This window comes from Pezoporus flaviventris, unplaced genomic scaffold, assembly GCF_033815535.1.
Source record: "Pezoporus flaviventris isolate CSIRO_AGI_PZ_B2104156 unplaced genomic scaffold, CSIRO_AGI_Pfla_v1 ptg000078l, whole genome shotgun sequence".
Lineage (NCBI taxonomy): Eukaryota > Metazoa > Chordata > Aves > Psittaciformes > Psittacidae > Pezoporus > Pezoporus flaviventris.
This window is the reverse complement of record NW_026892626.1, coordinates 11247335-11391513: the sequence shown is the minus strand read 5'-3', so window position 1 is coordinate 11391513 and position 144179 is coordinate 11247335. Positions and strand designations below refer to the sequence as shown.

At 40.1% G+C, this 144179-nt stretch overlaps 6 protein-coding genes and 2 non-coding genes across 12 annotated transcripts in view; 2 read left to right on the top strand and 6 right to left on the bottom strand.

Annotated features, from left to right (window-relative positions):
* The window catches only part of CDR2 (cerebellar degeneration related protein 2), a 13711-nt gene extending 3559 nt beyond the window's left edge, over window positions 1-10152 (top strand). The window contains exons 2-5 of the mRNA XM_061474171.1: window positions 1932-2044; window positions 6214-6362; window positions 6605-6769; window positions 8019-10152. Of these exons, the coding sequence (XP_061330155.1) occupies window positions 1932-2044; window positions 6214-6362; window positions 6605-6769; window positions 8019-8886 (1295 nt within the window). The 3' untranslated portion in view covers window positions 8887-10152. The remainder of the gene's footprint in view (window positions 1-1931; window positions 2045-6213; window positions 6363-6604; window positions 6770-8018) is intronic.
* A 1672-nt stretch (window positions 10153-11824) lies between these two features.
* POLR3E (RNA polymerase III subunit E) lies at window positions 11825-41780 on the bottom strand. 2 transcript variants are annotated; one of them, XM_061474062.1, is made up of 21 exons: window positions 41659-41775; window positions 37305-37385; window positions 36148-36198; window positions 34761-34838; window positions 33192-33307; window positions 32792-32874; window positions 31952-32059; window positions 31432-31481; window positions 31014-31133; window positions 30371-30456; window positions 29309-29353; window positions 29137-29228; window positions 28230-28350; window positions 26535-26616; window positions 24073-24132; window positions 22969-23126; window positions 22624-22688; window positions 20591-21084; window positions 15794-15871; window positions 14782-14907; window positions 11825-12681 (listed from the first exon to the last, which is right to left on the bottom strand). In XM_061474062.1, the coding sequence occupies exons 2-21, from the start codon at window positions 37338-37340 to the stop codon at window positions 12625-12627; spliced, it is 2106 nt and encodes a 701-aa protein (XP_061330046.1). In that variant the 5' UTR covers window positions 37341-37385; window positions 41659-41775; the 3' UTR covers window positions 11825-12624. The 2 variants fall into 2 exon arrangements, with proteins under 2 accessions (XP_061330046.1, XP_061330047.1); XM_061474063.1 differs by lacking the exon at window positions 11825-12681 and having other exon boundaries at window positions 15794-15885; window positions 41659-41780.
* Window positions 41781-41861: 81 nt separating this feature from the next.
* Window positions 41862-41943, bottom strand: TRNAL-AAG (transfer RNA leucine (anticodon AAG)). The gene has a single exon. It is a non-coding gene; the product is annotated as a tRNA-Leu (tRNA).
* A 5990-nt stretch (window positions 41944-47933) lies between these two features.
* EEF2K (eukaryotic elongation factor 2 kinase) lies at window positions 47934-76438 on the bottom strand. Of its 3 annotated transcripts, none has more exons than XM_061474168.1 (19): window positions 76369-76438; window positions 69471-69795; window positions 67191-67241; window positions 65372-65472; window positions 63742-63802; window positions 62866-62903; window positions 60406-60577; window positions 58454-58603; window positions 56885-57017; window positions 55919-56046; window positions 55124-55325; window positions 54776-54843; window positions 53964-54041; window positions 53103-53165; window positions 52072-52206; window positions 50707-50895; window positions 50172-50296; window positions 48749-48927; window positions 47934-48119 (listed from the first exon to the last, which is right to left on the bottom strand). In XM_061474168.1, exons 2-19 carry the CDS (start codon window positions 69714-69716, stop codon window positions 48010-48012), a joined length of 2229 nt encoding a protein of 742 aa, XP_061330152.1. In that variant the 5' UTR covers window positions 69717-69795; window positions 76369-76438; the 3' UTR covers window positions 47934-48009. The 3 variants fall into 3 exon arrangements, with proteins under 3 accessions (XP_061330152.1, XP_061330151.1, XP_061330154.1); XM_061474167.1 differs by lacking the exon at window positions 76369-76438 and adding an exon at window positions 75600-75894; XM_061474170.1 differs by lacking the exons at window positions 67191-67241; window positions 76369-76438 and adding an exon at window positions 75600-75893.
* Window positions 76439-80085: 3647 nt separating this feature from the next.
* TRNAL-UAG (transfer RNA leucine (anticodon UAG)) lies at window positions 80086-80167 on the top strand. Its single transcript has one exon. It is a non-coding gene; the product is annotated as a tRNA-Leu (tRNA).
* A 917-nt stretch (window positions 80168-81084) lies between these two features.
* LOC133279612 (putative short-chain dehydrogenase/reductase family 42E member 2) lies at window positions 81085-91985 on the bottom strand. The gene is given in 14 exon segments (XM_061473474.1): window positions 81085-81832; window positions 82434-82507; window positions 83203-83266; window positions 83936-84001; window positions 84587-84724; window positions 85912-85994; window positions 87434-87509; window positions 88483-88601; window positions 89359-89416; window positions 89834-89929; window positions 90429-90648; window positions 90650-90722; window positions 90725-90813; window positions 91860-91985. Coding segments are annotated over 13 exon segments (1359 nt in total). The 5' UTR covers window positions 90768-90813; window positions 91860-91985; the 3' UTR covers window positions 81085-81583.
* Window positions 91986-94008: 2023 nt separating this feature from the next.
* LOC133279625 (putative short-chain dehydrogenase/reductase family 42E member 2) lies at window positions 94009-108477 on the bottom strand. The gene is made up of 12 exons (XM_061473498.1): window positions 108286-108477; window positions 105898-106133; window positions 104046-104141; window positions 103253-103313; window positions 101868-101986; window positions 100282-100357; window positions 98985-99067; window positions 98345-98482; window positions 97844-97909; window positions 96967-97030; window positions 96536-96609; window positions 94009-95336 (listed from the first exon to the last, which is right to left on the bottom strand). The coding sequence occupies exons 2-12, from the start codon at window positions 106126-106128 to the stop codon at window positions 95133-95135; spliced, it is 1212 nt and encodes a 403-aa protein (XP_061329482.1). The 5' UTR covers window positions 106129-106133; window positions 108286-108477; the 3' UTR covers window positions 94009-95132.
* A 5908-nt stretch (window positions 108478-114385) lies between these two features.
* VWA3A (von Willebrand factor A domain containing 3A) lies at window positions 114386-143590 on the bottom strand. 2 transcript variants are annotated; one of them, XM_061473298.1, is made up of 31 exons: window positions 143485-143590; window positions 143126-143246; window positions 142397-142521; window positions 140887-140941; window positions 140021-140119; window positions 139058-139164; window positions 138651-138776; window positions 137243-137351; window positions 135973-136038; window positions 135380-135505; window positions 134061-134199; window positions 133868-133971; window positions 133534-133614; window positions 131795-131889; window positions 130689-130808; window positions 129735-129809; window positions 128881-129025; window positions 127752-127950; window positions 127237-127307; window positions 126158-126316; window positions 124527-124617; window positions 123992-124089; window positions 123688-123840; window positions 122991-123105; window positions 122284-122428; window positions 121654-121798; window positions 120503-120654; window positions 119527-119653; window positions 118810-118907; window positions 116633-116695; window positions 114386-115448 (listed from the first exon to the last, which is right to left on the bottom strand). In XM_061473298.1, exons 2-30 carry the CDS (start codon window positions 143189-143191, stop codon window positions 116644-116646), a joined length of 3243 nt encoding a protein of 1080 aa, XP_061329282.1. In that variant the 5' UTR covers window positions 143192-143246; window positions 143485-143590; the 3' UTR covers window positions 114386-115448; window positions 116633-116643. The 2 variants fall into 2 exon arrangements, with proteins under 2 accessions (XP_061329282.1, XP_061329283.1); XM_061473299.1 differs by having other exon boundaries at window positions 122997-123105; window positions 143485-143589.
* Window positions 143591-144179: the final 589 nt, after the last annotated feature.

Genomic DNA, 144179 nt, shown 5'->3' with positions numbered 1-144179 from the left:
CCTCCTAGTAAAGATTTGTGTAGTGTGAACACTCATAAATTGGTACTTCATTTCATATAGGGTGATAGATTCACTTGATCTGAAGACTGCATTATTCTGTAATGTGATAGAACAAACAGCTTGGTGTTTTACTGGGAGTTATGCTGTCCATGGCTAAACAATGCACAATCTCTGTTTAAAAATGGGAAAAGTTTAAGCAGGATGCCTTGAGGTTTCCTTATCCAAATACTTTGAACTCCAGCTGTGGAATAGGCTGTGTTCCTTAACAAGTGATGTTATAATGAAAAAGCTATGTGAGGATAAACTCCTAAGTATAGATCAGTATGCCATGTGGCTCCTAGTCATACATCTTCTGAAACTGTGAAGAACTCTCAAGCAGTATGATTTGTTTTAAATGTTTGTGGTTTTTTTTGGTTTTTTTTTTTTTTTGTGGCATTTAGTCTAAGAATCTGACCTTAAGGTGGGAAACAATGCACTATAGCTGTAAAGAATGTGTAGAGAATACCAGAGCTGTTGTTTGGCCAGAATTGGACATCTACAACTTAATAGACAAATGCTCCTACTCACTTGTCCTTGTAAGTCTGAATTTGGTCTTTGGCTTACGTGCATAGATGGAGTAATCATTTTGGCCAGGCTGCCAAACTGAAGGTTAGCACAAAACAATCTTGGAACAGTGTTCTATCTACTACAATGTCCAGTTGATAAGATAAATGAAAAAGGCAGGAAAATAACATGTTAAAACAAGGGCACCTAAATCAAGTGAAAATGGAATTTGTTTTCTCATCTAGCTGCAACTACTGATGATGTAGTATGTACCTCTTGTATATTAAGTCTTCTTGAAGTGAATCTAAATTTTTCTTGAAGTTTCTTCTGTTTCTTTCCCAGTAGTGATGCTAGTTCTATGTGAAAATTACCCAGATTGATTTGTACTCATGCAGAAGACAACCTGGTTGTAGTCCAGGTGATCAGAAGGTTGTAGAAAATTAAGAGATTTTTAGAAATCTGTTGGGATTCTTAACATGTAATACCCTGCACAGAGTCATTACAATTTAGCAGTACCACCAAGATTTATTTCTGTTGCATTATGCTGGCTTTTAAATTACATGTGTTTCTACACATGTAGGTAATAATGTAGGATATATAGCACTACTGATGCTGTTGAACAAATATCAAGCTTCCCTCTAGAAAGGAATTGAGTGTTCAGATGACTTATTTCTTAATTTGAAACAACCATAGTCACTGCACCCTGGAAATGACTGACGTGAAATTCAGATTAAATGCCGGAGAACAACTGACATGTAAAATTAATGTTTTGGAGCACATGAAACAATTCTTGTCTCCTAGGTTTATGAGCTTGAAAAGCAGAATAGCTACATTTATTTATCAGTTTATGTCTTTTGATATTAATGTTTCATGATAAGAAGCATCTGAAACTTTGATTTAGCACTTTGATCCTTAAGATCTGAACAACTTGGTGAAGGGGTAAAGGTGGAAAACGGCACAGTAAGCAAGAGTGCAGACAGCTGTGGGCTGGGTCTGGCCTGACAAACATTTACAGGGTCTTTTATGTTTACTCTATAAACATGGTGAAGTGTAGTTAACTAATGGACACCTTGGGTAGCGATGCTGATGCTGTACTAGGCAGATAGGGGGAAGTGAAGATGGCTTCATGTGTCTGACCTGTGGAAGAAGGACTAAGGAAGCTTAACGAAATCAGAGTATCTTCTAGGTTTTAGGACTGACTTAGACTTGTATTATAGATGGTATATGAATGTTCCACTTAAGCTAACTTTCTTTTTGAATACTAGAAATAACATGGAGCAGTTATAACAGCAATAAAAAAAACCACTACATGTATTTTATTAAAATGCTTTAAAATTAAATGGTTATTTGCTCTATAACTTACATGCACACATGATTTCTTTGTTCAGATCTTCACCTTGCTGCTGAGCTTGGTAAGACACTCCTGGACCGTAACACTGAACTAGAAGAGTCTTTACAGCAAATGTACGCCACAAATCAAGAACAACTGCAGGAGATTGAGGTAAATATTTAAGGGATCCAAGTGTTAAAGCATCTAGACCTGCAACAGAATAGCCCATAATTTTGGATCTGACTTTCTTGACATCTGTAGATGCTTTAAAAAAAAACCAATAACCTTTAACCACTTCAGCTACTTTGAGAATTTGAGAACCTGTGCTTTCAAATCACAGCTAGATGATAGTTGATCATAGTTATACCTGTTTTCTGATTACCAGAAGCTTTGTGTCTTTAAACTTCATTCTGAATTTGGCTTGTTTTACTAACAAGTGACTAGCATTTTTCTTTTTGTACAGAAAAGTTACTTCAGTTACTCTGCTGCTCAACTTTGCTGATCTTTCAAAGTAAAATGCCATTAAATCGTATGATGATAAATTTAAATTAGTATATGAAAATATTAGTGGTTACAGCATTTAAATGTAAAAGCTGGTAAGTGCAGGAGAGAGACTTAAGTAAAGTTTGAGGATAGGTACTTCTGCTAAACAGAGCTGTGATAGATGGAGCCAGCTTATTTCAGTTTTAAAAAAGGAACCCCACACCCCTCATCCCTACCTCCCAAAAACAAACCCAACAAAACAACTACAAAACCAAACACTGAAATAGTATTTAAATACAGGACATAATAGAGCTATTCTGTATTTCTGTTTTCCAGAGGGGGAAAATTTCATTACTACCTTTTCAAAATCACTCCTCTTTGTGTTACTTGGTGGAAAAAAACTGGCCATTTTTGGCAATTAGGTTTTTTACATTGGCTGTGGTCATGCAGACCTAGCATTTATCAGCATAATGAGTTTTTTCCCCATCTGTTACAGAGCAATTCATGGTCTCTAATTAAATTATTAAATATTCAGTACCTTGACTGACAGCATATTGGAAATGCAGTGTTTCAGTTTGGTTCTGGTACGGATCCCAGGGAACAGGCTGTGACTGGTATACACTGGATTTTTACAAATCCAAGTCCCTTAGTGCAAGCAGTACATGTGCAGTTACAGACAGGGTGTGGATTTTGTACAGCTGCAACTTCAACTTAAAACACTTATCATTTGGTAATACGTAACCTCAAGAATCCTGAGCTTAGTACTTATATAGGTGTCTTTAGTCATGCTAACCCAAATGCAGTGTATTTATTAGGTGATGCACAATATCTGGGTGCAGGTTGTAGTGGGTTTGGGGTTGGTTTTGTGGTTTTTGGTTTGTTTTTTTTTTTCCCTAAGATACTTCTGGTTTGTACCTCATTCTTTGGCTCTTTATTATGTACCAAACGTCATCTTTGTTATGCTATTCGTTCTGTAATACAATGGTTGGAATGGCTGCTATTTGTATTAGTGCCACAGTATTACAGAAGATGTATTTACTTATGCAGAGACTTAAAATAACTCATTACCATGAATGGTTTTTATAGAAAGATTAATTTTTAAGACTAGAGAGGACAAACATTTCAAGGTGTTACGCAAACACTGTTCTCCTTAAGGTTCAACACCTGGAGAAACAACTGCGTTTAAGGAAGTGTTTAACACAGTTACAACACACCTTTTGAAGTAACTGCATAACTTTATGACAGATAACTAATTTGGCTCAAGAAATATAGAAAATATATTATTGCTAAGCTGCATTCATTTATAGAAATGGCCCAGTGCCATTGAGGATAAAATATCCTGTTGGTTTAAGCAAGTTTGCTTCAGGTGTTTTGGTGGGTTACTGACTACGTAAGAGAGCTTCAGCACCAGGAAGTGGTCAGAAATGTTCTTCCAGCAGTGGTCTATAGTTGGTGTGTTGCAAAGGAAAAAGCAAAATGAACCCCATTCTTGAAATAACCAGAGAGAACCTCAAGATGGAGGAACTGAATATATCAGATTACTTGCACAAGGGATTGCTACAGGAATTCACCATAACAAATGGGGATAAAGTTAGCATATGCAAGGTGCAGTATGCTTTAGCTGGTAAAAGCAGTTCAGTCAGTTATTTTCATACCTAGTGTTCTGTCTTCTGTGTGAACATAGTTTACCCCACTGCTCAGGATACATATACAAGTGGCATAACCAGTCACTATGCTTGATTTTTTTTTTTTTTTTTTTTTTCCTTACTTGCAAGCGCTTGTCTCTGTAACCTGAAGGTGATCTTTCTTCTGTTCTGTAGCTACTCTGCTCATTTTTACGTGCTTTTTCAGTGCAGTGTGTCGGTGTTAATCTTTGGGTTCCACCCCCCCCCCCTTAATTCACATCTTATGGGTAGCAAAGTCTAGAACTGTCTAAGAAATCATTGTGAAATACAGCACTTGTCTGCACTGAAAAGGAAGGGTCAAAGGCTTTGAAATGCTTAAGATTACATCTAATATATTAAACACAACATTTTACAGCCTTGGATCTGACCTCTGTACTGACACATGTACCACTAACTAATCACAGTAGATTTAATAAAAGCTGGATTGAAAGGGCAACTTCATTCCTGTCTCAATCTGTTCTCAGTACTCAGACTTCAGAAATACTCCTTTTATCATGTGGTAGAACAAAGTCTCAACTGCTGCTTCATGTTAGGTGCTTAGTTGCAGGGGAGGTGGAATAAATGTGAACTTCTAAAGTATTGATCACCACATCTATACTTTGTTCTTGTGGCCTTGTTATACCAAGCCAGCTTGACACCAACACTGAAGATACTGGAGACACAAGATGAAGAAAATGGTGCTTCACTTCTAGTAAGCTAAAACTTCTGGAAAAGCCCATTGTAACAAGTAGTAAAATCAATTCTGGCACCAAAGCCACCAAAGGCTTCTGTGCTCAGCCATGCTTGTATTGATGAAGAAAGTCTGAAGATCTCCAGCGCCTTCTGAGAACAACCAGTAGGGAAAGTTAATCTGAAATGGGTCACATTGAGATTCTGCTGCTAATCCATGTACTATTTTTGTGTAAATCCTCAGTCATGTGCACACAGGCTACAAAAGGATCTAGCCAACTGCCATCATGTTGATCTTCTGCAAGTCTGTATGTAGTAGTTACTAGTCCTAGATTAACTTATTATCTGTTCTTAAATTGCTTAAAATGTAAACTCATCAATCTTCTAATGAGGTAACAGGTTAAGTCAAATATTAGAAGTTTTGAGTATGTACAGGTGTATATAAAGGGAAGTAATTCTGCCTACAAGTCTGGATGCTCCTACTTGAAGTTTACTTTTCAGTAGGTAGGATGTAGTAATACAGAATATATTGCAAGAAATAAATTCTATGTAAGAACAAAGTACCTCAGATCTACAGAGTTAGGTTTTTTTTGTTCATGTTTGCATCATGCAAATTCTTGTGTAGATTTTTAGAACTGGGTCAGTCCTATACTGGGTGGGACAATCTAAGACACTTGTATTAAAAGCTTTAAGTGATAGTTAATTGCTCTTAGACTGAGAATTCCAAGCTTTCTGACATTATTCAAGTAACTTAAGTCTGTTTTTCATTGTAAAACTAAAGAGGATTAAAATGAGTACTTCATGTGGAGTTCTATTTTTTTAGAAGGCAGGAGACCTTTGTTTGGGATTACAGTAACTGGAATAGTTCCCTGTGAGTAATTAAAGATTGAATTCAGTAATTTGATTATACTTCCTGATGCATGGTAGCCTATATACTGTCTTAAGTGTGACCACAACCTAAATTCTCTTCTGCTGAACCTAATGCTACTTCAGACTGGAAAAACATAGGTTAGCTGAAAAGAAATTTAATTATGGATCGTGGTACCCAATATTTCAGATGTAATGCTAAGAAAATTGTTGGGTCAACACTGTTAGGAAAATTCTGTTGGAGCTCACTACAACTTCTGGAAGGAGTCTGAGGATAGTTCAGGGCTATGTTGAAGTCTGGTTTCAAGGCTGTATCAGTGAATACTGCAGTATGGACAAACCCAATCCAGAAGGCTCCAGGCCAAAGCCTAGCTGCAGCAAGTCTAAACATAGCTGGCACAACCAAACCCAGCTCTTTGGAATAAAAGGCTGGTTGATCCACTGGGGTTGATCTCCATGAGAAAGGCAAGCTGAGTTACTGGTAGCTCTTTGCAGCTAAAGGTTTATCAAAGCAACCACTAGAATCTACATTTCTGAAGCTTAGAAGTTTCCCTATGAATATGAACAGAATTGCAGAATAGTAGTTCTGTTTCTGTGTTTCAAGTGTAAACTAATAACAGCAATACTGTCTTGCAGTATCTCACAAAGCAAGTGGAGCTCTTGCGTCAGATGAACGATCAGCATGCCAAAGTCTATGAGCAGCTGGATGTGACAGCAAGAGAGCTGGAAGATACTAATCAAAAACTAGTTGCAGACAGTAGAGCTTCCCAACAAAAGATATTAAGGTAAACTTTTACTAGATCCTTCCTAGATAATGTGAAAAAAGCACTCTAAGTGTATTTTTGTGTAGTTATTGGGTGGCCATCTCTGTCTAGCGGTGTTCTACAGTACTGTTAAATTGGAAGGATAGTGTTTTTTAAAGGTCTTTAAGGGCCAAAGAACAGCCTTCAGAGAAGAAAACACACTATAAGGGGATGGGAAATTCACATCTACTTGATTAAACACTCAAATGTCTTTTACCTTTTAGTTTGACAGAGACTATTGAATACCTGCAAACGCACATAGATGACCTGCAACGACAAGTAGAAGAACTGAAAAAGCCTGGGCGAGGCCGGATGAACCATGAGAGATCTGACCAGCCGAGATCAATGCATAGTTTCTCATGTTTGAAGGAGCTGTATGATCTTCGCCAGTAAGACTTTTTACCTTGCATAGCAAAGATAATACTGAAATTATTTTAGGCAAAGCTCTAAAAACTAAGACACAAGCACAGAGGTGAAACAAGCTAGCAGAAAAACCTCTGATGTTCACAACTTATCAGAGCACCTGCACAGTCCTGCACTATGTGGTGGTGCCACTGCTTCTGGCATACTTCTAGACCGCATTAGTATTTGTGTGAGAGGAACTGCCTTAAAGGGTTCTCTCCCTAAGTCTCCAACCATATCAAATTGCAGCCCAGAAAGTTTACAGCAATTTGCACCCTGCTTTTTTTTTAGTCAAAACCAGGCACATAATCTGAAAAACAAACATCTTACATGCAAAATATTTTCTGTAACTTACCTTTTCCTTGGGATGTTTGTGGATATTTTGTTTCCAAGGAAGGCAGGATTCCTGCGGTAGCCTACTTGAATTTAAACTGGTTAAAATGATGCCTAGGCTGGTAAAATAGTGCCTAGAGCTCTGGGCTGTGTTTTTAATTTGGAGCAGTTTTCCCCAGCTGAATGGCATTAGTATGCCCATCAGGACAACCACCTGGAGTAAAAGCTCAGACTAGCTTCAGTCCTGGAAGGTTCACTTACGAAATGAAAGGTAATTTCACAAGTGAAGGACTTCCACAGACACAAAAGCATCCATAGGCTTTTGTGTCTGGGCTTCAGCACAGCATGGAGGTAGGACTGTAGAATAAATCTGTACATCCAAAAGGAAGTTATTTCTTGATAATTTAAATAAGTGGATTCCTTCAAATTGACCAAAGCTTGTGGAAGTACCAGGCTACAGAATTGCCTTGTCAAATTTTGATGCTTGTTTCCACAATCAACAGTGACAAAAGTTACATGAGTGGAGTGCTGTGGAAAAAAAATCTGAGTGTCAGAGTACCACACAACATGGAGGCAATGTTTAAATAAACATAAATTACAGGTCTAATTATTCAATAAGGTTGTCTGTAACCCGAAACTGTTCCTAAGCTGCCATTCTGCTTAAGATGGGAGGCTTGATTTGATGGCATATCGGTATTTACAAACTCTGCTGTGATGATCACATGGACAGATAGGTTAGTAAAATGACTGCTGTGTGTACTTTGAGGTGTGTTAGCACCTAGTTAAAATCTTTTAAAATCAAATTAGTTTAAATCTGTCATTAGTTACCCAGGACTGGAGGTCTTTAGGAGGTGTGGTCAGCTGTACTTCCTACATTTGATGATGCTTATTTTGTTTCTGCAGGTATTTTGTTTATGACCACATGTTTGCAGAAAAGATTACTTCGATGGATAATCAGCTAAGTCCTCTAGAAGAAGAAAATGAGAACTTAAAAAAGGCAGTTACAGTTCTGCAAGCCCAACTGAACCTAGAAAAAGAGAAGAGGGTAACAATGGAAGAGGAATATAGTCTTATGGTAAAAGAAAATTGTGACCTTGAACAGAGGCTTGCTGATATAGACTTGTATCGGGCTCGTGCAGAGGAGTTGGAAGTGGAAGTAGCTGAAATGCGACAAATACTTCAGTCTGAAAACACATTACATAAAACAGAGAAATTGGTGCCAGAATCCTTTTTCATTTCATTCAAGGAGCCTTTAGAAAGGGAGCTTGGTCAGAGCCCAGCAGATGATGGGCTTCTAACTGTATCAGAGTTTGAGAAGGCGGCGCTGAAACGAAGCAGCAGTGAAACCTTCCTGAGCAGTGCTGCAGGGGGAGACATTCTAAGGGACCATGAAGAAACATGTATTAGAAGAGCTGAAGCTGTGAAACAACGAGGAGTCTCTGTACTTAATGAAGTTGATGCTCAGTATAATGCTCTGAAAGTGAAGTATGAGGAACTTTTGAAGAGGTGTCAAATGGCTGAAGATTCTTTGAAAAACAAGGCTGTACAAACACCGAAGCAGTATTCCAAAGACCTAACTGTGGGGAATACCCAGTATGATCTTCCAACTAGCAACCAAGAATTCACAAATGTGGAGTTAAGTGACTCTCCCACAAATGTTCTTCCTGAATATAAAGCACTCTTCAAGGAAATTTTTAGCTGTATCAAAAAAACAAAGGAAGAAATAGATGAACACAGAGCTAAGTACAAGTCCCTCTCCTCTCAGCTGTAACATTGAACATGCTGATGACCTGTTTTCTATTGATGACTGATCTGTTAGTCAAGAAGGGGAAAAACTTCACACTGATGTCAGAAGGCCCCTTATACAATGTATTTCTTGAGCACTCAAAATGAATGTTTTGAATTGGCTTGTAGGCCTGTAGTTAACAATCTAGTTAGTTAACAGCTAGCCTCCCTATACCTATGTAGCAATAGGTTAAATGTTGTTTAGCGCTGTCACACAAACTAGTGGTTGTAAAGCAAGCAAACATCATAGCTTAATACTACACTACTACTTCATACTACACTTAATCTCTGGCCAGAGCAGTTAACTAACTCTAGTTCCCTTAGTCCACTTAAAAAGTAACAGAGCTAAGAAATCTGTACTCTCACAAGGAGACAAACTAAAGCTTTCCTTTGGTTTACACTGATGATCTAGCCCTGTAACTATATCTCTGTGGAAAATAACTAAAACCAAAGCCCATGACCAGTGTTCTGGGCAGCCTCTCCTCAGTTCTTGAGAATGAAAGTAGCAGTTTAGCTGAGCTTGCTTTGGCAGGGAGGTGGAGAGCTGGCACAGCAGCCTCAACTGTGCTTGGTTTAAGCTAGTACCATGTTTTGACATGCAGTAAGCTCTCCCCCAATTAGTATAAATGTCTTCCTGTTAAGAAAGGATTTGATGTAAAGTTTGCGTGGCTTTTTAGGTATGGTTTCTTATGTAGGGCACTTTGTCTGAAGGCAAGATACTGTGAATTGATGATGTATGTTATTTGGGACCTACTGTTCTTTGGTGGAATGTCTGCAAAGTACATTTTTATGTGTATTTGGTAAGATAGAAAGTTGCAATTTAGCTATTTAACTTTAGGAGTAGTATTGATGTAGTGGTATAGCTTTTAGTCTTACAAACCACAAACTCCAAGTGCTTGAAGGAGACAGGCCAGGTGACAACTTATCACATTGTTTTGTCTCTTGCTACCAGTGTCAGCTTCTGTGGATGAATTCCAAGCTGCCTGGGGGGTGGGAGGATGGACACAACTCTACCAGAACACATCCTGCTGAAAACAGGGGACCATGCTCTTGTTCTTCCTCCCCTTCTCCACTCCCTAATAATAATCTATATATACCGAAATTCTGAAAAGCAAAGACCATGAAGTATGTTCTTTAAAACTGTTGCAAAGTTCTAAGAAAACAAAGGTTAAGATATTAAAAGGGGGAAGGCACAATGAAAGGTGACATCCTTTTCTTTATTAAAGGTTGTTGGGATCAACTTTCTGCCCGAGTTGCTGTGATACACCAAACCATTGACAAAGAATGTCGACCATTTCTCAGTGTTGGTTCAACTGCTGCTGTTGCAGTTTGCCTTATGTTGTACCCTGCTGAGCTTGTGGATAACTGTCCTTCAGCTGCAGTATTAAGACTGTTTTGTGGGAGTTTCTGTAAAACATGTATTGCATTTTGAGGATTATTTAAAAATGGGAATCTGACTCTTGTTTTTCTAAGCATAGAAATAATTCTGTCAAGCCACATGTGTAGCTAGTAATTACACCCATGTGTGCCAGTAGGGAACCAGTAAACTAGTTGCAGGTGGCACCTGTGTTACATAGTCTTGCATCTTTCCCACGTGGCTCAAATGGAGTTCCCATTACACTTTTTTTTTTAAAAAGGTTATGCCACATGGGAAAAGATAGGCCTATATCTAGGATAGAAATCTGAGGTCACTGAAGTAGTTTTTCCTCAGTGTTGTAGTGTTCGTCAGTGCTATTCAAAAAGGAGGGGAAAACCCAAAAAAGGCAGAAAAGCTGCTGTTTCTGCCATCAGGTTAACTGTATTGTCACTGTTTCCTTAACACTTGGATCTGTATCTCCTGGAGGTCTGTCCTGATTCGGGTATGGGGAAGCAGTAACCCTATATGAGAAAAGTATGGCATGTTACTCATAAACACTTTACTGCTCCCTCCTCACTGCTTTAGGGGAAGGGGGATCCACACCTGCTGGACTAGAGGACATGTAAAATTCACATTTTGGTGAAATGGGTGATCTCCAGTGGCTAATTTTGAGTACTTTATATCCAGCATTTTTATGCTTTAAAAATACCAAAAACATCCTCGGCTACTTGATTCTTGTGCAGTGTAACTTCCCCTTGGCTACCTGTGCCGGTGCTTGGCTCTGGCTGTACTGTACTTTAACTGTACATATTATGCAATAAAAACCTCCAAGGCTGGGCTCTGCTTTCATAACCTCTCACAGACTTTGGCTTTCCTCAAGGGCAGCTTTAAGATGCAGCCACAGGTATCGCTCTGGCAACAGGGCTGTCCTGGGTGCATGCCACCAACCAAGACAAAGGCTGTAGAAGCTTCCTGAACTTAAAACACCTCCCTGATATATTGATGTAGTTAATAAAGTACACTAGCATATTAATTTAAGGTAGAGTTTTAGCAGTTTAAAAATACTTTCCATAGAAATGTGAAATGCTGTAAGTATGGTAACAATAGTCTTACCCAAGATTACCTGGATTAACTACCTTAATCTGCTTATTTTAGTCAACAACTCAACTTGCATTTTCAGAGCATAAGTAGATGAAATTAATAGAATCTCCTTGAGCTTCTCATGTGATGGAAAGTATTGCAAAAAACATCACCAGTAAAGTAACCGTCTTGTACAGTGCTTGCACAGTAGGATATTCCTTAACCATATCACAGCTAGGCTTCCATGAGAAACCTGCAACAGAGAGTGGTTACCACATCCTGCACAACAGACCCTTAGCTCAACAGCTACCTCTGGCTATGCCGTGCAGCCCATGGTGCAAGCAGAATGATGTAAAGCAGTTCACTGTCTACCTTTAACCTCTACTAAAGTAATTCCTGACCTTTCCTTTCTCTGTAAGCCTTCAGGCCACAAAAGGAGTGGGTGCACCTTCCGTTTTTTCTTGGACAAATACAAGGCTGGGTAGAATTGACCTTTGAGATAAAATTTTATTTAAAAAATTACACAAAATAGAGGTTTTACATTGTTGCCCTGTGACAACTACAGCTGGATGCCTTCCAGAGGATGCACTCAGCTAGTTACCTACTTACCTCACTGTATTTGCACTCAGTAATTCAAAAAGTCCCCCAAACAAAACCTGCACCACTAAAAGCAATCCAGGAGTTCTGCATCTCTTCTAAATGCAGGTGCTTTTCCAAATGACTCACTGCACAGACAACAGGCAAGAACAGTCACTGTAGTACAGAGCTCAAAGATTTTTTCCGTTTCCCCCCCCCCCCGGCATTTCCATGAATATGACTGTCTTCTCTTTTTATACAGAGAAGGCTGCAAGGGCTGTTACAATGCTCAGCCTGAAGCATGAGCATCAAGGTATTTAACAAAAACTGGGATGTTTGTAAACAAATTTAATTTATTGGCATTACTTATAAAGTATTAGATCATGATTTTTGCATCATGTCTGTGTCAGTATATATTTTTATTTCTTTACAGAAACAGAACAAGATTGAAATACATTAGAAGTCCAAGATTAATCAAGCTGCAGACAGGGTCCCATGTTGTTCTCCCAGTTGCTCTTGCGCCTAGGTGGCCATGCAGACATGGGTGTGAGCATGTTGGGATGTCAGTGACTGTCTTGCCTGCAACGCCCAGGTCCCCCAAAGTAGGTCAGGTCCTGCCCCGCACTCCCGAGGTCACGGCATTACTCTGTGCTGCATGCTGCAGGTTTCCTCTTTCGTCCTTGAGATCACTTGAAACCGCTACCACCACTGTCAGGACTGCACCGTCCCCTTAAGATACCACATTCCACCGTAGCTCACACAGCAGTCCTGGGGAGACAGGGAAAGTGTGTATAAGGCGCTGGGAGCCATGGTCTGGCTTTGGGACAACTTATGATAAGTGTCTCCTGTCCAGTGCACAACAGCATGAATCAGAAGCAACAGGTTATCTCCACCCTAAGACCATATAGCTTAAATGAAGATAACAGACATGAGAGGGGAAAGGTTGAAAGGACACAAGGACAAACAATGCAGTGGCAGCAAGAAAGCAGGCTTTCAGGCAGAGAAGATGAGGACTGCGCAGCAGCCAGCTTGGCAGAGAGTGAGGACAAAGGGCACTGAGGGATATGCAGGCTGAAGCTCAGGTGGAGAGGCTAAAGGGAGCAATGGAAAGGGCTGAAATGTAAAAGCAGTCACCAGGTCTTAAGAAACAACTTTCTACAATAATGACCTGCTGCACCTCAGACCCGTGCTTTGGTATTCTAACCACACGTATGCCATGCTTACAGCAGGTAAGCACCACAGCAAAGGAGTTCACCAAGTGGGTTTTCTTGTGGCTCATTTTCTTATTTCTTCTATTAGATGAGCACCAAATCTCTTGAGTTCTAAGCTATTGCCTTCTCTTTCTCTTGCTCCCACCCTTAGGTAATTTAGGTAATTTGACACAGGCTTAAGTACTGGTACCAGACCGATGCTGCAGAGCTTAAAGGGGAAAAGGTATCTTTTTTTTTGTGAAGTCTTGGGACTTGCACATTGCAAAAACAAATATAAAAATTAAGTGTGGAGGGTAGAAAGAGGATTTGCAGACTTGCTCTGCAGATGCAAGAATACAAACCCTGTCAGCCTGTTCCTCTGTGTATAAAAAAGGAGCACATGCAGATGGGGAAATAGAAGTCAACAAATCCAATTACATTCAAAGAGGAATCCACTCTCTTGTGGCTTAAAGAAGCCAGAGAATCTTCCTGTTCCATTAAATCATACTTCTACATTTTATTTCAGAAATAAAGGTAATATCACATAGTTCTGTGACAAATGTATTTGTGGCAAAGCAGCCTGGCACAACACAAGGCTGGCTGCACAACCATTTACTGACTTACAGAGGAAGGTATTTTTCTAGAAATAGGTTATCTGTTAAACAGCAACAGCATCAAGAAAAACTAATGCCAGCATACTGTCTAGATGTTCCAGGAGAGCTGATATTTGATCCCATCTAGTTGCTTGACAGATCTTCCCAGCACAGGCAAGCCACATGAAATACTCTTGAGCAGGCAGAAACATCTGAGCTTATTTTAATGCTAAGACAACCAGGCTCTTTCAAGCAAGACCAGTTTGCTTATTATCACAGCAACAGATCTGTAATTTTTCAAATGTGCTATTATTCTGTTTGCAAATCCCAATGTAATAAAGAACTTAAGTGCTTCTCTCATTGAAGTGGGTGACAGTAAGCAAAGGCCCAGCAACAATGATTAAAGTATTACTTCAGTTGGCAGCTTTCTACTTAGCCATCCTGCATCACTTTTAAAGCTTGTCAATCTTGGCCTGTATGGTCTGTACTTTATACCTCCAACTTCTTTTAGCAAGTAAATGGTGCATCTTCAAAGACAGAGATGAAAGGATTCAAATAAACATTCACAATGTGTTAACTATTACTTAGCCTGCTTGTTTTGGCTAGGGTTTTGCTCTGTACACTGCTGCATGTCCTACTACAGGATGAAATGCATTTCCTTCTCAATATGCGGCACCTGTGCCCTTCAGCATTCATTTACCAGCACTCAGCTGGTAAACTTGGAGCACTGTGCAGCACCTCCTTCCTGTTTAACTCCACTCTATTGGAAAATAACTCTGAAGGATCACATTTACTTCATTCTATTTTCTGCTGGTCCAAGATGACAAATAAAAGATCTGTTGCAATAATACAAAATAACATGTGAGCCAAAACCACTACTCCTTGGAGGGAAAGACAGGAGAATGAGACAAGTGTATTTTTAAGAAAGCAAGCTGAAAACCAGGCTTTTTCCACACTCCAACACCAACTGTTCTATCATCCTTAGCATTTGTCAATCCAAGGTAGAATATGATCCTTTGATCAAACTGAGCATTAAAAATTCATGCATTAATTGGATCAAACCCACAACAGAAACAGAAACATACCTTTAACACTCTATCCACCTCCTGCTTGTTTAGATCTTCCCCACATTCTTGACTCAGCTGATTCTGGATCACATTCCTGCGCACTCGATAATTTTTCGAAAAGATTTCAAGCAAAACTTGGCGATGCTTTAAAGGAAAATGTATCATAACTACAGAGAGAACAAACACCTACCCTAACCCATCTACGTATCACAACTGTACAAAACATTCACTGAACTACATTAGTGGATTCTTGTTTCGTAATCCTGAAACCATCCCACATCCATCTGCTCTCCAGCAGTGCTCTAGCCTCCAAGGGCTCTACAGGGATCTCCATACCCCAACCCACACTGTCCTGTGACCTGGGGCACCTCCAAAGCTACAAGAACACAATGAAGAAGGAGCTGCAACATATTCCTCTCAAATGCTTCTGGGAGTTCACATGGTCCACTCCAGCCAGGAGGTTGGATACTCCTTGACCCTTCTCTATAAGGATTTATTTAGATCGTGGACACAGAAGTTACATTGCCCCTCCACATTTTGTTAGGCACCTTCCCTTCCGTTTCATTGATTCTGATAGGAATTAAAACTCAGGAGATGCTCACATATGCTGTAGTAATTTCCTATTGCAAGTATAAACAGACACATCAGGTAACAACATCATTTCATCTCTGGTTAATGTTGCATTACCATCAGACAAAAAAAAAAGGGACTGGATCCTGGTGTGAGACCTGGGTCAGTGAATATTTTCTCTTTGCAGCTTCTAAGTTACTTGTGTTCCACTGAGCTAGTTGCTGACATGTATTGCCAACATATTATGTTGTTTCTACCAACACCACCTTGCCTTGACACAGCAATGATCACCCTGTGAGCTAAGAGCTTCCTCTCAGCTGGAAATAAGTTGGTATTGGAACCTGGACACTTCAGCAGGAAAAGAGGAAAACTGCCATACCAGTCCCAGAAACACAAATTCAAACAATGCCAAATGCTCAACAAACATGTATTTGGGAATGTCACTTCTTTTTATCTTTACCTGATCATAAGTGTCACCAGCTTCCCAAAGTGCATAGACCTTTAATTCATCTGGTGAAGCAGCAGTCTGTGGAGGAAACTGAGAACAAGAGCCTGTTAAAAATAACCATCTATTTAATGAGTTCCACTTAATGATTCTATGATACAGTATCCCTGGACACTTATTACTGAATCAAAAATGTCATTGCCATGTAATGAGAACTGGTGAAGCAACATAAGCTTCTCTCTCATTCCACATTAGAAGGGGTAACCTTGCTCTGGCAGCCCCCATGCCTCCTCAGGCATGGCCCATCCTGCAGCCATGGGGCACACACCTTCTCACAGGCCCAGTAACTTCAGCAGAGACATCATCTGTGTCAAACCTGTCCTGCTGGTGATCCTGAAACACACAGACCCCAGATTAATGAGGGCTAACTATGGCATAGGGAATGGGATGAGCATGCACCACAATGTGTGCCTTGATATACCTAAGACATGTTTAACTGATGCTCCTGGTGGAGTAACCCACACCACTGCCATGTCTGGCACACAGCCAGTCTTTTCAGAGCTTTAAAAGGAACTGCTGGGCACACTGGAATCCCATGGTTTTTGCAGGAGGACTGCTTCCCGCTGGTGGAGCTACCAGTACCAGAACAATCCCAGGGCCTGGACCTTAGCCAGTATCTCCTGGCAAGACATCTAGATTTTTCCTGTCCACCAGCGTTTGCTTCCAGACCATCCAAAGCAGTGGTCAACTGAGAGTACCAAGTGTATTGCAGGGTCTTTCTAGAGGTTTTTTACATTTACAGTGTCAGGGTTTAGAGATTCAGACTGCTTCACTAATCCCAAGTTGGTGTCACTGTGCTTCTGCTGCATTGGTCATCTGTTTTGGGGCAGACTACATGAGTCCAGAAGACTGAACAGTGGCAGACAGTGAATGAGATACTTGCTCATTTCAGGCTCCAAAACTGAAGTGGTTTTGGTTTTGCTTGTTTGCTCCCCCTCCAACATGTGCCAAGCTATAAGCGAAATACATTTGGTTTTTCTGATGCAGAGGCCTCACACCCCTGCACACAGGAAGGAACACAACTGCTTCCTCTGCATACCCCAAAGCTCTGAAAAATAAAATGTCATCCATTTGCCTTAGAATTTCCCCTTGGAGCAGTGACTAACAAACCATGCTGGACATGTTTTCATTCCTGACACATCTCTCATCGATCACTAACAATTTCTTCCTTGCTAATCATCCAGATGACCTAAAATCAATCATCAATGAAAAGCTAACAAGCCAGACCTGATTGTTCCAGTATCCCTCAGTCCTGCTTGCTGGGACAAATCAAACCTTTTTTCCCAGCCTCATACACCACACCAACAGACTTGTGCATCGCAGAGTGAAAGATAAGCCTTTCCTTTCATGCTCTGCCTCCAATCTTATTGCAAAGAGAAAGAGTTTTGACCAGCAGGAACTGCCTGGTGGGATTAGCAGCTTTGGCTCTCATGTTGGTCCAAATGGCTGGAATATAACAAAGTTTTATACTTGGTTTAGAGACAGGATTCAGGTTTATTTGGCTTCCAACACCTGACATGATTCTTTTCCTGTGAGGATGTTTGCTTCTGGGGAACAGTAGCTCTTGTAAGCTTCCAGCACAGATAAAATGGAATACTTCGGCTCCCCTTCAGAAAACAGATGCAGGAGGAAAGGCAGAGTGCAGGGCACCACGAGCACCCAACCATGAGCTGCTCCATCTAAGAAAGTTATTGAGCACAGACCTGGAGTACAAACTCCTGCTTCAGCCACACAACTGAAATGCAGCTGTGTTTATCCAGCCATTTGATGAGGAAACAGCTTCCAAACCAACACAATACTTATTCAGGAAGAAAATGCCACAGAATCTCCTCCTGTCCAGCCTCACTCTGCAAACTGCAAACACTGCTGCCAACAGTGATCGACTGTCACACAAACATGCTCTGTCTCTCATAATCACACATGTCCCACTCCTTGCTGCTGTCACACAGCCTGAGCACAGAAGTGGGACATGCCAACAGCAACTCTGAAGAGGCATGCTGTTCTGTCCAGAGACGTTTACTGTCTTGCCATCCACTGCCCCTTTGCCATTTTATGTTCATTATCTTAATTCCTCCAGTCTCACCCTGAAAAAGCTCTCCACTGCCTTAAAATCCTTCTCTAAAATACTTGCCCTATGCCCCTTCCTGCTCTAAGCCCCAGAGCAAGCACAGGGCTTTCAGGAGACAAACTGCTGTCCCAGGTCCACAGGGCTGCCACATTCAAACGGAAGCTCTCAGGGAGGAGCCCTTGGCTTTGGGATGTGTCTCACTCAAGCACTGAGCACACACTAAAAATAGCCACTGCCAGGCAGCTAAACCAGACAGAAAGAGGTTGAGTCTGCCAGAAAAGACTTATCAGCTCGATTAATCCTAAAGGTAAACTGTGGAGCTTTCCTTGCCAGGAGCCTGGCTTCGGCACTAGCCCACAAGGCTCACCGTGAGCACAGGGCTGCATTCCTCTCCTGTTACCCTGGCCAGGCAGGATGCTGGCCAAGGTTGCATCATTTCCTGATGCCTCAAAAATATCCTCAAGATTTGGGCAGAACCTTGCCACCGCACTGACCATGGGACGGAGCCAGCAGGAGCCAGTCACTCCCATGCACTCCACCAGGCTGCAGGAATGGGTGTAGGTACTCAGGAGACAGATTTCCTGCACGAACGTTTCCCATGGGGCTGGACACAGGCAAGCTCTGGACACACGCACACACAGACACCATGAGTAGTGTCTGCTGAGGATGCCTCTACTCACCCTCTCTCGATGGCAGCAGCAGCCCCCTGCACTTCGATGCGTCTGCCCAGGATTCACTATTTCTCCACAAAGTGAGGACACTACAAAGCACAGCATCTTGCAGGTGACCCACAGCCTCATCTGCAGCTGGAGTGGCATCTCTTCTGGCTCCCCACAAATACTATATATATGCTTGGGTGCAGTCGGTCAGCTTTTTACTAAATGCAGTATTTTTACTGGTAAGGTTTCAATTGCCGTTTTCAGCAACATGTGCTCTATAATAGGGCAGCATGCAAGCCAAAAGTCTCTTCACCCCCCACAGAACATCATTTTAATTACCTCAGATCATTGATTTTTATCACCAAAGCACTTTCAATTACAGAAAACTAATGAGCAACTCTGCAATCCCACGCTGAACAACCCTGCAGGCTTTCCCTGAGCTCGGGCACCCTCATGGCTTCTGACAAAACTGTCTAGGGGGACAGTCAAGAAAAACCCAAGCGTATGAGCCCATGCAAGGAGCAAAACCAGCCCAAGCACCTTTGCCAACTACACAGAGCATCAGAAGGAGGCTTGGGGGTAATGATTTACATTGCAGCTAACAACACAGGCTTATACAGGCTCCTGCACCACATCACAAGCTTTGCAGTAAATTCTGTGTTGGCAGAACTAAAACTTAGAGCAGATGTCCAGCAAGAGACATTCCAGTGGCCACTTCTGTACCTCTGCAGATCTCCTGTGACAGGGTTTTCCAGACAGAAGGAAGTTTCCAACTACCTCTCTTCAGGATTTTATTTTGGTTGACTTTTGAAAAAAACTATCCCACTTTCACTCCTCACAGCCTTTAAGCCAAGAGTGGATGGCATCACTTCCCAAAATCCCAGAATTTCCAAGGCAAACAAGTCCCAGTCTCAAGTAATAGGGCAGCAATGACCTCAGCTATTTACCATTAGCATGGCAAGTGCACACACTACACCCTGTACAAAGGAGAACCTAGCCAGCACTAGGAGGCAATTCCAGGCAAACATTACTCCAGGACTTGGAAGCTGTCAGGAGAGAAAGCAGAAAGTACCGAAATCCATGGTCTCCCTCATGGCATTTCAAGTCTGTTACTTGGTTCCAAGGTGCCACAACACGTACTCTGCACATAACTGAACATGTTATTTATGCACCCATCTCAGTAGCAACCCTTACTCCTTAGCTGGGTATCAGCTCCCATGCTCCAGACTCTCTCATCAGCCTGCCTGCTTCCTGCTCTTTACACCTTGCCTGCTCTTTCAAGTAGTTCACACATCTCTTCCTCTCTCCCCAAGGGAACTGACTCCCAAGCTCTTTCTGGTTGCAACCCAATCAGCACTGCCAGATGTCTTGTAAAATTAATTTCCTTGTAGGCTCTTTCCCATGATGCCAAATTCCTTTTCCTTTCCTAAGCAATGGACTGTCATACAAACCTGCTCTGTCTCTCACAATCACACGTCATTTCCATAAAGACAAAGAAACAAAGACTCCTCTGCACAGCTAGGAGGAAAAGGCCTGACCAAAGTAAACCTGCTACACAGAGAGTTTGTAGCTTCCCAGAGCAATCTGCCGGGTGTGCTTTGCTGCTCCCAGGCTGGCAATGCCACGTTTCCTCCCCCAGTTGTGTCCCTGTCCCTGAGAGAAGGAGCTTGTGAAACTCCAGGAGAAGCTGATGGGAATCTGGGACTGCCTTAGATCCCGTTAACAGCAGCAAGTTGGGACAGTGAGTCAGTGCAGCTCAACAACTTGGACATGGAAACAGTGCCTAAAAGACAGTTCAGCTATGCAGCATACCACAGAGCTAAGAAAGCAGAGTGCAGGGCCTGCCAGAAGCAGGATGCCAGACAAACCTCCAGCAGCTTCAACATATCCAATATTGGACAGTTACTCGGAGCATTTCTGTCCTTCCAGTCCACCAGCACTGGACACATTTCTCAGCTCAGACATTTGACTGCCCCCCCGAACCCTCCTCTCCAAAGCATACCAAGAGATAAAAAACATACTTACAGGCACCAAAATCTGTTTGCAGCCAGTGTCCAACACCATGTCCTGTAACATTTTGTCCGAAATGCCACTGAACAACGTATGTCCTGGAGGCAGACTGGCTAAGTGAAGGTTAAATAACCGTTTAAGCTCACTCAGGGTGAGTACAAACTGTTTCTTAAATGTTGATGACACAAATGCCTTCAGTTCTTGGGCTACCCTGTCAATGCAGCCTCCAGGCAAGTGGCCATTTAGAGAGTCCATGGAGTCCTCCCTATGGAGGCCATTGACGAGGCCATTGTTCATGCCCTCATAAGCTGAGGTATCCATTGGCTCCTCGTCACTCATAGGCTCCTCTTTAATGCGGATATTGGAAACATCCATCTTAGCTGAGGTGTCATTTGATTTCATCTCTGCCTTTTGCTTCTGGAACTCCTTCTCCAGCTGCCCATAGTTCTGCTTGACTTTTGCTTTAGCCATGTTGACCCTTTGCTCCCCAGGAACCAGCAATGGATGACCTACTGAGAAACGAAAGATACCATAAATCTCACCATAACCAGAGTTCCATTCTTGCAGAATGTTTCTTGAAGAGCTCATAGTGAAATAAAATGAGGAAGCATCATGTGCTTGTGAAATCTATAGCATAAAATCAGTATGTTCATTCATTTTACTTCAGTTTTGGTTTTTTTTCTGTGGTTTGTTGGAGGGAGGGGGGAATGTTAAACATGTTGACAGTTGTAAGCCAGATGCTTGGAGAAGGGTATTCCAGTTAAAGAATCTGAAGCAAAGACAAAGTGCACTTATTCCATCACTAGGGCCTACAGAAGGCTGTTTACACATCTCCACTTGTGACCCAAATGCTTCCTTGCCCAACAGATTTCCTTTTGTATGTGTGTGTGTTTTAGAGTATCTAGTGGCTGGTGGGCCCTGCTTGAGCTACTGCCAGAGCCAGCATAAGGATGGTACAGTGAGGAGAGTGAAGGGGTTGACAGTGAATGTGAACGCCCTTTTAGCATGAGTTGCACAGTGAGGTGCTACTTTCATAGTGAGACTGTCTTCTGAGTATTATCACCCAGTGATAGGAAGAAAGGGACAGGAGAGTCCTTTTCCATGCTATTCTGAGCCTCTCCGCCTGTGTCCTCTCCACACTCAGCTACCCAAAGGTGAAAGGAAGGGGCGTGTGTCTGTGGCAGAGTAAACCAGTCTCAAAGCCAAAGGAAGGAGTGCTGTCTTTAAGGCAAAAGCATGCACAGCACATATGCCTTTATCTTCTCTGCTGTTAGGCTCCCTAATCCTCTCCAAATAACCCAACACCTAATCCTTCCAAGCAGATCAGACACAGGGTATTGAAATGGATTCATATGCTCATTTGTCAGTTCTGCTTACACTCTGCACTGGCTCCAGTGTCTGGCAATGAGCCCAGTGCCTAGTTAAAACTCTCTGGGATCTCAAGTTTTCACAATTTTAGGATTATGAGCAGCTACTTTAATATTCTCACTAGCATCAGTGATGGAGAAGGATGTCAAAGAGACAGCTTCACACCTCCTTACAGCCCCCTGCCAAACAAATTCTTCATTAATTGCTCAGCCCTCAATCACACCACAGAGGGCACAGTGCAAATCAGAGGAAATGAAAAAGTATCATCTCATGCACATTAGCTTGCAGACTGAGAGGTGAGAATTACTTTTGCACTGGCCCTGCCCTCTCTTCATGAGCTGTTTACACCCCTACACTATACAAGCTGCCTTAAATGAAGTGGTGGATAACAGAACCATCTGATCTTACACTATCAAATAGTGAGTCCCCAGTGCCAAGGATCCTCCCCACTCTGCTGCAAGGGTGCTACAGTAAGTTTGTGTTACCCCAACAACAGTGATGTTAGTACAGACCAAGATCTGCTTCAAATAATCTAGAGGAAATCACAAGAAAGGAAAAATACTAAACAAAACAAGACCAGTCGCCACCATGTTCAAAACCAGAGAGGAACACCAAAACATCACCCAGGAATACAGAGGGATGAATGTACTTCAGGATGATCCAAGCACAGTTCCATTTACCTGATTGTGCCTCTTGATTCTTCGGTGTCAAGTGCTCCTTTAAGAGATTATAGACCTTTTCTAATCTGAAAGACAAAGATAAAATATACCAGTTTCAGTTTTGCTTGCATGCAGCCACACAACCTTTAGTCATTAGCTAGAACACTTAAATTTCTCCAGGGAGGCAAGGAACAGGAATTACTTGAGCGGTGCAGTGCCACCACTCACCACACCACTGCCTGGTGACTGTGAGGGGAAAACCTTCAAGGTAATGCAGATGAAAGTATCCATCAATCTCTACAGAAACTTTGTACAAGATAGTTCTCTGCTTATGGCATATTCCCCAAAATAAAACAACTTATTTACTTAGCCTGAATGCCCATCCACAGCATATGTTGCCTCTGAACTATATCTGGATGCTTCTTTACAAAGTCTTCATCATAAGGGAGCATGAACTCCCAACCTTTGTTTATTCTGGCCACAGACATGTGCTCTAGGAAGTCTTTCACGTCTTCTGGGCAGAGCTGAAAGAAAAAGCAAAAGCATACATAATAAAGAAGTCAATTTATACAAAAAATATGCAGTTATGCTGATCTGGTATGTATGGAGCATCTCCATGAATATACACCCAGCTAAGTCAGAAATACTCATCCTTCTCTGCAGCACCAACACTTTCACACAATGTTAAAAGCACAGGACTTCAGAGAGCAGTGGTGATGAATCACCTGAGACTCAAATACCTCCTTGGCATGCTTTGTGAAGAAAAGGGAGTTTCCAAGCTGAGATGAAAAGACTCTATTGTGAAGAGAAGCATATTCTGCAATGTTAATCTTATTTTAGAGCTGCAGGTCAGAAATGCTCCATCTACACATGAACAGCTTTTAAGCAGCACTGGATCTTACATTCCAAAAAGTACATGGTCTGTGCACAAACTGATTTGTGTTTTATAATGTTATTTTATGGAAATTATTTTTTGTTCTCTTTATGTTTCTCATTCATTTGCCAGTTTTAACAAAATATTCAGGTGCCTGAGATGCTTTAAAGCTTTTATTCAATGCTAACAAGTGGCAATTGCTTTTTTATAACACACCCAAAGAAGAGCAGCTAGTGTGGACTGCACAAACACTCATCTGTTTTGAGGCACAATCAGGCAGCTTAATTCAAACAGAATCCAGTTTTCCACTGAAACAGATGAGAGGACAAGATGCATTCCAGTGGCTCAGCTACAGGACCAGTCATATCTTGTGAATGAGCGGTAACTGTGGGAGCTGCTTGAAACACTTCTAAACAGAAGTATGCATTTATACCTGTTTCAAAGTGGAAGTCATGCCTGGAGAGCAACACTGCACGTCAGCAGTAATGCAGACACTATGAACCCGAGAGAAGGCTGCAGCATCCACTACCAACCTACAGACAAAGCCCAACACTCATCACCAGCTTCTGATTTAGGGAGATAAAAACATCACTCACTTTTGTGACTGCTGCGACTTCCTTTCTCACAACCCAGCGGTCCCGTGTGAACTTCCACATCTAGGAAGGGAACACAGGAGAAAAACCTAGCAACTGTATCCAGCAGTTGCTCTACTGAAGTTGTAGTAACAACCCTGTTCAATAATGTTATCAGAAAAATTGAAACCCCGTTTCTTTCAAGAATATGGAAGTAGGTGATTCTTGTCCAGGTAGCACCAAAACACTTTCTGGCGTCTTCTGGCCTCAAATGGCCATGAACACAGTATCAAAAGCTTTGAGAACCCATGGTTTGCCTTGGTGAACCTGTGAATGCAAAAGCCAAAATACTACAAAATACAAAATCAAGAATTTCTTGAACTCAAACTTCAGTTAGTTTCCAAGAAAAAAAAAAAGAAGATTCACTGCAGTGATGCTGGGACTCCAGAAGTCACACCTGAGGCTCAGCTTCTCACATACTTAATCAACCTAAAGAAACTCTTCAGCCACTTCTGTCAATGTAGGGGCCTGTAGAAGCTGATGACTGTTGCCCTTCTGCAGCACACAGCCCCCTAGAAAATACCCGTTCCCGTCTTCAGTGCACATCACACTGAGTTACAGTTATGCAGAGATAGCGTGTCACTCACGCTTGCACCAGCTAATGGAAAGCCAGGTGCTCTGGAAAGCAGCTCCTAAGTTCTAATATCCTGAGAGGCCGCTGTTGAGAGCAGGCTAACAGGACACATGAGGACTTGGGCAGAACACTGAACATGACCTTGACTTCTTCCTGTCTCCATTTAAACAGACTGTAACCTCTTTTAGTCTGTGTGTATTAATAATGTTGTGAAGAATTCAAAATCTCATTACTGCCAATTTCTTCCTGCCCTACGACGTCATCTCTGCATCCTTCTCTGATTCAGCTTCTCTCTGCCCACAAGCACACAAAACCACCACCTGTAGGGCACAGCGCACTTGTTTTAAAGCACAAGATGCTGCTGTCCTAAGGGAGTAGATCTATCAGCTCTCCTTGCACACAAATCTGAGGTAGCCCTTTACCCTCAGCTAGAGCCAACGGTCCTAGTGTCCTCTATTTATTTATGTGAGAATCTAGGAAACAAACAGAAGCTTTTAGAAAAAGACACAAATTACTCTTCCTCCTCCCCAAAGCACAGTGAGGATCAGGTGGACAGTGAAAGTCACTACTGGCCATAAATGTCTTTTAGCATTATTACTTTACACAAATACATACAGAGAAATAAAGTTCAGTTTTTAAGCTAGAGCACATTTTCTCCTCAGATGCAATACAGCATTACATACTATCGCTGAGCCTTATGATCAAACATTTTACTTTGTCTGAAAGCCAGAAATATGTTTCTATTTTCAGCATTTTAACTTCTTCCCTGTTTAGAGCTAATCAGAAATTTACTTTGTGATCAATGCAGATCCATTTTTTCATGTAGTATATTTGGCATAATTCAAACAAAAAATAATTTATCTTTACATCTTAATCACTAAACCACTGATGCTTACTTAACTGAGCATAATAATTTCTGGTATTTAGGACTTTACACATGACGTGTCACCTAATCTGCTGTGTCCTAAAGACTTATGTCACCGGGTCACACCTGAACCCAGGTCTCCATATGGCAGTATCCTGGGCAGACATCAAGGCACAATCAAAAGTCAGCTTCAATCACCATCAGTTTTATCTTATACTAGTACTGTAACTTCCTTAAAGTCTCATACACAGCATGCTGCTATGCAGAGCTAAATCTCAGAAACAAACTGCAAACAAGGAGAACAGTCAGGTCTAACTCAAAGAAATCAGGGCAATGCATCTGTCAGCTTCTCTGATGGCGGAAGCCATAAACTGATTATGAACTTAGGAACCACTTAGGAACTTAATTCTTTCCATAGTTAGCGAAAATAAACACAATGTAGAGGTTGTTCCTTTCTGCTGTGGTTACATGTGCTTACAAGACCTGTATTCATTTCACTTTCATGTGCAGCTACTGCTCACAAAAGGTGCCTGGAACAAAGTCCTTTCACTGATTAGCAGCTCTGGGGAATAAAGTCCTTTCTAAAGATCAATAGTACATGCTCAGGGAGCACAAGGCTTACCCACACTGCCCTTGTGAGACCTCACAGTCCTGAGCCCAAGGAAATAGATCTGGGGAAACAAGTACTTTATTATCCAGTCCTGGCTTTTCTGTAAGCCCTTCATTGTGGGACTATGTGATAGGGGCTCTACAGCATGTATTAGGAATGGATGAATACTGTTAATGACAGACGATCTGAACCTGCCAACCAGCAACAATGTCAATCTACACCAACACTCCCATGACAGACTTCAGGATAAAAGCACAAACGATTTCTTTGGAGGAAACACCTTACTGCAGTAGAGCAGCAGTTTTGCAATGCCATGGCGTCTCAGGCAAACTTCACCTGTGTTTTCCTTTAAGGACAACAAACACTGTTATACTTACAACAAAATCTCTCCCTCTACAGAGCACTTCTGCAGGGACTCCACTATGTGGACTAGAAGTATCTTTTGGATAGAGGACATCACTGTTAATTAAAAAAGAAAGACACATTAGCTACTAGGTACCCCAGAAAAAATGGCATCAGTGAAGATTAACGTAACAAACGTGTCCTCCCTGTTCTGCAGTTAAATTATACCTTTATCCAAAGCCTAGTTTTCATTAAAGGAATTAATATTAGTGTAATTACACCACTGCAATTACACTAGTGCAAAAAGACTTACACCAGCTAAGCATAGCCTTGTGGCTAGCAGTTGCGTGCAACACAGGTAAAAGCTCTGCTTTGTTCTTGCAAAGCCTATCCCCCTATGGGTTGGTGTAAACAAGACCAGAGTGATCCTAAGAAATGCTTAGGCTAACCTAGTACGCAGCCTTGAAGGCAGCATTTAACCAAAATGCTGATGGATGGGCAAAAGGGGTTTTTAATAAAGTCTTTCCCAGCAATCACAGGCTTAAGACAACAGCACTACAAAATGTCATGCTAAAACCTAACAGCCCCGAGACCAAGATTAACCTGTGTCCTTGTCTGCTTGCAAGACCAACTGGATGACATTTGTAAGCATGCTAGCCAAAGCCTCAAGGCAGCCCACGTTCACAATCTTGATCCTACCCAGGTCAAAGATATGTGTCCCCTCTCCATCTGAAGTTCTGATGTGCACATGGGCTGCTCTGTGCCCAACCATTCCAAACATGCCACATCTACTAGAGATACATACATCCACCTCAGACTAGTGAGAAAGAATGCTTTTATGTTACAGCTCAATCTGAATGCTAATATACAATCTTTTAACATGTTTCCAGCTTCCTTTTGGAATAGCTGGAGGAACAGCAAGGGTTACTGTTAAAACTGTTCATGTTGCTAATACAGGCCTGTATCACAACAGCTGAAACACATCCTGCTAACAGACCCAGACTGCTACGTGGTGCATCTCTCAAACACAGAGAGCTATTCAAGAGATTGTAATTCTCTGCATGCAGTGCTCCACCCAGGTTAAAAAAAAACAAAACAAACCAACCCACAAACAAAAAAATCATACTGCACTTTACACTTCAATTCCCAGTGGGATATTTTATCATAATAAACAGGAGGATGATACAGAATCCATTTCATACGGTACTCTCAGCACTCCACGCTTGATTTATTAAGCGGGTAATGACTTCCAGAGGGTAGCTGTCAGCTGACAAGAGCAGCATCCACTGATGAACACAAGGTGACTGCACAAAGGTCTTTCTTTAGTTGAATTTAGCTAAGGAATACTATAGCTGCCATTGATTTCATTTTCCGTGTTTATATTTCACACTAATCTCTGGAAGAATTCACAGAAGTCCTATCACAAAAGAACACAAACAAAAACACCAAAACCCTGACATAACTCAAATGGAAATACAGATTACATCACTGCCCAGCCATAATTTTAGCTAGGGTAGATATTAAGGTATTATCCTTTAATATCAATCATTTGAATTTTGAGTATCTGACTGCCCTAAAAAGCACCAAACATGAAATCAAGATTTTACCCTGCTGTGAATTAAGAACATGGCTACTTTGGGACACAAGGAAGATGAGTATATAAGATCCATTGTTCTGATCCTCTCCTTAAAGCAGAAAACCATGTCCCAGTAACAAAAGACGAACCATACCTCTTCACCACCCAGTTTCCCTGGACCAGCATTGCCACCTGCTGTATACAGCGGAGAACTGCCGTAGAGTCAGTCCCAGAGCCTAGCAAACTCATCAGATTTGCAAACGGCATGACCTTCACTGAAAGGCAAAATACAAACTAGATTAAGGGTTTCTTCAATGCATATGATACAGATTTAGATTTATAAATCTAGGATTATTTATGTTGAAGTTCGTGGTCAAAGCTGCAACTTAGAAAAAAAAACAAACTGAAGTTCTACTAAGTTCTCCCTGCACTGCAGCCATCATTTGTTCTGAAAGTATCTGCTAGTGTTGCAAAGTTGATTGGCTTAAATGGTCCCAGTTGATTAGATGAACTGGTCCCAGACGAATGCATTAATAAAATAAATAAATAAAAATAAGTATGCCTTTGGCAAAACAGACACCTGACAAGACAGGAAGGTTCTGAGGCAAAGTTCTCAGAATTTGCTCCCATCAGACAGTAAACCTGAAGAGACAAAGTAAAATTCCTAGATGACACTCATGAAGTGTATGTCACTGAAAACTCCCCAGAAAATCCCAAAGTGCAGCTTGTTGTGTGAGCCTTCGACTTACAATTTACACTCAGACCCCACATTCCAGAAGCTACCTGCTGAAACAGATGTATCCAGAAAGCTATCATCAGATTAGAAATTATTTTAAGACTAAATTGCCTGCAAACATACAGATGAGCAATCAGATCTGCTGTTAACTGCTCTTCTGTGCACAGCAGGACTTCTTAAAGGAAAAGGCTTTGGATTCTTCACAGAATCAAGAGACCCAGACAGACTGTCTGGTGGGGTGGCAAGAGTGGCACTACTAGAAAAGGTACCTTATCTGAGGCAATTAAAAGGCACAAAGTGCAAATGTATTACAAAAGCTACAAACCGTTCTTCATCAGGATCTTGATCTGATCAGCAAGGGGTAAAGTTCTCAGCTGGGCCATAGAAAGCACATTGCTTGGAGCCATTGGTTTGTCACTGTAGATAAACAGATTTGCAGCCCATGAAAACAAGCATCCAACCAATATGGACCTTGAACATTCTGTACAAACACTTACCTCTCTTCCTCTACACTTGGAGGCATCAGCATCATTAAATATTCACTAGGAGAAAAGAAAACACATCCTTAAAATGCTTGTCTTGGGACTTCCCCTGTTTAAATACAGTTATTTCTTGCTTAGAGCAATACTACCTGTGTGAATCTACAAAACAAACATTAGCCTGAAAAGAGAGCTCTCCCCTTTCCTCTCCCATCTTCCTCTGTAAATTCAGTACTAGTAAAAACTATTGACATTCATCTGACCAAAGAGAAAGCATTAAATAAATGCGAGTCAGAATCCTGACTCTTCTGTACAGATGAGGTGTCCAAGCAGAGGAACTTCAAGAGTAAATATATCAAACAGAGGTGCTCTAACAGCAGTAAGAGAGGTCATGTGAGGTCCTGTAGACAGAGAATCGGGCCAGCTACAGAAATTCTTTCTCACTCATATAATTACCAGTGTCTGTAAGGAAAGAATCAGTTTATAAAGACTTCTCACAACACCTAGCACTGTTGCACTGACATGTTGAATGTTAAGAACAACACACTCAGACCGTTAAACAGAGAGTCTGCCACTTTACTACTACTTGGGCCATGGTTGTAACAGATTACGGTGAAGAATTAGTATTGACTGCATCATGGGAAGGTTCCTGTATAGCTGCAGTCACCAAGAAACAAAACCAAACACGTTTCAAGTAGTTTCAGGTGTCTCTCACAAATCATGAAAATTATATAAGATTTGCTAACACAGGAAGTTATTGGCTTCAGAATTTAAATTTGTTTTAACCAGAAGGAGCTTTTACTTTTCCCTTACAGTATTTGCAGTCTCAATAACACAGGGTTGTGATAATGTACAATCCCAAATGAAAACAGCCACTTTCAATCTCAGAGTACAGGGAAACAAAGAAAGCAACCTGAATAAGTCAAGGGCTAGTTTGCTTCTGTATTTTTTAAACAATTCAATTTTTATCACGGCTACAGTCCTCACAGAACAGACTTTTAAAGAAAACACCTGCTTACTACTCTGAAAACACCTCCAACAAATTACTGCAATTTCTGTAGGAAACCATCAAATCATTACCTGGGAGATTTAATTAATTCTGTGTTTTCAGCAAGGCCATGACCTTGACTAAATAAATACTGGCGCTCGTGTTCCGAACGGCTATCCTGGAGATATAGAAAAAACAAGAGTCACCACCACATACTGAAAACAAAAAATGCCAGAGAGGTGGCTTCCTCATTCCAAACTGTGACCGCACTGTCAGTACTGTGCCACTTAAGCGTCCACCTCACTAACTGATGTTTGCTTTCACTTTCTTCAAAGATGCTTTCATGATGTGGCAACATTTCTGTTGCTATGACCTCAAAATCTCCTGATGGACATGCATGTGGGTCAAACAGGATTTCTGACACTCAACTTACTGGGCTCTTCATGTTTTTTCACAAATTCCAGTTCATAATACAAGACCTAAGTGATTCTTGAATTCAGACCTCCCCTTTGTCCAGCTCTCAGTTTTAAACCTTTTCCATTGTGGAGACTCCAAAGCATCATCCAGTGGAGGAGATACAGAGCACTGCAGGGGCTCTTCAAGCCTATAGACATACTTTTGCTCATTATCTTTTGACGATTCCCGGATTCCCATGGGCCCAAAATTAGAAACAGTTCTACATTTGGCTGAGCCTTCAGGCCTAGGCAGCCTCTTCAGCAGCCAGAGTACACCTACCTTCAAGCCATAATAATGCAGATGAACCCAATGCTCTTCTGCTTGTCTCTTCTGCAGGAATTCGTAAGACTGAACACGCCGTTGACGAGCCTGTTCAGTCTCAGGGCGGGAGAATCGTACCTGGAAGATGTGGGCATCATTAAATGCAACCCCAAAACTCGCAAAACAAAACACTTGCATTATTTATTTGATATCTAAGTAACAGCAGCTAGGGGCTCTAGCTCAAATTAATCATTCACTGCTGTCAGTACAATCTTTCTGCTTCTGCAACAAGGGCAAGCCCCTCCTGCTTCCCGCCTCCCTAGCCCAGGGTCACCAGGACTAGCTGGGATCTCCTGCCCTTTTATTTGGGTGTGAATCGTCATGCTATCTTGTGAACTGTTGCCTGAACCACCATAAAAAGGAAGTCTGGACATACAGTAATTTGCTTAACATCATCTTCAGCTTCATCCTGGGATGAATCACCACCTGCCAAAAAATACATCAGAATAAACATACCACTGCAGTAAAAAAGCCAAACCAAATCTGTAACTGTTTGAGGGTCCATGCAGGAAGACAGTGGTACTAGGAACTACATAACCATGGGTTCCACCCCAGCCTGCCAAAGTATGCAGTGCGTAACAGCACCACACTGCTTCTGTGACAGGAGATACTGCTCCCACAAGTTTGTAGTGCAACATTTCAGTGGCAGTGTTGACACTCCCTACTGCTGCCTTTTGACACTACCCACCACCTCCTCCCCCTTTACCAATCGTCCACACTGCGCCCTCAAAAGCATACATACACCTACACTGAAAACAGTACCAGTGAAACAATCTGAAAAATGGCCTTATAATTACTATGTTATAATAAACACCTTCAGAATATAATGGCCTCTATCAGTAGAGAGAACTTGTATCTCACCTCCCAAAAGAAAACACAGCTCGTGGAGCATTTACCTTCATTAGCAGCTTCTCTTTCACGGTGTTTTGCATCAGCTTTGTCCAGGTAGGTGAAGCTTGGCCTCAGCTGAAGAATTCCATGTAGTGGAGTCAGGTGAAGTTCACCTGCAAAAGAGAATTAACATTGGTTAAAACTGTTTGCTTTTTTTTTTTAACCCCCTGAACAAGGACAACATTTTTCATCATCTCCCTACCTCTGTAAAGGCACAGCTTCAACTGAACCTACATATTTCATACAGCAGAGCGTAAAAAGGAATTGTATGAAAAATTCATCCAGTGCTCAGGATTTCAAAGGAGTATGAAAGACCAAGACCTATTTCTGCTACTTTCCTTTCTGTGTTGAAACCAGATCCTGTAGAAATCCACATTCTGGTTCAGATCTGACCTATATAGTTCAGGAGACTCCAGTAAAACAGTAATTACTGAAGACAATCTACATATTTTCACCTCAAACAATCATCAGATCAAAACTCTGGGATGGCATTAGGAGACAAGAGGGCAAAAAGCGTTGAACAAGAAAGTGACACAGACACAATTAGAGAGAGATAATAATATAAATAACAATTCTAAACTTGTGCTACAAATGTGTATTATTTCAGGCCACCAAGCACTGTTAAGATCCTGGAGGCATCTACAAACCCAGTGTCTTTATGTAATATTTACAACTTTGCTAGATGTTCTCAAGGACTCTGAGGACATTGATAAGGAAAGATTTTCCTTTCTTTAAAGACACCTTGGTAAATTAAAACAGGCTGAAAATAAAAGGAACAAACAGGTCTGACTTTACTCCTGAAATGACCATGTTTCACTCTTGAGGGGAAAGCAAAAGAAACTTACCTTTTTTATATACAGCAGCTGCATAGCGGGAAACGTTACTGGCAGCTTGTGAAGAGCAGAAAGTCTGCTTGTCCATCAGCTTCCTGCAGACAGATGAATGCTGTGAGATCGTATTCCACAGACAATGTGGCATACAGATGCTGAAGATCTGAAATCACCAATTCTCAAAATGGACTATCAACTGCAGCAAATATATATAAACTCTTCTGTTTGCAATTCAGAATTCATGAAGCACACAAAAAATGTAGGTTATTTCCAAGAATACTTGCTACATAACAGTGTCCAGAGCACCCCCCAGAACTGTCCAGCCCCTTGTTCTCACCTTTCCCTGAAGCTCTAGTGGCCATACATATGTCTATGCCCACGATAAAAAGGAAATGAAGACAAAGAGGACACCTACGAGGAATATGTACTTGTTTCATCTGTACACGTGCCATCTACATTGAGAGCAATCTGTTCTCCCTTGCTGCGACAGTAGTTAGGATTCAAAGTATCAATGGCCATTTCAAGTTCAACCTAAACAATAGGAAAGACAGGTAATTACCAAGGCAGGATCCCAAACATGAATTAAATTTCAATCCTACACTTGCTAACATTCCCATAGGTTTACAGCAAATTTAAGTACAGAAGTGGCATCATTCAAATCCATAGGGCAATACATAAAGTTAAGCCTGTATATGGGGTTTTATAAGATAGGGATGTTTTAAAAACAAGCTGGAGATATACCAACTCCCATAGAAACGAATGGGAGCAGAAAAATGAGTTCTTTATGCAGCCTTAAAATACACTTTCACTTTGTTGGATACCTCCTACTACATTATCAGTCTGCTTTACTTATCAAGTACAGATCAAGTGCATAAGCAATATCCTTCAAGCCTCCCCATCGCTGAGGATCCACTCAGAATCTCTCAAATTTATGGTATGTTTCCTTCTAGTTTGGGTATCAAGCAGTATAAAGTAACTACGTCTCCTTCAGAGGCAAAGGCCAGATTCAGGTGAGTTTGAGGTTGCAGCTGACTTATAGTTACTCTTGATTTACACTGGTTGAAGCATGGAAACAAGCTCCAAGCTTTTAGTTACAGGAAGAACTACTCCCCTCCTCAAACTTCCAACTTCAGACAAATGTTCAAAAATAAGCATTTTCCTGCACAGCATTTCTATTTACATACTGTAACAATACTGTATATATTCTTCATCAGGATGTGCTGAATATCACAGCTATTGCCTCATTTTTTCCCCTTTACATTACTTGCAAACTGAAGTAGTTACAAGTCCCTGGATGAGACGGCAGCTTTGCAAGTCTCCAGAGGGCTTACAATGCAAAGGCTTGCTAATTTTAACAGCATACTTCCTGAACACAACATGCATCCTAACTCCAAGGTTCACATAAGCACTCTTCTAAACATTTCCCAGAATAAAAGATATCAGACATCTATTTCTGCATTTTTTAAATAAGGCATTTTAAAATCACAGCCACAGTTTTGGGATACATTTGCAAGCAAGTGCAATCATTCTGGCTTTGGCTATCTATTCACTACCTATACAACCTCACTAACTTCAAAAAGATTCACGGTCAGGCAAGAGAGAAATCAAGACCCACACTGATACCAAAAGAGTATGCCTCAAAACCTCAACTCTTTTCTGACTATTGTAAAGACCTTACAAATCAAGATGTATTCACACGAGCACCTACAGACTGAAATAGCATTAGGACCTATGTTTCCCTGCATGATCCTATATTAAGAGTGGCTTTTTCATCATGACTTTAATTCCTCTCTTTATAAACTGCTCTTATTCTAAACTCTACTTTACAGACACAACGAAAGACTCCCCCATACCTCCAAACATGGAGATCTGGTCCTGCAAGTAGCTGCATAGTTGTAACAGCTCAACAGTACACTGTGCTCTTCCCAAACATTCTGTACAACATGGAAAAAATTTTATAGACTGGACTCAAACAATGACCAACCTTTTGCTGCTTTGGCTTTATCTTTGCTGATAGATGTGTAACATCATCGTAGGTCATGGAAGCTGGACGAATAGGATACTGGAAAACAAACCCACTTCATAAACCCCTCTTCATTTAAAGATCGAAGAACTTCACAGAAATTAACTCAATCTTCCCTGTCCCTTCATCCCACTTGCCAGATGGATACAAGACATCAAGAAAAAAAATTACCTGACTGATTTGTGAGTCATCAGGGTATTTGGGAGTATGACCTAGAAAGCCTGTTGCTTTCCCCTCAGTCCTGTTTTTATCACTACACAACCCCCTTCCTGTCCCTCAGTAAACTGTAACACAGGAAAATGTGTTACATTAACCTCACATTAGTCCAGCTGAAAAAGGAAGTGTTAAAAGCAATTAAAAACCTATCCCTCAGCATTAACTCTTCGGAGAGTTATTATCTAAAAGTAAAGTATCTGTGGGTTTGCACAAGTAGTGTTAGCTTACAGGATATAGGCCACATGTAGTCAGGACACCAAACCCAGGCTTAGCCACATGAGTCTCTCTTCTGAACCATCTGGGAATGCTGAGGGGACAGTGTGGTACCTGCATGAAATTTTCCAGCCACAGCAGCATCCTGATCAAAGCTACCATTTCTCCAAAATACCCACAGGCCCCATCACTCCCTCCTGACATAGAGCAACTGTGGGTAGGTGCTCCAGGGGCAAGGCTGCATGGCCTGGTCCAACATGTCTGCTTCTGCTGGCACATGCCATGCAGAGGATCTGGACAGCAGGCACTGGGCTTGCCAGTGGGCATCACTGGTTTATGCTGAACATTTCATCCAACAGCTTCACCATACTTCCCATTTTGCAGATGCAAAAAGTGAATCACAAGGATAAAATTATTAGAGAAAAATTCAGTGGCAGAATAGAAAACAAACCTCTACCTTTCCTAACACATTTCCATCTTCCACTTAACCACTAGTTGATTTTATCTCCACAGCATAGGGGGGCTCTTCTGATGTCTCACACTAATTTATGAATACTGATGAAGTTCTAAATAGGGCCAGTCCTAAAGAAACATGTTTAGTAAAGATGGCAAAAATCAGTGATGACAGAAGATGGCTGACAGACTGCAGATTTACCCAAACCATGATAAAAAGACATCATCTACTAAAAGCACTCCCCCAGGGTGGTTAAAGGGAGCGATTTAATGACAAGCCTGTGCCATAAATGACAACTTCTCTCTTGGCAATGATTTAATACTAAGTATTTCAAAACTGACCGAGACCCAAAGAGGCGTGCTTATATCAAAGATCTTGGCAGGCTGAAGCAGTAAGGAAAGTTACTGCTGTTTGTTTAAATTTATTTTAAACAAACTATCACTGCACACAAGTTAACTTAAATACCTGAAATAGATACAGTTTCTCCAGCAGACTTCTGGCCAGGAACACGTCAATCTAAAAAGCAAACCAAACAACTTTCATCAGATGCCAGCTGTAACTGATAAAAAGTACCCATCCCTGGAGCTAAAATGCTGACAGTTTTAACTTTTGGCTTTTCATTACAAACTCTAACATAAAACACGTTTATGACTTTCTTGTGAAAGGTCTCCTCTCTGCTGATTTCAACATGGAATTCTGCAGTTGGCTTTTTTAAAAAACAACAACAAAAAAAAACACTATGAGGAGGCAGCAGACAGTGGCTTTAGCTGTGTTTTACCTCTCTAAGGAAACCTGGCAAACAAATCTGAAATGAAAATGTTTTTCCAAGGGGCTGAAGGGAATCTGTTTTCACTATTATAGAAAGATGAAGTTCTCTCTTTGGCAGTATGCCTGAAGAGTAACTTCAGTCCTAGTATTTTGTCATAAAATCTTTCTGAATCAGGACAAAAGACAACCACTACCCAAATCTGATTCAGTATTAGCATTTTGCCACCAGCATAGAAAAATCCATGGATGTTTCATGAATATTCACATATGGAAGCTGCCACCTTAGATACCTTTAGATACACTCCTGACAATTCCTGCTCCTCATGGCTTTTTTTCTTCCTTGCACTTCTGGTATGTAAATTCAGACATAAAAGTGAACAGAAGACTGTGACTGTTCTTTGGGGCACAGAATTCCTTTACATAAGTCCAGAAACAGAACACAACTGCTTATTTTAACAGAAGGCATGAAACATCTTAGCTTCATATTTAACAGTATTAACTCATCAAAGTCATTCTGTTTTTTTACAGCCCTCAGAGACATACAATACAGTCATGGGAAACACACAGTGGTAGAAGCAAGTTCCCCACCTGTTTTCCTCTTCTGACATGGAATGATTATGAAGGGTGAAAAACCTAAGCTGAATCTGTCAACATATATACCATTATTTTGGCAAAATAGATACCATGGATTATATACTTGGCCCACACAACATATTTCCTTGCACAGAGCAAGCCATTGGTTATAAGACAACCACTGACACAGATGATACATTGTTCCAGCAATGTAAGAAGACCAGGAATAATAAAGAAAAAGCACCTCATGTACAAGCACTGCTGCCACATAGCACTTTTACCTCTTGTATAATTGGATCATCTTCTTTATTTGCCATGCTAAGATACAAAAAGCTTTTTCTTGGCTTATTCCTTGGCACTACCTGAAAGAAAACAAATGTCATACAAGTCAATACATCTGTGCTATGTACCACATGCCTAGAGTATTTGTTCAAGTTAACTTGGTTCCTTTCAGCGACAACATATTCAGTCTGGTTTTTGAGGGAATGTATGTGTTTGAATGACCAGGTCCCTAATACTTCACAATCTTGACTGCCACCAAATTTAAGAAACAAGTGTCTCAAAAATAGGTAAGTTCATGTAACTTTTCTGAAAGCCTGTTCTGTATAAAAGAAATCACTAAATCAGTGTTCTACAGAGGCCTTTTATACCTGCAGAAAGTTCATCTTTTATGTACTGCATAACTGTAACACCGGCAGCAGGTGATTTTCCAGCCAGTGCACCTACAAGTGCATTGGCTGGTCAGTCAGCATGTATGAGCTCTGAAACTGCCACTGCAGTTGCCACTGTCCTAGGTCAGTAGATTACCTCCTCAGGAAAAATCCCTGAAAGAAGATAACAGAGAAAGCTCCCACCTGAAGAGGTGAGAGAAGAAAAAAACCTGTGTAAACCCTGCGCTTGGGACCAAACAATACTCCCATCAGTGAATACATTGACTTTGATTTCATCTACCTGTCATGTTGCAGCCTTGTCTCCTGACCTACCACGCTTCAGACCACATTGCTCTGAAATACACTCCTCAGCCTCTCTTGAAGTCCTCTGAAATCATCAGAACAACAGATTTTACTTCATAACTAAACCAACTCCAAAGAAAATAAGACTCTTAAATTAATTGGGTGCTGGGTGCTCAAGAGCAAAGAGTCTTCATGTTCAATCCACTGATGAGGTCAGTGTCATGTCTGGTTCAGATCTTTGAATAAAAAATGATCCCTCAGCTAAAGCAACAATAGTTTTCCCCTGCTGAAATCTAACAAAACTATCTACAAATTATTTGGGATGCCATTGCAACAATGTAAATCAGCTCAGCTCATTTAAGACACAGTTACTCAGCCAGTACTGGTCAAGATAGCCATACAAAAATAAGACCTCTCACAAACTGATCAAAGAAAGTTTTAACAACAAAGATAATCTGGCAAAGAAATGAGATCTATGTTGAGGAACTTTCCTTCACTGCCTTCTGCTCCCAATGACAGCTTGATTCTTTGCTGGACCTCCCATAGAGGAAGAGAAAGAGGCAGCATCCAGGATGAGCTGGCAACAGAGAGGCTGGGAAAGAAAGCAGCCAGCATTCATATTACATGCAAGAAGGTGGTGTTTTTTTTATTGAAATACACAAGCCACCACAGTCTGAGCAGCTCAGGATATTTCAACAGACCTTCAGGCTTTTCAAAACATGATGTTAATATACATGCAGTTATCTAAGAAACCTTTCCGAGAGGCTGGATAGATATTCTGGGTATAAGTGTTATCAACATCACTACATGGGCAGATTTCCATTCAGGCAACACCTCTGGTTTATTTACATTGTTTCTGCCACTTCGCCTGGAAATATGATTCCATATTTTTCACTTACAGGTTTTCCACTACCAAAAAAAGCACCCCTCCCTCCCAGTACTGAACTGGAATTTTCCATTTCTTTATGCACCAGCATATCCCTGGCTCTTCCCACCATATATCTATATTTGAGAATTTACCCTTCATAATATTTCAGACACATATTTGAAATAATTCTGTAGAAATGCAAAATCTTCACAGTAAAAATCCAGTGTCTTAAGCACAGACTGAGGCTGTTACTGCACAACTGTATGTGATACCTGACAGAGATCAGCATTTCCTGCAGTCAGGCACTCAGCTCTTCCCAGAAATACATGCATGAGTATGTTGCTTTGAAGAAATTAGATCTGCCAGTTCCAATTTTGCTTGCTCTGCTCATATCCCCTGGGTGGCCTGGTACAGCAGGCTCCTGCAAAGCCAGCTCGACAGCTAAGCATGAAGTGGAACTGCAGTTTTCATTCAGAACAGAGATGCTGACTGGAGGATGCCCAAGATGTGTGAGAACATGTGAACACCAGAAGGTAGGAGACTTGGGTCCAAACCCTCCTTTCTCACCCCCCTGAGCGGACTGGGAACCACCCTTCTCTTCTGGTCAGCCTCTGCCAAGTGTGTGCTAGCTTTTTTTCTCTCCTGAGAAAGCTCTTCCACTTTCCAGAATAGAAATAGAGATTTCCTGGACTAAGGAGAGAAAGGGAAACAGCCTAAAGGGCCTGGTCTCTGGTCTGTCATCTGCTTCAACAATTATAGACAAAATCTTTATGAATGCAGCTGTCAGTACTCAAGGAAAATGTTGCATTACAGAGATTATATTTTTTTCTTATTCATGCAAGGATAAAGAATGAATACAGCTCCTTTTATTGGAGCCTGACAATGACAGCTCTATAAATAGGAAGGAGTGTGTCCCAGCAATATTTGTAATACTCATGCAACATGAAGGAATCTTCTGAATCAGAATGAAGCTTTCTACATCTATAGTGTATATATATGTACATGGTAGAGTTAATTTCTACATCTGTCATATATGACACCATAAAATTGACAGAACAGAATTAAACACTAGGAGATAGCAAATATGGTCATCATCAGTTTCAAATTTCCTTCTGGCATAACTGTTTTCTTTTAAAAGAGACTTTCCTTTAAGATGCAAATCAAAATAGAACGCAACTTATTAGTATGAATCATCATACTTTAGAACTGGTTGCAGGAGGGCAAATCTTTCTCCTGCAATGTGACCAACTATAGGACCAATGAAACCACTTATTAGCTGCCTGCAACATCATCAATTGAAAACCAATGAAGAAAAATATTGTGGTTAAAGAACTGTAAACATCAGTGATGCAGCAACTGAGTCCTACCTCTAAGTTGGACTAAGCTCAGAAGGGCATCTGAGTACTAGAGCTGTCTTTTTAAATGTTTATTACCACAGAATTTAATACAACTTTAAGAAGTAAAATTACCAATCTGCATGTCTGCTGACACACACAGATGTTTAGTCAGGCTTGCAAATAAATGCTCCAGCAAATTCAGGTCTCAGCATGACCCGAATTTGTCAGTAATAATGGACCCCCAAAGTCCCAACACTGAAACTTGAAACAGTCTTTGTGTATAATTATGCAGTGCAGGAAAGGCCAGGAACTCCTGCTGCATCAGTGCCCTAAAGTACAGATAATGAACCAGCAAAGTAGGAAAAGTGCCATCTCCTGAATCACTACCGTAATTTCCTCTGGCACCTGGCCTTTCTTCTGTAGGCTTCTCTCAGCCCGGCCCTAGCAGCAGTCCTCTAGCCCAAGGTGTCCCATGGCAAACTGTAAAACGGAAGCTGCGAAAAAGCACCTTCCAAACATTGATTATAATTACTATTTTGATCTAACTATTTGCTTAGCTCTATCCCTGCTCTATCTGCAAGCAAGCTTTGCACAGTCATCGTCTGGTAGTGAACCCCACGAGGGCTCCTCTGCACCAGGACCTCTCTTTGGAGGGGATGTCACTGAACGTACCTTCAGAATTTAAATTGTGCATTACGCATGAACCTCTCTTTAACACCTCAACGTTTATGTACCCAAGTGCCAGGCCTGTTCTGCCAGGGGCAGGGATTTAAGCTGCTCACTGCTGCGTGGTAACTCTCGCAGGGGCAGACCCTGTCGCGGTGCCAAGCCCCATCTTCCCTCCACGTTGGCGGCCCCGCGCACCTTAGCACCCCCGCCGACCGCGGCTTCTTCATTTCTGTCAACCTGCGGGCCCGCCGTCCCCCCGACACAGCACCCGGCAGCAGGGGGGGCCACGGCCTGCTGCCCAAACGCGCACCAAGCACGGGGTGAGGCAAACGGCCCCCGGCACAGCAGGGCAGTGCTACCAGCCCCGCAGAGCCGATGCTCAGCTGCATTTTTGAGGCGTGAGCTGTGCCCTTCCAAGGCGAGAGGAGCAGAACTGCCGGCCTCGGGGGGAGCGCCGCCGGCCCGACCGGTGCCGCCGCTCCACAGCCCCGGGAGATTCGGGCGGTGAGGGGAGTCGAGGAGCAGCGGCCTGGGACCGGACCCCCGCCCGCTTCCCTCAGGGGTCCCGCCACGGCGGCTCCACTCCGCGCCGGCTCCTGTGTGAGAGTACCTCCCGCACGGCGGTGGCCCCATGCCGCCGGTACTCGCCGCGGTGGCAAGCCCTCAGAGAGCCCGCTCTCCACAGCCCACTCCGGGCAGGCAAAGCCCACCTCAGCCCAGGCCACGCTCCTCTCCCTCCACCCTCCTCAGGGTCCCCGTGGCTCGCACGCCTCAGGGTTGGCGCAAAATCGGCGCCGCAGCCGCCTACCTAGCGTTGGGCCGGCACGGGCAGCGGGGCGCCGGCTCCCCGGTGGCGGTGCACGGCGCGGCGGGCAGCGCTCAGGCAGCGGCCATGTTGGCGTCACTCCGGCCGGCACGTGGGGACGCGGCCCTCCTCCTACCCACAATGCTCTCACGAGCGGAGTGGCCGCCAGGGGGCGCTGCACCTGGCGGCAACAGAAAAAGACCCGCTGGCAGCGGTGGGATTCGAACCCACGCCCCCGAAGAGACTGGAGCCTTAATCCAGCGCCTTAGACCGCTCGGCCACGCTACCACCACATCGCCCCTTTCCTCGCCACCGGTTAGACTCGAACAAAGCCTTTTCCCCCGCAGCAGCAGCCGCTTCTGCCGCACACCACTTCCACCTCAAAACTAAAACACGGCGGGTACTTCAACCCCTGTCTACAACCACGTGTAACTGCAGCGGTGCGCTGCGATCGGGAACGGGCTGTAAGGGGCCAGCGCCCCGCTGGGAACCGGGGATGAGGCGCGGCTGAGGGCAGGGCTGGGCCGGGGCCGATCCGACTGCCCCACTGCCACGTGGATGCCAGGGCACAGCGTTTGCAGTACGTGGGGGCACCGCCTGTGCATCCCCTCTGAACGCCTGAACAAATGCTAAAACTGATGTATTTAATTTTTTGCTGCAAAGCTACAACTCGCTGAATTGGCAGAAGCAAAAATCAGCAGACGTCATCACTGACGTGGTGGTGTTTTGCTTGCAGCACAGGACCCAGCACAGCAGGCTGCAGTAGCAGCAGCAGTCAGTACAGCTGTTGTGAAAAGGGGAGTGGAACACATCCCTGGCAGTGTTCGAGGCCAGGCTGGGCTGCTGCCGTGGTTTAAACCAAGACGGCAACTTTTTATTCCTCAAGAAAACTTATCGGACTTTCAGGCAAAATGTGGACAGGGATTCCCAAGGGGCACCAGGCAGCACAGAACTATAGCCTGGTTTGGGGTGGCAGGGACCTCAAAACAGTTCCAACCCTCTGCCAGGGGCAGGGACACCTTCCACTAGACCAGGTTGCTCCAAGTCTCGTCCATCCTGGCCTTGAACGCTGCCAGTGATAAGGCAGGCACAGCTTCTCTGGGCAACCTGTGCCAGGGCCTCAGCACCCTCAATATTATAAGAGGTTGCAACTTTGCAGTCTTGATAAAAATTTCATTCACTGCCTACAAAAGCACTGAGAAATAACAGCACACACACATGTATGTGTGAATGGGATCCTTCTTCAGCATTGCTGCAGTTTCACACTCCAGTTCACTGCCTTTTCAGACGGATGCAGGATTTTCTAAGAACAGAGGGAACTGACTCCTCCCACGGCCCTGGCTGCAGAAAAGCAGGAGAGGTTTGGGAGGAGCAGACCTCAATTGGCTTCACACAGCAAACTTCTGTTCAGACAGAAAAGGTCAGGGAAAGAGTCTCATTTAGCAGTCTCTAAGCTCTTGTCCAGGCAGCATGGACATGGGGTACCAGCCGCAGCACTGCACTTTTGATGGGGGGGAGATAATGCATGTGAGAAGCTGCATAGCACACATCTTAAAAGTGGTTTTCTTATTACAAAAGCTGCTCAGCCTCACCAGTCCTTTTGCCCAGGCAGTGAGAAGTACCAACACCCTCCCAGAGAAGTGATGGGTGCCCCTCCACGGATGAGCTCAGCCTCTGCCCTGGAAATGTTTGTGTCTGGCCACAGAAATGCTTCTCCTCACCGCTGGAGGAAGCCTGTGCACCCAAGAGTATTCAAGTCAGCCATGAGTGGCACTTACAGGGGATAAGAGCACAGGCTGCCCCTTGGGGCTGGCAGTTGGGTCACCAGGGTTCTCATTTTACCAGTGCAAAGATAACTACAGGACCTTTTCCAAATTAAAAACAGAGTGAACTTCTATCAGTCTCACTGTATTGCTTCTCTGGCACAGGAGTTAGCCAGAGAACGGCAAGGAGCCAACATCTGTATCAACTGGGTCCAGACCAAGAACCAGGCCCAATGGTTACGAACCCATGATCTGTCCCCATGAGGTATTCAGGTCCCCAGTAGTAGGAGGCACATGACAGATGCCCAGAACTTAAACCTGCTCAGAGCCTGACTCACCACCAGGAGCACTGGCCCTGAATCCAATCTGAGGTTCCAGTGAAATCCTCCCTTTTAAAATTAAGATGAGAAAGCCTGATTTGGCCTACCTAAACTACACCTGTGTCTGTCAGCAGTCATTCTGCTCTCAGAAGTGAAAGCATACCTGTGGGGAAGAGAGATTCGAATCAGTCCCATAAACCAATAATGAAGAAACAGGCAATATCACTTTACGAGCTGTAAATTCTGGCTGTCCCTATGCTGCCTGATGGATGGTTATTCCACTTCCTTTGTTACACCTCCCAAACACTCCATCTCTCAGTTACAGCAGCTATAGCTAAAGTACCAAATGTCACCGTTTTTCACCTTAGTGACACTGGAGTAAGGAGGCCCTTTTTTGTTAGGAGATTCTGCTATTTCAAAGTGCCTTTGCTACAGAACAGTTTCACATTGTTTAGTCTATACAGGTATAAAAAATTATACCTGTCTAAATAAAGCAATAAAAAAGCAACATTAAGAGCTCCATTTTTAATAGCTTAAAAGGGCCAGTATCAGTTTATTCTTGAAAAGAAAGGGGAATAAACCACAGTGAAGATAACAGCATGGTATTAGATATTGTAGCTGTGACAAAAAACTCCCCCACCTCAAATCGTAAGCGGCCAGGTATTTCTATTCTTTTAGAAGGACCAAAGACTGAAGGTGTAAGGATGCCTCTACAGCAGTCCTGCAAAGGAACACTTCAGTCCTTACATCTGCCATATCACTTACAGAAATGCATAAGTAATTGAATGGAAATAAAAAAGCACATCAACCATTTAAGTTTTCTTGAAAACAGATTTTGCAGGTATACATCTAGTTATTCTCTCCAGTTAGTTACTTTTGACTGTTAAAAGCAAATGAAATCAGAGATGAAAGAATTAAAACTCCACAGAGGGCTTCTGGAAGCTTGCAATAGTAAGATTGAATTTAGGCAGATTATAAAGGAAAACACAAAACCGGCCCCCTGCATGCAGTAACTAAAACTCTACTGAAAAAAGTGACAAAAAGAATAGCTTTATTGACCAGCCAGAATGAAACCAGACAAAGTCAATGAGAGGACTAAGTGATGCAGGCGATTGGTATTTGCATGTCTGACAGGCAAACAAAGGCTTCCACCTCCCTTTCCTTACCCAGGCAATATTTCCACTGCCATCTGGAAACACTGAACCCATGTAAGTTCTGGCAGGCTGACCCCCAGATTTATTTTCACAGTTTTTAAAAATACAAGATTTTTATTTATTCATTGTGAATAGATTAAAAATACAGCATTATAGCAATATCATTCCAAGAGTCTGTCAAATACATAGTTTTTCTCTTCCAAAGAATGTCATAGAAGAAGTTGTGCATATTTCTGTAAACATTTTCCATTTGCAAATTATCTGTGAATTCCATTTATTGTACAGCTAAAAAATATGATACCACCTTCGGGCAGAAGGTAGTCTGCATCACTAAAAAAGTAGTATTTGCCACAAAGAATTAATCATCATAATCTTTCCACTGAGCTGTGTCCACATTTACATAACAGATCTACAGAGAACTGTCAGCAACTACTGAATTTAGCAAATTAAACTACATCAAAAAGTGCCAATAATTACACTCTATGCCCTTTATGTACACGTTTTGGATGGGCAAACTCAAATTTCCTCTGTTCCCTACATGGTGGTTGTTGCTGTTACACGTGCTTCCTTCTCAAGCAAGATCTCAAAGACTTGGCAGCAACACCTTACGAGGAAAACAAATCCTTCTGTCTGAGTTTGTTATAATGTCTACACCATATCATTTCTGCACAAAACAGTTACTATTCAGCTGTCTCCAGAGGGGAATGGCACCTTCATCCTTCATTAAAAGCCATTAAAAGCTGGTATTTTCATGTTATGAACTGAAGAGCAAAAAGGCCACATCCAAGAGGCTTTAGGCACCTAAAGCAGAACTTTGGCTAGGCACTTAGACCATCCATCTGACTTGAGATCCTACAAACTCTGGTTCTATTTCAGCTTATTAGGTCAAAAAATCTAAGTCAAATTGAGATCTAGAAGTTAAACCTTCCTCCATTAGTGGGTGAAGAGCTTCACCTTTACAATAAAACAAAACCAAAATAGAAAGACCATATGCAAGAAAATGTGGCCATGTTGTCGCAAGGCTACTCATAGCTACAGCTGCCTGGGGTAACAGCATCCACCCAGAAGTACAACATCCAAGGATAACTTTTCCTTCTCTCCCAGAAAGGATTCAAATCTTCCCATCTCATGTCCTTAACCACCAGGATACCGCCTCTTTCAGACACTAACATCATGCTTGAATATTGTTTAAACGACAATTCAAGATATGAGAAATACAGAGAGAGACTTTTTACAAGGGCACATAGTGATAGGACTTGGGGGAACAGAAGATTTAAACTGGAAGATGTTAGATTTAGATTAGACATTAGGAAGAAGTTCTTCGCTATGAGGGTGGTGAGGCACTGGCACAGGTTCCCAGAAAAGCTGTGGCTGCCCCATCCCTGGCAGTTCAAGGCCAGGTTGGATGGGACTTGGAGCAACCTGGTCTGGTGGAATCATAGAATTGATTTGACTGGAAAAGACCTTTAAGATCATCAAGTCCAAAGGTGTTCAAAGGAAGGTGTCCTGGCTGGTGGCAGGGGTTTGGAACTAGATGATCTCTAATGTCCCTTCCAACTGAGACCATTCTGTGATTCTATGATCTATTTGACAGAGAGAGTAAATGGGGAGCGCAACTTTGGAGCCCAATGACAGGCACTTGCACAGGAAAGGACAAACTGATTTCTGTTCCTCCAATGGTTTCTACATTTTACAAGAAATTAATATTACTTGGCTATGCATGCAAGAAATCCCAATGAAATCAACTGCATCATCTAGCACCCTGCTTAGTTTAAGCATGCTTTTAAAAGCTTAGCTAAGTGAGGCTGGTGAACATTACTGGTCATTCAGCACTTCAGAGGGGCTGCTCCTTATTCATATCAATTTACACCCTCAGGAGGCTGTAAGGCTGAGAAGCTTCCATCTTAATCTCCTGCAAAATGAGTGTAAACCATGACCAAGAAATAGAAACAGCTTTTGTACTAACTGTACAGATGGCACAACAGCTTTAGAATAAAACACTGGATTTGGAAGAAATTTATCTCTGTACAATGGTAATTCAATTACCACCATTTATTTGTCCTCCTGTTACTGATTAGGGTTATGCAAACAGGACACAGAAAATCAAGTGTATGGGGATAATACTGTTTTCTCTTTTCAACCAGCAATTTTCTCTAACTGGCATTTGAAACCATTCACAGATAAAACACTATTTTAAAAGCTATCTGAAACAAATTATTTTCTATACATAAAAACAGGTAAATTAACAGCCTCTAACCTTTTCAAAACTCCCTCCAGAAATGGTGGAAGGTGTATTTTCACTTTAATTGAGATGATCTAGCTTCACTGAGAATTGAGATGTTACTGTAAAAATAACTTCAAGTTATCCATATATTGCAGATCTTGCTACTGTACATCACTGGACAAATATCACAGAAGATCAGTAGAATTTTATGTAACTAGGTTATTATTTGGTGCTGACAGTCACCTCATCAGGAGCATCAGCCATTTTCTGATGGTAAAATATGCAATGTTGTTAGTGAATAAAACATATTCTACCCTGAATATCCTCATTGCCAATCAGAAGCACCTTCCCTGCCCCTCCCCACGCTGTAAGGATTCTACCTGGAATTCATTTCAGAAGAGTAACGGAAGTGCCCACAACACCAGTGGAAAAGAGTGGGACTACTTATTAAAATGAGTAGCTGCATGCTTAAATTGAAAATTTACATTCACATGCAAATTTAGTGAGAGACACCAGAAATGAAGAAGAAATGCTGAGAATTTAGGAAAATGTTTTTTTCCATGTGTGAAAAGCAGAAGAAAAATGTAAACATACTGAACATTTGCTGTGTAAAAATGACATCTGAAACCTAAACAAAACAATCAGGCCCTTCAGTTCTAACAGTTAAAAGAATACAAAAGGTCAAGTGTGCCTGTATTACAGCTTTCAAACACCAGCTAAGCTATGACACCGGACACACCCCTTACAATTGCATTTTCCCCCTCAAAAATAAAAATTAGAAAACTAAAATACCAAAAAAGAAACTGGTAACACCACATAAAAATACATCTTTTTAGTTGCAAATGCAGCAAGTTTATAAAATAATTATATACAAGAACTGCTTAATTGCATTGTTATTCTTCCATCATCGCCCAAGCCTCTTCTGCTTTTTGGTAGTACTGATTTGCCAGTCTGCCTTTCATAGCTTCCATTGCTGCTTCTGCTGCTTCGGTGTACAGCTCACCTAGAAGAGGAAATAGGATCAGTTGTGTTGACAGGGTAAAGAAAAAACATCTCTTTATCCTGAAGCAATTAAAGGATAAAACCAGAAATTGAAGTCAAACTACAGGGCTGGATGTATGGGTCTATTTTAATCGTGTCAGTAGAGTTACATTAGCTGGAAATCTGGCTTTTCTTATATGAGTGGCTGCTGATGGCTCTTCAATGTATTTGGAAGGTCTGGAAATACAACTGGCCTGTAGGATCCTCCAAGACAACTCTAGGGCTTAGATACATGACACGTAGATTACACAACTAAACCAAAGCTGTGTGGGGCCTGGGAATCATGGGTGTAACTCAAAATACAAGCAGCAACCTGCAGTTCAGTGGCCTGACATAGAGTGAAAGTTGCCTGCTAGTGACTCAGTGTGTCACAGGTTTGGACCTGGCACCGCCTACTACTATCATTGGCAAGATCTCTTTCCAGCCTTGCATCACCCAGCATCATTACAGCTTCAGCCACACATCTGAGGATACTGATCCTCAATATGTTTTCTAACAGCTGAAACAGTTAATGTATTTTTGGGGTACATGCTGGGGGAAAGGGGAACGAAAAGCAGGATTACTGATTACAGAAACAAAATAGGGACTCACCTGATCTCTGTGGATCCTTATTCAGGTGAAACCCTCCTGTCATTAACATCTCTGCTTCCCTTGCCAGGAGCAGATACCGGGGCTCATCCTGAGTGCCATCATATTCACCTCCCTCATCATAGTCAGTCATGTTCAGTGCAGCATTGTACCAGTACAGTGCCTCCTTCCAATCCTGTACTCTGAAGTTAAAAACACATTTTGAAGACAGGTACAGTACGAAACAAATGTACTTCGCACTGGAGAGTCAGTGCTAGTTTTGCACTAGCTTCTCCAATCCTTAAAGCTCTCAAAGAACACAAATATTTTCATGCAGGCTCACTAACTGCACAGCAGCATCAGGTCACTATATCAAAACAAGGCTGGGGCCACTTTATGCAGTAATTACAGAGAAGAAAGTGTCAGACTGAGTGCCTTCCTTGTCTGAGCTTCCTTACTGGTTGTGTGTTTTTGTTTTGGCATTTATATTTGTGACAATAACTGATTTAGAAATAATCCGAAGTTGCAGAGAGTCTTGTTTCGTAAATATTTTAAAAGCAGCAATTGAGACTGCTCAGTGCATTTCAGTGAGAAGTTTAATGTCATTTTAAATTTCACCACTGCTAAGAGTTTCAGTGTTGTGCAAACCAGAACACTCTCATGTAAATAACAAAGACGTGTTACACTGCAAAAGCAGAAAAGTCATTATCATCACCTGGTATATTTAGTACTTAACAAAATTAATACACATCCACTCTTAGAAACTCACCTAAAATGCTAGAAAAAAAAAAATTCTCAAACCAACATATTGCATAGCCTTTCAGCAAGTCACAATCTAGTTCTGAGTCACAATACTGCTCCTGTCAAGGTAGGAGTGCTGGCCAAATCAAAAGCAACTTAATGACGTAAAAGCATTTTCAAACTTCTTAAAACTTAGGATCATCCTTAATTAAAAGTAACATCCTCAGCATTAAGACCACGTTCCTCTGAGATTTCCATTCCTACTTCTATTACGAGCAGCAGCGAAAGACTACAACTATGACAGATACTTCATTCATCTGACTGCATCTTATCTATAGTCACTTTAAGGCTGCACCTATTTCTCCTGTCCCCCAGCTTCTTTCACAGCAAAAAAAGTGGTTTCAAAAAATCATGAAGGAGGACACATGGCAGTTGTAAACACTTTTAACTTACTTTTAGGGTACTACATCTCCAAAAGAACTCCTGTGTTTGTTTTTTTCCACTGATCCCAGGATTTTCAAGTATGTTCAGTATTTTATTCACATCTGGGTAATTCAAGTTTGAAGTAACTCCAACACACTACTTCATAGCATTACTTTTGACATAACAGTTATTTACGTGAATGAAAGACACACAGCAAGTGCTTCTCTGACTGCCCTCCCCCCTCAGTGGAGTTTCCACCAAGTTACTCAGTCATGCACAGTACCTGTCTGAACCAAGATTTACACCTGTATCATATGCTCTTGCTACCAGAATCATGGAAGGTCGGTCTCCAGCTTCTGCTGCTCTCAGCAAGTAATCAAATCCTTTATTCCTGTTTTCCTTTGTGTCCTAGTAAAACAAACAAAACCTTTAAAATGCATGTTTCTAAGTAAAACTACCTCTTCCTTCTTCTAACACTAAATGCAGTTTCTCCAAGTCAGTAATGGCTATAATATATATTATAGTATATATTTAGTATGTCTGAGAAAGAGGCCCAGCCAAAAGAAACTGAAGCTGAATAGTAAAGATCACTTTAGAAACTTCCCAAAGGTATGCAGTAATCAGCTAGCAAAAGCAGAAACAGGCAGCATTTTTTTGCTGCTTTGCCCAAGTCCTTAATTACAACATCATTTATTTTCTCTGAAGAGACTACAGAACACCTAATTGTGGTTATTATTTTGTCTATTTCCTGCTATTGTTATATTATTTCTACAATGGACCACAATTCTACATTTTGGCATTTTCTTTGATCTGTTTACCTCAAGAGTGACCTCAGAAAGAATGTGATGTGGCAGCTGAGCGCACATGAGTCCTAACCCAACGATGGCTTCCAGCTCCCCGCAGTCTGCAGCATGCTCCAGGTGAAACAGGGCTGACTCCTGATCCCATTCCTTGTCTTTCTCACAGAAACGCCCAGCTTCATGATAGCGAACCATGGCCAAATGAACCTAGAACACAATTGTAAAGGAGACACAAGTACTAAGTATAGACCCGATCCTTCAGGAGCCCTATGCCCACACTTAGGCACAAAAATACTTCTCCGAGGTGACTACTTAAGTCTAATCATGTACCTCTGACTGAGCAGAGGACTAGTCTGGTAACACAGACTTGGATCCCGATTTATGCCTGAACAGATTAAACAGGCAAAAAGTGATGATTACATGCAGTGCAGCTGCCTCTCCAGTTCTGTACGTTTAGACACACAGCTTTATAAACCTGACTACTAAGAGTAGTGCCCTAAACAGCATACCAGCAGGTTGCCACACCAGAACACCAGATCTCAGGGGCATGGCCCAGCATATCTCCTTGGGACTTGGAGACCTTTCGGAAGGAGTCATAGTTAAAGGCACCCAGCCTGCAACTGCCTAACACAACAGCCAGCAGGGCAAACGGCAGTGAACATAGGTCACAGGCTTTATGTACAGCAATGGCCATCACAAGAAAAAAAACTGACCTGAAGCATAAAAAAAATAAAAACATCAAGGTTATCCAGGGGAAAATCCTCATGCCACTGAAGTAATTACTGTTGCGGGGGAAGGATTTTATTCCAAACATACTATAGGATTTTGAGGGTTTTTTAATCTTCCCTCCTTAAGGAGGGACAGGTTTCTTCTCAAACTAAAAGGTCTGAGAACATATGAGGCTTTCACGATGTTCACAAAGATCTACACTGGGTGCTTCGAGTGTGGACTTAAGTCCATACATAAACCCAAACTTAATTCACATTTACATTTTATGGGATAGTCTAGAGTAAAAAAAAAGAGTTGGTCCATGCTGCCATTTTTCAGAAGCCCAATCCTGCCTATTTGCAAGATATGTGGGTCAGGCACATCATATCTGTCCCAGTGTATCTTCTCCGTGTGATGCCTTGGGAAAGGCAGATGAACCAATAGCAGGGTCCTTCCCAAAAGAACCCAGATGTTGTATGTCCAAAAGCAGATGGAATTCATGGGTTCCTAGGCTTAGATCTCCCTTATAAAAATATGACTAGGTGACAGAAAGCTATAGACATGTTATTTGTTTTCACCTGCACAAATAACTCATGCAGGGCAACACCTCCATATAAATAATAAATGCAAGATACCTCTTTCCAGTTGGAAAGAAGATTACTAGACCCATCCTACCTTCCCAAGGATGGACTTCCCAATTTTCTTTTCAAGTTCTAGTGCATTGAGCCTCTGAATTTCTTGGGCAACACAGGATGGTCTGTGGATGTGGACTCTTCTAGAGTTGTACAGATTCAGTTTCTCCACACTGATCTGAAATAGGAATGTACGGTTATTTTACCTATAATTAAAATTTCCATACTACTCAAATGGATTACCATCCAGAAAACAAAGCTACCATTAATGTTATTACTTACTAGTAAATACTCTAATACAAGACATGGCTTTCAAAAGTCATGTTTGTAGCTAAAAAAATGGTTACTATTCTTCATTAAATAAACAGAGTAAAGCCCTCTTTTTCTAATCTCTACATCAATCATCTTCCATAAATGACAGCAGTGAAGCAAAGCACGATCTTTAAGTTCTGAATCAGAAAAAAAGGTACTTACAAAAATAAACACCCAAACCAGTCATACTGCAAACACTGAGTTTTATCCACGCACAAAACATATAAACCCATAGGTTTTAATAGAGTTATTTAAGTTTATAGCCACAGAAATCACAGAAGCTGTTACTTTGTAAAACACACAAGAAGGCCTCGTTTTCCCTAGCCGAGTTAGAAATACAGTAGAGAGAGCATGTGTTTCAAAACACTGCATGTTTTTAAACAATCATCCAACCACATATGGAATACAGTTCCAAAAATAAAGTGCAGAAAGGAAATACAATCTAGGTAGGCAGAAAAAAAAACCACCACAGAACTGTAATTATTTTTTTAAGTGATAAATCTATGCGTAATCACTAATTTATGTCAGGGATCAGTTACAGAGGTGACAAACGGTTTGTAATGATACTTCTTTAAATGGAAAATAAAAAACAAAACAAAAAAAGGAAACAACAGAGTGGTAAGTTAATATTAATAAACATTATGTAGCTGAAAAGGAAAAAAAAATTATATCTGAATTAGTGATGTGAAGTCAGATGGCAGTGGAAAAAAGGACAAGCACAGTGCCAAACTTATAGTCTATGAGTATTTCTGCATTATTTACCCTTGCAGAGCTTCCCAAACTGTCTTCATCAGATTCATGTCTTCGGTTGTTGTTTGAATGGCCCTACATTAATGTAAAGATTTGCATCGTTTAATTTGCAGCAACTAATGTGTGCCACTTACCCCTCTAGACTATTCCTAGCCAGCAAAATTCATATTGACAATGACCAAAATAGCTTCCACTGAATTTTTTTTCTCTCAGTGATACCACAACATACAAAGAAGCGTACTGAAATGGTGTGCATACGGTACACCCAGTTTTCAATCCTGGAAACTGGGTATCCCATGACAAACACCTTCCTGCTTCGAAGGTGACAAACGGAGTGGTATCTTTGGAAGCAGCATTCTCTTTCCTATCTTCTAACTAAAGATGTGATCAAGATCTTCAGGTCAAAAGAGCATTTACTTAAAAGTTTGTATTTTAAAGGAGTAACCGTTAAGCCACAGGAATTCTAAAGTTGCATATTATTAACTGACAGCAACATTAAGTTCTGTAATATCACAAGCCACATAAAGTCACAGAAAGTAGAGAGGGTAGAAGAGTGAATACAGAACAAATTTATGGATTCCATATGACAAGCAGCTGGCTACATTTCTCAAATGCAATACAGAACACTTAAAAACCCCCACAAGAATATTCAATCAAATGGAACGTCTCCTCATCACAAATGGTCTTTTTCTTGTTAAAGTATTACTAACGTTCTCAAGATAAGTAATTCCACAACATGTGGGAATTTCTTTACAATTGTTTCCTTTTTCTACAAAGTTTAGATCAAAAAGGAATAAAAGATAAGATTCTTCTATGGAAACAATTCAAGTATGAACAGGCCCAGCTCTGCTAAAAACAGAGTCAGGTTCTTACCCTCTCTCTATGATCCAGATCTTCTAGCTCACTTCTCTTTTCACTGGGATATCCACTGTCTCCACCGTTTTCACAATCCTACAGAAGAACAGAACAAAACATCACAGCGTTAACATTAATCTTTGTAAGGATCTCAACTTGACGTTTCCCAGAGGAAACCTGCTGCTGGTTCAATATGTTGGAAAGATATACTGGATGACTGTATGGTGCCCTACCTCTAACAGACAGAACAGGACTTCATAGTCCCGAAGGTACTGCCAATTCTGTGTTCTTAGAAACACACAAAAAAATCCAGGACTCATGTACTTTATCAAATCAAGATTCCACTTCATATAGTTTTCAGTCTTCAGTGGCAGCCAGTTAAAAGATAAAACAGTAAATGACATCCCCTGGTACTAAGGCTCTAGTGTTGGAAAATTCCCATTGCAAACTTATTGCAGTCTCCTCAGTGAGACTCTTTAGTATCCCACAGTACCAGTATTTGCGGAGACTTAATCAATGGGGATTCTGTTTAGCTTTGGCACAAGTGCCAAAGACACAACACGCTGGCAGGGGAACAGACACTTTAATTATCTGTCAAAATACATCAGACGTAATTAAATACCTGGAGGGGAAAAAAAATAATGAGTACTATTTTAAAATAACATGTTCTTCCTTTACTAGAAACAGCAAATGCAGATAACGTGACCTGCAGCAGTGAAAACTGGCAGAGTGACTTTATGTGCTCTAACTGAACAAAGTCTTCAGGCAGTCCTTTAAAGACACATTCATTGAGGAACTGCAATTTCATTCTCTGTTGGACAGATACTCACCCTTTGGTTATCAAGCTGATCATAGTCTTTGTGAACAAGGTTATCTACTTCATTGAACACAGGCCAACCTAGAAAGAAAAATATTTGTTTCTAATTGTAAGGATAACATGCTTGAGGAGAAAAATCTGAACACTATCATTTTACCACAGTCTTTGCATAGAAGCATCTGTGCATTAATTATCTACACGAAAGTACTTTTGGTTTTATTTCCACTCCAAGAGGAATGCCAGAGACAAGTATTCTGGACTAGACACCACATGTTGTTGTGTTTAAAACCAATAAAACAAAACAAGTCACTGTCATATGTTCAGGACCACCCCAAGGAAATTATGTATGAGGCTCACTCACAAAGCATGTCCATCTTTTGGCTGTGAGGGGTTGCTGAGGAAGGAGAGCAGGGCAGAGAGTCAAATGCTACATCACTCATGCTTTCATCTCCAGAGTTCTCAGACAGGCGGAAGAGCAGAGGGGGTCGGCTACCAGAGAGCGTCCTCACCCGGCTGCTGCCACACTTTTCCTCTGTGCCACGGAGAATTGTTTGAGCGGATTCCTTGGCAAATTAACAAGAAAAATCCCATGAATAATGCTTCTCTGTATTCTAAGCACGCTACGTAAGACAGTGTGAATGCTTATTAGGAGTTCTCTACAAAAGAAGGTGTATAAATATGCACATTTATACATAACTATTTGCTTTGACAAGTTCTACACCCTAACAAAATACCAAGTCCTGGCATTGTTACAGTTAGAGGGAGTTCTGTTTAGGACAGAATGTTATTCAAAGCATTTCATCAAATCCCACTCCCACTAATACCATTTGAAACCGAGATCAGTTAAAGATGAGCAGTTCTTTTCTTTCTATTCTCTCCAACTTAGGTTTGTGAGATACCAAACTTTCTAATGATTTCTGCATTCAAAGATATACTTGGTCCTAAATTACATGTGTTATAAAGTTCCCTATTAAGTAAAACTACAGTGTTAATTCAGAGACAACTATGGATAAGTCAGCTTTAAACTGCAATATTAGTGATTCAGGTGGTTTTATTTGCCATGCAAATAGCACATTTCAGTTTTATCTACAGTGCTTTTAATGTCAGAATAAACCACTTATATTGCTTAGCTACACTTTTTGCATCAAGCACTTACAAGCAATTTTCTGTTACAATCCAAGGCATCCTTCTCTTTGGATGAAAGATCAAATGGTGCAAGCCCCATACTTTTGCAAATCTTGTTGCAGGAATGAGAATGGAAGAACAAGGCCATACCTCGAACACCTACAGCATTACAAAGAAACAGAAGTGAAGAAAGGGTTTATTCAAAGTTTACACAACAGTTTATTTAAAAGCTAGAAGTCCCAAAGCATGTTCTAAAAAGTCAAAAGAGAAAGAAAGTGCTTTGTAGCACACAGCTCAACCTACTTCCATTTTATTTTAATACCTGTAAGAACTTTTCACTCTCTCTGAAGAGGGTTAAAAGAAGTTTGCAGTATCTTCAAAAGCTATGTATGCACAGGACATAGGGTGGTGAGCCACTGGAACAGGTGAATGTTCCATCCCTGGTAATGTTCAAGGCCAGGCTGGACAGTGTCATGGGCAACATGGTATAGTGTGAGGCATCCCTGCCCCTGGTAGGGGGCTGGAACTAGATGATCTTAAGGTCCTTTCCAACTCTAACCATTCTATGATGGAATAAAAAATTAATTTGGGTGCATCATTGAGAAACGTAGCTAAATTAGATTCTGCTTACAAAACTTGCTATTTCCTATGAACAACTTCCTGTATGGACACCTGGAGCTTTAAAAATACACGTATCTCTACACAAAATTAAAGGCCATGATTAATGCTCTCACATTGCAGGAAGCTAGTTAATTTCATTACTTGTTTTGTTTAAGAGTAGGCCAAGAGACATGAGCAAAGATCAACTCTTATTTTAAATCTGCCCTTGTGTGACAGCTACCCTGTTCAGGCACTCCTTACAACAGACCTTCCTCAGCTGTTTGCAAGACTCTCCGAAATGTGCCTGCTCACTCAGCCACGTGGTGGCTACTGAGCAGACAGCTAGGAAGAGAAAATAAGCACCCATGACCATGTGAAACAGGATTATTGATTTTACCTAGGTTGCCGTCCCCAAAATCTGTACCACTCTCTGTATGGATCTGAGGGTCCGTGTAAAGATCTCCAACACCCTGGATGTCAACAATAATGAGTTGATGTCCTGAGCGCTCAAAGGTGAAGTGACTAAAGGCCTGGGAAGAACCATAGAAGACATCTGAGAAAACTCTCCTTTGATCCACTGAAAACAGCAACACCTATTTACCACTTACAAATGGGCAAAGAGTTCTGATAACTGTATTAGTGAAATATAACTGGTATAAACATCATGATGAAAGCAATGAGAGACTTGAAGCAGGTAGTAAATAGAGATCTCTGTATTCCTCCTTCCCGAGATTCTGCTTTCTGCTACAGTCTTCACCTTAAGAGGGGAGCTGCCTGGCAGAGCAAACAATAGTAGGCTCTGAAGCAAGTGTAGAATATCTTCTGCATAAAATTCCTGGCTGTGCCTGTGGATCTCCAAGCTCTGCAGCCCTGGCATTCTGCATCCTTCTGCCAACAAGCAAAGCTCTGCCACATTTTAAGAGGAAAAAAAAAAAACCCAAACAAGAAAGCACCAACAAACAAAACTAAAACATTGCGCATCCCCACATGTTCTCCTTCCCCTGCTATGCCCTCTCAGAGGTCCCCTGAACAGCTGATCTGGCTCTACATTTGTGTGTCAGATAATGAAATGCACATTTGTACTCTTTAAATGCAGCATTTCAAGAATCGGGTATAAAAAGCCCTTCTCTTTGGCACAAAGCTGAGACATTAGGAATCTTCTGGGAAGGCCTCCAAAAAAGCACTGCCAAGACTGAGGGAGGTGACTGGTGGTGATAGACAAACATTTTAACTGCAGCAAATCCCATGAAACATTTTGTTCCCAACCTGGAAAAGCATAGCACTGATTCAATGTACAAAAGACAGGCCAGAACATAAACCCTCTGCTTACATTAAGCATCACAACAAATATCCCTCAAGCCCCAGTAAAATACTCTTCTGCTATGCTGACCACTTTGCATTCATTCACCAATAAAGCTCTTTTATGAGATCCAAGAAACATTTGAAATCTGTACTTTTATTTCTATATGTAATCTCAGATTCACCTATTCAGAGACTGTAGCTGAAAAAAACCACCCAAAACAGATTCTGTATGCAAATAGACTAGTTTTTTTATTTATACAAGTTGGATATCTGCCACTTCCTTTTGTATATTACATGAGGCACCAGAAGACTATTTAGTACATAGTACATGACAGGTCCCTCTCCCTGCCTTAATTTGAAGAGTTTGAAATACATCAATCCCTGCAATTACAAGAAGAGTCAAAGAGCTTAATGTTTCCAAAGAGTGTTCTCCATGTTCAACTCCATTAAAATCGACAGACACTGAAATGCAATGAAGCAGCACTTGGCACTTGAAAGAGCAGGCCCCAAATAAGGGGCAGACATACTGCAAAAAGAGAAAATAATTTGGCATTGTACTGGCAAACCTGCAGTTTCCTTCCCTGGCAGCAAAGCAAGACCTCTAGATGGAGCCAAAAAAATTCCCTGTAGCAGACTCTCTGGAAAGCGTTAAACAAATTCTTACTTGCGGGGTAAGACGAATGTTGTCATCTCGCACAAATCCAGAATTTGAGTTGTATTTTATGTATTTGCCCTCAATGTAATGTTCCAGGTGAAAAAGAGGCTTTCCAGGTCTGTTCTTCATTTCGATAATACACATCTGTACTATATCCACCTGGGGAGGGAAAGAAGATAAACAATGACTAATAGAATACTGTGTTCAGATCAAAGCGTGTGTGAAGCCGCCAGCTGTGAAAACTTTCCCAGTGAAAGAAGCTGAACAATTGCAAAGATCTGTCTGTTTATCAAGGGGGTGGGGAAAAGTCACGTGCTCCTCAGGTTATTAGAGGATTTCATAAATTAGAAGTCACTTCAAAAGAGCTCTGCAGAACTTCTGCCATATATCCTTCTCAAAAATGCTTAGTAAGGTTGGCTTTCTGTTTTATTTCTGTGGGTACTTTAAGAGTGTCCTGCAAAAAGTCTATGCCAAGAGAGCAGAACATATCGTAACTACTGCACAACTTCAATAAATGCCTTTTCAGAGACGGACTGAAGACATCTATCATTCAGGTATTTCTGTATCCTGCCTCACCTCCTTCCTGTCCCAGACACATTCCTAAAGGAGAAAGCATCACAACTCTCATTTTGTTAACATCTTTTCCAACATAGCATTTAAAACTTCTATATTTCTAGAGTCCTCTCTGTACACTCTACTCTATACCTCACCTTGCTGTTATGAGATTGATAGTTATTAGCTAAACTTCATATGAGAGGCAACGCACATACTTCACAAAAACACTCATTTTGGCTATTTAGTTGTTAAGGCCCCGATACCGAGGCATTCTTCTTGACCCAAGCATCTTGTCACATGCCACACTCAGTCAGTGGCAGAGCCAAAAGCAGGTACCAAGATACCACAGTGCATGCTCAGCACCCTCCAAGCTGCCTTTTCCACTTACTTTAAGTCATAGTTACATTCAGTCGGTACCAGCTGCGGATTAAAGGGACTTGACACTTGATTGATACACACCATGGACATACTCAACTAAGAGTGAGTATGGGAGTGACAGCTACAGTCTTTCATCCCTGCACTTTAGTTTCTTGATTTTTAACAAGCTAATTTCTGCTGGAGGTGCTTTTGTCCAGGATGCAATGGCAGCTTCAACCAGCAGCTATCCAGCCTACCACCATGGAAAAGGACAAAGCTATGTTGGCTGTACATAATGTTTAGCACAGACTCCAGCCAATGAAGCAACAGAACCACCTCTCCCTGAATTCTATGTGCTTATGCGCATTCCTAGCAGAGAGGATGGGAACTTCTCTAGATACAGTGAGCCTAGTCTGACATTTCACCCACATGAGAGTTTCATACATCTTCCTTCATGCTTTGCACTTAACACAATGTGCTCATATTGTTACTGAGACACCTGAAGGAAGCAAAGCCACAGTATCTTCATTTTTTCTAAAATTACTGATCACTCCTCAGAAATCTGTATTTGAATCGCTTCATAAAGTTATTCAGGTTTCCAGGTCTTCTTAAAAATCAATGCTACTTTAGGTGCTTATACAGGTTTACAAGATTTAAGCATCTACATTCTTGGAGCACTAACAGTTAAGTGCTTGCCAAGACTGCTGCTGGCAATAAATTCTGTGACATATCTAGTTATCTCAAAAGCAGCTGGGCAAATATCTAAAAGAGCAATACAAGCACTATTTTATCTGAGTCTTCAGTCAACAGCTGAGAACAGTCAGGCATTCACACACAGCCTCTAATCCTGGAAATATAAAGCAATTTCTGTATTTACTTCATTAAAAATCAGCTATCATTTAATGGAAAACACAGCAGGGCAGAAGAATCTGCCTAAACAATTACATTTAATGGAATGCAAACAAGTAATTCCCTTTAAATTCACTTGAAAACTAATCTAACAGGAGAGCAAGAGTGCAACTTTTGCTTAGCAAGATCTTTGAATGTACCTGTTTTGGTGGCTTGTGCCGGTTGTACTCCTCTCCCCAGAGTTTTGCTTCCATCTGAAGTCGGACATCCTCAAAATACACATCCCTGCCCACACTCTCTATGTATTGCTTGGCAACATAGTTATAGGCACCTTTCCAGTTCTGCGTGTGTAAGAAGTTAGACAGCTTTTTCCTGAAAGACAAATCAATTGTTGGTGAAAGGAAAACACAGAATTTTAATTCACTCTTTCCCAGGTATTTGCCTGCTTGGACAAAGCCAGGCACTCCAATCAGCATTACCCTCAGTCATTTACCAGATATTCTAGCTGCAAAGTGCAGCACAGGTAGGGAGCAAGGGGAAAAGCAACATCCCATCTGAATGGCTGGGATGTACCAGAGCACCTGATCAGTTTGACTGCAGCTACTTCGACTCTGAATTTCCTCCTTTTCTCATGTCCTTTCCCACCCTGCTCCCCTCAAACATGGAGCATAAAGGGTATAAACATAGAGTATAAAAGTATAAATGCCCTGTTCTAATGTCAACAATTATTTTCTGCGGAAATTAACAGGGAGCGGCCTTTCAAACATGAACTGAGAGGAGAAAAACATCTTCTATGATAAGAGAAGTCCTGCTGCCTTCTCAACAAGCAGGAGTGACTACTCAGTATCCCCCATGCTCCCAGAAGGAGAACTGAAGGGGGAGGAGGAATATGAAGAGTATCTAGAGTAAGGCATGTCTGGCTACTAAGCAGTTCTCATGCACTGCTCAGTAACAAACCATGGTTCTCTTGGTGCCATGGCAAACTACATTTTGAGAAGCTGGTAGCAGCACTCAAACTCTCAGCATTCCCCTCCTTCCTTTCCTCTCTCCCTCCCAAGACCCTGGTGGAGAAGTACAGGGGACACTATAAAGACAAAGCAATTTCAGATTGCCTGTCCTCCAGCATGGACGGGGCAGTTGCTAGAACAGAAGCCTTGGAAAGAAGGAACAAGCAAGTGAGGAAAGAATTTAAGGGAGGACGTGAAACTTTTCCAGTTCTCTGCATAAAAAAAGCCAGCTTACGTGCTCTTTCTAAAGCAAATACTCTCTGAAGTTCATTGAGCCAAGCACAGCTAATGCTGCTGCTGTCATGACTAAAGACTTGCAGAGTTGCAAAAATTTGGAAGAAAGAGCTCCAGATGAGAAATATCAGTGCACCATGGAGAGCTATGGAAAAGCCAGCAGCAGGAAGCTGACATACGAGTTCTGCTTTCTTTTTACAAAAGGTTACACCAAAGCTGCAAAGAAAAATTTTTGTTAATGGCACTACTCAAGATACCATGTAAAGGGGAATTTGGTAAATAACAAGAGCTAAAAGCAATGTCAGCAGACTAAGATTTGTTACTTCCTACGCTTAATTCACTGCTGTTATCTATCTGGTTTTGCAAGAACAGAGCCTCCAGCACGAGCTGACACTGAAACAATGCCAAACTGGAAGACTGAGGGTTACTTTTCCTCTTTTTTGCTCAAGTAGAAAAATCATGTTTCTGTCATTCAGGAGTTTCTCTCTTTCTGGACATGAAATCAGAAGTGAAATGCAGTTTCTCTGGATACTGCAACTGGAAAGAAGGGGAACAATCTTAAACACGCACATGAACATTGTCCAGGAAACATTCATTTCCAGAGCCTGGAAAGGCAGGGTACTCCTCCAGCATGAACTGATTTATAGCTATATAATGTTCATGCCTGCAACTATGTTTGCTAACACACTCTGAGGAAAGAAAAGCTCCTCCTCTGCCTTCCCTCACACTTTACCCTTCTGGGGAGTGTAACTGTTAGTGTTCAAGCTGTGCCTTACTCAGAACAAGATGAGTCTGCAACACGTGATCTTGAAGCAAATTCTGGAGGGATAACCTTCTTCACCAAGGGAAGCATTCTAAGTTGAGACTGCACCATCCAACTATTCACTCCCCTTTTCTCTGCCTAACTACAAGCCTACAAATTAGCCTTCAGGCTGCACACACCTCTGGCCTCGTATCAAATTCAATCATATTTTAGCACACCAGGAACACAGAGAAATGAAGTAGCTGCTTCTGTACTTTTATGAGTATATTGCCCCCAAGAGACTGTGGAAATAGCATGAATTTATTAATTGTAATTTTCAGGGTGATTATACTTGCTGGAACTGGATATGACTGCATATTAGGTGTCCCAACTGCAGTTCCACTACAGGCAATGGTTTGACTTTCCCAAGCAAGCTCACTGGATGCTGCATCATGCTTGCTTGTTCTTCCCTTAAAAGAACGTTCTGCTTTCTGAAGCCCACCCCCTGTGCTGCTGCTGGAGTCACACAAACAGGAATGAACCCATCAGTTACACCTTTCAGAAACCTAATGGGCAGGCAAACTTTACAGCTTCCACCACACCTCAACGAAATTCCAGTCACCACAGAAGAAAATACCGCACAGAGACCAACAAAGATAAAGCCAGCAGGTACTTACGTTCTGAAACACTCCCGCATTGCTCCACGACCAAAAGGCTAGAGAAAAAACAAAAATAGAGCATTGCCATTTCCACAGAGTTAATTTATAACCAGTAAGACACACAACCATGTTTTCCCCTTTATATCCTGTAGAAAGCAGTTCTCAAAACAGGCTCTATATAATATCTATTTCCTCAAAGAAAAGTGAAAACCCACTGGCAGCGTAGGTAGGAATCTGGGGAAAAGACAGTATCTCATGGAAGAGACATGATATGACTTTTGAAGAAGCTGTTCAAATTCTCTCTCCAGTTTGGAGTCAGCTCTGCTGTGACTGCCTGGAGAAGCTAGCTTTGCAGACCTCACATTCTCTGTATTTAGGCTTCCATACAGGGTGCTCCAAAAAGAGCATCACCTTCGCAGATGCCAGATACTACATCAGTAGCAAGGTGACTCCAACATAGCGCCAGCTTCACAATTTAACTAGGAAGCAACCAGTAGCTTTTACCCTCCCATACTGAAAATTCAATCAGTTTTCATCCTAAAAGCAGAAATTATCTGGATGCACACAAAATAGCAGGACTACTGTCAGGCAGCGAGATGAGGCCAGCAGGAAATGCAAGAGAGATGATTGGGAAAGGAACAAATGCCTCATGATGCTGACGGGGAAGGGCTGACTCTATGTTCTACCCTACTCTGGCAAGAAAGTGCTTTGGTGTCCTCTGCTGGGACACCAAAACATAACGGCTAAGCCAAGGAAGAAGAGAGGTAGGAGAAAAGGATGACATTGGGACTTAAAAACTTCTATATGAGGAAAATATCCCGCTATCACCATTCAGAAACAGGAAGGAAATGACAAATTAGCTACTAATAAATATGAAAGACTGTGTGATCTTACTTGTGAAGCCATCTTGATGAGGACTTCATCTTCAACCCAGTCCCCAGTAACCACATTGTACCTGCAAAATCGGGAGATGTGCCTCTTAGAAAAATGCAGAGAGAACCCAAATCCCCCCATCCCCAGTGCCTATCCGTCCTTATCTCCACTTGGCTGCTAAAAAATGCTGCTGCCATATCTACACAAAAACTTCCAGTCTTTCCACCGCACTCCTGTCCTCCTTACTTAGTATGGAAAAGAAGAAATACATACAGCTCTTTGAAAAGATACCAAATCCTACTGACAATGAATAGACTCCACTACAGAAGGTAAACTCTTGCAACACTGCAAATTAAACTTTATCTGCTTTGATGTTAAATCTCCTCCTCCAGCAGTACTCTGGGGACAGAAAGAGTCTTACCAAGCCCTACAAATTGGACAGGTTGCACTCCCCAACCGTGAGCTTGCATAAACCTGGTTATGGCTGGGGATCTGCTGAAGGACTGCAGAAGATGTGAACAGAACTCAGCACCAGCTGCGCCTGTCAAAAGCACTGGGGCCAAGAACTGCCCACCACTGCACCAAGGGAGGAGTACGTCTCTGCACAACCCTATGACAATACAGAGTACGACTGTGGTTTCTCCCCACACCCTTAACTCCCAACACAGTAAAAGCCAAATTGAGAACCACAGTGGTTGACTCACCAACACGACTGTTTCCAGACTGATTCTCCCAATGTGTATCAACTACTTCACACATGCAGACACCCCATATACCCCCTTTATATATTCTGTAACACCCTAGTTTGTGCAGACAAAAGGCATGAAATAAGAATATCAGAGCCATTTCAATAGATTATTTGAGTAGCCTTAAACCAGTATTATCACTTATTTGTATTTTAAAATAAGCAAACTATTTCAGGACTGTATGGCTGACCAGGGACAGATAAGCCTATGGGGAAGAGAAGCACTGTGTGACAGTGCTACATAATTGGAAGGGAGGCCTTCCCAAACACTGACACTAAGTGGTAATTAACTGGCCTCTAACTCCTACCCTTTCCACCAGAAACCTGTGTCAGCAGGGTAAATGCTTTGGCAAAGCCTGTGCTAAAGCACTAAGCATAGTTTCAGGGCCAAACTCAGTTTCAGCACGTACACTATACTGAGCTATTCTTGGCTTTATAAGAACTTAAATTCCAGCCACATGCAGCAACACTGCATGGGCAGGCAACAGTGAAACTGCTATTTTAGGAAAAGCACAGAGTGTTAGGTTGGGGTTTTTTCTGAACTATTTAAACTAAGTATGCTGCTTTTTATTAGGATTCATTTGCTTATTAGATTAAGTTTACAGCAATAGTAAGTCAACTAGAAAATACTTCTCAGCCTTGTTTCCTGTCTACATTATGGCAACTCAGATACTACTTAGGTAGGAGAGTAAGTGAGCGTGACACCGGTTTGCTGAAAGGTATATTTTTTTTGATGTACAGTATTTACGTTTTCCTGGGAGATTCAGTTGACGCACTTACTCTGGGTATTATCACAAGTTCTTCAGCCATGTAATTACACATATTCTGCACTACACAAACACAGCCCTTGCATAAACCAGCACATTCTGTTTAACATCAGCACTAGAAGCAGAAAGACCAACAGACCTGTAACGAGTGGCATGTTCTGTCTCAATGTCCTCAAGATGAAATTCTGCCCACGGATCAGGCATGTGCTTAGCTTTCTCAATAGCATGTTTCCAGGCTTCCTGAAGAAGTTAAAACTGGCATGTTATTAATAATCACCATCAACTCACAACAAAAACATTTTCTACAACACATCAGGATCCCAATGCTATAGAGATGTGCAACTACATGAGCCCCCAAAGCACTACTCAGAGGGGGACCAAGTGGTACAGAAACCACTCCCATTTTATAGCTTCAAGTATAATGAAGCAGTTCAGAAATCCAAAGCATCAGGTTTCAGTTCAATTTGCACTGCTGTAACGTTACTGTGAAGAGAATCTGATCTAGTATACACCAAATATAATTAGCAAATATCTCTAACATATACTACAAGCAGTGATAAGGCACATCTAGATGGTATTAATTCACTTTTGCTGGTTGATTTTTAACCTTATTGTAACAGTATATGCTGTTGGGTAGATGCGTATGTTACGCATATGTGTAAGCACAGAATGTCCATCAGCAACAGAGAATTATGGACAAAGTTCTGTAAATCCCAAGGCCCCAAGATTGTGCTCAGCATAAGAAAGAAGAAATAAGAATGCTGTAATATTGGATTATTATAGCAATTCCAGGCAAGTAGCTATTTCAATGTCTACCAAGTCAGCAGTAAATAATCAAATTAGTTTTCTGGAATATAAATAGTCTTTCTCTACCAGTCAATTTAGGTCCTTTTCTGTTAACATCTTGATCTTCCTCTTTTTACATTGGACTGTTCCAAGAGAACAGGAGATATGATCCTGTGATAAGCCAAATGCCTATTGCAAAGGTGAGCAGAAGAAAAGGCTACTCTGCACCTCTGCCAGTAAAGAAATACTGAGCTCTGATGTCTTATTACTGCCTCTGACCGAGTTTCAAGTATGCAGAAACAGTCTTTTATTTAAATCTCATTCAAAACTTAAAATGTACAGTATAAATTGGTGTCACCAATTACATCAATAAGTTTTTGAAACAACTGAGCTTTTAAACTGTTTATTTTTATTTCTGCTGTAACTTTGCATACCCTGCAAACAACTTAAACGTTCCCCTTTCTGACAATAAAGGCAGCAAATGAATACAACACTACAATAAAATTTTAACAAAACATGCTGAGAAAGATTTCCTATATGATCCATGAGAAAATGAAGTTGCCTCAGATCATGTGATGATTCACACTTCATATGGACCTGGGAACTTCTATACTTGAATATATGTGAAAGAAAGAGAGAGAGAAACAAGTAGAATTGCTTGGTCGATTATCTATGTCAAATCATTCTTGAGTAGTGTCCCTCTCCAAAGGTGATCTGGGTCCATGCTAGGGAACGATTTAAATAAATTAATTACTTCTCTTTGATCTTGTGAGGTGCTTTGTACAAAAGCTGTATTTTAATCTTCAAACAGAAGACGGACTTCATGGTCATGGGGCTAACAGTGCAATTTTCTCCCACTGTAAGGCATATGGCTGCCATACTAAGTATATGTCTTGCATTCATTTTTGTCCACAGTAGGAAATAGTGTGCAGGAGCAACCACAGATACGCACTTTAAAAGTGACCTTTCAGGGTACAGAACAAAAGACGAGTATTATTTCATTTAACATATATCTTTTTTAGTTTTGACTTGATGACTTTTATGGGCTGAGACAAGCAGTTCTCCCAGACAACAAAATAACAAACTAAAAAAGGACATAAAAAGAAAAGCAAGCCAAAAAACCTTAATGCATCTATTAGATAGATACATGTTCACATTTCTTTTTAACCTACCCGACTATGGTCAACCACAGAGCCATGCTTAGAACGATGCTGTGTGTCATTCTAAAGGATGCATGAGAAACATAAAAGTAGGAAAACACAGGTGATAAGACAAATGATTGACAAAGAGTCTCTGTTCTCTTCGTTAATTAAAGCAAAATAAGGAAAAGAAAAGGTTCTTCAACTGAAAAGCCACTCTTCAATTTATATTCACATATTCATAGATTGTTTACATCTGGGAACAAACCTATCAAGGTAAGTTGGCAATGTTTTAATTTGAAACATCCTTTTTTCATTTTAATATGTTAAAAGGGTGTTGCCTATGAATGAATTAATTACTGAGTCCTGCTCAGAGGCAGAATTAGTAACAACTCTTGTATCGGTCTGCATCTCATTATCAGGGGTCCATAATGCCATTAGCTTTGGGGTCTAACAGGTAGACTCTGATCAGATCAGGCTGTGGTGGTTTAAGATGTTACCAGCCCTGGCTGCTTCACTGTTGGAAGTCACCATATCTGCCGCTTAAGCACCAGATGGAGCCTTGCTTGCTCCCCATCTCAACCCCATGCATCTTACCTGTGACAGGAGCTAAAATGTCCAACTAGGTCAAAGCATGGGCACATATATTCTTCAAAAACAACATGGTATCTTAAGAGGGAGGAAATAACTGCAAGATCTTAAGTCCTTATCAGTTTTACCTCAGGCCAGATGACTCAGAACTCACACTGCAAGCCCAAAGGCAAGTGTTTAGTACATGCTTAAACACACATAAATGAAGACTAAGCTCCCTACCAGGTCTTAACTTGCTTAGCAATAGGATACACTAAAATGTGTCCCCTTGTCTATATCTAAACTTTTACTTCCTTAGGAATATGTTCCTTTTAATGTCTGTATTAACTAGCCTTGGCAAAAATCTTACTGTAGACAGGGCAGATTCACTTTTAATGTGCTACTTAATGCTAGCTGACTGAATCATAGAATGGCTTGAGCTGGAAGGGACCTAAAAGATCATCTGGTTAAAACCCCCTGCCACAGGCAGGCACACCTTCCACTAGACCAGATTGCCCCAATCCTCATCAAGCTGGCCTTGAACACTGCCAGGAATGGGGCAGCCACATCTCCTCTGGGCAACCTGTGCCAGTGCCTCACCAGCCTCAGGGAAGAATTCCTTCCTAGTATCTAATCTAAAGCTACCCTCTTTCAGTTTAAAACCTTGTCCTATCACCACTTGCCCTTGTAAACAGTAACAGTCCCTCTCCAGCTTTCTTCTCAGACCCTTTAGCCACTGGAAGCTGCTCTAAGGTCTCCACGGAGCCTTCTCTTCTTCAGGCTGAACAATCCCACCTCTCTCAGCCTGTCTTCATAGCAGAGGTCCTCCAGCCCTCTGAGCATCTTTGTGGTCTCCTCTGGACTTGTTCCAGGTCTATGTCCTGAAATAAACCCTTTGGTATCTTTCCAGGAATAAAGCATTCATTAGGCATGACCAAGGTTTTACAGTACCTACTACATAAATATTAATATTTACAAGAAGAAATGTGTTAATACAACACATTAAATCCTAGTCTAGACAAAATCTAAGAGACATGCTCTTTTATCACAAAGGGTGCATATTTGGAATATCTAACCTATAGAGCGAATGTCATTTGCATTCTTGAGGCTCCACTGCCTGGCCTGATCTGTGCAAATGGTGCCAAGTAGAACAGGACACACTGCCAAGGAAGCACCAGCTACAACCCCTTTGACCCCTCTGCAATGCTTTGATTACTGTTCATTTCAAAAAGGGCAGCTGCTGCTTGAGTACACTGTCAGGAAATACTGCCAGTGTGACACTTCATGCTCATTATTAAAAGCTCCCTGGGCAGTAACTATAACCTAAAAAGCTACCATTACAATTGTGTATGCCCAAATAAAAATATTATAGATTATTATGGATTTTGCAAGCAGAGGCAATAAAGTATCTTCCGTCAGGCCTCAATTCAGCTTACAACAAGCATAATCTTTTAAATCTCCCAATTAATGTATTGCTTTTTAAATGGTTTGATCATAATGGCTGTTAACTGTTCACCTGGGTTCTGCTATCTTTGTAGATTAAGACCTCCCAGTGAACTAAAAGGGACAGTAAGCAATTCAATGGCAGTGTCATTGGCTTAATGGAATTAACTGCAAGTCTGGAAAAAACAGATTATTTTTTCATTGAAAAGTGTTAGTTGCAAGAGATGAAGCAATTAAGAGAATCTCTCGTGCCAACTAAGTAAAACCAAAACCTTCTTGAAAGCTGAATCAAACACTTACCTTAAAGCTAAATGAGTTTCTAGGAGAAGAGCTTGAACTGTACTGTTCAGTTTTTGCTAAATTGCTATAATAATTGTCAACTTTGATACTGGCAGACTTGTTAGAAACTGGATCATCAGTTATTGGGCAGATAAAATAACTGTCTTCATCATCACTATCAGCATCAAGATAATTCCCAGAGCTGGCTGTAGTTGATCTGGCATTATCAATCCCTTCCATACGAAAAATAAGGTCCTCGTCTGCCATGTTTGTGGGAGGTTGGCTGAACTCCTGCAATGATTAAAACAACCACCATTCCAACGCACATGCAAATGAAGGGAAGAAGCTGGGTGGGAGAGAAAAACAACAAAAAGGTTGTTATTAAAAGAACAAATGATGCATAAAACTGATCTCAGAAAACTCTTGGCAGAAAAAAAAATCATTTGCGTATGGCTACATAAAAGCAATCCCCAAGTACCCACATGTGGTTTTGAACACCTCAGTGCTATATTTGGCTATCCAGAAGGCACTCACTTTTTAACTTGCTACAGGACTGAGAAAAAGAAGATAACCAAGTACAGAACTATGAAATCTGAGGACTGCAAACACCACCTATTGCCTCTGGCTTGCAACACGTCCTCCTCTGAATGGTTTTATTCTTCCTTACCTAAAATGCTGAGTTTCACAACACTGGTCTTAGAAACCTGAGGGGGTTTTACCTTTAACCATAGTCAGGTTTTCAAGTTTTTTCAGGATAAGTCTTTTCAAGGACATTGCATATAAATTAATAGCCAGATGAGCCAAGAGTTATCACTAAGACAACATAGAAAATTGTCCCACAACTGCCGAGAGTTAAATTAGCTTTTAGCTCACGTATAGCCAACAGTCCACAGTGGAAAGCATGCTGGGGAATGTGCAGTACACTATCCAGGCTACACAGGATGTCCTTGGAGAGACAGTACAAAAAAGGCCAAGAAAAGAGGCCTGCCCCACTCACTCACTAGCGGACCTCAGAGGCAAGAGGAAGTATGTGTAACGAGTACCTCAGTCCTTCTGTGTTTTACTCTCTGTGAAGGGATTGCTTGGGACAGACTTGTGCAATCTGAACAATGCTATTCCAGCTCCAAATAGAGCAGATTTGGCAGCACGCTGAGCTGTGTTCACTTTAAGCAAAGAGCTTACCCTCCCTGGTTAATAGCTCATTTAGAAAGGGACTAGAAAGCTTGATTTTGTCACTGGTTATTTCAACTTCGTAGTAGCTTCCTGGATCCTAAGAGAACAGAATAAGCAGGGTTTGGCTTCTCCTGGGTCCTAGCTCCAAAATAAACTAAGCAAACTGAAAGTAAACACAAGTGTGCGGCAGACAGGTCAAGGATTTTCGTTTAAATCTGCTCAATTATTTCAAAGCTCAGAAGGTGACACTCTCGATAAATATTTCACTGAGGCCTTCTAACACATTAAACAACATTAGAAGTGAACAATATGGGAAGTTTCATATGGGTACCAAAATTGCAGCTCTGCAAAGTCTCCCATTTTACCGTAGTTTTTCCAAATCAGTGACACCAGTTTTTGGGAGGCAGAGCACAGATACTGCACAGCCCAACTGCTGCAACAGGTATGTGTTATAAAAAAAGACAGGTGAATCATGAAATGCTTCTCTGTAGCTCAGGCTCCCTTTCCACGCCACAAGGATTCTAGCTATCAAGGAAAATATGAACAGTGTCATGGTTTAACTCCAGCTGGCAACTAAGGACCACGTGGCCACTCACCTACCCCAACAACAGTGGGACGGGAGGAGAATCAGAAAAAAGGTAAAACCCATGGGTCGAGATAAGAACAGTTTAATAATTGGAATAAAATAATAATATAATTGTAATGGAAAAGGAGACAACAAAAAGAGAGAGGAATAAAACCCAAGACAGACAGGCAATGCACAGTACAACTGCTCACCACCTACTGACTGATCACCAGCCCATCCCCAAGCAGCAATCACCACTCTGTCACCCTGCAGCCAGCCCCCCAGTTTATATCCTGAGCATGCCATTCTATAATATGGAGTATTGGAATACCCCTTTGGCTAGTCTGGATCAATCGCCTTGGCTGTGCTCCGTCCCAGCTTCTCATGTACCTCCTCACTGTCAGAGCACAGGAAACTGAGAAATGTTTTATGACTTAGCAACAATTAAAACATCAATTTGTTATCAATATTATTCTCATACTAAATCCAAAACCACAGCACTGCAGCAGCCAGGAGGAAGAAAATTAACTCTATCTCAGTCAAGACCATGACAACAGCCACAGCAGAGCAGGTCCATGATTCATGTGATACCAGGTGCTTCAAAGAGCAAAGAAACCTGCACAGAACAGTATCCCATCCCTACACACACATTCTTCTAATTGCTGATAGTTCATCTTTTCTGAAATCCTATTTTTATTAACTGCACTAACTCTGGGTTTCAGAGTCATTTCCTGAAGTCTCTAACACCTGTCTTTGCCAAATTTAATGACTTTCTGTAATGAACTGAATACCCAATTGCATCAAAAGCGCAGACCACACTAAAGAGAACACAGACTGAGGTGAAATTACCTTTCTGCCATATACTTTTGTTAATTGTTTCTTCTATTGGGAGTACCACAACATACAACCAATTCCCCTATGACCATATCCTGCTCGGAGCTTTCCATGTCACTCTACTGTTTCCCACTGCATTTTTATTTAATGCTAACGTCAATCAGTAAATCTGATCACGACCAAGCTGACAGCAGTGAACAACCCGATTCATTAAAACCCACCAGGAGAAAACAAGTCCTGGGCAGGAACCTACTGGGCATCACCACAAGCACTGCAGTGAACAGAGAGCAGGTCTGCAGAGGACACCTGTGTTGAGGCTGTGACATCCTCACCATCCATCTCTTAAGGATTTATTTAGACTAACTCTGGTCAGGTCTCAGGGAGTGGATAAGAGAGAACTGTGTTCTCCAGTTAAGTTTCATGCACAAGGATTTCAGTTTGCAAGCACTGAGACAGCTTTTCAATATGAATCAAGGTGCAACGAGCTGAGATGATCAGGAGACTTGCTTCAGAAGTGCTTTTCTGATCAGAACAAAAAGCCAGTGTAGACTCACACATAGGAAGACTGGAAAGGGGCAAACAAACAAAGGACTGGGCTACTGCTTGATTTTATTGTACTTTCTTCTCCTTAAAAATAATACAGCAGATTTACAAACCACACCATGGCTCTTAAACCACTATCAGAGCTTACAGGTGTTTTACTCAAAGCAACCAGAAAACAGTAACACAAACTTCTAGGCCCACTCAAATTAATGGAAATATTTTCTCTTCATTTTAGTTTTGATTATTCACATTGCTCTGCTGCATGAAAAACAGGAAGGGGTTAGATGAATGCACAGTAATCGTCCAAATCTTCAGGCTGATTTAGCTCAGTTTAAACAAATACTTGCTGGTAAGTCTGCCACAGTGGATTTTGGCTGTTCAGATGGGTTCTGTGAGTGTATTGATGTCAGGTCTGTTTTGTTCTTATTTAGAGGGCAGAAATAGATCACACAAAGCAGCAAACCTTGATTTGTTTCACACAATTTATGGCTTAAAATCCTTTTGGTCCTGGAGCCCTAAAAGCAAAGATTTGAGCTTACAGAATATTGTACTTAATTTGTTAATTTGCTCTCAGTATTATATACTACCCTTCCTTCCAACATCCATCTAATGGAAGTATCAGCTGTTTCACAAGCTAGAAAAATGAGATGTAGGAATGATCAAAGCCCTTGGAAGAGATGTAAGTCTACATACTTTGAAGATACGTGCACCCACAAAACAGGATTAGGTAGAATTTCAAGATTTGGCCCTAATGCTGGCTGTACAACTTAAAGCAACTTCAAAGTGTCCCATCAATTAGCCAACCAGCTAAATCTGAAATTTTCACACAAGTAGCCTAAAACCATAAAACAAGGTTTTCAGCTTTGCTTCACTGTTATTCTTCAATCCAGTGCATACTGAACCTTCTTTGTCCATGGAACAGTACCAGATAAGTACACTTCTAGAGCAGTATTCACAGCTGGAGACTTACACCACAGCTACTGAGAAGATAGTCACCACAGAGACAGTGCCTTAATGTATGGCACCTTTCACTAGCAACATTATGCTGCTGGTTACTGCCTTTCTGGCAGACGCAGCATTCCCACAGCTCAGCAAGTAACACAACACCAGAACTCCTACATCAGGCAGCATCAGCTACAGTAAACCACTGCTGGAGGAAGTCTGAGCCAACTCATCTGACTTTGTACTGAAGCAGCTTTGGAGCATACATATAATCAGCTCTTCTAGCAAAGACCACACAACAGCTGCTATTTCTGGAAAGAGGCAGTAGTGCACAACTGGAAGGAGAAAGGATTCTGAGCTGCACTACCGTTTTTACTGTGATTATCTTACTGGAGTCTAACAAGTACTTGAGAACATTAACTTCTACTTAAAAACAGCAGGTGTAAAACGATGTTCAAGTATGTGACTAACTCCAGGATATACTGCAGCTTCCTTAACCACAACTGCCATCCTGTACTCATTTCCACTACTGCAGTCACACACACATAAGCAGATCCACCAGGTCCAAGGCACTCTGAGAAACAGCAGCAGAAGGAATGCAGATTTATGCAGCAGTGATTGCAAACATTCATAATTTCTGACTTGCTGTGTAAATGGAACATCACCACACAAATCTGTCTGTAAAGCTAATCACGTTTATAGAGCTCTCAGTTTTTCTTGGAACCAGACTTCTTCTAAAGGACTTGTGTTTACTTTGGCAGATTTTTTACTAAAAACCATCCTCACGTAACATGCTCTTTAAATCAGAATCTGACAACCAAACTTTAACCTACACAAACACTGCACTAAACCTCACAGTTTATTTCATAAAAGTCCTATTAAAAAGCCCTAGCTTCATCCCAAAGCTTATAATCTCTGCTTTTGCATTATGGCATAAAGCTGTACCATCTAGGAATTCCTGTTACTATTGCTGCTACATTTTAATCTCTTAATCTTTAATATCTATTACAGAAGCTTTCCAAGGGTTCAGCAGCAAAGAGGAACTGCACTGAACCTAGCCTGCAATACTGCATTATCACATACAACCTGTAATTTAAACTACCTTCTCCAACCCACTTTGAAAATTCATTCCTTTTTTTTTTAATCAACCTTGTATTATGTGATTAAAAATGAAGATACTTTAAAATACTATCATTTACTAAATCTGCTCAAGTCTTCATCAATTTGGGGAGTTTTACAGTATTTTTCTTTCCCTTGCCTTTATATCCAAGAAACACACCATCAAGAGGGGCAGGTGGTTGTAAGGACAACCCACTGTGTTACCCAGCACAGTGCCAAGCAAACATAGATAAACAGAGGGGGAAATTCACATCACAGAGGTGCTAAAACACGTCTTGTTTCTTGTAGGGTGTCTACTGCTACAAAACTCGGCTGGGTTTGGTGGGACCCTTGAGCAAGGCCCCACAGCTGCCTCAGCATTGAAACCTGCCTTAATTCATCCCTAAGAGCCAAGTGATATGGATGCTCTAGCCAACAAAACAAGGGACAACCAGAGCACCTCCGGCTACTTCTTAGCAGCTGTTTCAGCTCAGACATTACCCTCTGTGCCTCTTCAGGAAGTCCTGTCTCTTGTACAGAAGCATTAAAGCAAGAATGAGCCAGTTCTCCCCAGTATAATACTACATCCCTTTTGGTTGAACACCGCACCAGCTAAAGCCATCTAGCGGGATACCTGTAACAGGCAGTTTTTTCTTCCAAGAAAGTGCTTTTCAGATTAACATTCTTTTAAAATACAGATCTAAAATTTAACCTAAGTAACTATTTGGGCTGTGCATCTTACAAAGTATTGTTACAATCTTTATGAACTACAGACACAAAGCTACATTACATCATCCATAACAACCCCACTAGCAATGTTTAAGTCCTGCAGAATGCTACTGAACTGCTTGTGGTTTCCAAACACCAAACTGACTGTTGTAAACTGTTCTCATCTGCTCCACACACTGACAAGAAAACAGGTTTAGTGAGTCAGGGTAAGAGCTGTGATACGAAAGAAGATAAAAAACATAAAGATGTCTCAACTCACTGCCTACCTTCGACACACAAACTTGGGCTTACCAAGTACTGATCTTCTAATGAGAAGACTTTACTTCAGTTCCCTCCCAGCATGTGTGACATGCTGCAAGCATGATGGCACAAATCACATTCAGTTTGACTGCATGCACAGCTGGGATAACACACTGCATTTAGCCCCAGTGCTGGGAGAGCAGCGATGCAAAATTCATGACAGGAATGGGAGAGTCCATCTGTGCCAGCTCAGAGCACAAAGCATTGAGACTCAAAACCCTATGCGAGGAAACACACTGAGGCTTCAAACACACAAATGGCTTTTAGAGTTGTGAGCACTTAAGAGCACAGAAACGACCCTTCTGAATCAAGTCCACGCTTCTGCCAAACACACAAATACTACATCGATGGCAGCCAAAACACGAGAATACCGAAGTACAGAAAACGTACTTTCAATTTAACTTTAAAATATCTTCCCTTTTCCATTAAAGGCCGTGTTACTTCCACACGGAACAATTAACTATCACCGAGTTTTTCCACTGTCCCGGACACATACATAGATAAAATTGCTCTCTCCAGGCATAAGCCCAGGAGTGTTGCCCAATACAAATATACCAGGTTATTTTTAGGGCACTGCACAAGCTCAGGGCTCGGCCGCCGGCCCTTTACAGCCCGTAACCTCCAGGTTGCTCATTTCTGTAATCAAACCCGCACATTTCGCCCTCTCCCTCCAACGCTGTGAGCAGCCTGACGACGGCTCCCGCGGGCCCGACCCCGCACCGCGAAGGCACCTACCGGGTGATCGCAGCCCGGACCCACCGCCCCGGCGGTGCTGGGCGCTCCCGCTACAGCCGCCGCCACAGCCGTCCGGTTCACGGCAAGGGGGGCTGGGAGAGGGAGGGAGAGGAAAGGAGGCGGGCACCGGCGCCACCCTGTGAGGGGAGGAGAGGCAGGAAGAGGGGCCGCCCTCTGAGCGGGAGCAAGGCGGGAAGGGCAGCCACCCCTCGCCTCAGGCTTGCTTCAGGAACCGCGCGTCCGTGCCCGCACCCGCTCGTGGTCTCACAGGCGCTATTCCTGGGAGAAAATCGATTAAAACTTGAGGGGAGCCCCCCCGATCAGCACTGTTTGGGGTGCGAGAGAGGGAAATCCCGGGGCAGAGGGAGCAGAATCTCGAACGCCACGCGAAGCCAGGTGTCCAGAGAGCTGCCCGCAGGAGCCGTGCCCGAGTTTACTTTTGATTTCTATTTCCGCTGGGTTTGGAGCTCAAAGGGCAATGGCCCATGGCCGAGGAGCCCACGGGAAGGGAGCATTGCACAACAGCGGCCCTGTGGGGAGGCGGCGCAGACGTGGGCAGTGACCATGGAGACTTGGGGGGCTCCGTGTTTCAGGTTGGCTTTTTCGCCTTAATTCGATTGCAGTGTTCCATTTCCCCATGAGAAATGGTAGAGTCGTGCACCAGATTTCAAGTTTAAAAGACCACATTCTCATTTTTTCCTAAAATGCTGGCTTTCTGGGTTGAAAATGCCCATGTTTTTAGCTTTTCCTCAAGCTAGGCTCTGTGGAAAATTTAAACAAAACTCCTTACCCTTTCATGGCTTACATGGAAATAGATGTAAATAGGTTCCGGCTTAACTGTATTATGTCAACCTGGAAAAAGTTTACCACTTTTACTGTTGTTAAATCTCTTACTCATGTAAGTAACCCTCATTAGTGCCTTCTACCCTGAGCAGGGGCTACAAAACAGACTGGACAATGTGAGTACGTCCTTTGTGACAGACGAGTGGTCTCCTGCAGCATCACAGACAAGAACGCAAAATCCCTGTGCTCCAAAGAGGGAGGCAGCACAGAAACGCTGCTGCAATGCCAGTGCTGGGATCACCTTCAGGAAGAGGATTACCAGTATTTAATTAAAACAACCCAGAACAGATGCTCTGAGTCTCTGCCAGCAACACCCGCCTTCTACCACCATTGCTTAGATAGATAAATCATCTTAGCTGGGGGACTGGAGGGAGCAGCATGTCTGCACAGGAATGCTGCCTGCAATTCTGGCAGCAATTCCCAGCACTGTGCCGAGGGTGCAAGCCCTCGTGTGAATGTAAAGCAGAGACAGGACTAAACCCTCATTTAATGCCCCCTCCCACAGGGACACTTCTGGGTAGCCTGAAATTCCTGCAGAGTTTAAGCTCCAATTAAACACAATTACAATGTTTGTGGATTATTAGCAGCTATTGAAAACTAAGTGCTTTTGCCCCATCAGCACCAGGATATGAGTCTCTCCATTTTCCATTCTGCAGGCAGCCCAGCTGAGCACCCTGGGAAAAGCAGCACCCCAGGGCCTGGGAAGAGGGCAGGCTCAACAAATGAATTCTGAAGTCCTGGTGGAAGCCAGATGCCTGGTTCCCACTGCATGAAAATGTGTTGATAATGGTTAAAAAGTAACATCACCATCTTAGGTTACTGATTAACGGTGGAGTACATGTGATACATGAGCACAACTGAATAGTCACGAGAGAAACTGGCTTTAAACTCATGCAAACACACAGCACTGTTTTGGATTAAGAGGATGACTGTATCATGCTGTATTTCCTCATGGGGAGGGCTCTGCTACATTAGGAACATAGGTTATACCATCTCAAGCTACATACTTCTCATACTTTTAAATAAGCCAGCTTTGGCACACTGATGTAAGGGTGTACTCATTTTCAAGTTTAAGCCTGGGGTTTATCTATAACATTTTCTTAAAAGAACAATCAGTGATGATGAAACAGTGTTGGATGAAATACTAAAGGTTTCATCTAATATTAGAATGATCTAATATTGAAAGCATCTAATACTGAAATTAGATGTGAGGCCAGATGCACTGCATCTTCCAGTTTTAGTTTCCTGTTTAGATGTTACTTATCATATCCTTAATGCTTGAGTTTGAGTCACTGTTATTTTTTGACTGAAAAACTGAAAAATAAATGGCAACTTAGGAAATTGGTGACCTGCAAGTGCAGTATGTCATTCTTTTGTTTAGTATGCTCAGCAATGCATATATGTATTTTCCAAGAGCACTGAAGCTTGCAAAGTTCCAGTATGCTTGTGTTAAATGAGGTTCTGTTTAGAAATTGTTGTCCTAGGGAACTGTTGGTTTTGAAAGGAAAGAGGAAAGCATGCCCCTGACAACACTGAACTTCCATTGAAAATCCAGATGAAAAATTGCCTGTAAATCAACTAATTATCTGACAATTTGTGCCTACATACTTCTGTGACAGTCCCTTCTTACACGGCAAATTTCATTATCTGCAAAGCCCACTGTGGTAGGTGCATACAATATACCTGCATAGAACTTCCTGGAGCACCAGTGCAGACTTCCAATGGGAAGAAAAGCAATGGCAGACATAATTTCTATGGATTATTGTAATCGCACAACATTTAGCCCTGATGTTTTTTAGCTCTGTCCACGGTAATTACACAGATTCCTCCTGCAGGCCTTCCAGAATAAAGGTATTCATCTTTCTACTCACCAGGGGCAGCTTGAATCTGGCTCTGGTTGCCAAACCCAGCTCCTTCACAGGACAAGCCCCTACTTACACCGTGGTGAGCTCAGCAGCAGCGGGCAGGCATTGCACCAACACGGCAGGACGGAGAGCTGCGTGTGAGCAGCCCTGACCACAGCCGCGTTTACTACTGGCCTCTGCAGCACCATGCTGAGCCGCACCCCAAAGGGCCGTCCCCTTTTGGGTGGGAATGATTCAGCTGACGGCACGCTGTAGTGCCAGGGCGGCAGCGGGCCACGAGACTACAGTACCCACTGAGAGAAGCTGGGGAAGAAGGCAGGGGGTCTCCTGTTTGTGGGGCTGGGTGTGGTTGGACCCTCTTCCTGCCAAGGAGCTGTGTGCAGACCCACTCTTGTGGTAACGGTAAGGGGCTGCCCTCGCCCCTGCCTGGCCACGGCACGGCCACCCATGGGGCGACAGGTCTGCGCCGCGGGGCAAAGCCGTCGTGAGGACAAGCTGGCGCTCCGCCAGCGCTGCTGTGGAAACAGGCCACGGGGCAGCGCTTTGCCGAGGCGCTGTGGCCGGCCTGTGCCTGCCACGGACAACGCGGGTGAGGTGCGGCCCAACGGCCCCGTACAGCACAGGATAGCGCCGGGGGTAGCCGGGCACCGAGCTAGCCACAATCCAGCCGCCCCACGCAGCCGCCGCCCGGGTCACGTGTACAGCCTGCGCCGGGAGTGCGGCAGCGGCGCCACCTGTCGGCCGCATGGAGTGGGGCGGGGGCGGGGCCTGGGGCGGGCCATGAGGGGTGGCGGTGCCCCCGGCAGCCCGGGCTTGGAGCCTCCTCCGCAGAGCGGGGAGTCCGCGCCCTCTCGCGGGGCTGCGCTTCCCGGCCACGGGGCGCCCCGGCCGGTTGCGCCGGGGGCCGTTGCGGTACCGCGGGCACAGGTGGGCGGTGTGCACCGGTGGGTGGGGAGAGCGCCGGCGCCGCCCCCTGAAAGAGGCCTGGCGGGCGCCTGAGCAGCCAGGCGGTAGCGTGGCCGAGTGGTCTAAGGCGCTGGATTTAGGCTCCAGTCATTTCGATGGCGTGGGTTCGAATCCCACCGCTGCCAAGCTTGTTTTGTCCCACCGCGCCTGCAGCTCCTTTTCGCCTCCCGAACAGTGTGGCCGCGAGGATGTCCCGCTCCGGTCTGGCACGAGCACGGCCTTCCCGAGCCGGGCACGGCCCGCGGGGGCATGGAGGCGTGGGGGCGCTTCCTGTCGGGCGCCTCGAAATCAAGCTGTAGCAAGTTATGTACGTGCGGGGTGCTGCGTGTTCTGATCGTGTGTGTCTTCTGGCGTAAAAATACAATAAGAAATACTCATCTGGGCAGCTCTGCAGTCCCGTGCTGTGTTCGGGTAACTGCACCGTCAACCCGCAGGGTGGTGCTGCCCTCTGCGGCCTGCCCTGCACCGAGGTGAACTCTGGGTGCTCTCACCTCCAGAGTTCTCAAACCCACATCCAGACCTTGATTCTTCTTACTTGTGCCATATCCCTAGTGCTGTCTCCTTTCCCAAGCAGTATCTTTTCACATTATGCTCCTGATTGCCCCCCACCATGACACAGGCTGGAAAAGGTTGCAGGTGGGGTAGAATTTGTGGTAAACCAGCAGATGGACGATGGGATCTGGGCCTTTAGATTGCCTGTAGTGTAGGCCCGTTTTAGCTGAACACTAACTCCAAAAGCACACTGTTCACTTTAGCTACTGCAGGGATTTGCTGGTGTACAACTGCTTTAGAAATCAGGTGCAAAAACATAGTTGTACCTGAAGTTCAGCTGATACACAACTAAAGTTTATTGTTAGTTCTTGTCCTCAATGACTACAGGACAGAGTAGGGATGACTCATGTAAAACTATACCTGCATGAGCCTGCCAGGCCTCCAGCTGCAGGGAGGTGCTACCACGGGTGGCTTTGCACCCCTGAGTAAGCAGGGAGCAGTTTTGGAGCAGTCTTTGCATTCACAGAGGCACAGGGCTCACTTCAGCAAGGGTTCAAGTACACCTTTATTTGTCCTCATATGCAGTGGTACAGCTAATTCACAAAGGAACTTCACCCTGAACTCTCTCTGTACGGATGTTATTTACAGTTATCTGTTCTGTCAGTCCCTTTGCTTGTTCATAGTTCCCCAAGGTAGTGAGCCATGGCAGCAGCCGTGGTCAGTCTTTCTCCTTATTTTAGCTGTGTTTCTTCACCACTGAAGCACTGTAGGCTGACTGTAGCTCCTGTTCTTCCTGCAGGTTCTCCTTTACTTCAGCAATTAACTTGGAAAGTTGAGGGCTTTTGGTGTGAAACAAACAGGGTCAACAGTCTTGACTCCATTGTGTGTCAGTGACTTGGCTGTAATTGTTCACTGTAGTTTAATTTCTCAAGTACAACTACTTGTTACTGGGTTTAAATCTGAAAATAACTGCCTGTTTATTGCATTAGGGCCAGTAACTTGTGCAGTTCAGAACAACGTGGGGAGCAAGTTCATGCACTTTGTGCAAATCAGTGTTGAGTTTCTTTAAAAAAATGCAAAACTGAAAGGCCATCAAACCTCAAAGAAAAGAAGATCAAGCTTAAACTAACAAGTAAAGAAAGCAAAACTTTGCAGAAAATGTGATGATTCTGGGCTTCTGGTCTGGTTTTAAGGTAATGGTCCACGGAATCAGCAAAAGTGAACTTCTCTGGGCTGTACCCCAGTTGAGTGCGCGCCTTGTCTATCCGGAACGTGTGAGTTGTAGAAATGTTGAGTACCTACAAGGCAAAAAGAGCCCACGTACAAAGAGATGAATGCACAGAAAACTGGTACAAAGCCCATAAATGACAGCAAAGACAGAGTTAAAGGAAATGTAAAATAACCTTCCCCAACATTATATCAGTGTCCTGTTGACATGTGTCACATCATTTTAAAATGGTTCACAACAGGACAATCTAAAAAGCCCAGATTGCCAGTAATAGCTGCAAAGCAGAATCTTCTGCTCTTGAAAGCATCCACAAAAAATGTTCTGCACTCTTGCTTAGGCACCTACAGAGGCAGCTAAAAGCCATCTCTGAGGTGCATAAGTATCTTCAGTAATTTAGGCCCAACTGACCAGCCACAGCCATACAGGATATTGGGCCTCATAAGGAAGAACTGAAGCAGCCTCTCCCAGATAGTAAACGTAAGTTCTTCTCTTTCATGGTAAGGAGCATACTATATTGCCTAGAACGTACATGACACATACATTTGCCCTGGACATTGGAGGCTGTAGTACTGCTGGGTGGATTTTACTTTCTACTGGCTTAAATTGTACCTCAGCATTAGCATGTATGTAAGTGTCCTGTGAGAATTAAGGGGAGTTTACAAAGACTTCACCTCATTTCTGGTCAGCAGTGGGGACAGTTCAACACAGGGTTTCAGCAGCAGATAAAGGTATTCCATTACCAAGGCTGCAAAACAAAAGATTTCTATTTGAAGTAAGAATAGTAAATTGCTATGCAGTTATGATTATGCCCTGTCTTGCACTGCATATGATAGTGAAGGACAATCACATAACCAAGAGCTCGGGGCACCAGTACTAACATCAGTGGGGCTACTTGCTCACAAGGGGTTGGTACTTAGTACTTTGCTCAGCCTGAATGAGGGTGCTTGTGTGAAAAGGGGTTGGAGGCTTGGTGACAGCTCCACTGAAATGATCATGAGGCTTCATAAAAAATGTGGTAACAACAAAATACTCAGAGTTGGATTCTTTCGTGGCTGCACATGGGGGTTGATTCTGGAGGGAGCACAGGACACAGAAGGACAAGAAACCTACTGAAGCAGCAAAGCAGACACTCTTCAGTGTCTTTCATGAGGTCACAATTTTTACGTTTAACTGTTATACCATTAACTCCACAAAGTTACACGTCTATTAAGTCCTACACCTGGTTTTGTGAGGTTTAAATCAGAGATCATTCTGGTTTCAACACACTGCACAGAGCTGAACTTCACCCCTAACTGATGCATACTAGATGAGCCCACAGCATAGTATTTTCATACACGAAAATGAAAATTTTGGGCAAATTAAGAAAACCCAAGATTTTATTACACTTACGAACAGGGGTAGTGTGGACAGAAAAGAGTAATGTTGAGAAAATGTTGTTACCTGATGCATAAACTAAGGAAGTAGGAATACGTATCCATGGTGTACTGCAGCCTAATCTTTCAAACTGCAAGAGATTTTAAGAACAGTAAAAAAAAATCAAAAACCTCAAACAAGTTTTAAAGTTCCAACACAGAAAATACTTCTGGCAATATTTAGTGATAAAACAGAAAAATTCATCATTGCTGTTACTACTTGAGGTTTCATTTGTCAGGGGATTTCAGTTCAATGCCACATGCACAGACACTGTCATTTTCAAGTGGCAGTCTTAAAAAAAGGAGGAAAAAGCTAATAATAATTGATTGAAATGTCATGGTGTGCTGATACCTAATTCAACATTGTGACATACTTATGGGTTTGAGCCCATCATTAACAATAGCATGATCTTTTGAAAATAATGGATATTACAGATTAGGATTTATATTTTATGTCCACCCAAAATTGCCACTCTTAAGAGATGTGTGCCCCAGAACTGAAGATAATGGTAACTCAAAAGAGGATGCTGGTTTAGGTTGTCCTTTTGTCTCAGAGAAGGCAGTTGCTTTAATGTAGTATTTTCAGTAGGCTTTGTTACAACCCTAATCACAGCGAGCCACAAGCAGGCATTAAAGCCCCATTCAGAATGGGACTCTTTCTTACACATGAAGCAAACACACCAGATATGACCTGCACACAGGAGCTGGAGTTGTATACAGGCAATCAACATATTTGGAGATAAAGTGTATATTGCACGTACAAGTGGAGTTAGCCATTCAAAAATGTTGAAGTTTTCGCCATCATTAATGAAATATGCCTGGCCATTCTGTTAAAGAGGTAGAGAAGAGACAAGTTAGTAAAAATCACTGCATATGTATTGACTTCTTTATCTTACTCCTTATATACAGCAATATAAGATATGCATGGCTGCACATACAAGTCAACAAACTATAGGCATTTCAATCAGTTGCACTGATGTGTGCAATGAAATGGGTGGCTGAGTGGTTTATGCAATTAACATGGTGTAAATTATTACAAATGTCTGATTATCATAGTTCAAAACATTAAGTCTCATTCTATATACAGGGGAGTGGGGTATAAATCCACCTGAAGTTCCAGTTTCATTTCCAACACAGCAAAGATTCTTTGCTCATCTTCTAGAAATGGCAAGTGCTGTATTACAAAAATACTCTCACAGAACAGAATATTCCAACTCTTAACACACTGCACAGCCCATGCTGCCCGGTCTCACACTGTTCACAGCACGTTTCAACTAAACCCACAGACAACAACATAAGCTAAAGGACAATAAGATAAACTAATTACTGCTACTACAGCAGTTACTCCAGTATAGGATACAGTGGCAGGATCCACTGTCAAATAAAAACTGGTGCTCTTATTGTTCACTTACAGCAATGTAGTTCTTTCCAGGAGTGAGAGCATCAGCAGCTAGAATTTGAGCTTGTATGAGATTCTCTGCATGCACCCAGTTCATTTTAGAAGAAGGATCCCCAAATTTGAAGTTCAGTAGCCCTCTCTTGATATTCTTCTGTAGACATAAACAAACATGAAACCAAAGCAAAATAGGTTTTAAAATGAGATATAGTGCACTTTCTTGTCCAGCTAAATGTAGGCTTGTCTCTATTCTAAAGCTCCCCCACTAATTGATTAAAAAGAATCAAGAGAAGTGCAAAAAGGTCTAAAAATACAGCCCATGAGGAAGGATCAAAGAACAGATCGTCTCCTGAATTTACAAAAAAAACCAGGTCTGTTCTAAGGATAAATAAAATACTGTATGGGAAGGTAAGACCAAGTTCTGAATGGATCAGAAGTGTTCACAAAATTGGATCAAATTTAACAAATCACTTTGGCTGGGAAATAATGGAAGGTGGTGCCCCGTGTCACAGTTTTCTTTTGACAGATACACTTTAGAAACTCCAAGATGTGACAGTTGCATAATGCCTTAAAATGGACTCATAACAAATAGGCTTAAAATATTGACAGGAAATTTACAAAAGCAAACATCTCAGGTTTAACTAAAATGACATTTGCCTTTTTAAAAATTTATTTTATTTAAAGAGTATAAAGTATATTTTGTATATAAATAAAATGTATTTATTATGTGATAAGCTTGGATCTATTCTTCCCTAAAAGCTGTGCATAACTTTGTATTGTACTGATGTTTTTAAAATAACCGACTCATACAGTTCCACAGGGGTCACATTCTGAACACTTTACCAGTCCTACAATTTAAAAGAGAGCAAATGAACAAGAGTAGAATGTGAGCACTTCTACTGTTTGCCCTTCAGTACCAGAAGGTGCTTTTGAATGCTTAACTTGTTTAATTGGATAGTGAAAGCTGTTAGAAGTTGAGACTGGAAAAAATGTATTTCTCAGTATCTGTTTTCATGAATATTATAAACCATTTGGTGTAAGTTGCATGCAAACAGACATTTATAATATCATAGATTGGCCTCAATCTTACAATTATAGTAGACATTAAATTATAAAGCTGGATTTACCTGTGTTTGTATTAAAAAAAAAAGGCTTTTTAAATGTATTATACATTCTTTACAGATAAAATATAGTGCCTGCTAACAAAAGCTGTAATATCCGCAGCAGGTTAACTGAACTGTTGAGTTGCTGCCCAATAAGTTCAGTCAATTTATAACTCAAATAAGAGGTGCTGCTGTATATCATAGAAAATTCTACTGATTAAAGGATTTAAATACATACTGCTAGCCTTGGCAAGTGTCTTTGCTCTTCTGGTCCATAGATTCCTGGTGGGCGAAGAGCACATGTATAGAGTATTCCACCTCCTAGAAGAATTGATAAGACCATTCTTAAACGACTTTCACATGACTACGTTGTATCTTTCTGTGAACCAGAGACTGTGCAGAACTTACTCTGAAATAAATTAACTTCACCGTCTTAAAAAATAATACATACCAAAAGGTGTTGCGTTAGTACTTGATATGAAGTTGGCAGAATCGGAACATGCAAAACAGCAAGACAGGCTTCAAAAAAGTCCTGCCAGCATAGTTTGATTCCTAGAAATTACCAGAAATTTCAAAACCTCTTTCTAACCACTCCTTTGTCTCTGCACCCAGCAGTGAATGAACATGCCAACTATGATGATGAGTTTGCTGCAGTGAGCAAGTTGTTGGTAGGAAAGTGGAATGAAACTAACTAATTTCATACAGAATTCCTGATGGGAGACAGTGACTTGCTAGGAGTACAAGGTAGAGGTGAAAGGTTCGCTGAATAGTAGGCACAGCCACCTCCCACTAAAGCTGCTGCAGAAGCTCTTGATAATTTCAGTGGGAGAAAGAAAGGACAGTCCTAAAAATCCCATCGCTTCCTAAGTATATCAGTTGGCTGGTTCATCATCTGCCAAGAACTGTTCTTCATAGTCCTTGGAAACATTCAACCTACTCAGTCCTGCTACGGCACAGGATCAAAATGGGATATTTGGAACACTAACTGGTTCTAATTTCATTGACAAATGCATAACAGTATTGCTCCTAAAATTAATAGAGTCTTTAATGTGAAGAGCTACTGAGGAAATAAGGGGGAAAAAACCCAACCCACTTTATTTTTTAAACAAAATGATTCCGTTCGGATGGAATGCCCATCAATGACTTTACAGGCCTCTGTAAGTATCATGTGAAGAGAGTCTCTAAGTTGTCTACAGCTAAATTTAGCTCAGTATCACTTGGTCGCATAGAATCATGTTGCACTTTACATTAATTTGTTTTGCACTGGCAGTTATAGTGTCTCACAGGAGAACTTAAGTATTCAAGTGTATAACTGGCTTCCTCAACACGGAAAACTTTGGGAAGCACTAATAAATAATTCCAGGCTGTAGTATCAGGTGGCTTCCTCAGATTCTAATATATAACTCCAGGAGGTGGGGAGTAACAATTTAATCGGCATTCATGTTTTGCTGATGGTGCATAATACAGTGACATTAAACACTCATTCTTGTTTAATTTATAGCTGTCTTAATCTTGTCAGTTAATGTATTAACTCATTGCTACCATGCTAAAGCCTTTTAGGGACACTGTGTGAACTTAAAACCAATTAAAAGTGATTTTTAAGTGAAAATATTTCAGTTTATGAGAGGGTTAGGTAACTTGATTTCATATTTGCTGGACAGTCTTGTCCACTAAGTATTGATAGAGGATACAGGATGTTAGTGAAGAACAAGAGGAGGAGGAGTAAGTTCTACTATGAATTCATGCTAAGACAAAAGTACCTGCCAGTGGAGTTCCGTTAGCTGCTAGTACCATTTGTTCTGCAATTGATTTGGTTCTGGAATAATGATCAACATGCTACAGAGAAAAAGAAATATGTTTTTATCTGTTCTTGAAATGACAGGGCAGAGGGACATCTCTTCCCCACTAGTTTTTACTTAGCAGATGGCAACAAATAGCTCAAAATACAGAAGCCATGGGGTATTTGTTCAGGATAAAATAGATGCATATTGCTAAGGTAAGCAAGCATTTTTGTTTATGCAAATCCAGTTAATTAATTTCAGCACATTTGAGAAGCAATTAATATATGTATGCTTTGGATGCTGCCAAGAATGTAACCGATCAGTACTTTGTAATCTGGATTTCTTTTCAGGTAACGGAAAAGTCAAAAGCCAAGTTTTGAAGACATTATGATTGGTCTGAATTATCCTGTTGTTGCCTCTTTCTTGTGGCACTGTCCCAGAGAAGATATTATTTGATATATTACTGAAAATATTATTCAACATTTTCTCTATCCATCTTTACTTCTTGAAAGACTGTGAAGTACTTGATGGAGAGAGCCGGGACACAAAAAACAACTGTGTCTGCAGAGCATCCAAAAGTACTTTCTCCTTTTCAATGAAATGCAATAAAACCATATAAAAACAGTCTGTCTTTCCATTTTAGCTCTACATTGAATATACATCATGTTCAATATGGGAGAAACAGAAAAACAATATAAATAACCAATAGCTAAAGAGGCACCAAACCATATAACGCAATTCCTATGTCAAGGTGGAATTTCATTAATGTTAATGGGACACTGCATGAGTCATTTTCCAAAATTAAGGCCTTGATAGGAAACAAGAAATGTATACTGCAATGTACATAAAACTGATGTGTCAAGGCTGTGATGTGTCAATCCACAGACAGTGTCAAGAGTTTGCTTTCTTCTTTCTTGTGCCTGGATTCTGGCATCAGGCAAAACATGGTCATGAAAACTCCAGGCTTCTTCAGAAACAAGAAAGTAAATAAAGAGGAAACTTAAAAAAAAACAATACATCCAAAATACCTTTTCAGTTGGAAAATATGGCACAGTTTCCTCATCACCATCTTCAACAGGAAGCCCTCCGAACACCACATTTACTGTACTGGTGTATACCAATCTAGCAATGTTCCTTTGCTTGCAGGCTGCAGCAGTGTATAAGTAAATTAGTTTAGTGGAAAATTAATATGAAAAAAAAATCTTAAAAGGGCAAATCCTTCCATTTTATGATTGCATTATTTAAAATGTGAAGCATATTTAGAGGGAAGACATCAGTGTAGAATGATTAAGGTTGGAAGGGACCTTAAAGATCATCTAGTTCCACCCTTCTGCCACTGTCAGGGACACCTTCCATTAGACCAGGTTGCTCAAAGCCCCATCCAACCTGGCCTTAAACCCTGCCAGGGAAGTAAAACCAAGTGCTTTATGATCTGGCACATCCCCATTTGGATGCTGTAAGCCAACATCGTGCCTCTGGGAGGGCTGCTGCCAGCCCACTGAGACAGGCTTCAGCTCCAGCCAGGCAGGTGGCTGGAGTCCACCCCCTGCAAGGGCTGCCCACATCCTGTGCACAAGCTGCTAGAGAGCAAGAAGGTTTACTGCTACAAAATACACATGGCAGTAGTTAACTCCTTACATGGATACAGATTCCGACATCAGGGCAAGCGCTGTTACAAAAAGCTGAACTAGTTAAGCTACCCAGTGCTGGCTGTCCTGTCACACCTCATCAAAGAATCGAGCATAACCTCCCCACCCCCATGATATTTTCCTTCATTTTCTGCCAAAAATATGAAGTATTTGGTAAAGAATAGCATGTGCCAAAAAAAGCCAGCTGGCTTTTTCTAAGTACTGCAGTATTTTGATGTGCTATACTAACACCCAGTGGCAAAGTTAGATACATACCATTAATGACAAATCTTGTTCCATGGATATTTACAGTTTCAATCTCTTCTCTGTGCAACTAGTAAAATAAAGAAATTGTGCATTTACACATTGTGACCTTACACCTAGGAGTTCCATGTGGCAGCTTTAGGGTTTTGGAGGGAACCAGCCTCGCTTGTCTTTCCTTTTGTCTTCACACTATTTCAGAACTCTTCAATGCCATTTCCAACTCAAAAAACCCTCCCATGGTGCTCATGGAGCCTCAAAGGGGGAGGAAATGATTTCACAACTAGGAAAACAGTCCTGTAAGCAGGCTGCTGGCAGCTGGCACACCAGTTTGTGCTGACCAGTTTACCGAAACAGCATGATATGGATTCAGGCTCGCAGGATAATCTGAGGAGATGAAATCTAACATGCAGTGTTACAGCATCAAGTCTCTCATCCTCAGTGTGGGCAGTCACACAGAAATAAAAAACCCAAACCTGTTTGGACTCACTTGCTCTCTTCCTGACATTCCATATGATGCTACATGAAACACACAGTCAGCCCCTTCAAAGGCTGCAAATAGGGCATCATAGTCCCTGACATCTGCCTGTAATACATAAGAAAAGATATTTGGACTTGAAATCAAAGCTGCAGGTTAGTGTTTGTCATACACAGAGGGAATGTGTATGTGTAATTGTACTTACTGTACATCCCCAGGCCCATTTCAGTTCTTGCTGATAATTATACTTTTCTTTCATAGAACTCAAAGGAGTTGAGTTCTATGAAACTTTAAAAACATTCAGTAAGCCTCATAATCTTCCACTTGTGGTCATTCTACAAGTGCTTAAACTAAGGGCAATACTTCAGAGTCAGGAGGTGGAGCAAGTACTTTGTGCTACACGTTACCAGTTTCATTGCTTTGCTTATTTCACATACACTAAAATCAACTTACCAAAAATCATGTGGGATATTCACACAATTAAAAGGGTTATTGAAATTTGCAATTATTTGCAATTGGGTATTTGGGTTCTGGGAAAACTAGTAAGACATTGTGGAAAAGGCAAATGAACTAACTTTGACTGTTATGGAAATGTAATTGATCATACCTGGATAAACACTACTCCACTAGGGATTTCCCAGATAGGCTTTTGTATGTCATACAGAACAACAGAAGCTCCTCGGCTGGCAAGAGTACATCCCAGCTTGCATCCAACATAGCCTCCGCCTCCTGTCACCACTGCTCTCATCCTGTTTTCATTCAGTGCTCCAGCATATCCATTCACTCTGGAGTCAGAGGCTTGGTGCCAGCGTGTTGCTACTCCACTCAGTATGTTTGCCCTCAGTGAAATGCTGTCTGCTATTAGCAGACACGTGTAGCAATTTCTCCTGCATGTTGAAACTGCTCCATAGTGCTCATGGATGCAGACAATCCCAGTGAGTTTCATGTTAAGAAGCTCTATTCACAGGAGCAAAGTTTTAGTTTAACGCAACCTGTTTACGACAAAGACAAGAGCAAAACAATAGCTGCAACATGTCCACATTTCAAAGATTTCTTTTAAAAGCCCCATTTCAATGTTCTGCTTTGATGGTTTTAGAGTTTGCTTAACAATAATTTCCACATTTTACGAACATTTGAAATGTCTGTTTACTAGATACGAAAGACAGAATCCTGAGGCTACATAACAAAGGTTGCCTGTTTTAGACTAAATATTTATTTGCAAATGGAATCCAGAATAATAAACTAAAAATAATTAACAAAAGGTCCTAATGCAGAGAACATGAATCCAAATTTTTCCTACAGATGGGTCAGAATTAGAATAATGGTACAGAGCATAACTTTTTATTAGCAGAAAAGAAATTGCTGCCTACGTGAAATGCATCTGCTTGCCCTAGTTCATTCTACTCTGCGTCACAAGCTCCGAGACGGCCTTTAGGGGTCAAATGTCATAGAGGGCCACACCTGAGCTTGAAATCCTGAACTGTCAGGAAAACTCTAAAGATGAACAAACTGCATTTAAGCTTCTGTGCTTAAAAAACAAGCAAGCAGGGCTGAGCAGAGCAGAATGTCCCCTAGAGCAAAATAAACCTTCAGTGCTTCTTCCACCGGTCCCAAAGACATCTGTCCCAAAGACATCTGAGAAAAGTGGTATTTCAGCTCCTAAGTAGCAGCAGCTAAATGTAAATTGAGAACACACAGTGGTTTTACCATTGACAGTGATGGAATTGAGGTGCATGAGGATTTCAGAAGGAAACGGGAGTGCCTGATGCTTAGAATTTGAGAACACAGCTTTTGGGTGAACTAGAGTGAATGAACTGCTACATGACACAGAGGATCAATGAGTACAGTAAGAGAAAGGCAATAGTGAGCCATTTACTTCTAGAGCATGGAGCTTCTTTCCCTCTTCAATGGTCAAGGGTTCATCGCTGAGAGAGGAGGCATTCAGAGGCTGCAGATACCGGTGTTTCCTCACCCTTCCCATGCCGCAATAAAACATTAAGTGTCACCGGAGCTCCTCCAGTTATTCTCTGCATCTCACTTGCAAATCCCTCAGGGAAACACGCCGCCGACGGAGCTCCGGACCGGGACCGGTTCCCCTCCCCGGCTTGGACCGGCCGTTGGGACTGTTGCCCGCCCCTCTGGGGCTGCGGGGCTCGGCCGGGCCGGGCCGGGGCGCGAGCGGCGGCCCCCTGACTCCCACCCTGCAGGAGAGGGGCCAGGCCGGGCGCTCACCTCCACCGCCATCCCCCGCTGCTCACCCGCCGCCTCGGGGAGCGGGTGCTGCGCGGGGGGCTCCCTCCGCACACGGGCCGCGCCGGGCTCCCACAGCACCCGGGGGCCACTCGGCCGCAGCACCGCCGGCATCCCCCCGTGCTCGCAGGCGGGGGTCCCGCGGCACCCCCGTGTCCCACTCATTTGAAGCGTCTTTGGGACCCCAAACTCTTCCTGAGATATTGCCTATCCCACAGCACCCGTGGGAGCCCTGGGATTCCATAGCAAGCCTGGCTTCCCAGAGCATCCCTGGGATCCCACAGAATTACCTGGCGGCTCTTACCTCCTTGTGTCTTCATACAGCCGCTGCACTAAAGCATCCTAGCAGTAACTGGAGCTCCATCCAACTGAGATACCTGTTGAACAGGTTGTTCAGGAGAATAACCACCACGTCTTGATTGCCGGCTGGATAGTCGGCAGGACATAGCTCAGAGAGGTGCAGAGCACCAGAAACACCTCCAAACCAGCAGGAATTCCCGAAGAGGAAACATGATCATGAACAAGTAGGCACGAAGGTCCCTGCCCTCCCCAGCCGGTGGTGGGTCTCTGTGCAGCTCTGTGGTTGCTCGTGCCTGGGAGGATGCAAAAAAGGGTCAGGAGCTGCAGAACTTGAGAGTTACCCATTCCAGGCAAAAATTAAACCTTGAACATGTTTACCTCCTCTGTTATAGCTGTGCCATGTCTGAACGTTCATATTAAATTTTAATCACTTAAAGACACATTTGCAATTATGTTAGAGCAAAAGCAACTTGAACAATATCCAGCTTAAACTAACACTCAGGAAAGACTGTCAGAAATTAGACAACTGGCTGTTCCAAACAGGTACTAAAAGCTGTCTTAAAACTTCAAATACCAGATTTGTAATTGATAAATCAATTGAATGAAGCCTGTAATAATCAGTATTGTTATGACAACTGGCTGTTCCAAAGAGGTACTAAAAGCTGTCTTAAAACTTCAGATACTGGATTTGTAATTGATAAATCAATTGAATGAAGCCCGTAATAATCAGTATTGTTATAACAGTGATATAATATACACCTTACCTGAAATAACACATCAGAAATTTGGTATTGCAGGACTGGAATGGTGCTGGCCTTGCAGCCACAAAGCCAGAGAGTTCCTTGGTTAGGCCTTATTGAGGAGCACCCATGAAAAGGCCACAGCTTGCACTTCCCACTGGGCTGCAGCCAACTGCCCGATGTCTCTGCTGAAAGCTGTTGGTGTAATCTGGGATGTAGGCTTGAGCTATTAGTTTAATAAAAGCAATATATGAAAGATTCATAAATAACTGATTTTAAAAGCAAGTTGAATGTTTGCATACAGTTAAAATGCTCACACTGGGATGTAACTTGACACTTGTGATTTTCTCTTCTGCATTTCTAGGGAACATAGGCTTATGCATTGCCTCCTACAGTGCTCACTTGTCTGTCAGTCAGCTGCACCTCTCTACTGATAAATCGTGAACTTACCTGGTTTTGATTAAAGTTGGATAAAGGTCTCATATATAGCAAGTTTCTTTAAGATTCCTGACAATAGCTAGCAAGGAATAGAAGACAGCTGAATAGTGCCCCTGCTAAGGGAAGATGCAAGCTAATTTGTCTGGATGAGGACAATCTCCAAATGCTCATCCACAATAGACCAGGCTTTACTGCTTTCTCTGCAAACAGAACTATTTGTTTAAAGAAAATGAGAGTAAAACAAATCTTTGCTCACATAAGCTGCAGTGGTAATTGTGGTTGCTCACACATTTTCCTGTCAACGTGTATCATCTTTCACCTATAACGTTTTATTCTTGTAAGGTTCCTGTTAGGTTTCCTGTAAATATAAAGATACAATGAGAGAGTCTCCATAAACTAACTTACTGGCCTTAAAAGTCCTGTAAAATGCAAACATAAAGACAAAATAAATACAGAGTGGAGATTACCAGATGGCAGAGCTTTTTCATTGCTCTCTTCTGTGACCCACCCCAGCAAGTCCCCCCCTCCTGATCCCTTTGGGGTGCAAGACAGGGAACAGCTGCTCCTGGGTGAGAGCAAAGCTGGTCCCTGAGAAACTCCTTGTGACAGGTAACCTTATGGAAATCCATCTGGGCTACACACAGTATATGTACATGGGGTGCACAGGTAGCTCATGTAAGACAATCCACCCAAGTAGTAACTAACCTAAGTCTTAAGAAAGGGGAAAAGAGAGAGGCTGGATCCTCACTCATGTCTTAGTGCTTGGCTTGCCTGCTCATCCTGAAGTGGCAATTTCTTGATCAAACAGTGTGCTAGCACTGGTGCAGGGTTATGGATAGTCAGACCTGACTTCATTTACATGGCAAGGTAGCAGTGACAGTGTGCTGGACTCCAAGCTCTTATGTGCCCTCCTTCCTCCCCCTTCCCACAGACTCCTTAAAACAAGTATTTGGTTCAGTGATTATTTATTATTGCACTGAAAGGGTATTACTTGATTTACAAACATATATAATTTATTACATTTTTACAAAGCTTTTGAACAATAAAACTATTTTACATGAATATGACTTTCATCCGCTCACCACCTGTCATTTATAAATCTTTACTTCTCATATTGTTCGTACTATTACCCAGGTCTTCATAATTCCTCATACTAACACAGTAGCTGTAGCAGCGACTTTGTTAGAGGAGTTTAGTCAACCTTCTCTTCTTGGAGCTACTGGACTTGTTCCAGCACTGCAGTCCCACAATGGTTCCTCTTCTTCCAGTTTCTTACCCTCCAGAATTATCATTTTCAGAAGAATCATTCTCAGCATAAAGCAATCAATAAATGAAAATCTATTAAAACAATTCCTGCACCCATTAGTGGTGAACTCCTTGCATTTTGTGACACTGTTGTTCTTTGGGAACAGTTCCTGATGGGTCCTGTGTTTTCACTTTTGTGGGGCTGGTTTGGTTTTAATGAGGTCAGAGAGATGGCATCTTAAGAACAATAAAGGCCATAACAATTGAGGAATATACTATGACCAGATCATTAATAATCAGAAACAAAAATAGGTTTTTTTGGAACTGGTTTTTTGATTTTAGAAGAAAGAAAGAATGATCAAACTTAACAAAATGCCAAAAGCAAACAGCATTTTAAGGCACATGTGATCTTCCTGGCAAGTAGGTCTTGTTTTAATATAATGATCCACAGAATCAGCAAATGAGAATTGCTTTGGTTTGTAGCCAAGCTGATTTCGTGCCTTGTCTATTCGGAAAGTATGAGTTACAGTAACATTCCACACCTAAAATCAAAAAGGACAGTTAAGGAAGTGAATTTAATATCTGATTTTCTAGAATTTGGATGAAAATATGTCAACAATGATATTACAATGGAATTAAAACAAAAAATATAGACATGCAAAAATGTATGCATTTTGGAGCTGGATTCTATCTGGAGCTAAAAGAATGAGTTGATGCAGCTAACAGGTAAAGAGACAAAGCTCAGTAGATGGAGCGCAGGAGGAGTTTATGGTACCGACTTCTCACTTGTGAATGTGAGATAAAGGACTAAGGAAATCCTGTGCAACATATGAGCACCCTTCCCTCAAACTGGCTCTTCTGCACAGAGAAATGTGCAATGGAACTAGATGAATGATCACAGGAGAGTGGTGTGGTTTCTCAACTCTGCAGAAATGAATTATCTATGAGTGGAAAGCACATCCTTTGGGGAGTTACATCCTCCACCTCTGAATGCCTGGTAACTGTGAAAATGCTTAAGTTGCATTGTCTCAATGATTTCTGCTTCAGATATGCAACTAATGTAGAAGTAAGTGCAAAACCAGATATATTGTGGAATAACTGAAAATCTACAGCAGAAGTTAATGAGGTTCCTTCAGTGTCCTATCATGTTACAATACAGTAAGAGACTAGATGATGGAGTAAAGCATTTTGGCTTATATTATAAATCATAATATTGTACAAAAATGTAAGCTAGATCAAAATTGATTTGTCCAGAAGTTGTTTGTTTTTTAGAAAAGTGACTTTTCATTCCAATTTAGAATTATTTTTAGTGGACTTCCGAATTGTTGGCTAGCCTGGTACTATGATAACTGCTGCCACTTTGACCTGAGACTCTTGCTCTGTGCTCTTGGACCACTTTTCTTTAATAAGTAGTTCCACAGCATAGGACAGCTCATTGGAAACAGTGATGTAGGGTCTGTTTTCCTCTTTGTGCCAGGTCTGTGTCAGTTGCTCTGTCTTGCACCTTAGGGTATTTACCTGGATCATCAAGTAAGCATTAATTTCTGACAGTTTTATAAGGGGTGGCCATGGAAAAATCAGGCTATGAATGGACTGTGTAAGCCCTGGATGGACTTTGCCCTGAGCAGAAAACCAGAGCTCTACTGCAGACAATCCTGTCTGCGTCCAAAGGATGTATCACATAACTTCACAAGAATTTTTGTCAGAGATATACAAACATTCTCTATTTTTATATATTTACCTCATTCCTTGTCAAGAAAGGTGTAAAGCTAAAAACAGGCTTTAGTATCACATGCAGATACTCCATCACAGTGGCTGTGAAACAAAGTTACTCAATGAGACAGATGGATAACAATAAAATGAGATGACAGCAAATAGAATAAGTGTCAGCAAATGCTGACACTGCACATCCTATAATTCCTACTGGTATCAGAGAAGGCAATTAAGGTGGTAGAAGGCAGTATTTAATTTATAAAGTACATGATGGACTCAGCTTATTTACACTTTATCTAGTATAATTAATGCTAAATGGCAGAAGTGATTATTATTAATTAGAATAATGTTAAGTTATATAATTCCCACAGTTTGGGTCCCTGCATTTTATAAAACCATTATGTAGCTTTACAGAATACAAATAAAAAGCACAATAATTATGTATTTTATTATTTTTACCTGCTATATGAACGAGGAGAACGGGAATATGTATCCAGGGTTTCCTGTAGCCTAATTTTTCAAACTAGAAGTGATATAAAAGGAAAGAAAATCTGAGAATTTGTACCAAATTGTGGGTGTCAATGAAGCATGAAAATGACTGTTGATAAAACATGTCTCTAAACATTTCCAGCTCATCTTCCCCTCAATAGCGTTAGTAAGAAATGCGATTGAAACCCACTACTCAAATTTCCGGTGCCCACCTCCCTCCCACCCTTTGAATGCTACTGGATAGTAAAGGGGAAAAAATGTTATTTCCAAGGAGCAAGTGACCAAGACTGGAATACTTCATTACAGTTGGATACAGGCCCATCTACTGCAATAATTTTCCTGGAAGGCTTTTCCATGTTGGCATTGCAGGATCAAAAATTCAGCATGGTCCCAAAATCCAGCAGGATGTTTATGAAAATATTGCGTTGCCTCTTTTTAGCTTTTAAGATATGACTTTAAATAGTATTTCCTTTTGTGCTGCAGTTGATGGCAGAACAAAGAAATAAACAAAAGTTATAGAAGGCCTGCCAGAGGGTAATAGTGGAACTTCTCACACACTGTGAGCTTGATTTACAGAAATGCTGCTGTTCCATAGTAGGTTCTATACCTCTCAGCTACATATTCTCTCAAAACAATAAGGGCCCAACTCCACAGTTACACATACCCAAAACTTCCCTTCAAGCCAGTGGAACTTTGGGATATGCAGGGAGAACAGGATTGACTATAATGTTAAGTAATTCAGTAATTAACGTGCACTGAACTTCATTTAGTTAGTATGGTCTTCTAGCTAACTATGTGAATAGTGCCCATACAGTGCATTAGAGCTGAATGTGCGTGCAATACGTACTAAAGGGACTATCCATTCAGAAAATATCACATTTTCACCATCATGTATGTAATATGCCTGGCCACTCTGTTAAAGAAGCAGAGAAAAACAATTAAAACAACACTAAACACAGGATCACATTTTCTTTCTTTCTCACCCCTACCCATCTTGATTTTGTGGACTATATACCAGCAGTGAATGTACACAGATCAGATCAGCAAACTACCATCACTGGACTTTACTGTGACTGCAAACACGTCTCATACTTTCGGGTAGACCCATGGTGGCAGTAGAGCTAATCATGATTAATGATGTAAATAAGAGTAATGTAGATCATGCAATGTAGATCAGAGCTTGATTTCACTAGGTAGTAACCCAACTGTTAGAGCATTAAGTTCTTTGTGATGTGCAGGAGCCAGAATTATCTTCATGAATCCCACAGAAGTAGCAACAAAAAATCAAAATTTAAACCTATTAGAGAGTTAAAACTACTGGGACACAATGTTTATATTGTTTACTTACAGCTATATATCCCTTCTCAGAGGTGAGAGCCTCAGCAGCTAGTAAGTGAGCTTGTACTAGATTTCCTATGTGAACCCAGTTCATCTGAACTTTGTGATTCCCAAACTTGAAATTAAATAGTCTCCGCTGGATATTTACCTGTAGAAACAGAAAACACACAGTAATTGCTTTATTCCTTTATTATGCAGTGTAACACATTCATTTTGGCTCAGCCTGAATACTTAGAATTTGCTGTATTTGTGTACAATTACAGAACAAGAAATGCGTCACAGGGCTAAAAAACAACCAGGTGGTAGTTTTATAAATCAAGGACTGTTGCACTGGTATGCAGCGGTAAAACATTGTGACATTACAGTGTTTGGCTGCAACTAAAGTGCATATTTAAATGACATTACTTCCATTAAACGACCAGGGATGCAAGTTCTACCATGTCATGTCAGTCTAGCATTTTTTTCTTTTCACTTAAAAGTACTACTTGATCCTTGACATTTCTGCAATGCTTGTATCATGATATTTGTTATCTTGCATCAAATGACCTGTCACCAAGCTTTAGTAAAAACTACATTCAAGGTACTTCCACTTATGCTATGCCCTTACAACCAGTCGCAATGTCCTCCAGAAATGACTACTTAACACATACGGCTACTCGCGGCAGATGGCGCTGCTCGTCTGGTCCATATATGCCTGGTGGACGAAGCACACAAGTATGGAGCTTATCCCCTCCTTGGAGAGAGAACAAAACATGATTTTCAGACAGCTTTAATATCAACATGTGGCTGACATATATTGTCTGAGTTTTACATTATGAAGTAAAGGACCAGTCTGAACATTCTATGTGATTTGGCTTCCTAGTAACTTGTTTTCATTTCTGTATAAAATTGAATGCAACAGTAGTGAAAGACCCTAGTTTAGCAGCCTGAAAACCTTATCTCTCTGATCACAAATGGACAGGGACAGGACAAATCAAAACTTCCTTCATCTATGCCTTCTGCTTGATTGACTTTTGCTATTTATTGTAGATACAGTTTATAATGTACATATTTATCCATCATTGTAAATACATGCAAAACTAGAAGGTCATTCAAATTGCTTTATTTGGAAACCTTGCTTGCTTGCAGCTCAATGGCATCACAAAGGAATGGAAGACGTTTCTTAAACAGAGGCTTTCAAATGAGTTAGAATATTTTAACTCAAAATGAATACTTTAAGCTTTAAATGTGAATCACTAAGCAGACTCCTCTGACTCCTGAGAACAGGCACAATTACATCTTTTATGTGGGCAAGAGGTGGCAGGATTTGCTCAGTAGTTAATCAAGGATGCTAAAATTGAAACCCCACTTCATTTTGTAATGTCAACTTTTCAGTTCAAGCAAATCAGTAGGAATAGCAAAATATTTTTATCTTTGTAAAAGCAAAGATAAAAATAGTTTCCTTGCCATGTACAGATAGATTTTTAGCCTCAGCTCTTCATATGCATGTCTGACTTCAGAAGCTGACATAACCCTGATATTGCTGATCTGTTTAAGAAACTGCAGCTATTCTTACCAGACACCTAGAAGCCTTTGGGGATTATGAGAGTGACCTATTGGATAGTGCTTAGAGTTTGGTATTATCAGAGAAGGCTGATATAATAGACTGAATGGGAAATAAACACACAATTCCTGGATCTACTGTAAAACTGGTTAACTTTTAAGGTGATTCAAAGAAGTAAGGGTAAATTTTCTGAATTCTCCCATTTATTGTTTGAATATAATCTCTTATCTGTCTAGGTATACACATTAAAAAAATTAATCACTCACCAAAGCAGGAGTAGAAACAAACAAAATAAATCCTTATTTCAGTTAAAGTATACTATTTATTGATAAATGAGCATCCAGAGAATGGAATACCCATTAGCGCTACTAACAGTAGGAAAAACCCAAATGTTTTATATGTACCTTTGAGTAAAGTTCCATTAGCAGCAAGAACCATTTGGTCTGCAATTGCCTTTGTTCTAGAATAATGATTAAATTGCTATAAAGAAAGGCAGAATATGATCAACATTTTAATCAGATTATTGCACCTGTAAAGGTAAAGTTACTGTTTATGTCAGATACCATTCAAATCTAGCCAGCTTGTAGAAATCAGCTTAGTAAAACCAAACTAGAAATAACAAGATTTAGCAAATACATACTTTTTTAACGAGAAAGAAACTTATCTGACTTACATACACAAATTTAGCTTCAGAGTGAATTTAAATCCACTAGTATTTACTTAACTCGCTTTTTGTGCTGGATATACTGAAAAAAAAAATAATATAAAGCTAAATGTTCTGGTGGGTCAGGTAATTTAATTTTGAAAAAAAATCTATTTTTAGCTGGGAGAAGTTTTTTAAAACAGTAAATTAAATCTGAAATTAAAAATTCAGACTTTCCTAAAAATGCTTCCATTTTGTATTGAAGCTATTTTGGAAGTTATAAATACTTCTCTCCCAGCAGCATGTTTTACCATTAACAATTGCACGCAAGTGTATTTAGACAATAGGATTCTGGACGCAGCTAGCATGTGCTGGCTTAGTGATTACATATCTACATAAGGCTATTTATGTATCATACGTTGAATTTTGTATTGTCATACTTGACATTGAAAAATATACCTAAAAGTCCCACCATGGAAAATTACTCTCAGGTGGCTTGATCCACCTGCTTCACCTCCCTCTATGCCCCACCTCTCTTGTGTACACTATTACATGATCACCATTAGAGAGAACATACAAGCAGGGCTCAGACACATGCAAATAACTGCAAATTCCTGAAATGTTTCCTCCAAAGTCTGCTGTGCTGTGCAAGCTGTGCACAAACTGACACATACAACTAAGTGACTTTGGAGGCACCAGCAGAGTAGCAGATTCCTGGACACAGGATGTACATACTGAAATTATAGCTTAGCAGCAGGCAGTGTGCTGGGAGCAGGAAAGAGCAAATGAAAAGAATGGCCAGAATGCATTGAGCTTCACATTTCAGCTAGAAAATATTTCCTAAATGATCATAGTAAAGAAGGAAATGGTTTTTCTGAGCAGCCCAGAAGTGACTGTAACTACTGCCTGGCCTGCAGCAAGAAAGCAAGGTTTGGGAACTTCAAAGAAGCAAAAATGTGTGTGATAAAGATGTAAAATTTGCTATTTAACAATATTCTTCAATGCAAAGGCTCACAGTTCATAATATTCATATTATGTTCATAATATTCAGTATTTACACAGCTGACGGTGCCCTGAAAGCCCTTCCTCTTCAAGTGTTCTCGATAAATGTCACATTCCACTTTTCTTAGGTATTTTATCATCTCAGATCTGTCTAGTTATAGCATATCAAAACCACAATGATTTGAGTATTTCTTCATTGATCATAGGTCTATTTTTATTAATGACAAATAATTTCACAGAACGTGATGTGATCTACAGTAAACCAGCTTCTGCTGTCAGAACATCCTTCACATATTCTATCCATTAGAGCACAGTAAATGCCATGTCATCACATGAACAAAGTACCTTTTCCAGTGGAAAATATGGCACAGTTTCTTCATCTCCTTCTTCAATAGGATTCCCTCCAAATACCACGTTCACTGTACTGGTATATATCAGTCTAGGGATATTTCTCTGTTTGCAGACTACAATGGGAAATTGTAAATTATTTAAATAAATTATTTAAAAGAAATCATTTTAAAACAAAAATAAAGAGTGAGAAACAACACATGAACTGGCAGCTTCTCTTTTTTGAAAACAAAGATTATGTTTATAGAAGAATAATATTTTAATTTTAACCTTAGCTTATAATCTAATATGGCATTACCTTTCATTCAGCTGGAATTTTTCATCCAAATATCTGCTATGTAAGTATTACATACTGTGTTCACCAAATGTTTTATTACTTGAACTTTACTACTTAAGTGAATTAATATGCAAGATCAGGAAATTTTAGTATCTACAGAGCAGCCAATTCAGTTGGCTCATTTTGAAAACAATAAATTACTGTGTTGTAAATATTTGGAACAAACTACAATAATAAAATATATCACTAAATGTAAATTAACAGGTTCAAGCTCCTCCCAGATTCTTGCTTTGCTGGAAGCCTACAGAAATTTGACGTGAAATGTTTCCGTGGGTTTAGAGGTTGGGGTAAGAAAAAGGGAATGTGTGGCAACTTCTTCCCTCTAACTCATTTAGAGTTTTACTTGCCTACCACTTCACTCTAATTATTTCTGCTTTTCTTTTTTTCAGAGATAATCCATAAAAATGGGTCTAAATAAGAACTGCTTTTGACATTTTGCTTTTTTATATTTTTGCCATTTGGCTTTTGAGTAAAAAGCAAAGAGAAAGTCACTTTGCTATTTACAATACACTTGAAATATTTTCTCTGGAATTGAATATACAGAAAGAAATCTATTAACATTTTCCAGGACAGCATTTATAAATCAGAATAAAAAGTGATCATATTTAGACCGATGATTGGAACAAATAGAAAATTTTGTATATTAATGTGATAAAATAATAGCTAAATATACTTAGCACATCTATGGCTCCGGTTACAAAATGTTTAGAACACAACAAACAGTACTATTTTTCTCATGTTATTCTATGAGGGAAGAAGATAATACGTCTCCATTACATGGAGTAAAGAGAAAACATAATCAGTTCATGGAGGACAGTTTAAGTTGGTCTGCCAAGGAATGAAGTCCAAACCTATCCCCAGTTCAAACCGGCAGCAAATCTATGAGTTTTAATGGGACCTGCACACCTAGCTTTACATCATACTCTGAAATGAGGGAGAGAAGAGCCTCATTTTATTGCCAAATCAACACAAAACACATCCAATTAGAAGCTTTTTTAATTCACAGTTTGGTTCAGACGCAAAGAAAGAAAATCTAGGTACATACCATTGATTATTATTTTTGTGCCTCCCACATTTATGGATTCAATCTGATCTTTCTTTTGAAGCTAGAAACAGAGTTTGCACAAGATCAGTTAATTGGACAAGTCACTTTTGCAGTATGATTGTTACAATTGCCAGACCTAGAACAGCTGTGGCCTTTTTGTGATGTGTGTGTTACATTTCTGTGTCCTTCTGACATACAGTGATTTCTAGCAGTTCTCATTTTTATTGTCTTGATCAGTGCACGAATAAAGTTCAAAACTGAAAGATAAAATGCATCTGAAAGGAAATTATAATACTTCATTTTTTTTTGTCACACCCCAGATAATCCATGATATAGAAACAGGAATACAGGCAGGGGTTATGCTCTCTGAAATCTTTCAAAAATTCTTGTTCCAGTGACAATCTGTTCTGTTCCTAGAAATAAATTAGTAGTTTCATGACTTTTTTGATAACATGCTCTGTGAAATCACTGTTATTTAGCTTATCTATGTTGAATTGCTGGTCTGTTTCCTCATGAGCTCAAAAGAAGAAAATTCATCCATATTATTTCTACAGCAATATTGTCAAACTTCTTCAGATTAGAGGAAAAGGATATGCCTTCATATCCAAGGTGCTTTTTTTCTAGAGTAGTTCATGTAGTTTCATGCTTTTGACTTTTATTATGTAGGGATGATCTGACCTTTGTGACTAACTTCTGTCTGACATATACATATAATTACATTCTTTGCTACATGCAGACAAATTTTTGCTTTCACAAGAATAATGAAAGAAAATGTTAGGAAAATTGTACTTGCTTGTTCTAATCCTGACATTCCACATGCAGCCACATGAAAAACACAGTCAACCCCTTCACATGCTGTGAACACTGCATCATAATCCCTCACATCACCCTGTAAAATGAGAAAAGAATGGATTTTTGACTGGTAGAGTCCATTACATTCTCTATAGAATTAGTATTAACTGTGGCTATCAAGGAAAATTTAAAATAATTCTGATCTATTTTTCACAATACTTAACTAGACTTAAATAAAACATTATAAACTTGGAGAAAAATCCATGACTAAGAATTCTGTCAGTTTTTTGTTGCAAAACAAATATGACTCTTGTTGACTTCAATTATAACGCGTATTTTCACACTTAGTCCTGCATCCTACAGGCTGATAAAACTTGTTTGACTTGAATGGGAGCAGCATATGCTTGAAGGCTGGAGAATCAAGCCTCAAGGACAAAATACCACAGCAGGATTTGGTGGCTCAGCTGTTTGCCAAATGAAAGAACCCCTTTTCTGTTAGCACCTTAAGGTCTAACTTGTGCAATCTGGAAAAATGGCTCTGCTGATTTAAGCTTTATTTTAGGTGCACTGAATGATAAATTTAATTACAGTTTTGTACAAGATTAAAACAAAAAAATGCACACTATGCATCTAATAATACACTAATGTATACTAATGCAATATAATTATGTTATTTGAAATGCTATATGCTAGTGAACACTGTACTGTATTAAATACACACACTATATCTAGTATCAAGTGTTATGCTATGGTTAGGATATTGTATTACATTTTTGTATACCAGGTAATACTATATGAATAATAATCCACATACATACAGATATGAGTAAAATATATTTGTTTGCAGAATTGTGATACTTCTGAGTATCAGATATTCTTTATTGTACTGTAATGAAATTGAAAGAGTAATCACAAAAGAAATGGCTGGAGGTAATTTTAAGAGGTAACCTAATTTTAAGAGGTAACCTAATCAGTCTTTAACTCTCAACATTTTTCTTCAGAGGTTGCCAAAGAATTTCACAAAAATGGTTGACTTACACCCTTCCAACTTCAATCAAATGCTAAAATAGCTAACCAGTATAAACAATATTAGCAATCTTTGAATCACTGTTGAAGATCTCTGAAGTGACTTGTTATTTACCAGGAGTGCATAGTTCCATTTCCTAGTTAATTCACCTATACTTCCTAATATCTATTATTATAAAATATTCTTTTAAAAATTGAATTTAAAATCCTCAAAACTGTTGTTCTCTACAAGATGTAAGCTGCCATCAATTCATCAACTTAAATCAAATTGTGTAGATGTAGATAAATATAACAACCTCTTTTTGTTTCTGTTGAACTGACTCCTCATTTCACCTGATGGCTCTTCCTTCTTATACTGGAAAGGACAGTGAACAGTCAATACGTACCTGTCTCAGTGTCACTCACAGTTTGCAGACCTCTCTATTCCCAAGTCTTTTTCCTAGCCTGGAAAGTCTGTTTCCTCAATCATTCTCTGCACAGCAGTCATTCTAAACTTGTGATCACTTTTATTGCCCTGTCTTGCTGTCACCTTTTGACTCTAAATAATCTCCCTGAGTAGTAAACTTCTTCACCTACGTGAGCTATGTGTTGAATGGCACCTCCCATTGGTGGGAGGACTCTCGAACTTCACTGGTGACACAGAACTGACCACCTTGACTCTGCTGTCTCTTACTTATGCACATGAGGAACTTTTACCATGACTTATTGTCTTTAAAGGCTTTTCAGTAAATGCTTTTATCAAAAATCCGTAAGAAGAAGCCTTGCTAAATGTGCATAAAAGTAGTAGAACTTAATTCACTGCTGTTAAGTATGTAATTGCAACATACCTTGAAAAAATCTGCTCCCTTTGGGATTTCCCATTTAGGTTTCCGTATGTCAAACAGAACAACAGCAATTCCTGACCTAACAAGAGCACATCCCAGATTGTATCCCAGGTAGCCTCCACCTCCTGTCACCATTGTTTTTCTGCTTTTGTTAACCAGTAGTCCAGCATGCTCATTTAGGTTGCTCTCACATGGTCGGCTGCTGTGGAGCTCTTCTGTGGATCCTTCTTGCATCACGACTGCAAAACAGAAGATCTCCTGAAAATCCTGCTAATACTTTTAAGATCTAGGTAATTTCAGTAACTTTCATGTTGCAATGTTACATGTTACTCCTTTCTTGACTATATTTATTTATATATTTTTATTATCTTAACATGTTTAAAATGTAAAATGATTTTGGTGACGGATTTTCTACGTACAATGACTGATGAACCTGAATGCTTTTATATTCCAAGATCTAGTCTTTTCCTCATACTCACAAATTTCATATTATATAGAAAAAAAGAGAAATTGCAGGATTTTGAAGATGTTATATTACCTAACCTTAACAGGTACAATTACCTTTTTGAATGCTTGGTATATCAAACATTTTATCCTTGAAAACTCATGCCTTTTGATATATTCATGCCAAAGAGAGATTAGCCTACTAGTCCGGGGAAAAAAATAGATCAGGAATATAAGAAAGGATTTATTCTGCTTTTTAAATACACTTTATTTCACATTTGGGTCACAGTTACCATTTTAAACCTTTCTGGTTAGTCTTCTGCCCAGTTCTTATTAACCTTTGTCCATATTCTTCTCATTGGAGCACTCATATACAGCTATACTGACAAGGAACACAAGCCCTCTGCCCTGGGGGTTCATATACTTGGGGAAACTGATTATAATATAATTCTGTGATAAGCCATTCAACAGGAGTTAACAATCTGTATACTTTGTTCTGTATTAAAAATGAAATTTTTCTACAGTAATCACTTCAGAAATTCACTCATATTCTGCATTTAATGTGACTGGTATTTCAGATCACAATATACTCCTAGAAATTAGCCCAGCATATTTTCCCCCAAAGGCAGCCTCTCTGTCTGATAACTTGTACAGCCTTTGCACATTAGGATCTAAGTTCTTAGGTCCCCAGACAGAAATGCAGAATAAATAAATCTGAAATCTGTTAAATTAAGCCACTTTAAAGTGGGAGCCAAACTGGGTGCCTGCCAGTCTAATATAGGAATATAAACCCAATTTTGCCAGATTATTATGGTTTTCTCATAGTTGGAGTGGGTCCTTATAGCAACATCCCCACACATGAGAGTACACCATTTTCCACCAGCTGGGCTGCTTAGCTTAGGTATATAAGCATAGTTAGCTCTCAGTCTTTTATACCAGGCTTCAAAAGAGATTATGCAAAAACTGGTAACTGGTAGCTGCATCACTTCCAGGGTGATTAAAAAATACTGGAAAAGCAACAGAAAATGCAGCCTACAGTACACAAGATTCCAGACTGGTTTTGCCGTTGCTTAGTTAGGGTTTTGTTTTTTTTTTAATATAGTTTAGTTTGTGATATATTTCTTATTTTACACATTTTTTAGCTTTCAGACACAAGGAAGTAAGTACCAGATCCTCCAGACTGTGAGGCAGTTTTAACACCAATGTCAGCTCACTACATTCAGTGAGCTGAATGGCATAATATGGTGGAAAAGATATGAGCTCGTTATGTTGAAAAACATCCTGACATTTCAAAAGTGAAAAGTAATCCACATTTCCAAACAAAGTTTAAACTAGAAATAACATAATAAAACTAAAACAAGTAAGCTTTCTTGTTCAGTCAATGAAATTTAAACTGGCATCTCTGGATTATGCTACACAGTAGTTAAGACATATAAAATATTTTGCCTTGTTTTCTGTGAAAATGCACGGTTTTATATACTAAGGTCAAGCTTGTGACATACATCATAAAAAGATGTATCTGAAAAATGGCATATATTTGAATACTTATTAATATCTCCTTAAATTTTAAGTAAGATGGAAGTTGTATTAAAAAGTTTAAAGATTTTACTAGAAATGTCCTTCTTAAAAAGCACTAATAGCATTAATATACTAATCTGCTTCATGGAATTTGAAAATTATAATCAAATTTTGAATGTAAATAATTTACTGTAAGAAAATACTTATTTCCAGAATCACTAACTTCCTTGTTTCTCTAAATTTATGGAGCTATTCTGATTTATTAGTGTATTCTGCATGATGAGCATAGTTACACAGTGCACGCTGTGTGTGTTGCTCTTAGCTCCCCTACTGTCATTTCAAATATAAGATACGCACAAGTTACTTCCATAAAGAGTTAGACTCAAACATTTCAGGTTTTTAAAAACAGCTAAAGAAGTAGGTAAGTACCCTTCGTAGAATCCTGGATGTCAGCGTTCTCCCAGTCCTTCCTGTCCAAGTATGATGGTGAGATTTCTCTTTCCTGGACAATTAGTAACACAAGGACATCCAGTACTCTCAGACAAACAGAAATGTTCACGTGTGCTCAGGCCCTTTTGCTGTTCCTGCTCCTTTGTAGTTGGTGGCTGGGCTGGGAGCCAAAAGAGGGCAGGGCTTAATGTGTATATAATTTATGCTCCTTTTCAGGAAAAAGGAAATGTTTTCTCCACATGAGACCCTTCTAAGTAGGATGGTATCTCTTACCTTGTAGAAGTATTGACAAGATGCTAGACAACACAAATATACTATTGGTGCCATCATTCTGTAGATATGTTGTACTAGATTACAGAAACATCTCACACTGTTTTTACAAAGCACAGAGAAAAGGGTTCTTAACTAAAGAAAACAGGAAAGAAATTCTTAACACTAATGCTTAAAAGTAAACCTCTCTCACAGTTGTGTGAATCTTTGGTGAGATACATCTCATCTAAGAGCACAGTCTCCTTTTACCTGCAGTTTTCAATCTAAATTTGAATAAAGAGAAGAAACATAAAATCTTGTTCGGCAGTGGTACTTAACACTTTCACCCTGAGTTTTCTATCTTCATCCCCAACCCAATTATGTATTTGCAAAGAGACTTAACTGTAGGTACAAGAGCTGTTCTCTGGCTTCCAAGACTGATGAAGTGCATGCAGCAAACTAACTGGTGCACAACAGAACAGGAAAAGGTGATGTACTATTAAATAATGCATTTAAAATTAATAATTAATTAAATGATTAATAATTATAGAAGTTCTGTAATCCTAAAATGTTTAAAACACATATCCTTTTGCAAACTAAACAATGAGAAATCAAAGCCAACTTTATAAAGTGGGTGTGTCTAAAATTAGGTCTCAAAGCAGTAGTTAAGATGCTAAAGAAACACTCCCAAATCTAAGTGACTACAATTTTAAGTGTTCACGTTAGAAATATCTCAAGTTCACAGGTGACTTTGACATTTAAATGTAATTTAATGTTCATGTGCTGACAAGAACTCAAGCTGACACTTAGGCAAATATATATTAGCATAACATATTATATATTTAAGTTCCTGTAGTCTGCATTAGGACTAGAATCTTTGAACCTGTCAAGTTAATTCTCAGATTGCCAGGTAAGTGAAAACCCAGCTGAATAAAACCCCAAGAATACCAAATTCTCTGTTACGAGCTGTCCACAGCACTGATAGCTTTTACTATTGAATCGGAGAAAGAAAGTAGCTGTTCTGTCTCTGGACTACGACAGAAGTCCTGCACAAGTCAAAGCTGTTGGCAGCTTATTCATAGCATATCGATACCTCACTGCTCAGTGAAAATCAGCAAAGAGCATTTTAAGTTGGCTTTAGGTTCCACCTTAGCCAAGAGGAAACACCTCAGAAGAGCTTTCAGAACTGGTATTTTGTACCTCTCCTGTTACACTTATTCTCCTATCTTTAATGAAGAAGAGAGGTAGCCTTATGTCATTCACTGCATCCTGCCAAGTCCATTTGAAAGAAACAGAAGCTGAAGTTGCAAGAAAAGCTGTTAAATCAGGATTTAAACTTGCTTTTGGTCTTGAATCACTCTATACAGCCCTTTTCTACTTTTTCTTCTAAAATCACTCAGCTCATGTAGGTACACCAAAATAAACAAAATATGCAGTGCTTCTAGGAGATGACTGCATAAAATACAACAGGAAGGTGTCAGCGAGTTTACTTCTTTATTTCATGGAGAAGGCCCACATTTCTGAAATGTTATGTCAGCTTATCAAAATGTTACTTACATCCAGACTGTAAAGCCATGTTGAAATGTCATTGCACTGTTTCACAGAGGAACCTAGTAAGCTTACATGAGTTAGTTTGAAATCACAAGCTGATAGATGCACTGATAAATCTGAATTGAGTAAGAAGAACCTGGCATAAAAAAGAGAAGACACTACCTGTTCTCCGGCATACAAAGGAAAAGACTCATTCCTATGCTAATTCTATGGGCACCAGTGCTGGGTACTGGACCACAGTGAGGAGGTCCAGACCATGACCAAGAAGACACATGTGTGGAGACTGGGTCTTTGGCCCTTTCATTCAGCATGTCCCATTAACTTCATAGGTGTGCATTTCAGGTCACAGAACAGGAGCAATATTCCAGCTGTGAGGTAATGCAAACCTCGATGAGGGGTTTTAATTCTGTGGAAGACACTATTCAGAAAGAAGCCTTAACCAAAGCATGAAAAGCTAGCCAGAGGTCCGAGTTAAAATGACAGCCGGATGTTTGGCATGAGTCACAGGCAGTTCTACAGTGCCCAAGGGCATAAGAACAGCAGAAAAGCTTAAGAGACTAAGCTCTCTTTTAAAGCTATCTCAAAGATAGGATTTTGCTGAAATAAGTGTAGCATAAAAATAGCATCTGTCTTATTAAAAATTCTATATCTAAGCTGTAAATTAGTAGAGTTGTTTAAGCTCATCATGTGTTTGTAGATCTCCTTATGCACTTGTTCACATCCAGATGCCCAATCATATGTACTGATGCAATCGTATGAACTCATAGTGGTAAGACTCGTTTGGATAGCATACCAGAGAGCTGATGCTCTCTGCAACCCCAAAGAAGTCTGAACATATCTGTTGTAGGGTGTAAGTACTTTTGACTAAAAGTATTTAGCTCTTTGTGACTACAAAAACAATCATCCTCCTAACAAGGACTGAGTCTAAACCAGAGAGCTGAGAGAACTGAAGTCACAATAGTGAGATATTCACATTTTAAGTAAGAAATGACAGAAAATGTTAAAAAGCATTTAAATCAGAAGGCCTTGCAATGTTAATGGAAAATAATGGAACTCTCTTCTAAACAACATATCTCACTGTGCTTAGAATTTTTGCTTCAAAAAGAGAAATCATGGGATCTGAATTTGGAAAAGGACACTTAAGAATATTTACTTTTCATACAATCAAATGCTAAATATTGGCCCATATCAAATATTTCTAAGGAATGAAGTTGTCCTTAAAAAATTTCCCCAACACAATATTAATGCAACAACAGATTTAATTTACATACCCCAAGTATGCATTGCTCAAATGCAACATTAAATACTTTACATAACACAATGTTCTTCATATTCTTTGCTAAATTAGAAAAGTAAGATACAGAGGCAAAACAACTTACCCATGTCACACTGTAAGTGTATGCCAGAAGGGAAAAGAAGATGCAGATCCTTATTCCTGTTATTGGACAAAAGGCATATTTTCGATGCTTAATACAGCAAAACAACAACTGTATGCTAGGACTAAGTTAAGATCCTTTGGGCAGTAAGCTCCCTCTCATTTTTTCATTACAGAAAGATACTAAGCATTCATCACCATGCATTTCAGTACCTCTTGTAAAGAGTTCTTCTCTGTATAACAATTTAATTACACATTTCTGTTTAATATAATACTAACAAAGTTCCAAAAGTACATTTAGTAGAGAAGATATTTTGCTTTTTCTGTTTTTCTTAAATCCAGTCATCTGTTAATGGCTTTTTCTTTTTAATACTACCAGATACAGTGTTTCTAAAACCAAAAGTATCTAGCACTTTAGATGTGTTTTTGCTTTTCTCCTTAAATCCCTCAGTTCTTCGTTAACATACATAAACATCCTCAATCTATTCCTTCCTTTTTCCTATGTCTTTGTGTATTTATTTGTGTAAGGATTCTGCATATTTCACCATTCCCTCATGGGAGGAATAAAGCACACACAAACACTTCAAAGCACAGCCTTGGAATGTGTCATCTAAAATGCTTTTCCAGTTATGTTGTTCTCATTTACTCTGCATTCCTAGTTGCTTCGCATGCTGCACAGACTGATTTACAGGTCAAATGAAATGATAACTGTGAGACTGCATTGCCACGTCAGGGTGGAATCACAGGAAGAAACAAAGCAAATTCTCATAGCAACAATGAATATGCCCTTTATCAGCTCTCTCTCAGGTCTGGCTAGAGAAGGAGACAGTTTATGCAATATTTGAAGGGAAGGAAAACAAATGCATCATAAACAAAAATACTGCATTAACTTGTATTGAATAACAGCATGTTTCTATATAATGAGCAGGGATGACAGCTTGGCTTCTTACATACAGGAATCGCAGAGGAAACAAGGAAGCCACAGGAGCTATATATATACATGGGCTTTAAAAAGATTATTGAAGACCAATCCTAATAGGTTTCATTTTAATTTAAAGGTTTTCTAACAGTTATTGCACAGGAAGAGAGAAGTACAAATCATCATGACTACTACATGGCTTGTTTTCACACCTAAAAAAACATTGGAGGAGTTAAAAAAGCATGGGAGACGACTTAGGATGGATGGAAGACTAGGATCTGTTTTGCACTATGCCAAACAGATACCATTTAAAAACTTGTGATAGTTTCTACCAAGTTTAATTTACAAATATCCATTCATCTCTACTGTTATTAAGCCAGAAATTTTTAACATAAGCTTCAGAACTTTCAAAGTAGGAAAAAGAAAAAAGCTTCTAAGACAGATTTGTCGTTTGCTAGTTATTTCTCTGTTAAGGAAGAGTTTTGGTACCAGATAAACTGAGGTCACAATGACAAAGGCAGCCCAAATCATTGAAAGCATATAAACTGTGGCTTACAAGGTCAGCCTAATCTACCTACCAAATTCTGGGCAGAATTTATGATTCTAACTGAAAACTATTCACAGTTACCCATTCTTGCTGCAAAAACAGCACTCTCCTGATAGGTGGCAGAACACATACTTCAAGGGCAACTGGTTTGGCTGTTTAATTCATTGCATGCAAATCAACATATTCAGTGAGTCATAGCAATGACACGACTTACAAACAACCTGCCAGAAAAAATATGTATCTTTGTTAATTGTAAAACTCCTCTTTTATTATGTCATGAATACAGTGAATGCATTCCAGGAAGCAAATGACATATACCTGACAGACCAACATTGAAAAGTCATAAACAGAGCACTCAACTAGTCAGGCCATCAGAACTGAACCATCTCCTTAAAACTGATGGGAGCAGGTAGGATGGGAGTTTCTAGGAGACAGAAACTATATTTTAAAGGAAGGAGCTGCTCTGAATAGATAGCAGGACTCAGCAGCCTGTCAAGCAAGACAAAGGCTTCAGAAGCACAGAGACAGGCTGCACAGCCTGGAAACACTTGCAAAGAAATTAAGGACGGGATGTAATGGCTAAATACTGTAACATCCAACTATTTCATAGCTTCTGTGGTTACACAGATTCTAACATCAACATTTGTTCCTTGCTTTTCAGTTGCATTTTTCTTGAACTTAAAACCCCCTTGAGCTCACACCACCAGCAAAAAGAAGATTCCTGAATTCCTAACACCTTCTGCAAATCTGGGAGCATGCTGAAGGGAACCAGAGAAACTTGCTATGCTCTACCCACAGAAACAAATGACCAGTCTACACCAGAACAGCTGAGTAATGGGGTGAGCATTAGTGTAGGTTGCCATGAATTTAGGATAGATGCACTGACGATCAGTCTACAGAGACACTGTGTTTTGAATGAGTAAAATCTCTGAACACCAAATATTACACAGGGAAAAACAAAAGGCTGTAAATGAGAAGTTTGTCAGAATGCAGTCTAAACAACACAGACAGATTCTGATGCTTATCCACATTTGCAAAATCTGACATGTGCATTATCTTATTTCACAGGAAGTCTCTGATGTAATTTAACATACCTGCACAAGTATATTTCATCATTTAATATTTACATACCCCAAATGAAAATGTAATGATCCTATTTACAATTAACATTTTCATATCAAAGCATCTCAATAGTTACACATGTACCAACATATATGCTAACATATATGCCACAAGACGTGGTGCTGAATAGCACAAAACACCATTTTAAACGCAGTAGTCCACAGTAGGCTGGTACTAACATGGAATGCAGGAGTCAGCTGCTGAACATACAACACTAAAAAGAGCCTTTTATGGTAGAAAATTTTTAATTCCTTAGGGAGGCAAAACAGATGGAGGGACATAAAAGATATCATCCATATGAAGGTACATCCCATTCATTCCCATCAGCTGGCACTCAGACATGCAAATGGCTCCTAAACAAATTCAGATCAAGTGTCTGAATTTTGCAGTCTGAATCCATTTTTATTAAATATTACATACATTAAACAAATGAGATGAACTCTTAACCCTCTAAAAGACAACAGTAAACATCTACAAAATAGCAATGAGCTGTCATTGCAGAGTTTCTCAGTAAAAAAGCAAAGTGCATTTCATATTTATAAATCAACTAGAAAAATATATGCTTTATCACTGTAGTTAGGTTAAACTTCATTTTCTTATATGGTACTAGCAAACATTTTTAATCTTTTTAGGACAGGAAACATATAAGAACCTAACAAAATTGCTTAGAAGACTGCCAGTGTCTGGTTATACAACCAAATATAACCAGGCTTTATCAGCAACAAGACATTGCTTATTTGTATGTCTGATGATTTCTCAGCTACCAACTCTAAAGCTTTCTCTACTGCCAACACAAGAAACAATGTGGTGAAATAAGTATAAGCAAACTTCTTTGGCAAAAACGTTCAATCCAAGCCTTTTTTCTGCACTAAGGTTATTTCTTAGACTTCTGACACAAAACTGGCACAAAGAATTCTCTTTCTAGTATCACAGCCACCTGTCCCATCTGTTAGGGATAATGAGCACCAGCAAAGGAGTCTCAAACCAACTGCCAAAAAAGTTATCTTGGCCATACCACTGATTGAAGCAATTATTAGTATGATGCAGCAGAATAGAAGAGAAACAAAAGCTGTGACCCTGCATAACTACTAATTACATTAAAAATACACATACACTTTTAAAATTTGCATTAGTTATATTGAAAAATATCCTCTTACATATGTTTAAACATAAGCCTTTAGTGTTCAGGGCTTGATTTACTTTGAGTCCTACAAAGTCAGCAGCACTTATCTGTAACTTCTTCCAGAAGCTGAGACAACAAAGAATACATCTTCCCTCTTTCTCCTTGAAGCTGTAAGCTTTAAGCACACTCTGAAAGGAAGCAGGCTAGTGGTACCACTCCAAACTTCTTCCATCTTTTCTTCATCTAAAATTTAATCCTACAAGTCAAGCACATGAATAGTTTTAAAAATACAATTCAAAATACATAAACTGCATAGGCTCACCATTACCCTTAGCAAAATGGTAATGGAAAACTAGTATAAATTAACTTGATTAACTTTCAGTTTTCCTTACTTACATGTAAGGAAATATTTAATTTAATCATTCTACAAGTATGTCTTTCTATACACTCTACAAGCAATAGTTTACCTTGGAAGGTTGAAAGACAGAGATGGCCATGGAAAAGTAGCCTCTGTCTCTATATGCCTGTAACAACTTTCTTGCTGCTACAGGGTGATTATATATCTGTATCCTCTCCAAGCACCTCTCTTTAGTGATCAGCCTTTATGTGCTGAATTCTGCACATACCTGACCAGGCTCCAGATTCCATTCTCCAGGAAGAAAGCAAGCATTCTTAACCAGTGGGTCTAAGTATTTTTTCCCTTCTCTTTGAATGACTGGGCAATGATTATAAACCAAAATACAAACCTCAGCTATAGAAATAAGAATTTAAAAACCAGTCTCACTACATCTCTGCCTTACCCAGTTCTTTGATGAGTATCTTGGCAGGCCTAAGTTCTCTAGAGTAACTCTCTGTAGTTGTCTGCATGTCTACCTTTTCCTCCCAAACAGCTCTGTGACAAATGCTTCCGTCTTGCTTAATGCTGAGAAAAGTACTTCCATCCAGCAGTATCTCTTTTCCTGTAATTTTTAAAGCAGGTTGGCTCTGCCAGAGGTTTAGTTTGTCCAGCTGCTTCTCCCACAACTTTGTAACAATAGTTCTGTGTTTGCTGAGACTGTCTTTACTATTTGTGGGGGCTTTTTCAATCAGCCTTGTTCATTTAACTGATAAATCATGCATCCCATGTAACAATAGTTATTACAGCCATTACATCTGGTCCTAACCCTCTCATGTGCTTAGCTGTTTGCTCTTTGAAAGAGCTAAACCATTAATAACTACAAATACACATTTCCCTTCCTACTTTTACGACATAGTTCCTTTGAACTGTTCTTTGTGTACAAAGCTACACTGTGGGCTAGCTCAGCTAAGAGCTAAAATCATTACAAATGTTTTCAACTTTGCAGAAAGTCACTGCTGGAAATTAATATATTTTACATTAGGGTTATGAGATATTATCCTTCTACTGAAATACATAAACTATCACCTATTTGTGGTATTTACCTGAGCATTTTTTAAAAGCCAGAATTGTCCTTTTGGTTTATATACCATTTTTGAAGTAATAACCTGTTTGAAAGAAAAACAAAATCTAAAGAATTACACAGCTTTTCACAGAGACATATAGTGCCTTCGTATCTTTGTTTAGCCATGTACTTGTGTGACAGAAAATCTTTTCATTAAGGAGATATATTGCATTTTAAAGCTTTTTTGCCTGCTATTACTATTGAAATGGTACTTTCTGGTTTTGGATTAGCATTTTGGAAGTGTAACAATGAATGGTAGGATGACACAATTTAACTGTCCTTTACTCCAGTTCTAGGCAGGTATCAGAACTAACTCTGAATTATACCAGAAGCAGCATGGAATGGTGTGCAATCCGAGCTAATTCAGACTGCTGAGATACAGATGGCATGCAGTGCCAGCAGGGCTATGCTGCTTCCAGGAAACTAGCACATTAGAGTCCACTCGCATACCTCTGTCTGGCATCACATTTTACTGTTACCTGTTATACGATGGCTAACGGAAAAGGAAACCTCATGTTGAGGGAGGATGCTGAAGAGAAGATGAGGAAAAGAAAAGAAAGGGAGACAAACCTAAGGAGTGTTGGCACCATGTTCTTATTCTATGCAGAAAGAAGGGAGCTAAAAATTACAGTAAAGAAGGAAAGGGGAAGACACATTGTGCACTCACAGCCCAGAAAGTCAACTGTATCCTTGGCTGGATCAAATGAAGCATAACCAGCAGGTCAAAGGAGGTGACACTCCCCTTCTGTTATCATGAGACCCCACTTGGAGTGCTGTGTGCAGCTCTCGTGTCCTCAACATAAGAAGGATATGGAACTCTTGGAGCAAGTCCAGGCAAGGGCCACGAGGATGATCGGGGGACTGGAGCACCTCCCGTATGAAGACAGGCTGAGAAAGTTGGGGCTGTTCAGCCTGGAGAAGACAAGGCTGCATGGAGACCTCATAGCAGCTTTCCAGGATCTGAAGGGGGCCAACAAGGATGCCAGAGAGGGACTCTTCATCACAGACTGCTGTGATAGGACAAGGGGTAATGGGTTTAAACTTAAACAGGGGAAGTTCAGACTAGTTATAAGGAAGAAGTTCTTTCCTGTGAGGGTGGTGAGGCACTAGAACAAGCTGCCCAAAGAAGTGGTAAATGCTCCATCCACAGCAATGTTCAGGGCCAGGCTGGACAGGGCCTTGAGTGACATGGTCTAGTGTGAGGTGTCCCTGCCCATGGCAGGGGGGTTGGAACTAGGTGATCTTAAGGTCCTTTCCAACCCTAACTATTCTATGATTCTGTAACAGAACAAATTATTCCGGTAGGCTTGAGACTTAACAGAGAAAGGAAAAGGAGAGTCAAATTATTTAGAAAGCAGAAAAAGTCTGAGATTGAGAGATGAGATCTTTCTGAGAAAAATTAATTTGTCAGATGCTTCAGGAAATATAAGAGAAGTGAAGTGGAAGATTTAGGGAATCTTCCCAGGAAAAAGGCTAGTAGAAAATGTACAGGTCTTTAGGGGCAAAAAGAAAGGGAGACTGATGGTAACTTGAAAAGTAAATGGTTTGAGAAGGGATTGTCTGACAACAGAAGAAAGATCTCACACTATTCCATGCAGAGAATATAGCTCTAGCAGACAGAGAATAGACGATGATGCAGTTAGATAAATCAGGATGAGCCCAAAAAGATTTTGGAAAATGAAAGCAATTTGTATTTCTAAGTAAGAAGTCATAAAAAAAAGGAAGAGGTAAAAGATGTTCTAAAGATGTTCTTCTAAAAAGAACATTACATCACAAGAGACAATTTTCTCTTTTAATAATCCATGCAAAGAGAAACATATTGATCTGGCAAATGAGAGAACTAAGGAAGGAGAGGAACAGCTTAATGTAATTTCGCTTTGACGCAAGAAATGGAGGAATAACTGAGAAAACAACAGCCCTGAACTTTAATACGTTAGAATCTGCTCAGATCCTCTACTATGATGGTAGCTAATCGTGTAAAACCTTAAAACTAAGTCCCTCTTCCTTGCATATCATTTCTAAGCCTCAAAAAACCCACTAAAATTGACAGCACAAGGAAAGAAACAGTGACTCCTTTTTAAATATCAGACACAAAGTCATATATTGTTGTCTTCCGTTCATGAAATACAAAAGCAATTACTGAAAAATTCTTAATACCTCAAAGATTTTGCCTGCTTTAAGAAACCTCTAGCTTTTGCTACTTCTTGAGTAAGCTTCTTTAAATCATCTCCTTCAAAGTACGGGAAAACTGGATCCTGAAAACAGAATTAAAATATTCTTCTTTATTTTGCACCTATTTATTATTTTCAATTTCTACCAACTTAATTACCTGAGCCTAAACTGTCAATCTCCCTCCTCCTATCTACTTGCAGAGAAAGTCTTGGTCTTAAAAGGGGAGAGTAGAGCAACTTTGGATTGAACATGGTTCTGTTCACTAACATATTCTTCTGCTCTGGCAATCCCCGAGGTTTCCTGCTGCAGAACTGAAGTGCTACAAACAGTGTAAGGATTTTACAATTACATAAATGAAATACAAGATAGCAAGGCTAAGAAGGCACAGTAAAAGCTAAAGTTAACTTAAAATCCACAGTGTCCAAATGCAAGATTATTATTGGGTTTTTTTGCTTCTCTTTCAAAAACTATGCTGCATTGTGTAATTCTTTCATGGGTTTCATCACCTGGCCAAGGCAGCTAGCAGAGAGGCAAAGCCAGATATTCAAAAGTCTCCTTTCAGTTTCAATGTGAAGTATCTTATGAATCTTCTATTTATTTTTCTCATGATTTTTCCTTTTCAAATGAAGTGTGACTATTAGTAAAGAACTAAGCTGAAATGAAGCAAAACCAAACCCAACAAAACCAATCCATTTAACATACATCTTCATCATCAAACCCCTCTGCCAACATTCTGTGTGCTGCTAATTGTCCATCCACATCTCCAAAACTGCAGTGGTAGCGCCCTCCTGTTTGGGAAGCAAGCTTCTTCAGAAATTCATTAGCTCCTCTGTTAACAACAAAGTACTAAGTTACTAAGGAAAATTATTTCTTTGAAAGCAACAGCAATAGAAGAAGACTTTCTAAGAATTCCTCAAAAAAATATTACACCAAAACAAATGGTTTGGAGGACATGACTATAAACCACTGCATCATTTCTCATTAACAGTTGTTAATGTGGAATACACACTGCTTAGCTGTCGTAACAGGCTATTTTTGGACACAACGTTCAGTGTAGCAATGGAACCAAAATTTAAAGTAAATCAAGAAATCCAGAAGCCAGGCTGGCAGGTGAAGGGCAGTTCATATTTTACATATGGGGAGAAAACTGAAAGCCAGGAGACTCTGCTAAGAGTCACACACTTGTACTGCCATTTATACATCATTATTTTAGAGTCCTGTCTCCCAAGCACTAGCACTGCAAAGTCAAAAATAGTCATACAGCCATTAATTTCAAGTAAGCTGCAAGGACTGATTCCATCCTAAAACGGGACACTAAAATATCCACAATTAACTAGCAGATTTCTTTGGAAAGAAACAGCAAAAGAACAACTTTTCATCAGAAGTGACATGTTTCTCCCTCACTAGCAGATAACCTGAACAGATAGTTACTGGCTACTGACCAGTTAATCAAATGATATGCAAATAAAGAAACCCAAAATATTCATAATTACAATACTTTTAAGTTGATTTTTTCAACTTAGATCCAATAATTCTATGTATCGAGCACTCTACTACATCCCCCTTTAATGGCTTGAAAAATGACAACCATACCGTTCAGTGAACTGAGCATGTTGTCCAGCAGCTTGACAATAAACTAATTCTAAAGTTTTTATTGTTCTTGCAAAGTATCATATACCTGTCTGCACAGTGAAAAGAAATAGTGTGAATTTTAATATCTTGTTTCTTTCTCAATCTTTCAACTTCTGTCAAAATCAGACTGTAACTGGTGTCTGGTTTTCCATCAGTCAATACGTACAGTGCCTCTATACCTTGGAAACTGAGACCCTTCTGAAAAGTAGAAAATAAATAATTAGTACATTTATATGAAAAGTTAAGAATGAAAACACTATTCCAATGATTTAGTATTGTTTCATATTTACCACTCGTTAATCAAATGAATGTTGGCTTTTCACTTCATATGGAAAAATAAGGATATAAATTTTAAAAATAACCAAGTAGATAATCTGTAGCATAATGCAATATATTCCTAAGAAAAACATCACCAAAAACTTGAAATAAGCAAATTAACGGGTTTTGGAGAACTGCTAACAGAAGGCTTTAGCGTAACATTTTGTAAGAATTAAAGATGCTCAATGTCTGCAAATCAGGGTCACTGGGAATTGGCCTTTTTGTATTACTGAAAACTGCTACAGTAATTGACTCTGTGAACATTTTTTTAATACAGACATGCCTTACAGTTCTACTTGATTTGATTCATGATGAATTCCATAAAATTTACTCCAAGGGTGTCTGAAAGAAGAACCATGCATTTAAGGCAACATTTTTTTTTATTAACATTTTAAATCTCATGAAATTCGAAGTTATTTCAGTCTCTGTTTTAAATTATTACTACTACTAAATTTCTAAAAGAGAAAAGTTTATTCACCTGTTACTGAAGTTCAAAGATTGTGTACTCAATGCTCATGAAATTCCAGCAAACACCACTTCTTTAAAATCCCCATTTGGCTCATAGCAAGTATCTCACTGCCACAGCTGTGCATTAGCATCACTTTGAGCTATTTTCTCTCTCTAGTATTTGAAAACAAATACTAATGCAACTACTGTTATTTCAAATTTTTCTTAAACTCAGTATGAGTAATGAATTCTAGTATCTACTAGCCTTGAGGACAGAAACAGTGGCTTGATTCTAGATCCATTAATGTTTTGCATGTAAAAATGCTGTATGTTTTGACCAAATAACTTTCCTAAACCATGACCAGTCAGATGAAAGTGTTATATCACTAAGACACAGCGTCTTCGCCAGAATGTAGTATACAATTTACTAACCTGTAAAGCCATAAGGGTGCATGTATTACCATCAGCGTGGAATGTGGACACCCACTGCACAGCACTGTGACATGTTTCGTCAGTTGCCTCTACAAGACACTCCTTCCAAGTCTCTGTATTTTCGGCAAATCTCAGCAAGTTAAACCTAAGGAGAAAGATGGCCCACAACATTAAACCCTAATCAATATTATCAGTCACTTCAGATAAGCCAGTTTTGAAATAAATAAACCAAACAAATTTGCAAACCCACTAGGAAAAAAACAAAACAAAATCAAACACAAAACCCAACCAACTTCTCTTCCCCACAAAACCCAAGAGCCTAATACTGGATTAAAGTCTTCAGCTTTAGGAGAGTCAGAAAGCATATCTCATTCTGCATGAACAGAATATCTATGGGTATTCTGAGCCCAAAGGATGAACAGCATCAGGCAAATGAGGCTCAAATCTTAAAGAGCTCAGAACTGAAAGTTGGTTAAAAAGAACAGAAAGAGCAGTTCATGTCACATGTGTATTATGTACCAACATATCTTAGTTACTTGTATTTTTTCAGTACTGTATTATTTGTTATTAAGTAATCTTATGACATAATAAGTAGTGCAGATTTCAGTCTTTATCAGCAGTTCATCGTACCTGACTTTATTTTTTCTCAGCTGTTCCCAGATAAGGGAGGTAAGTTCTTTCATGATATGTGGCAAATATGGGTCCATGGAACCAGATGTATCAATCAAAATACAGACATTTGCTTCTAAAATGGTACCAAACAATCTTCGGCTTCCTGGGCCAGAACATTAAAACTAATTGTCATTACATAGGCTTATTTTATTGAACATATTATTTTATTGAGCATACTGTAAAATCTTTAGTTTGTAGGGGTTATTCTAGGCATATTTCTACAAAATAAATTCTAATCTGTGTGCAGCTAGGTAGTTCAACAAGCAAGAGAGGGATCAAAATACTTTTCACCAGCAGAGCACATTCTTAGCAAAAGAAACTTTAAAGCTAATTTTGTTTGTTGATGTTATTGTATATATTCCATGGATACAAAGCTTTTGACACCAGGAACCTTAAATTTCTGAACACAACATACAAAAAGGAGAAGTTTATATCATAGCCCTAAGTATTTCACAGCAAGCTTGATGTTTCAGCTACACAGACAATGAATTCTCTTGTGTTCTTGTATTCATAAAAATACATTTTAAAAAGTCAATGAAATGCAAAACCAATTATTTTTATTTATATTTGAGGTCCAGATTTATATTCAGATTTATTGTATGATAAGCAGTAGACAAGAATATTTTATGTATGTTTCAACTGTGCTTTATACACAAGATGCACACTAGTACCTGACAGAAGCCACTGTATTCTTTCTATATATCGCCGCAACACTTTCTCCAGTTGTTCAGTGTAGATTTCCAGTTCTTTAGGTTGAAACTGCAGATGTTTCACAACTCCCTGGAAAAATCAAGATTTGGGGGGTTTGTCTTCACTTCTATGAAAGAGCGTAAAAAAATTTCTGTGACTCTGTTGCTATGTGGGTTTACCCAAATGAGGAAAGCCTTGTTCTCATCTCAGCCAGTTGAGCTGAACAACAAAATTTGACTAGAGAGGTGAGCCAGCTGCATTATCTCTGACATTTTTGTAGGTATAACAGAGCAATAGTATCCTGGACTTAATTTTCTGTGCTTCTCCCCAGGTGGTGCACAAACCCTAACAATGCAACATTTTTCCAGTTTTTACTCACATATAATTTTTAAAAGCTTTACTTAAAATTTTAAAATTGTTTTCCACACTGTATGAAAAGAGGAGATGCATTCTCCAGATTCCATGCATTTTCCACTTCAAACATACTAAATGATCTTTTATTCACCACAAGAAACCTTCTCTAGCTTTCTAACAGAAACATGATTCAGACAGACAACCAGGGAAGAGTGAAGGGAATATCACACTAGCAAGCCACAAATGCTGATCAACATGCATTGTCTTAAACACAAAACCTTTCAATGATGTAGGCAGATGAAGTCTGCAAATGCTTACATCAATTTCCACACTAGGGAAGACTGTGCAGTATTTTGCTGACACTTTCTTGTGCAGCGATGCCACAATTTTCTGACGGTGAGTACAGCCGGGACCAAACAGCAGTTGGGGCAATTCCAGTTTAAGCTTTTTAATACTGTACTTGGATAGCCACTGGTAAGACAAACAGATGAAGCAACTGGTTGCTAGTAAATAGTAAAACAGATTAAGTAACAATACATTGTAAGGAATCACAATTAACGTGTTCACATTAATTCATATGGATAATTCTCAAATGGCATTTCATTAGTAAGGGGCAAAGTACCTCTCTGCTTGAACAGATTTCCTCTTTGTTTGGCAATGTAACAGAGGGAACAGACTTTCCTATGCACATTACCTTTGGATACTTTTGGTATACTGGACCTAGTTAAGAAAATGAAGAAAGCAGTATTGAGAGCTTGAGGTTTAAATCACAGGCCTTTGATTCAGATGTGACTGTGGATTAAAACAAAACAATCAACCAACCCCAGCCCCACAGACAAGCATTTCATACACAGTTCTGCATTTGAAAACAAATGCAAAATTTCTATATATCAAAGTACTTAAAAAAAAAACCTGATTTTTAAAGTCACCTGCAAAAAAATACTCCATAATCATCTGCATCCTTATTTTTCTTTAGAGCAGCTTTGACCACAAGATCTCAAAGGACTTTACAAAAACAAACCAAAATTCCCCAACACATCCCCAGCATTACAATTGCAAGTGTTTCTAAAAACTTCAATTAAATCCCTAATTTAATACTGTGTTTTAAGCAAACCACAAAACAAATCGAAGACAAAAAGCCCCTAATCTATACAGACCTGGTGGAATTTCTGCTTTGGCACTAGTAGGACACCATGCCTGTACTCTTCTGGAAGCATTTCTCTCTGCATCATGGTTGTCTTTAATATACTATAAGCACATATAGTAATAATAATTTTTAGAAAAGGCAATTAAAACGTGTTTCAGTCAAAATGTCATTACTCAGAACTACAACTACCCTTCATTGTTCTGATTCCTGCTTGGCTCTTCTGACAAGTCAGCACTTGCCATGATGACCTGTTTCTTGCTAGGTTAAGTAACTCTAATTGCTCTTGCCAATTTCATCTCCTGCCTTAAAAGTAAAGACTAACATCTCCAGGCAGATGAGTCTGGACCATTTTTGCAACTTGAAGGAGCAGTCTAGTATGGTAATGGCAGTGTTATATAGTTTCTACAGAGTTCTACTGAATATTTGAAATTTAGCTCTGACATCGCTTGTTTTTACTTTAGGTATAGAAATTTCTAGGGTTAACCCTCTAGGGGATAAGCAGTCTGTTAAACAATATGAATACTTGTTTAACCCTATTTTAGGCTCAGACTTTTGCTGTGATAGAGACTTCAAGTAACTGACATCTAATGTAAAATAACATACTATATGTAACAGATTCATAGAAATGTTTGGGTTGGAAGGGACCATCAAATGTCATCTAGTCCAGCTCCCAACATAACATACTATAAAACATAACAAACTAGAAATATCCCCAAACGTCTACAGACAAACCTGTATCAGTTTCCTACAAGTTTAATCCCTGTAAAAAAATGCTACATTGTCACATCTGTGAGTGATTACTTTTTTCCTGCATTTGTGAAGAAGTGTTGAGCATATACTGATCTTGATAAAATAGCATGGAAGACCTGTTTGAGCTTACCTACCAGTTCTTTGACACATGAACATGCCTACATTTAAGGTGTCACTCCCATTTCAAAGATGAGACCTAAAAATTCCAGGTCAAAAGTTAACTACATTCTCTGCAATAGGAAGTTCTTATCTAGTAGTTTCTATACTGAAGTGGTATGCGCTGGCACCGGATATTTGTATATATTACAGATAGCAAAGCTACTCAGAACAGATGCGCACACAGTCAAAATTAACAAGGAAAACATCAGCAAAATCCCAAACTCAGTAATGGAACTCCATGGCAATCAGCACAGCAGGCAGGAAACAAATCCTGAATCCTATTTCTAGTTTTCATGCTGTCTCTCTGTGTGGCCAAAGGCATGCTACTCAGCTGCAGCTGTCTTATCTGGAAATGAGCAGCATACCAAAAAATTCAGTACTTTCTAGAAGGACTTGAAAAATAGATGTAATTCGGTAAAGCACATTTCTGCTTTGTTTTCATTAAACACTAAATATTTGAAGTCAGAAGAGGGATTATTTAGACAATTTTAGACACTGCAATGTTGTTCCATTATAATTAATTATTTAGTGGGAATTAATAAGATGTATTTTTTTGTTTATGTAGCATTTTGAATTTGAATTACAGTGTCAATTCGGGGTACCCTCACAGTGCTGTTTTAATTCCTGCAAATTTTCAGCCTGAGCACTTCTCTCACAAAGCGCAGCATCTGACAGGCAGGTAAGATCTCTAATTAAAACATACAGCATATTAAAAATAGGACCATTTCAAACCATTCTAGCCAGACTGAGGGCTGTGGGTTTAGGAGATGGCAACTTCTGTGGCCTTCTTTTCTCTTTCTTTGTAAGCACATTTGGGTCTCCTTCTGGTATGAATGTATTAACAGACTGATTTACTGAACGTTGCTTTAAGGATTCCACTAGGAATGCACACTGAAATGGAAGTTCACAGCATTTAGTAATTCATATACATGAAATATAAGTCAATAACATTTCAAAGCCAGCCATTCTGTATTTATTACTTTAATAAAAATAAAAAGACCAGAACAAACTGGAAGATGATAAACCAAGAATATGCAATTATTAAATGGCAACAAAATATTTTAAGATCCCATTAAATATCAACCAATTCTTCTTTTTAAACAAAAGATTTCTGTGACTCAGACTTGCATGCAACAAGCCGTATAGACCTCTGGACATAGATCTCGCTGCATATATCTTTCTAACCACACTTTCGTAACGCACAACCACCAAATGGCCAGGCTGGGTACACTGCCTCAGTCACTTTCTCAGATAGCTTTATATAGTATATAAATATAATATATATAGGCATATAATATAGATACGGTCTAGTTCTACACCCCTAGTACATTTAAGAAAGCAATTATTTCGGAATTGAACAAAGGTATTGTGCCACTGATGAACCCTCCCTGAAGTGTGACTTACAGGAACATAATATTTTATGTTTGTTATAGAATATATATAACTTTTTAACATATTTCTTTATATATACATCTGTATACATTTTATATATATACAGTTATAAAGAACAATTCTATTTGAGAAGAATTCATCATAGGATTTGCAACAAAAAGGAGAATCACTTCAACTGTAAGCTCCTTGTATTTGATACGGAATCATGGCCACTCCAACACCCATCACTTCAGTGCCATTGTACAACTGCTTTCTAGGCCATATTTACTCTGTGGTGACTATTCTCACACTCTCAAGCATTCCTGCCCATCTTACAAGGATTTTCATTTTGTCCAATCTTCTGCACTGTCAGCTGAACAAACACTGGTGATTTTTTTCTGAAGAAACAGAGAATTTAAGGAGATATATATAATTCATACCTTTTGGGAGTACTTGCTTGCTTTTTCCATTTCAGACACAATAATAGTGATATCATCACTTTCAAAGATGCCTAATAATCAAATATAAGCTAATCAACTTTTAAGTGTACAAAATATATAATTTTTAAAAATATACATCAATTTGTAAAGCATGCCAAATTATCAATGAAAAGAATCAAAAAGCCTTTGTTTCCTATAAGCCTTTGTTTTCCTGTTAGGTCCAGGCAGTCTGGAACTAACACATTAGCAACTATATTTTAAATGCACATCTTTAAAATATCTAGTGGAATTAAAACATTTTAAAAAAAAATTCAAATTCCTGCATTAAGGCTTTTTTATAATATTCTGCAATACAACTGAAAGCTTCCATCAAACTAGGACCTCTGTTTATATCCCAGTGCTAGTACAATACTACCACATCCTAAAAAAAAGTAAACTACTTGATGGGGGAGGCATTAATAAATATTACTTAACTGATGAAAAAGAAGTATGTGCTGACTTTCCTTTTCACATACCTGCTTCTCCAAACCAATGAAATCTCCCATTGGCTCTCTGTACTATTTCTTTAAAAGCAATTGCAGTTTCAGTTGGGTTAGCATAGCGGGCTGGAATGATCCCATTAGAGTCAACCTCCTCCATTACACTGAACAGACAGACATGAAGCTGTAAATCAAAACCTCTGCAAACCTCAGCCACATAAGCACTGACTGTGTGCTGGAACACAGAGGGGAGGGGAAAAACATTAACACGTTAGTAGTGCTCAGATGTGCTCCCATCTACTTCACTCACTCCTGAACTGACACACAAATACTTGCAACCTGAGCAATTCACTTCAGGAACATACTCTGAGTAGCTGAATGCCTCCTCAATTCATGCATAGACACAAAACCTGTCACTATTACTAATGACAGCACTACTGCAGCCAAGACAGGGTATCTATGGAAATCAAAGACACAGGCCATGGACTTCAAGTAGTAGGGATGCAACTATCCATTTGGCTTTCTGTATGTACCCTTTGTTTTTTTATTATCCACATAGGCTTTTAATGATTTCTTAGGTTTGCCCAGAATTTCCCGAAGTTTGTTAACAAAAGCAAGAGACACACTACTGTGCACACATAGCTACTGCAGATGGATTACCATAGGTTCAGAAACTCTAGGCCACAGAGCACATGCACTATGAACATATATCCAAGCAATGGATTACTGTTATTAAAAATAGGAGCTTTACATAGCGTACTATAAACACCACAGCAGAATTCTTCATGGCTTTGTTTCCATGAGCTATAAGGAAGTAATATCATACGAAAAAAAAAAAAAGAAATCAGAGTTGTTTTTTTTTAAACTCATAAATTTGCAGTGAAATGATGGCCAGAACTGGAGTGGGAAGGGAACCCTAAAAACACCTCTTGAATTTTCTATGACTCACATATTATTAATAATTGCTATAATTCACAGATTATTAATAATTGCTACCTCCAACACTCAAGAAGCAACTGCAGAAATGGAAGTTTAAGATCCTGACAGCTGTGCTGGCTCAGACATTTAAAAAAATATTTGCCAACAAGCTATGATGACTAGAAAAGAAAAAGAAACAAAAAATGGGAACTTACAGAAATGCTGCAAACCCTGTGATAATACTTACTGTTTCCTGATCAGGTATTCCAGTAGTCAGCAGGTAAAGTCCTTGTGATTTGTGTTTATCCTTGTCTTTGAAATCTATTTCCACAGCTCTCCTCAGTGCACTCATGAGATTTCTACTCCCTTTGCACTGCAGGCTTAACACCCACCTAAAAAAAAAAAAAAAGTTTGAAGAATGAAGCAACAAAACCTTTTGTTCCTGCTTAAAGCAATAAAGAGAACTAAAAATCTTAAATACCATTGCTCTGGAGTATAAAATTTTTAACAGAGAGCAAAACTAGATTATAGAATGACCCGAATTATTTGTTCTAGTTTCTGTACTGCCACCATGGACAACTAGGTTCTAAGGTAAGACGGGGACCATAGAGAGGGAAAAATTCTCTCTTATTTTGACGTGGAAATATTGTAATATAGCAGAATTTACAGGAAAGAAAATGAAATGACAGAGGTGTAATGAAACACTGAGGGTGTGACTCCACAAAAAGCAACCTGGGATTTGTTTCCAGTGTATGTTAGAAAAAAATACAGTTTAGCTTTCACATCCCAGTTTGATTTGAATCAGTTTTCAATTCATCATGTCACCTGTGCATCTCACAGAGACACTTCTGTATCTGTGTACATATATATTCTGTATACATAAAGAATACAAACTCACCGAGATATTAAACTTTACAATGTGGTTTTCACAAGAAACCATCATGAATAATCACTGTAGAACAATTCACAGCAACGTATCTTTGTAGTATTTTAAACCTATCAGTTTTCTAAACTGTTCACAAATCCCTTTCTTGGTTCTACCTGCGTCACAGTACCTATGATCACTTAATTCAGATGTATGGGAAAGTTATTTGATCCTACCTCCAAGCCTTTTGTAAGTTTTCTGGTTGGGAAGGAACCAGTTCCAGCTGCCAAGGCACAATATCACTCCCAAATCTTTCATGGAAAAACAACAGCAATTAATTTTCAGATTTTGCTTTAGAACAAGCAAAAAGAAGAAACTGACTTTAAAAGAGAACTCTCATTTGGGGTATTACAAATGTAAAGCTGCCTGATGTTAACTACTTTCTATTTCAAACCATTTAGTTATGCACATTTATCCACCACTCAGGGGCTGTCAGATTTTCAAGGCAGTGGGCCAGACTACATTTTTACTTGAAGAATAGTATCTGAAGTGAGCTAGTAAATGCTCAGCAGAAGGACTGCAACAAAAAAAACAAAACCCAACCTTCAGATGCTGCCTGTATCCCTCATGAGGTAAGGGCTTTGTTCTCCCACCAGGTTTGGAACTCCCATGAGCTGCTGTCTCTTCCTTTTACCTGTCAGTCATAAACCTGTCCAGCTGCTGTTCAGCAACTGTGCCATATGTTTCTGACTCCCAATGTCCCGTACAGAATTTTAGTACTATTATATAATAGAAAGTATTGGAGTTACTGTAAAATGTAAACAGTGTTCTCAGTTACAGCACCTGAGATAACAAAATCCTCTTCCAATGAAAACTTAACATGTTAATTAATGCCATTGTTATGAACAAAATAGCAGGATAAAAAACTGTAACACATATGACACGATCAGTTCCAGTGAGCATCACCCAAACCAGTGATTTTTAATTACTAATCTGGTTTCTGTACATTTGATCCATACACTTTACCAGTAACGACAAACCAGTGCTACTCTTACTGACTCTTCATCATAAAATGTTCAATACAATTAAAAAATCTAAAATATGTCCATTAGCAAGTACAATCTTTCAGCATACTTCTTTCATTGCCACGTGTTACAATTATTCCAAAAGAACCTTAAACAGTTGCTTACGCTATAATATTGAAGCAATCCTTATTTGACATTTGTTCTTCAAGTAAAAGTCGCAAAGAATGTTGGATATGGATGACATACAGAGAGCTTGTCACTGATACATCAACAAGTATAACCACCCTAGATAAGAAATATGTTATTCATCAAAGAAAAAGAACAAATCTTAATTACACATTCTTACCATCCCTGTACTCTAACTTGCCAGAGAAAGTATTTTTTAGCTATGTATCAAAACGCATAAACACTGAATCTGTATTAAAAAAAAAAAATCTGCAAAACATGAGGTGAGAATTAAAAAACATTAGTAACAATAATGGAAAATTCTGAGGGTGGTGAGGCCCTGGCACAGGCTGCCCAGAAAAGTTGTGGCTGCCCCATTCCTGGCAGTGTTCAAGGATAGGTTGGACAGGGTTTTGAGCAACCTGGTCTAGTGAAAGGTGTTCCAGCCTGTGACAGGGGTTGGAACCATATGAGCTTTAAGGTCCCTTCCAACCCAAACCATTGTATGGGTTTATGTTTCCTAAGCTATGCAACAATCAGGGTACCAGCACATGTAGTGCCATAATGGCTACTGAACCCTAAACATGTCCACTTTCTTCTCTATACTTGGAATATTCAAAACACTCCTGAAAAGCATGGATGACTCTCATGAGTTCTTATTAGAAAATGAGCTTCAACGTACCAACTACTTGCTTTGTCAGTACAGAAAAACTCTTTGCATAAATACTAACACCATGGGTTTCAAAAGCTGACTGTAAACACTACCTTTTGCCAACAGGTTCTGCTCATGTGAGATTTATGATAGAACATTCCTCAAGGGCTTACTTGCTAGATAACTCAAACTTGAGAATCTCAACCTGTCAAATGGAAATTGCCATTTTGTGTTGACCAATAATCACTGGATTCTTTACATTCACAGATCATCACAAAAGCTGAATATCAATATTTGTTTTCAGAAGTGGACTGCTTACACTGATTATATCTGCAACCACTGTCTTTACATCTTAACTGGTTTCTGCCCTGTGTTCCTTGGTGCTGACTTACGCGTAAAGGAAAGGCTGGACACTAGAACCATATACAAAGAAAGGACTATCAAAGTACAATACCTCCTTTCACAAACACTTCCCCATATTCTTCTGCTAGCAACAGATAGCCAGTCAATTCTTTTCTCATAGATTCTTACCATTTTAACAAGGAGTTTCTATGGATTAAATACAGAAAATTTAAGATAAAAACAAAAAGTTCAATAAGTCTTTTATTACCGAATGCAATGTGGCATTGACTTATAACATGTAGCATGTCATGTAACATGACAGCATAGTAATGAAAAAATAAATGATTTTCATTCATTTTGACAGCAACATTTAATTTTTTGTAAAGATAATATAGTCCATAAGAACATACAATGACAGAAAAGCAACAAAGGGTCTAAAGGTCTTTTTTGCAAGCTTATCATTTTTTTCAATAGCATTTTTAGGCAGTGTTCATAACAAAACACATAATTTAAAATAAACACAGTATTTTCATACACATATTATTCTTTAACACAGTATCAATTTGAAGACATTAAGGCAATTTGTCCAAATCCTACAGAACATGACCTTTGCAAGCTTATGTATGAGGGCAAATCAAGCTAGAAAAGGACACTGAATTCAGTAATAAAGCTACAAGACAGCATACTTTTGGAGCACAGAACACAAGCATCTGATCAAGGAGCCAGAAGCTGCTTCCACGTCAGCTTGTTAAACTTTACACTCTCCTTTTTGACCCAACTATAGAACTCTACAGATTTCTCACCCCTCTTCCAATTTAAAGAATTTCCTGCCTGGAAACATTCCCACAGCCCTTTGTCAGGGCTGCTACTGGAGTGGTACAGAAGAGAGAAAAGAAAAAGAATGAACAGACCACTGTATAACGCACCCTGACTGCAAATATCCGCACGCACCTTCTATTTCATTAAACTTGGGCCACACTCTGATCATCTGCATTCTGACCAATGTGGAAATCTTCAAGAACAGCTACTGTCTATAAAAATTCCAGTGGCCTTCATTATGTTATCTGCATATATATTATATATATGTATGTATGTATCTCTACTTCTTCTATACTGAAAAGAGCAAATTAAATCCTCAAAGGCCCTCAATACCCCGTACAGTTTAAATGTTCTCCTGGTACACCAGTATTTTTAAGATTTCCTATATAGTAACACACCTAGCAAATATCAAAAAATCCTAACATCTCCCACCTAACAGTGTTCTTAATTCATCTGCAAACTTGACAAAACTCTAGCAGCAGCCTTGCTACCCTCTTGAAGAAACTCTGGCAATTACTGGGCTGAAGGCAAATGCAAAGCAGCATAATACGCTGGTACAGACAGTTCAAAAACTATGTTGGCACAATTCTGGGAATCCACATTAAGTATGAAGACTGAGAATATGTTAAAACATGAAATACAAATACCCAGATTCTACTGACACTTCAGAGTAAAGCAAAGATATGACAACCTGCCATCAAGCAAGCAGAAATAGTTTCTGCTTTGACTCTTAAAAACCAGTTGGCTATGCAGAAAACATGCTGAAATCTCACGTCTTTGACATTCACATTAGCAAACATGTCTAAATGCACAGCAAGAGTGTTGTAGGAGCACCGTTAAGGCTAAAATGCTACTCTTGGTAAAAAAAAAGTAACTTCAGACGCATTGCTTCCAATGTGACCATCTGAACAATATTGCCATTTGGCAATCATGTAGAACTTGCTACATTTGGACCTCACCATTTCACAACGCGCACAACTAGCTAGATGATTATCTAGCCCCGACAAGGCCACATCACTACAGACAACTCACCTGATAGTTGTACAACACTGGCAGGTCAACATGGATATTTTTCACAGTTCCATCATACCATTCAAACTGAATCATTGCTTTCTAGAATGATAAATAACACAACTGTGTGTTTACAGAAGCCTATATAAGCTACACTAACATGGAATTCCTTCCTGAATTATTCTAAGGAATGCATAAGTACTTGATCTGAATCAGTGACTCAAACTTCAATTAAAGCCTGTAGAATTTCATGACTTATAAAGTACTGATTTCAAATAGAAAAATGCAGCAATAGGAAGAAAAAGGAAAGAAAAAAGAAAACAATGAGAAAAAGAAAAGAGTCCTCATTACATACCTCATGTAGAGTTGATGATACTGTTTTTCTAAGAATGGGTACAAATTCTTCCACAGGAGAGAAAGCATTAGGAGCCAGAACTTGGTAAAGGTTTAACTTTTTAGCTATAGCAAGAAACAAAGAAATGAAATAAAACACATGCTCTGCCTTGTGTTCATGTTTCATACCTGTTAAGCTTTTCTTTCTGCACTACCTTTCAATCCATATGTCTTTAACCATTCTTTTGAGGTTTTGGCCAGCATGCATGGTGTTTGAATAACTAATGGTCCTTCGTGCTTTAGAGGCTTTGGGAAGAAGTTACAAGGTGTTGTACTTGCAAATTCTGTGGAAACCTAAAATGGATTTTAAGAAAAACTCTTTCAACTTTCTGCATTTTTTTTTTTTACCCTCAATCCAAAATATTCTATTTTACTTATGTTCTACTTGTTTTCAAAGTACTGGGATTTCAATAAGAAAAACACTTTGAAAATAGCTATAACTGGTCCTTGTAAAGATAGGTTTGGGGGACAATGTTCCACTAACTTCACTATGCTTGCCACAATGCAAAATCCCACAGGAAAATGGAAAGATCATGGTTGTACATACAGGAAATCATCTTTTCCAAGAAAAGTAACTATGAAAAGGAGCAGTGCTGCCAAATTTTTAGCTTTCAAGTTTAGTGACCGTAGGCAAATTTAGCCACTTCCTAAACTTCCAGGCCCCTAAAAAGTACAGAGATGAGAATAAAGCAAAAGAGAGATGCGTATTTCCACTTAAGACAAGGTGAAAGACAGACATGAGTAAACAAACTCTACCAGATCAAAGCAAAACTAGAATTTCCAAATATCCCATAGAAAAAAAGAAAAATCACAGGAGTTTCTTTTTCTTCCTCACACATATTCCATCAAGAGTATTTAGAAGTTGCTTTACTGGAGAAAAAACAAGCAAACAAAGAACCAACCCCTGGTATGTTGATCAAATAAAGCATAAAAATAGAAACATTACCAACACAACTGTTACAAAATAAATGGCACCAAAGCCTCATGATAAACTAGGACCAACAGAGACAGATGTGTAACAGGCAGACTGTAGCTTCCTAACTTCAATACTAGTAACAGATCTAGGCGAGCCCTTATGATTTTGCTCAAGTAATTGTCCATCTTGATCATGGAGAAGTATCTTTTTACCAATTTAAAGGACTATTGAAACTTCATTTAAATGATTATGCATACAGTTAGGCCAGTGGTTCTCTTAGACTTCCATTATGATCATGGTACAATGTTCTTTTCATCATACTTCTGTTTGATATATAAAATTTGCTGCATTTCAGAGAACATACAGCAAAATGTCTTCTTTACTGGTTTGGGCCTTAATCTGCTCTTACAATGGACGGCCAATACATAATATTCAAAGTTCACTTACCAAAATACCTGATTAATCATATAATTTTTCTTCATATAGTAAACACTAAAAACTTCTACCCCCAATACTTCAAAGTATCTGGTGTACATCTGAAAATAAAAAGATACATACATCTGCTATTCTACCAACAAGCGAGTCACCAGTTCTTCTTTGGAAAGTCTGCTTGATGCTCCCAAGTAGACCCTTGGCCTTCCGGGATTCCTGAAGTAGCAGCTGAAAATCACTGCTATCAAAACTCTGTACATATAAAAACAAAGGGAAAAATAAGTTAACTACTATTCAAACACCAACCAAACACAGCTTTCTTACTTTGATGTGCTTATATCTATACAAGACTGCCTGGTATTGCAGAACTGAGTGTAAATGTATCTAATGCACCACAGATAATTTAGCCATCATGTTATAAACAAGACATTGTTTTATTACTTTGAGTCAGTCTACAATAAGCCACTGCTTTCATCCTATTCATCAGCTTTAAGTCAGGGAACAACATTTGCAAAATTTATTGTGCTTCTAGGAAAGCATTTTCAGTTGCAGAAGGAATTAACCACAATTTATTGACCACATCCTTAGCACTACCATGATGGAGACTTTTGGCACCAGTTCTTGCTGTGAACTTCTACTCAGATTATATCTAAATTACGTTTTAAAGTGAAGAATCATCAAAAAGAGAAAAATATTTTGCCCCTCTAGCTGTCACCTACCTCTCCCTTTGAAGAGTAACAATGATAACGGCCTCTTACAGCTTCTGCAAGGTTCTTTAGAACTGCCTACATACATAAATAGGAAGAAAACCAGTTAATTTGATTCAGTAGTACCTTTTGATAATGTGGGTTGTCGGTATTTAATTCTCAATTAGTGACAAAGAAAGAAGCTTTGAGGTACATGTAATGAAAAAGCCAAAGTATGTTTCCACTGTTTTCTTACCAGTCTTTAACATGACTGAAAAATCAACTCCGTAAAGAATTTACAAAATAGACAATAAGGATCAAGCTTATTCACCTTGTGTCACTTTCTCTTCCTTTTAGGGCAGGCTCTTGCTAGTCAGATCAAAAGCATATCACTGAAGTCTACAAGTACAAATGCTAGGCTATCCTTCCCCTGCCCATAATTACCTCTTAAATACTTTGCTGCTTTTTTCATCTCTCCCAGATCCTTCTCTCATACTACCTACCACTAGAGTCCCCTTACTGCATCCAATCTTCTCACTGAAGAACCTTCTGTTCATTGCAGGAGGGTTGGACTAGATGACCTTTGAAGGTCCCTTCCAACCCAAACTATTTTATGATTCTCTATAAAACCGGGATTTCAGTCGTGTCCTCCCTTCTACTGAAGTTACTACATGCCTTAAGGATAAGCTTTAGCAAGCAATCAACACCTAAATCCAAGTTCCTGTGAAGAAGCTAATTAAAAATATCTGCTTATCCTTCTGTCCTCCTCTTCCTTGAGGCAGTCACTGCCAACATCCAAACCACTGCTCATGATCAAGACAATAATTTGAGCAAGTCTACTAGGTCTGATGCTATTCCATACCAAAATATTCCTATCCAGAGACTCCCATGCTCATATGATCTCACTCCCAAGTCCTTGTCTTTTTCCTATGATCCCTCTCTATTCCCACCTGTCCTTACTGCAATGTTGCCTACCTGAAGTCCCCTCTTTCTGCTTTCACCTGCAAAAGAGCTCTCAGCCCCAGAGTCTTCTCTGGAAACACACAGGATGATTATCTGGAGATAACCACTTCCCTTTAGCTGCTAAGCCTGTCAACACCACTTGGTTGCCTGTTCTGGCTTTGATATGAATCACGATAAATACTCCAAAACAGACTTTTTCATGTGTGCAAATACAATGTTAGATCAAGAACTCTTTAATGAGTAGGTTAGCTTTCCCACAAAAGTGTATGTGAGAAGACACAGCAGCTGAATAGGAAACAAATGACAGGACACTTAAAGAAGTATTAATACAATTACTTACAAGAGAAGAAGGACTGCTGCAATCATATGTAACAGCATGAAGGTGTAGTTTTCTTCCTAGCATACACTGCTGAGCATAGTCAGACAGAATTTCCAAAGACTGATCAGGGCTGATATAAATAAATAAGTACGAAAAAAAAAATTAATAACAATGGCAGTAATCAAATGGGGGGGGGAAAGACCACACTGAAGAAGACAGGGAAGAAAATGAATGGGAAATATCTAACAAATCATGGGAATGTAATCCAGTCATTTAGCACAGCCTGACCTCCTCTCCCTCTTTCAACCATTACTGAGGTACCACTACTACAGTTTTGGTTCTGTCCTGAAAACCTGAAGGATAACAAAAGCACTAAGGCTCTATTCTAGTTCACAATGGCTTGTGGATGAAATGTTCCAAGTTATTCCTTGCTAGCTCTGGAAGCTAAAAATTGGGAATTGAGGTTTTGCCCACTGTGACAAACTGTGATAGAAAAGCTTTCAACTCAGATCTTCAACCTGTAAGGATGTCCATTGTCTTCATTAAGGAAAGTAAAACTTTGCTTTGTGTTCAGAATTTAGCCACTCATGGTTCTTCATGGCTAGGAAAATCATTTCCTCCCAGCTACACTTTTGCCAGGGATAGAAATTAATCAAGTTTTCATGTGCACACACTCTAAACTTTGCCGTCTGTTCAAAGCAGGTCTAAGCAAAACTTGGAACCTTTCAACTGAACACTGAGCATTCAGTAAATGTAATCTCAATCTCCCTGAATATCAACCTTGCCAAAGGTTACATCATCCCATTTCTGCACATTTAAAATAAATACAAATAATAAATTGGGAGTACAGTAACACTCCCAAAATCCTTACTGCAGTCTTTTGCTTGTAATCCTAACTTCAGTACTAAAAATTTTTACATGACAGTAGAACTTTAGAATTTAAATCCATAATTTTTCTAATCTCAGCCTCTTTTCATACATTCAAATCAGATATTGTAAGTTTTCCATCAGCACCACCAAGATCACAGAGAGAATGTGTTCTCACAAACACATTCAAAACTACCTTTGAATGTTTAATGCCATTTTATAGCAAAATCAAGCTCATCATCTGATCTAACCCAGCAGTGTGGGCCCTTTCAGTGACATCTTTAATGATGCTGAAGGACTTTTATTAGCATAAAATTAGAGCTAGCAGACTTCTAGCGGATTAGTGTGATAACTGATCTGCAAAGGAAAAATGTAGCTTTGTATCATAAAAGAGATTTATAATTAGTAAAAATTGGAAGAAATAAAGAAGTTCAGGGATATGAACTAAACTTTATACATAAAACCTGGATCTTAAATTTTCTATTTATTTTTGTATCAGGTTCAGATTCTTGAACCAATTCTGTATCCAAGTTAAAATGGTTGTTAGGACAGATAAATTTACCAGCTTCCTACAATAAGAACAAGAGAATTGAGTTCTTTCATCGTAAAGACATGTTTTAAGGCTTTCAGTAAATTGCAGCCTCGACCAGGCTCCAGCTGTTTTATCCACTGTCTTGCTTCATGTAGCCTGGGGGAGGAAAACAGAAAAAAAAACATAGACACTTAACATGCAGGTGCTAAATAAGATAGATTATGAAGATTACTACAAACCACAGGAGCTGCCAAGATATTTTATGCAGGAACAACCAGCTTGAAATCACTGACTGCACTTAAAATTCATTGCTTTTTTTTCTTTCTTAAAAATCACTGCAGGAACAAGACAAAACCCACTATTATCTACAATGGATTGCTCTAATTAAATGGAGACCCTGTTTGGAAAACCTTTATTTTATAGAGAAACGTACTTACACATGAACATTGATGATTTTTGGACTCTCCCACAGAGCTGACATTTCTGCACTGAATGAGAGGCAGTACAGTTGCTTCTTGTAACATAGCTGCTCATCTATTAAGCACTAATAAATTAAGAAATGTTATTGCATTACTATCCATTTTGCTTCTAGTAGGGTTATTACATAAAACACTGAAAACAGTAATTTCCTAAGAATAGCTGACAGCAATATTTTCACATACCACAGAGAAAAGCTTGCGGGAACAAGTAACACAGATTCAAATATTTGGTAAGAAATAGACAGATAAAGCTCTCAAGCCTCTTTTAATCCCACCAGTTTGTTAATGGGGCAAGAGGCAGGGAATATTTATTGAACTGGTATCAGGATTTCTCTTCAGCTGATGAGCACATGAAACAACATACTGATCTAGAATGGGCCTACTCACCCACAGAGCAATTACTAAAAATGTTTAGCACCTATTCAAGGGTAGAGCTAAACAACAGTTCAGATATTAAGGCTGAGCAAACCAAACTATGAGAATTTTATAAAAATAAAATGCACAGTAAAGTACAAGTTTCTCCTGGGACTTGAGAAAGTGATTAATTCACCAAGGTTCTGACAGTAATTGCGGAGTGTGCCTTGTTGGGACAAGCATAAGGCATAAGGAACCCATATTTACTATAAACAGCCCGATGTACAACTTGGTTCCAGCTCTTACAGCTGTTCCTGCTAAGCAAGTTTACTTCCAAATATTAATAAGGAAAGTATTATTATTACAGTCTATACTGGAGTTGGAATCTAGATGTGAACAAAGACTACACTTTCAAAGTCATTTAAAACATACTGTCCTACAACAGACAAGTTTTATGTACTGTATATTATGAATTTAAGCAGGGTTTTTTTCTACTTAGTTCCTGGCTTGTAGTTACATAAAAGCTTGATTAGTATAATTGCCAAAGTCTGCTTTATTACAACTTACAAAAAGATCTTTCTGAAAATCCAGCAGTCTAGGTCTACAGCTTATATGAGACACATCAACCAAAAGTCCAACTTTGGTTCCTTTTATAAGGCCAAACACCTTAAAAGAGAAAAGTCATTATAAATACAAAGCTTATCTACGGCTAAATAATTTTACTATTCATTAATTTTACTGTTTATTTTGTACAATACCATTTTAAAATCAAATATTAGGTATTTATTTGCACATTAAAAGTTTTAGCATAAAGATGACACAGTTGACAAAGCCAAGGAAGAAGAATTAAAACTGGCTCCCAGTTTAACCTTACCAGTGAATTTTATTTCCTCCTTCCCAAGCAACCTATTCATTATTTGAAAGGATAAAAAATAACTGTCTACAGCATCTCGTTCAGGTTAAATCAAGCAACTTTGTGGAAGCCAAATTTTGGAATGCTGCTTCTATCCCTCTCCCCTTTGAGAAGGAGTCATATCCTTTTCTGATTCCTGAGCATTAGCCCTGCTAGGCACAGTAAGTGATTAATTAACCAGCTGTGCAAGAGAGGGCACAGTGGACTACAAGACAGCTCCACTTCCCTCAGAGGTTAAGCTCAGCATTGTCTGATCCAGCTTAAATGCCAGCAAGAGGTTCTAATGATTAAGACTGCTAAGAGAAAGACTAGATCTAGAAAGCAGAAAATCGCATACCAGTAAAAGATCAAGAAAAACAATCCATGGACAAGATAAGTATCACTGCATACTATGTGTAACAGTAGATAACAAAAATATACAAGTTACAGAAGACACGTTTCACTAATATTAAAAAATTATTTTTTTCTTTAATGCCATATACAGTTCCATTCTAAAAACATACTTCAAAGTTAAAGTTACCTTTCTGCTGTCCTGCAACAGCCACTGAATTCGCTGCTGATAAAGTTCAATCACTCTGACAAAAGGCATAGCACACATTTAGCTAAGGCAATCTCTTGCATTGTACATTGATGTTACAATCAACCATTTGTCTTCACATCTTTCTTCACACAGATGCAAAATCTGTGAGAAGCAGTATTTAAAACTACTCTTTCCAGTGTTCTCATACAACTGGTGGTTGCAGGGTTAACCATTTAAATACTTCTAAAGCTGTTTGATTAGATATGTGGCTGTCTGAAAAAACAGAACACGAGACCATTTTCTAATCAGGTGCTGGCTTATTCTGCTCAGAGGTAGGAGAAGGGTATTCAGCATGTGTATGTGTGCACAACAGAAGCTCGGCAAAACTGAGTTTAGTTCAGCATACACAGGTTATTGTCAGGAGATGTATTTAATACAAACTACACTATTGCTTAAGAAACTCATGAGATAGAACCTTGTGGTTGAAAGGCAGCACATTCACTGAAGTGCCAGACTAACTGCAGCATAACTTTCAACAATTTCCATTTCAAAATAGGTAAAACCTGAGGTAAAATGAAATGCTCGCTGCCGTCTGAAACTGTTTTACTTCAATCAACTTATATGCATTTTTATAATTTAAACAAGAAGTTTAAATCAACATTTTAAAGGGAAAAAACATTTTGATTTTTCAAAACACAAAAGCTACTTCTTTTTTAAACCAGATCTGCAGACAGTTTGCTTAAATGGTTCAGGGCCCAAGTACTGAGGTTTGACCTTTGGAAGATTCTGTACCTTCATGACTTGGCACAGTAACATATGCTGAAGTAGTGCCACTCCTACGAACAGTCTTACAAGTAATGTGAAGACCAGCAAAACCATTATGATTATTCTACAGCTTATTCAATCTATTAATTACACATTTTTTCTCAATTTAAGGAATTAAATCAATTCCTTGATTTTATATATCTGAAATTCACTTAGAAAACTTTTAACTTCCAATTGTCCTCACTAGATCCATGACTTGACACTAACCCAAGTTACAGTAAACATAATCCACAAATATGCAGTCTTACCTGTGAAAACCCAACCATTCACTAGCTGACTTTCTAAAATGAGTTAACTGCTTCAGTTCAAAACCTGCCTGATTGGCACCCTCATTAAAAAAGTAAAACCTCAGCTGTAGTGAGACAGAATTATCACCTACCCTAAATCTCAGCAGAAAGGATTTAATGCTGAGACACTCTAAAATTCCCACCAATAACAAATTAAGAGTTAAGGCACTACCTGTAGTTATGGGTGATGATAACTGATAACAGAATCAGTTATGCATCAAAATCATAAACAGGATGGATACTTACTCAGAAAGTCTGGACTCAAAATCCTTAACAATCTCTTCTGGAAACTCTACCTCTTCAACACCATTCCTTAAATTCCTGGAACATCATGCATTATTAACATCAGAGGTACACACAAAAATGACAGAGCAAAGAAAGGGCACTATTGTACTTACAAAATAATATTGCCTTCATCTACCAGATGCTCTAATGTTAATTGCAAGGATTCTAAACTGTAGTTTCTTAGCCATTCTTCAGAGGTTTGCACCTTTTCAAACTGTACTTTCTTCATCTCTACTCTCTACGATCAAGTAACAAAAAATTAAATGCAGTACAAGAAAATAAATGTGCTGTTCAAATGTGACAAAACGTACATCCTAAGGAGAGTTGCTGGTAGGCAGTGCATGTTGAAGAACAACACAATCTTAGGTACTGGCATACTCTTTTGGATGTGGGATGTAAAGGAAAAGCAGCTTTCAGTACATCCCCAGATTGTAAGCTGAAGGAGAACTTAATTTGGAGAAGACAGGAAGGAAGAAAAGAAACTGGAGAGTTTAGCAGAAGAATTAAAATAAATACCCCAGTGATTTACCAGTGGAAAAAAAAAAATCAAGTATCTCTAAAACTTGCTTCACAGAGTTCAAAGGGGTATATATTGTCTTCTGAAGAAAAAGGCAGTATGAACAACTGATCTACCTTTATTGTTTTGCCTGATTTTTCACAGACTGATTCAGCTCTGCATGTAGCTTCATAACTTCAGTGATTATGTCTGTCATTATATTATATGCAAATACATGTAAGGAAATGTATTAGTTGCCTATCAATGCATTTATTCCCCACTCTGTATGAACAGTGGGCATGTGTTAGTTTTCTAGTTGCTCCATTTAGCAACAAAACTCTCCTACCAGCAGATCATGAATCCTGCTGCTGTGTGTGACCAGCAATGCATTATCTGATCCTGGATGCGACATAGTAAAGTCATGACACGGTGGATGAACACCCTGCAGACTGGATTTCTTGGTCAACCTACAAAACAATGAATTTTACTCTATTGCTTCATCACTCCTAATATTCCTGTATTGCCATAAAGTCTTTACAAGTTTTTTTCAGCAGGAAATGTTTCATACTTTGACATTTGTGTACACATTCCATTTGATATATGATAAATGTTTTGCAAGGACATAGTACATAGTTTATACAAACTAGTTATTTACTCTGTATTTATGTATGAAGTCCCAACACGATTTTGTACCAGTATTCTCACCCAGCTTTTTCCAAACCCTGATCACTGTTCAACAACTGCGCCGTTTTCTTGATGCGTGTATCTATTATTCAAATAGACTTAGCCTTGTTAAAAAAAAAAAAGAAAAAAAATGAAAAGTATTAAAAAGTTTAACTTCTCAGGAGTATATACTATTTAAAAAAGGTATTAATATTGCCAGCAACTTACATGATAATTACATAGCACATGGGACAACAGCAAATTAAAACGCAGCTGCAAATAGAAATTACAATTACCTATCTACAGAGAACACATTTAGGAACTACCCTGAAGGAGCTATTTGCTAAGGGATTTTACGCTGTTAATAATGTGCATGTACAGCAAGCAGGATTCTAACTACACGGCTCAATCTGAAGGAAAAGATTAACGAACACAAACCCCAGAACTCTGCGCTGTGTGAGAGGCAGGCAGCCGGAGACAGCCGGACTGTGGCACACCCCGGGGTTGTGGGATGCGCGGACCGTGGGTGAGCTGCCCTTCCTGCTGTGGCGCACTAAGACCGAGCAAAAACTAGGATAAAATCCCGCTTTTCACTTCGCTGGGCTCCCCGCCTCACCCCGCCTGCGCCCTCCCGCTCACAGCGCGTCAGGGCAGCCAGCCTTCTGCCTTCTAGACTGTCCCCACCTCACGGGGGAACCGCCCCGCAGCTACACCAGCTCCCCATCCCAAGGGACTCT

Excerpts from the sequence above, each read along its gene's own strand:
- POLR3E (XM_061474062.1), bottom strand. The coding sequence starts at position 37,340 with ATGGCAAATAAAGAAGATGATCCAATTATACAAGAG. Across the intron at positions 34,839-36,147 it reads AGAAACTGTATCTATTTCAG|TATCCTATTCGTCCAGCTTC; the intron begins GTATTTAAGTTA and ends TTTGTTTTCCAG. Across the intron at positions 31,482-31,951 it reads AAGAGAAGCTGCTAATGAAG|GTGGTGATTCATCCCAGGAT; the intron begins GTAAATGCTCCA and ends ATTTTTTGGCAG.
- EEF2K (XM_061474168.1), bottom strand. The coding sequence starts at position 69,716 with ATGGCAGACGAGGACCTTATTTTTCGTATGGAAGGGATTGATAATGCC. Across the intron at positions 56,047-56,884 it reads TTTTGGGGACGGCAACCTAG|GTGTTCGAGGTATGGCCTTG; the intron begins GTAAAATCAATA and ends GTAATGCTGTAG. Across the intron at positions 52,207-53,102 it reads GTTTGGGAAGCTCTGCAAGG|ATCAGTGTGGAGAAACTGAA; the intron begins GTAAATAATGCA and ends TTCCTATTTCAG.
- LOC133279625 (XM_061473498.1), bottom strand. The coding sequence starts at position 106,128 with ATGCAAGAAGGATCCACAGAAGAGCTCCACAGCAGCCGACCATGTGAG. Across the intron at positions 103,314-104,045 it reads GAATGTCAGGATTAGAACAA|CTTCAAAAGAAAGATCAGAT; the intron begins GCAAGTACAATT and ends CTCTGTTTCTAG. Across the intron at positions 95,337-96,535 it reads CTTTCTTGACAAGGAATGAG|GTGTGGAATGTTACTGTAAC; the intron begins GTAAATATATAA and ends TTTTGATTTTAG.
- VWA3A (XM_061473298.1), bottom strand. The coding sequence starts at position 143,191 with ATGTCGCATCCAGGATCAGATAATGCATTGCTGGTCACACACAGCAGC. Across the intron at positions 139,165-140,020 it reads ATTTTCAGAAAGATCTTTTT|TGCTTAATAGATGAGCAGCT; the intron begins GTAAGTTGTAAT and ends TTAATTTATTAG. Across the intron at positions 134,200-135,379 it reads TTGTTGGTAGAATAGCAGAT|GTTTCCACAGAATTTGCAAG; the intron begins GTATGTATCTTT and ends AATCCATTTTAG.